At 38.5% G+C, this 130,283-nt stretch overlaps 1 protein-coding gene across 2 annotated transcripts; it reads left to right on the forward strand.

Moving 5' to 3' along the window:
* Positions 1-7,274: 7,274 nt before the first annotated feature.
* LOC131673579 (lachesin) lies at positions 7,275-107,929 on the forward strand. 2 transcript variants are annotated; one of them, XM_058951673.1, is made up of 9 exons: positions 7,275-7,621; positions 61,618-61,791; positions 87,704-87,861; positions 94,567-94,752; positions 95,130-95,322; positions 96,504-96,632; positions 101,747-101,866; positions 102,431-102,601; positions 105,807-107,929. In XM_058951673.1, exons 2-9 carry the CDS (start codon positions 61,722-61,724, stop codon positions 106,049-106,051), a joined length of 1,272 nt encoding a protein of 423 aa, XP_058807656.1. In that variant the 5' UTR covers positions 7,275-7,621; positions 61,618-61,721; the 3' UTR covers positions 106,052-107,929. The 2 variants fall into 2 exon arrangements, with proteins under 2 accessions (XP_058807656.1, XP_058807657.1); XM_058951674.1 differs by having other exon boundaries at positions 87,704-87,810.
* Positions 107,930-130,283: the final 22,354 nt, after the last annotated feature.

Raw genomic sequence — 130,283 nt, forward strand, 5'->3', positions numbered from 1 at the left:
TAATCAAGAAAGAAGAAAAGCTAAATCGAGACGACAGGCAAAAGATAAAACGGAAGATAGTCAAAAAGGCCCTAAGTAAAAGAAAGTAAAGTCTGTCTTTATGAATGGGCCAAGTTGCAAAGTTCTTTCAATTTGATATTCCGAGTCGTTTAAATCACTCTCAAGTGCGGAGGGGCAAGCGAGCGCGTGCAGCGAGTGAGGATCGTATCCAGGCAATTCACGTTTCGACCGAGCGAGAGACACGCCGAGAGATGGAAGACGAGAGCGAATGAAAGAGAGAAAGAGACAGCGAATCATCCTCTAGGGATCTCGTGCTACTCTCCTTATTTTAACGGCTCCAACTTTTTGAAGGATACGCATGCGCTCGGCAAATTGAGCGAGCCGTTAAGTATGTGCACCCGCTCTCGCACGAACGAAATTTATCCAATAAATAAAACTCCTTTGCTCGATTATTCCATCGAGACTTCTCCTTCCTAGCTATGAGCAAATTACCGTTGCATGGCTATTTTCAGGAGCAAAAGAGAATTAGGTGATCCAAGCACATAAACTTATGACTTTTTCTTTTCGATACTCACATTTGACGATCGAGTTCATTGATGATTTAATGCAAGAACTAATTTGTAAAATGTAATGCCAAGTTTGAGTATAAATCACATAAACAGGCAGCGAGGTAGCGCTGTCTTCGTTTTAATACACAATAACATAGCAGCAGCAGCAACAACCACAATAGCTCGTTAACCAGTCACACTCATTTGCTTTCGAGACGAGAATTGAGCGCTTAATGTTCGCGCACTACAGGAAGCATAATCAACCGTGCAACGCAACCAATAGTACTTTCATTTTTTAACTTTCGCTTTTGTTTCTTCGATCGCATCTTGCTTTGCATAAAAAATGAGCATTAGAACGATAGCTTGCGGTAATTATATCCGCAGTTTATAGCAGAATATGTCAAAATCGCCACTTTCGAAGGGCTAGAATTGAAGAACATTCTTTTAATCGCTAAAGCTTCCGAACTTTGTTCCTCCTCTCATTTAAAATCTAAAAAAGATATAACTAGCTTCCTGGACCTAATTTTATGTTAATTAAAAATCGAAGTAAAGTATCGCTTTTTCGAACATATAACCGCTCACACACACACACACATTGACAATCGAGACCCGCAAGCATGTAATGTATTATTGGATAATTATATTACGAAAATAGTTTCCAAGTCAATAAGTCAATGAGCAGATATTATTCCCGAATTCGAGCTTTCTTCGTTTAAAAGTGGTTGTTGGTGTGGGGTGTCTTTGTGTTGACCTTGAAAAAAGTTTTTCGAAAGCATTGTAATCGCTGTAAATTGATAAATGTCAAATATCGCTGAGCTAAGTAGGGCGTTTATAAAGGATCGCAAATAAAGGGTAAAGTGAATGAAGGGACGAAGGAGAAGCGACGGAAGTTTTGGTGGCAGTGATAAGAGGTGAGCGAGAATGAAGTATATATATGTATATATATATGTAAGAGAAGGAACGAGAGTGTGCGCAAGCGCATCTGCAGTCGAGTCACGCCGACACCACGAGCTTTTTGCATAAGCGGCACCAGTTCTCGCTTTCATAATGAAATTATCGCCTCGTTAATACGGCTTGCAGTGGTCCGCCGCGCGCCACTTTTATATATACACGTCTGCTAATTTAATGATTTTCGTTATTGGCTCAGCTTCGCGTATTCCCTCTCTTTCTCTCTCGCTCTCGTCTCTGACCATAAAGCTATCCTTGCACATCTGTTGCCTACATCGATTTTAATATCGTTTACGCTCGCCAACGTGTGCCAGCGTTTTCTCTGTCGGTGCTGCTTTTTCTCTCGCACTCGCTCTATTAGCGACTCTCTCTTTCTCTCTCTCTCTCTCTCTCTCTCTCTCTTTCGCTCTGTGCGTTGGCTAGAGTTTCCGATTCCAGTTGTTGGCGTTTTTCTGTTGCGCCAGACCGCCTGGCTGTATGAAAAGATTCAGTGAAAAACTCCTAGCGTGCTTCCAATCTGGCTAGCGTTACATGCGACCGGTATTAGTCCCCCAACTGATATCTTGCGCTCTGTTAAACAAAATTGCATTATCAAATTTAGTTCATCATATCACCTTTCAACATTTTTTACGAAATCGTCTTATTTATTAAATAATTTAAGCAGTCTGCAATCGAATGCGCATGCTCGTTCATTGAAACTCTTCGCAAAAAAATTGTTTCATCTTACAATTAGAAATAAAAACTATTATTTACGGTAAAAGGACTGTTTCTCAAGATGATAATAATTCATTGAGAGTCGTATAGACACTTTAAAATTAATAATACTGCTCATAAAGCACTTGTTGATTGATTGTGTAGAAATATCGAAGAGCCATACCATGTGTGCGAGTGAAAGTATGAAACAAGCTATTAACTAGCTATATCGTCCAGTGGTCGGAGTGTGGAGTATGTTGGGTCGAACATCTTGGCTGGGTTAGGTTGAATGGTAATGTGTTAATGGAAATTTATCCGTTGGACCAAAACACACGAGGCCTCTTTATCCTCCTTGGAGCTTGAGCGCGCGCGACCCCTAATATTCAGCCGTGGGCCGCCCCGCCACTCGTCGCAATTCGCAGCTCTTCGTTCCCTTCGTCGCTGCGAGCGCCCCGCTATCTCGATCGTACTCTCTCTCTCCCCCACGCGGATATGTACACTTGTCGCATATCAACACCACTCAAGCTCATGTATATATGCATTTCGATTACGGCAAGGAATATTTGAGACGACACACACACACATACATACTTACACACACACAGGGCACCAGAGACCTCCTTGCTCCTGCTACGCTTTGGCCGCGTACAAGATCACTCGCGATTTTCCATTCCGTTCAAGCGCGAAATTTTCGGCTCTCCTCGCTTTTTCAAACTTTGCCAGATTTCTTTTGCAGTTTTTGAATTTACGTCCACAAGATCGCTTCCATTTTCTTTTACTGTCTGCAGAGCTTATCTTTTTGTCTCGCCTTTCGTCTTTTCGTTCTTTACCTCCAATATCAACTTTATTTTTTTTTTACGTCTGGCGAAACCTGATTAACATTCATTCTAAATTATTTGTATTTATTACGTGATATATACACATATTTTTAATTTTTAGTTTTCATCTGCCATCCAAAAATGATGTTTCACTTTTCATGATTTAATCAAATTGTAGAAAAGTAAAAATAAGTTTATGTTCAAAAATTATGATTAAATTATCCGATTTACTTAATGAAACAAAGTGAGTCCTTAAAAGTGAAGATTATAAAAAACACAAAAAGCTCAAAATGAAAGATATTGATAGAAACGAAAAAATTGTTGATTGTGATCAGTAGATCTCCAATTATTGTTTATGCAAATAAAAATCAAACAAATTGCATGCTGGCCAGAAGTGTGTAGAGTAGGTGCGTAATGTGGTAGGTAATTCTTAGGGAACATATAGCAAATCCGACATTGATAGCGATGGTTGGTGATTTGCCGGGATAAGCGGCGGCGCGGGATGCCGCGGAGCCGTTTAATGCGAGTTTTCGCGCATTGTCGAGGGGGAGCGGTCGCGGCAACGCGCGACCGGCAAAAAGAGTGCAGCTAGCCGCGCTGCGCGCCATGACTATGCGCCGCGGAGATAGCTGCAGCGCGTATATATCGCGCCCACGGAAACGATTTATCTCCGGCATAGTCGTTATTTCAGGCCGTCCTTCTCTCTCTCTCTCTCTCTCTCTCTCTCTCTGTTGCTCTCGCTCGCTCTACCGACGGTTGGGGCACGAAATTGCATTAACATAAACACGCAGCGCGCGCGGGCGCATCAAAAACGCGCGGCCCAGTGGCCGTATATGGCAGCTCGTGGTGAGTGCTATCTGGCCTGACCGATCGTCCTTTATTCGTCGCAGCCCTTGCCTACCCGATACCAGCAACAGCAGCACCTCTCTCCCACCCTCTCTGAGCTTTATCGGGCTTGTGGCGCGTATCAAGCTCCCATCCAAAATGGCCAACGATAGCTCTCTCCCCACCCCCCCGTCGCAGCCAAGTAAGCGGCCAAATTTATTATGTGCAACCTGCCTTTTAAAGCGGTCCCGCGTAATGCCAATGTTTTTCTATCTTTTATCGCCGATGCAGGCGTCTGCTCTCAACCGTTATTCTACTTAACGTACATTGCGCGTTAAGCTCTCAGCGTTATGCTCGCAGCTTATAAATTTTGCTACAGTTTTACTAAGCTATCTCCGACCGATCAATTATTCTCGCTCGTCCAAACTGCTCGTCTCCACTTTTTTCTTCTTTTCACATTTTTCTGGCAAATCCGAATCTTTCGTAATTTCCCACAGCTATCAAATTGGAAAGATCGATTTATTTTTGCGACATTATTTGGAAACAACTGAAAATTTGAATTTTTATTTAGATCGAAATTAATGACTCTAAATCTATTCTGCGAACTCGCGCAATCGATTCGTTGGCAAGAAAGATTGATCCTATGATAATCAATTTAAGCACTTAGCAGATATTTTCAAGATCCTGATAAGACCAAGTCAAAAATAGCAAAACAGGCAAACTTCTGAGGCTATGGCTGTTGTCAGTGATAATTTGGTGAAAAATTCAGAGTGCTATTTTTGAGTGTCATCAACGCGGAGGAAAACTGCCGTCTTGAGTGAAGCCGCCGCGTAAGTGAAGCGAAAAAAGAGCGGAGAGAAGAAGAGAGCAGCAAAAGATAAAAAGCTGGATAGACGAGGAGAGAAAGAGAGAGAGAGAGAGAGAGAGAGAGAGAGAGAGAGAGAGATTGCCCTCCTCGAAGAGAGTGTATAAGAAGAAAGTGGTGGAGTGTCCTCGAGCGGTAGCGGTAGCTGTGTTGGTGCGGCGACTTCGTTGGCTTTTCAGGACGCAGAGACATCAGGCTCGAGTGTTTTTATTCCATTACCAGCTGAACACGGGGACCACCTCTTAACCACTTACTTAACCTAACCGTGCAACTCTTCCGGTAGCGTAATGTCACCCACGTGAACTGCGTTGCTCAGCACACTGCGCACTTGAGCGTCTCCCGACATCTCAAATATTATCCGTCGCTAGCGATCAAACTTCTCTACACTCTGCCACTGTGCTACCGCACCTTCTACCCCTCCCGACAATTCTCACCCCTTTCCGTATATACAAGTGTCTTGCATCTTTAGCAGCGACATATGCGCGCTCCTCCTCCTCTCGTCATCATCGTCGTCGTGTCGTCGTCGTTTATCTCACCCTCTCTCAATATCTCTCTCTCTCCCTCTCTCTCTCTCTCTCTCTTAATTGCCGCAACGAAACTTACTCGACACTACTCCGCAGCATCTATACTTAACTTTCTAAATTTAAACTGATCTTCACTTATAGATTCATGAAATTCCCTTTACTCAAGTGTACAATGTAAAACCTCTGCCCAAATTTGTTAGAAACCAACTAAACTTCATCTAGCTATAGCTCAACATATTTTCGTATTAATAAAATACAATCAATTCTATTTCTTAATATTTAGTTTGATTTTACAAAAATTTATCAAGCACTTTGAATCATTGGTTGTTTACAACAGTTAAACGCTCTCATCACTATATTTTGAATATCTATTTAATTTCTTCAGGTAATATGAAATAATTATTTAATAAAGCATACAAATAACAAATAAATTAATTATGTTCACGATAAAAAAAAAGTGCATCTAACATAAATATTGAAAAGTTCTCTTACTTTATTTTGAGATTTTTTTTCTTTTATTACTATATTAGCGAATCAAAAATATTGAAATAGAACATATAGCTGATGAAATTAAGCCTAACTAATATTTTTAATGACATGAATCAGATGCAGGTTGAAAGTTTGGACTAAATAAAATCATCTGTGTAAGATTATCTGTGAATAATACCTATAAATATCTACTGAAGATATTTATTTCCGTGATTTTAAAAATTAGTACATTTTGAAAATTAATAAAATGTGTGCATTTTTTAAATTATACTTAGCAACTGATTTTAATAGTAATGTCGTAAAAAAATTATCGCTTGAGCATTTTCTTTCTTAAATTATTCTATATTGTGTGATAAGTTTGATTCTGCATGATTATTTGTATCATCAATATTGCTTTGATTAATGTTCAATTCTTATTATAGTTTTAGAAAGTAAAATGATTCGTAATTTTTTTGAGTTTTCTTTGTTTAAAATTAAAAATTTTTAATATTTAGAATTGCAACCACTTTTATCTATTTGTTTCTAATCCACTTTTCATAATATTACATTGTGCAAGTTGGATGAAACCTATTTTATTGCAATAGAAGCGCCTCGAAGGTTGCTATCTCGTTAATATATGTTTGGGACTTGTAGGACTTTATAATTGAATGCTAAAAAATTGAGTTTACCACAAATAAAAACTGTTCTTAAATTAAAAAGTTTAATGCAATCTTAACATTGCTAAATCACGTTAGGAAAGATGTTTTCTGTAAATAACCAATAATTTAAAAAGATTGATAAATTGTTGTAAATTTTATTTAAATAGTAAGACCAAGAATTGATGGCTTAAAAAATAGTGAGAAAAGCAGATTCTAGTTATATCGTAAAAGATTTTCAGTTAATGTAATAATTCAAGTTCTGTTAATCTTGAATTTTGGTTGAATGAAAGATTTTTCTTTGGATTATCTAAAAAAGGACTAAAAATAAAATAGATAGTTCAACTTTAGAGAGCATTTAAGAATAAATTAGTAATTTTTGTTAAAATTGTTCTACGCTATTGAATGTTACGAGAGTGAGTTTGATTTGATTCCGCTTGAGATTTAGTGAATGGACCAATGGTTAGAACGATCTTTATGGAGCATAAAATATGCTAGAACGGAACCATGTCTAAGTGAGAAATGTTCGAAAAGGAGTTGTGAGTGTAAAGCTGACTTGAAGTTCATGGTAAGTAGGGATTGGATGGTGATTTTTGTTATCTTGAGGAGGACAGTATAGTAAGTGCTGGAATTTCTCGGCGGCAGAATAGATCTAGGCGGTCGATGGTTCCAGCAGCGGCGCGCGCGTTAGTGGCCCACCTCGCGACGGTAAGTGGCTGGGCGCGCAGCCCCAAGATGCTCTGCGCAGTCTGCGGGCGGAGCGACGTACCGCCACCCCCGCGAGCACCGAGGGAGTGGGGCGCCGCGGCTTAGGCGCGTGAGTCAGTTTCCGACGAGACGTCGCGCGTCGAGCAGCAGCCCGAAAGTTCGCGCTGCGCACCTCGACCACGAGGTGCCCACGTGAGCGCCGCCGAGTTCGCTCTCGAAAGTTGCATTTTTTCTCGATCGCGCATAGCGTAAGACTTCTTAGTGAGCCGATCTGCCGAGAATAATCGAGGCTATCACCGTCTAACCGGAAGAATTACTGACCGTTATTTGTTGTTTCTCGTTCGGTCGTACTTTTCAATATGTTGGTCGAAGACAGTGTGACTGAGCAATTCTCATGGATTTGATAGATGTCAAAGGTGTGTAGAAGCAATAAAAGTCTTCAGAATTTCCTTGAAGTTTGGGATTTCTCAGCCAATTAGTAAGTGTGCCAGGAAGAAATAATTGTATCGTCGGCGACAGTTCACGATTGCAGACGACGGATAATTGAACGTAATTAGAGCTTACCGAGGTATGTGAAATCTCATCTAATATGAAACGAGCCACTAACAATATCGATCGAGACGTTGAAAAAGAAATAATTACACAATTGGAAATCGAATAAGTATCAATGAACGACACATGCATTAGTTGAATGATTGGTGATATTAAAAATTAACGAGGGCTCGAGCGTTATTCTGCACGCTAATGTACTATCCTCCAAATATCAACGGGCGAGCGAACGCGCGCTGAAATCAATACACGCACGTGAGCTTTAAATAATCAAACAAATCGAATCGGCACGCTCGAATAAACCCTCAAAATCGTGCTATCTTTTTAATTGAATTTTGCAGCAAGGCTTTTATAACCAGCGTTAGCTGCGTCTCTGATTTTTCCCGTTTTTATGCCCTTTGCGTGCGCCTCAGGACGGTCATATCAAAGTTTTCGCACGCGCGACTGCGAAAAATATATATATTTAGCAATGACCGCGTAATTGTAATCATAAGCTAGGTTTACCAACAACCAAACTTTTGCCGACGCGTGTTTCCATGACAAATCTTCTCTCAACGAGATAACATCGTTGAAAGCTTCGAGCTCAGCGAACGTTAGAAGGAAGAAGAGAATTAAGCCGAATAGCTAATGAAATGAAAGATGTACATTATGATTTGCTTCTACAATTATGCAACATTTTCTATTTTCACATTTTACCACTTCTCACTTCCATTCTAACTTAATAAATAAAAGTACTTTACGAAAATTAATTTCTAAACTACATAGATACTTTTAAACAAAATATTTTATATTTGATTGAGCAAAGTTTCGAGAATTTATTTGATTCTTATTTTTAAGCTGGTAACACAATTAATAACGTATTTACATGATACAAATATTATATCTACCTATCGCAAAAATATACTTAACATCACTTGTCAAAGTTATATAGTTAGACAACAAAAAGACAAAGTCATTAGAGTTTTTCCCATGCCTTTGTGTGTGTTTCTTATTTAAGCATTTGTACAAATATGTACATGTATCTGAAGGTGTATATTTCAGTTCTGAATCTATACGAATAAGACAAAATAACTATAAAAAAATTTTTTTTAAGACAAAAACAATCAAAAGGAAACTACTAAATAGCTCCACTTCCCAAGTGTCAAATTTAATAAGTTGAATCGTCTGGATGTCTAACTCGCTAAACAATATAGCATATTGTGAATTCCGAGAGTATATTTATAAGTAAGAATTTGGAAGATATAAATTATTTTCTCACGAATCAGAGATCGCATTGAAAGATATTTTAGCAAACTGGTGTTCAAGCGAGATTATAGATATCGCAGGTTTGATATTTTCTTGTATTTACAATTGTTGAGAGTATTATTTATGATATCACAATATTTTTGTAACAATTCTTAAGCTTTATCGTATCTAATTGCCGGTAAATATTGTTCTTCATATTCGAAATGCGCAACACTTTTTATCAGAAAATTCGTATCTATATTTTTTTCCCTGTCTAATGTGTACAGTTTATTTGAATAACTTTATAATTATTGTGTAATAGGACTAGTTTATAGGAAAGATTTTTAATACTGAAGTATAATTATTTGTCTAGTATCGTCATTGAATGTTTGAGATATGTTTGTATTCTTGATGCTATTGTTATTAATGAAAAAAGAGTCTATGAATGATGTTATCGCTCATAAATTTTATCGGGTAACCATTATTCTGCTACAGTGATTTGACTATTTTTTAATTTTGATATTGAAACCGTTCGGATTGATTACTTAATCCACCAAACTATAGCTTAATTATAGCTTACTTATAGCTATTTTTATTTCTTTGGTGGTGTGACTTATAATGTGAGTTTTATTTAATTTTTTTTTTTTTTTTTGATAAAAATATTTTTTCTCAATTTCTTCTCATTCATGTAGGTTCATAACTGAAATATCATAGAAATGAAAGATTCATATTTAAACAGTGAATTCAATTTATGAATAATAACATGAATCAGCAGGAATAGAAATATGCTGTAAATATGTCGTTTTAAAAAAATAAGAGGTTACGTTACGTTTATGGTATTGAAGTTAATATTGTCGTCTTAAAATTTCGTTCGAAAAGAGAAAATGTATAAAATAAAATAGAACGAAACACATTTTTAGTTTTTATACATCGTAAAGTGAGAGGTATGCGGACATCGGAAACTAATTATTATAATATTAAGCCCATTAAACTTGTGCAATGTTCATGGCTGTCTTCAACATAACTACTCAAAAACACACAATAGCTAATGTATTATATTAATATTATTATTATAATATTATAAAACTACGCACGAAATCACTACTATTGAGTATGTAAGGTTTATTATTGTAAGATATAACATCATAGTACATTTTATCAATCATAGATGTAATTAATCATTTGGAGAATTTTTTAGATACATCTTCAAATCATTGAAAGTTCATCGATTTTTATGAAAACATGAGTATAAATTCTATTTTATTCATCAGTGAATATCGATGGATGTAATGTATTTTGAACATCATTTTTTATTCATGCGTAATACGTATACATACTACTATTAGAATCTCAGCTTATCTCTCATACTAGACTTCATTAAAGTTATTAAATCTTTATTGAAGTTTATTCAATCATGCTAAATTTACTTTCAATACTATTGTGATTAAAAATTTCTTACCAAACTACTTTTCGTTATAACATGGAACATCTTTTATAGTAAGTGACTTGAGCATTATTTGTAGACCAATGTTTTTACAGAAAATAGTTTCCGCATAAATTTTCAAATATTATGGCATTTTTCAAGTTTATGCAAATTATTTTTTCTTTAAAAATGTTACTCGAATATTTTTCAAACATGGCAGCTTATCAATACATATATGTAATATAATGTGACGAAAATAAATGACATTTGTATTACTTTTAAAACTCTATTTCCTTAACTTGCTTTATTGGATTGAAAAAGGAATTTTATAGAGCTTAAAAATATGATTCTTGATAATTATTCTGGCATTAAAAAGTAATTTTTTATCGATTCAATTATAATATAATAATGCTATTTGCATTGTATACGTACGTTATGTATTCACAGATTGAGGTTCTTTTGGAAATGCATTTATTAATTTTCACCATTTTAATTTTCATCTTAAAGTAAAATATTTGATTGAATCAGCCAATTTTTTACATGACCGTAACGATTAATTCAAATATATATATATATATATATATATATATATATATATATATATATATACATATGAGAGATTCCACAGAAATTTACCATAACTTGGCACCATCTGAGAATATTAGAAATTAGGCCCATCGCAACGAATGCTCGTGAAATTTTCTCTCCTAAACATTCGAAACGTAATCGAAAAAGAATATAATTTTATATGATATTTTGTTATTTATAAACAAGCTAACAGATACAATGTTAATCTGAATATAAATTGAAATTTCACATCAACAAATATATCAGCACACAAATAAAATTCTATACAGGTCAACATTCCTATTTGAAATGTTGACCAGCGCAATATCTTAAAAATGACCGCAGATTATAAAGCTCTTAAAGAATACCGGGTGGGCACGTCTATTTAACATTTGCGCAGTTTCACACCTTTATCATATAATTCCTAGCAGAAAATAAATAAAAATACGATTGTCACGGACGATTACTAGAAAACCGGAGATAACCAGAACATTTTCATATTACGTACAGCAATGAACTCGTAAAGTTAAGAGCTTGCACACAGTTTGAACATTCGAAAAAATAGAACTAAATTAGTTCATGAAATTCCTGATATAATGCATTTATGAATTTATTACGTGTATAAAACTATGCACAGATAGAAAACTCTCTTGCTGACATTTTAAGCCTTTTGCACCAGACGGTTCGGAACGGACCAGTTAAATTTCGATTTTTAAGACATAATACTACAGAAACCGTGTAAGTGTTAAAAAAAAATACAAAAAATCCAATTGACTTGTCAAAAATGGAATTTGATTTTAGATATAATCTTACGTCAATAAAAACATTGTATTTAAAATTGTGTTTAAAATTTAAAATTTAAAATTTTAAACGTTTTTTTAAAATAAATTTTAAAATAAATTCATTTTTAAAATAAATTTATAATTCAAATACGAGATGCATTGAAGAATTGCAATTTAATTTTTTTTAATACTTGTTACATTTAGCTGTCATAAGGAAAATCTAAAAATTATATAGCTAAATTATTGTTTAAAGCCGTAGTATTGTTTCTTCTGTAACGGTACTTATGTTTTTCTAACTGAACTACGTGAATTAATGTATTAACTTTAAGTCATCATGTAAAATAATCATTGTTGATTTATAAAAGCTGTCTTAACTAGAGCTCGAGAAAAAAGCTCGAGTTTTTAGGTTTCCGAAGTATCTAGTTACTCTATATACTAAATCTCCAAATCTTTTCAGCTGTCCAAGTTTCATAACAGTTTGAATAGTTTTCCCTTACAAATCTATTCTAACTTATGATTACTATTGAGATTTTTCAACTTCCTAATTAAATAACATTTGTAAAATACATTGTTAATTTCTGCAAATTTAGTAGACTAAAGTAAAAATTTTGTACATCTATTTTGATACAGTTTTGGATGAGATCGAAATTTTAAGCTGAATTGAATCTTACGCAAGCCGCTCGAGTATTTGCGAATGTTTCAATGATTGGTAATGAAACGCCATCCCCTACATCTCTACATATGATATTGTTTTTATGATATTGCATCATCATGACTTTGCTGCAAAAGGAATGAATGCAGCGCAACTTGCAATAAAAGAGTAAAGAGTGAAAATGTAATAGGGAGAAATGTTCAAATTAGATTACCGCTAGATAGCTCTTAGCAGTGGAAACGGAATCGAACGTCGAAAAAAAGAATCTCACAAAACAGATCGAGGAATGGCGAATGAGGGTTTGGTGAACAAAGAGAGAGAGAGAGAGAGAGAGAGAAAGAGTCGGAGGGGCGCTAAAATGAAAAAGCGAGCGAGACGAAGAAAAGTTCGGAATGCGACTATTCGGCAGGCGGAGGAGCAGTGCTCGAAGGCTGGAACGAGCGCGGGCGCGAGCGAGCGAACGGCGAATCGTTTCAAACTGGCGCCCACTTGGCATTCCTGATTTCAGTTTGGAGCAAGCTTCTCCTGTTTATTTCATTTTGCCGAGCGCATCTTTGACCCCTCCCTCCTGTGTTTGCTTGTTTTGCCATTGTCTCTGCACTATCTCTCGTTTTCGTGTTTTTGCAAAAGAAAAAACAAAAGAGACCAAGTGTTGCGAGTGAATTATTCGGTCGCTAGAAGCCTGGGCGGCTGCGACTTCTTGCCTTGCTTGGCTCCATTTGTCACTCGGTCTTTTTACAGACTGCCTGCTCTGTATCTCTTGGCATCTTTCGCCTCGCGTACCAATAATACCTTTTGCCCGTGGCAGGGCTCTACCACTGTGATGTCATGATACACTGTACAGCAATTTGTCATTCATTTTGTGCTTCCGTACGGCGCAGCTCTCTGCAAGCGAGGATATCAGTGATGTCTATCAGCGTGGCGAACATTAGAACCGAATATGTATCAGGCACGAAGTAGGCTACGGCATAACCACGTACAAAGTGTCCGAAAAAAACGAACCAGGCTGCATCTGCTGCGAGGATCTTTACCTGTGGTAGATGCGCATCGAGGGCTGTGCGTAATGGCCGCGATTTGGCCTGTTTTGCATGCCTGCACAGCAGCGAGCCCAAGCCAGAGCTAAGCCCAAAGAACCTTAGCTGGTGTATCGCTTAGCACGCGATCTTCTCGTAATTTTCCAGCCGACTCCACGCGATCGCTATGTGCACCTGTCTGCACTACAGTTGTTAGATTCGCCCTCGAGCTTGCTTGCAGTTCGCCGGGCTTTTGCAACATTACCACTTTTCTTTTATCGCCTTGAAAGCAAGCTTTTTCAGTTTTCCTTCGGGCGCATTAATTGATGTGCTGCTGTTTATTGTTATTTATTTTTAGACAAGCACGTCGAGCGAATCTCTTTCTGGCTTATTACTCTTCGACTCTTCATTCATGAAGAAATTAAAGCAATAGTTTTTATACTTATAACTGACGCAGTAAAACTCTACCTAGCCTACAATCTCGTTTGTCTTCTAGTAAAAATATTAAAGGTTCTTTAGTTTTTGTTTCAGTTTCAGCGAGATTCACTCAAACTGCACTTTTAGATAATTATAAAATATACTTAAAATAAATCAAAATTGCATTTGTATGGGAAAATTGACGAAAGCCTTCACTGGGCACATTAATATAATGCTTATACATTTCATACTGTGAAAATTCTTAATTTGCTCTTTCGATTGGTTATAAATAATATACAATAACCATGTGTCGGTATGAGAATTAATCAGAAGTACTATGAAATTGGTAGTGCTATTAACAAAATATATTAGTGAAACTTTATATATATATAATGATGAATAACTAGATATTTAGTATATTTTTAATAATTGAACAATGAACTGTGTAGGACGTTTCCGAAATTTGCAACATTACATAAAAAAATTGCAAAGAGCATATACAGATTTTCATTTTCCATTTATTGATGTACAGCTTTTGTATATCTTATTAAATGCATAGTTATTTGTTTACTTAAACTAAATAAAAAAAACTACAGTTACGCATTTTTTATTTCGTTAGTATACACTAAACAGAGTGGAAAACAAAGAGATCAAAAGAAGTTGTTAACAGAAAATAAGGTATAGTAGCAAAGCGATAGAGCCTCGGTATAAAACAAAAGTTGAAATAACAAGCCGTGGGAATCAACGGTACCAATAGCGAAAAAAGCGTATACAAAAGTTTACAAAAATAGCGAGTTCGTATAGGTAAACAAACAGGTGAATGTAAAGCAAACAATCTAATATAGGCTCAACAACTCCGTTGGAAATCGTCGAACAAGATCCATTATACGAGCAGATACGGTTTCGCCGCAAAACCGAGGGAACCTAGGCAGGAAACGTGGAAGGACAAAATTTGAAAGAGCAATGGAGCGCTGTTAAAACGAAAAAAGTCGAGCATTAAAAAAGGAAGAAACGGATAGGATCGCGAGGGAAAAAATTACGTAAATTAGTGTCGATCGTGCGGCGCGGGTGGTAGTTTAGGGAGGGGGTTGACGGGGGCGTTCGGACTGAGGGATGACATGGGCGGACTGCAAAATCGTGGCTTTTAGGCCAGTGTGTAGTACAAAAGAGAGAGAGGGAGAGAGAGAGAGAGAGCTGTGGGACGACTGCGTGTGATTGATGAGGCAGTGATAGCGACGGGGCTGCACTCGACACCTCACCACCGCCAGGCTAAACAATGCATATTCATCGCTGTACCGGCTGAGAGAGAGAGAAGGATGTGGCGTCGTTGCACGTGGGACCGCGCTGTCTATAAATAATGCCTGTTTAATATATAAATATACATTAGCACAAGAGCGCTAACGAACGGGTGACCAACAGTATCGACCAACAGCCGAACTTTCAAATGCCTTTATTTTTTTATTTATGTTTTTTTTATTTGCTCATCCGGTATACTGCATGTAAAATTTATATAGGTTAAAAAAGACAACTTGTAAATAAAATGGCTTTTCACAGTCAGTAGAACATGAATTCCTTAAGCTCCCGAATCACACGACGAGAAGGAAAGATTATTGAAATAATAAACACAGTATTTCTTTTGGCCACAATACATTATTTTCAATAGTTAAAACTTCTTAAAACTAAATACATTCATACGTGATCACAACTACATTCATACAATATTCACATTAACATATCTGCATTCACACACTATTCACACATATTTACGTATCCGCATTTCAATTGCCAATAAATTTAATTCTTTTTCTTTGGCGTAGAGTGATGATGGTAAATTTATGATAGATTTACTATCATAATTCGTTAGAATAATTAATACAATGTAATTGAGCTCAATTCGATTAATGCTTACGTTTGTCAACAAAGTCCGCTGGTATTCGTAATACCGTTGTTATTTATTGTATCACTAACAAATTCTATGACGTAGTGAATGTTGAGGATTCCTTGAGATCAACGAATTCAAAAGCCTCGACGAAACTAGATACATAACCACCGATGTCAGTCATTGATGATTTGTTCCGTGGCGATGATTTCCAGTCTCGTTAGATCACAGGGGTGGCAATTTCGGCGTTGACCTTGCCTTGCATCCCGCTTCGGAGACGGCAGCAAGCGCGACGATATGCAGTCACGCTGGCGGGACGGCAGTTCGAACAAAAGCGAGCGAGCTATGATGTTCGTTAATTTTATTTAACTCTCGCTCATGCGCAGTGATCCGCAACGAATCTACACACGCACACACACAAATGTGAAAAGGCGCGAGGTTCAAATCGACTCGTTACATTCCTCCCCTGGACTTATGAGGGTTGAGAAGAAGTCCATATAGGCTTGGGTAGACTGACATTCATGATCTGCTTTAGTCAGTATTAAGCGTCGTCTTCCTCAATTCCATGATTCACACATTTCAAATTAAATATAAATTTAGATCATCAATTCTACAATACATACATTTCATTCTCAAATTAAAGTCATTTTCCATATATGATTTTTTAGATATTCTATGTACATCTTTACAAATAATTCATAAGTATTCGTGGTTTTCGGTTTAGCACATCGTCAAAACAATTATCCTATCTTAAATGTACTCATTCATTCTCCTCACTCATTCCATACCTTAAATCTATCTATACATGTTTTGAAGTTTACATTTTGAATAATCACTAAGATTTTATTTACATGTTTGAAAATTATATTTCGTCATCATTTGGATCTAAAAAGGTTACGAATCGGATCTATTTTTATACTTTCTCAAGTTAGCGCGATTGTAAGTACCAATAATCGCACTGGAATCTTCAGACTCAGTTATTTCGAATGCATTTTCACTGATTATTTTAGAAATACGATACGGTCCTTCGAATATATCGAAAAACTTCTGCGTGACCTTGTCTAACGCTTTTGATAAATGTCTTACACGTAACATCACTAAGTCACCTATATTAAGTTTTACTTTAGATATTATTTTTTGTTTTTCACAACGTTTTTTGAAACTTTTTTGAATATTCTCTCTAGCAAGAGTTATAATTATTTTATGATCAATTCTCGGTTGCATTGGAAACTTAACCAATTTTTGTATTTCATCTTGTATCGATTTTCCAAAATGTAATTCGTTTGGCGCGAAACCTGTAGTAAAGTGAGTAGTTACATTTAGAAGGTTTTCAATAGTATTTATATGATTCACCCAAGTAGTATGCTTCGTCTTACACAAGGTCCTAAACATTCTACCCAATTCACGCATAACTCTCTCAGTGGGATTAGATTGTGGATGCCTTACACTACTAAACAGGACTTTGACACCTATGTTTTCTAGCGAATCTCTCCATTTATGTGAGGTGAACTGAGTACCATTGTCGCTTAATATTCTCTCGAACTTTCCGCATTCTGGAATGTATTTATTCAAGATTTTATCGAGTGAACTTATTGTGGTAGCTTTTCTCAATGGGTATAAACGTACCAATTTTGAAAACACGTTTAAGACGACAAATACATACTCCATTCCTCCCCTGGCGCGAGGGAGGGGTCCATAATAATCGACTGTGACCAAATCTGAAGGTGAATTTGATGCAACCTGATTATATGGTCCCTCCATCGCGACTGATAAATACTTAACCCTCTGACACAAATCACATGTTAATACAAACTTTTTTATTTGCTTATGCATGAATTTCCAGTAATAAAATCGCTTGATATAAGTTAAGGTTTTAAAAACACCCGGATGGGCTAATTTGTTATGAACGTAGTTTATTATTTTATTTGTTAATGTAATTGGAATAACAATACGATAATAATGACTTTTATTTTCGCGGTGAAATAAGGTTTGTTGATATATTTCAAAGTTTTCTGTTTGTTTTTTGTTATTGTTGGCAAGAAGTTTATTCGTGATTGATGTACAATAACTGTCCTGTGATTGCAATTGATTTAAGTTCTTTAACATATGCTTTAAAGACGGTTTTTCCTCATTTACTGCCATAATTACCAAAGGAGAAACTTCATTAATTTGAGAAGGAAAAATAAATGTATTGAGTAAACCAATCATTAATTTTTTATCCGTTTCTCTATGAAATCTTCCCATAGGATTACGACTGAAAAAATCAGCAACTACATTGTCCGTACCCTTACAATAAGATATATCATAACAATATTGTTGCAATAACAGGGACCATCTAATTAAGCGCGAATTATGGTAAACGGTGTTTTGTAAAAATGTCAGACCTTTATGATCAGTTATTATTTCGAACTTGACACCTATCAAATAATACCGAAACTTTGTAACACAATATATAATAGCTAGTAATTCTATTTCGGTAGTAGTATATCGAGTTTCTTCAGATGTTAAGCATCTACTCGCTACCGAAATTATACATTGATTTTCTTCTTGGTCAATCTGATATAATGTGCCGCCTATACCAATCAAGCTACCATCACACTGCAACTTAAATGGGCTATTAGGTATGATGTGACTCAAGCAAACTGCACGAGCGAAATTTTGTTTTAAGGCCTCAAAATTTCTCTCATGCTCATTTGTCCAATGCCAAACCGCATCCCCAGCCAACAAATCTCGAAATGGCGAAATGTAATCACTATGTCGCATAACAAACCTGCGGTAGTAATTACATACACCTAAAAATTGCTGTAAATGTGCTTGATTTTTTGGATGTTCAAACTTAATTATTTCATCAATTCTCTTCGGGTCTGGCTCTATGCCTTTATTCGACAAAATATATCCAAGAAATAAGATTTTATTTTTGAAAAATTCTGATTTTGAAATTTTTATTGTGAAATTATTTTGCAATAGTTTTTGAAAAATTATTTGTAACAACTGAATATGACGTTCAAAAGTGTTAGACGCAATAGCAGTATCATCTACATAGGTTATCAAATTTTTCTCTATATTAGAAAGTTGTAGAGGTATTTTCTTTTCTATTTTTTCTTCGTTATTTTCTTCAACTAAAAATTTAAAATTAATTGGAAGAGAGGTTTGAAGTGAGATGGCAAAAGCTCTAATGAGCGCGCTGCCAGCTGTTTTGATGCCAAAAGGCACGCGAATCCATTGATATGGTTTTGAGTCAAATTTAAATGCGGTTAAAGGTCTTGACTCTTTGTGTAATTTTACCTGCCAGTAACTATTTCGTAAATCTATTTTTGAAAAATGTTTGCATTCATAAAACTTTTGCATTATTTCTGCTATAACAGGGGGGGATTCCAAATCATCTTCAATGTTATCATTTATTTGTCTTGCATCCAAACAAACCCTTAATGAATCATCTTCCTTAACCACTATACGTAAAGGACTACAGTAAGGACTAATTGAAGGTTCTATTATACCTGCTTCTAACATTTCATTAATGACCCTACGTACCGGTTCCTGTAAGGCTGATGGTACGGGATACGAGCGATTAATTTTTGGATTATTATTTTTCAATACCAATTTATGCTCATAACCCAGTGCACATCCCGTTTTATTCTCAAACAATTTTTTATATTTAATTAAAAGATCATGAAAAATTTGTTTCTCCCCGTCACTTAGATTTTCAGTTGAAAACGCAATTGAGTAAAGTTGATCATCAAGACTTTTTTCATTTTCTTTTTCTTTATGCATTACTCTTGTATTCATGTTATTCATATATATGCGATTAATATTAACACAATTATTATAAGTATCTAATAACTCAATATCTAGATCCATAAGATCATCGTAAACATCAGACAAATTGTCAATATATTCTATATTATTTTTCCTAATAATATTTTCCGTTGGATTTTGATTAATTTCACAATTGTTCATATTTATACCATTATTTTTATTTCTCTCAACGGTTCTTAAATCCTGATAATCATTCAGTTCATTATTTTGCGTTTCGCATATATTATCAATTTTAATATTTTCATTTTTAATTATATGAATACAAGTTACTTTTTCTTTATTTCTTATTATTAATCTTTCTAAATCTCCTCTCTCAAACAAAACCAAATGAGTAGGGATCACTTCATCTTTCAATCTCAATTGAGTCTTCCAATAATCTATGATCATACCAAATTTCAAGTTGAAATCATTTCCCAGAATTATATCTGTCGACAAAAAGGGCACCACTAAGAAATAAAACGACAATATTTTTGTATTAATTTTTAAATCTAATGCTACTTGTCTTTTAACTGTTGTAGATTTTTTTCCTATAGCTGTTGATACTATTACGTTTGCTACTGGTAATTCTAATATGCGTATTGTATTTTTTATTTTGTTATAAAAGTTTTCTGATATTGCTGTTATTTGACTACCACTATCCACAAGACTCCACACCTTATATTTGTCAACTTCAAGTAAAACTCTGGGGGATGAAGGTATTTTATTTATTTCTGACTGTGTGTGACTCTCACTATTTATTACGTCATGAGATAAATCTCTAATTACGTCATAATATTGACGCACTGATGAGCCATAATTCAATGCGTCATTTTTCAGTTTAAATTATTAAAGTTTGAATTGTTTTGTTGGCTATCATCAATAATTGTACCATTTGAATGAGACCTATTATTTATGTTTGGAGGTGGAATCGTTAAATCAGGCAATTGAAATTTGTTTTGACTAAAATTTTGAGAAGGTTTATTATTTGAATAACGTCTACTGTTATGATATCGTTGGGGATTATAATTATTTCGTACTCTATTAAATCTACCTCGACCTCTATTAGTATAAGTATTTATTTGCCCGATTTGAGCTTGTGTATTGTTATGATTACTATGTGAATTGTATTTATTTTCAAAATTTCTTTTATTTTCTGCGAATAGAAGATCTAAATTTGTTAAAGTTTTAACAATCAAATCACTCTGGTTACAATCTATTGAAGCCAACGCAAGTTTTGCTGATTTAGGTAACTGTTGAATAATTGAATAATTTTTTTCGTAAATTGACATAGTTGGTCTAATAAAATTTGCTTTTCTCAACTGTGAATAATAAAATGATTGTAAGTTCTCATGATTTTGAGGGCTAAATTTCCCTTGCAACCACCGATTCTTAGTTTTAACTTGTACTTCTACTGTGTAAAAATTTTCCATGAAGGCAACTTTAAATTGATCATAATTCTCAAATGGATTTTGTAATTCCATCCATGCTCTAACTTTATTTTTAAGTAACATAGTAACCACGTGTAGCTTTCTCTCACATTGAATTTGTTTTAAACGGAAATATCTCTCCACTTCATCTAAAAATTCCAGAGGATTTGCACTATTTTCATCAGAAAATGACGGGACCGTTATATCAATTTGATTTACTTGTACGTTTCCGATCAATGATAGAAAGTCATTTACGAAATTTCGCTGTACGGCAACCGACTCTACCTGGATATTATTTTGTTGAGGTTGAACACTTTCTTGAACTTGGCGTAGTTGTTCTCTTGATTGTTGTAATTCTTCCTGAAGTTTGTTGCCATTATTCGTTTGCTCATTCAATTGTTGAGTGAGTCGCCATATTTCAGCTTCTTGCCTCTCTAGATCCGCCTGATGACGTCTCGCCTCATTTCTCGGATCGTCAGGAATGACATTCATGTTGTTGTTTCGTGACCTCGTACTCGTACCAAACAAATTAGTAACGATTTTGTGTGATGTTCTTCCTGATCTCGTCACGTAAGTCGAGGACTCATTGGAATTAGCCATGCATTTTTTAATTTAGGAGTTAGGTTACCGCGTGGTCGGGCGCCAATGTAAAATTTATATAGGTTAAAAAAGACAACTTGTAAATAAAATGGCTTTTCACAGTCAGTAGAACATGAATTCCTTAAGCTCCCGAATCACACGACGAGAAGGAAAGATTATTGAAATAATAAACACAGTATTTCTTTTGGCCACAATACATTATTTTCAATAGTTAAAACTTCTTAAAACTAAATACATTCATACGTGATCACAACTACATTCATACAATATTCACATTAACATATCTGCATTCACACACTATTCACACATATTTACGTATCCGCATTTCAATTGCCAATAAATTTAATTCTTTTTCTTTGGCGTAGAGTGATGATGGTAAATTTATGATAGATTTACTATCATAATTCGTTAGAATAATTAATACAATGTAATTGAGCTCAATTCGATTAATGCTTACGTTTGTCAACAAAGTCCGCTGGTATTCGTAATACCGTTGTTATTTATTGTATCACTAACAAATTCTATGACGTAGTGAATGTTGAGGATTCCTTGAGATCAACGAATTCAAAAGCCTCGACGAAACTAGATACATAACCACCGATGTCAGTCATTGATGATTTGTTCCGTGGCGATGATTTCCAGTCTCGTTAGATCACAGGGGTGGCAATTTCGGCGTTGACCTTGCCTTGCATCCCGCTTCGGAGACGGCAGCAAGCGCGACGATATGCAGTCACGCTGGCGGGACGGCAGTTCGAACAAAAGCGAGCGAGCTATGATGTTCGTTAATTTTATTTAACTCTCGCTCATGCGCAGTGATCCGCAACGAATCTACACACGCACACACACAAATGTGAAAAGGCGCGAGGTTCAAATCGACTCGTTACATGCAATAAACGTAAACTGTTCAGTAGGATCAGATTCCATACCAGTGCGGATTGGTTGTACGTTCGTTTGATGGAGATGTTTTCTATTATTAACGGAACGTTCAAGTATTCCAATGTAATTTTCATAGATATTAACGCGAGAATCTCAGATAAGAGAATGAATAATTTATGACTATAACAATATTTATGTAGAATTCCGCAAATATTAAACGAAATACGATGAAAATAATGAATCGTAAAATCTCAAAGGCACGAAATACGAAGGACGGACTTTAATATATAATTATTGTAACAACTAGTAGAGGTTTATTCAAGTACAAATTGTTTTAAGCATCAAAACTGAAACAACTAATAGTTGCATCAGAGCCTTACTCGTAGAAACATTAGCTGCAGCCCCTAAATGGAAACAGCGAATAATGTAGTGGGTCATAATGAAACAGTCTACGTGTACTTCATTCTGTTAGCAGGTTGCACTATGACCCATTGGCCGGAGATGGGAACCATGCATCACTCGAGGCTCAACTATAACTCGCGCAATCAATATCGCGTCGCGAGGCAAAGTTTCGGGCAACGTTATCGCAGGCCGTTGTAGGAAGAAGGACAGAATGAAAAGAAAGAATTTGCCGCAAGCTGAAAATGAGCGCGCACGGAGGGCAAACACCGGAAGAGCGAGCTAAGAAGAATGTCGCGGAAGTAGAATAGAATAGTTGACTGTTGCTCGATTATTTGCCTTGGAAGTGAAGCGAAGGTAAAGAAGGAAGGAAGAAACTGTCGCTCAGTGGCGAGCTTTCGCGAGATTGCGAAAGAGAGAGCAGCGCTCTCTGGCATCTGAAGGTTGGCCCAGGGCCAGCCACAGCAAGTTGGCTTCTCTCTTACCTATTATTTCCCAGGAGGGCCGAGTTTAACGTCCAGAAAGAGGACGCGACGCCGGATCGCTCGAACGTTATAGCTCCGCGGATATGCCCTGAGCGCCATCGACGAACGCGCTCACTCTCTCTCTCTCTCTCTCTCTCTCTCTGTCGCGCCTGTTCTCCTCTCGTCGTTCACGACATAGATCGCGATCAGATGCTCCGAGCGCTGTAAGACGTGTGCTACTTTCTTTTGTCCCTCATGCCGCTTTTTCTTGCTTCTGTACAACCGCGCGCCTGCTATTGAAATCTTCAAGCCCACGGGTCTTCCCGTCATGCTGTCTCTCACATTGCAATTGTCTCTACGGTCAATCGCTTTGGTTTCTTTTCACTGACGCGCACTCGACAATATACAAATTAGATGTCCATTGGCTTTTATGTCATCTCTCTTTACTTTTCAATTACCATCCATTATTTCAGCTTTTATTCTCTACAATACGTTCTTTTTTCAATAAGCGCCTGTGATGCTTTTGTCGAATGGCAATCGGTCAAACAAGTTCCTAACTTTGTTCTCTCACTATATCTGGTTGAATTACAAAAATAATATAAGGTAACGCATAATTCAAAGAACGAAAATAGAAATGACAATCCAATAAGCGGTAGTAGCAATAGCAAGGCTAGCAAATAATCAACACTCGATTTAATTGTATTTAACAAAGAATCAACGAGTTGCAATTGGCTCTGCACTGTTTAATCTGGTGCTGATATAATTGAGTGCTCGGGTAGAACGCACACACTTCCAAATTGGTTTGTTTTTGGAACCCAAGAGGCTTTAATGCAGCTCGTTGAATATCCACACCACATATCACGATTTAATTTTGTAGTTCAAGTCAAATTTGTATTTGTCTTTTGCGAAGTAGTTTTCTATAACGAAAACGTGATTTTTTCCATTTTTCAATTTCAACCTGTAATTTGCAATTGTCCGTTTGCGGATGACAGGAAAATTTTTTTACGCCCGCTGAGCAAGTCATTCATATGTAAATATACATAAATATGTGTATGTATTTAATCTATAACGTATATGAATTTGTCGTCCTGACTCAAAACGCCAGAAAAATACAAAAACAAATACTAAGCTCAGACTAAGATCATGATCTATTGATCTGCTGAATGTATTCAATACTTGCGCTTTCGTTTTCAAAGATACTCAACCGTAGTTAAGTCAATAATATCAGCATGATTGATTAATGGTACTTTTCAATATAAAACTGCGCGCAGTTACACATTAGCCTGGCAATTTCTTAATACTCATCAGTAGGCGCAAACCCTCGAGTGACACTAAACATCATTACTGTAACAAATCGATACCTAGTCACGAAAGAGGACCTACTAACGATACAACGGGTAGTCAAACAAAACTTGACAGGTCATTACAATCCGTGTTGCTTTCGTATAGTCAGCACGCAATCTTCAGCTTGGTGATTCAAAAGGCTTCTTCCGCTTCAAGAAATGCATATTGACCGGAGTCCGTGTTTGAGTTTAGTCATTAAAAAGACGAAGGAGAGAAAAAAAGCGAAAATATGGTAAAATATATACGCACCGTCGACTAGCCAACGAGTAGCGAGCGGCAGCGCGCAAGCACGCTCGTGGTCAAACGACAGTGACTGATGGCCAGCGGTTCAAGCAAAACCATAAACTCCACAACCCTGCCGCGCTGTAGCCGTCGTTGCCTCTGCTCGAGCGCGGCCGCGCGAGAATGAGAGCGAAAGAGACAAAGAGAGCACAAAAAATAAAAGAATGTATGAATAAACGAATAAGACATCTTTTTGTATTTCATACTTTTTTCCACTTTCCACGCGGGCTTATCCATTTTAATGTTTCGCTCTTTGTCTTTATCTCATCGTTTTGCTTTTTGGTATTAGGCATTTTTATTGCCCTTTAACAGTCGCCTTGGATGACCACGTGTTTTAGCTGCTGTTGAACATTTAGTCATTTTTCATCCGCGTCGTTTAAGGCATAACAACTACGTGGGTAAACCATCAACTAATACCATTTTGCTGTAACTAACGCGAGCGTCGATCCACCTGTACTTTTACAAATATATAAATTGTCTATAATTAATTAATGCAAATACTGCCCTACTCTCATCCTTTATATTCAAAAGCTTTCCATCCTTTTTGCATGACAACGAAATTGAATTTTGGTGGATATACAGAACTTTCAAATCGTAAAATGTTTCCGTTGAGCGAGGCATCGGCAGGGCAAGCGCGCGATTAGGTAAACACTTGCGGCCGTAGAATTTAGACTTCTTGCGTTGCTGCACAAAAGAGCAGCTGCTGCAAATGATCAGGCAAGGACTGCGGCAAGCGCGGTTAGCCAACAAATGGTGGAGCAAGCAATACACGGCAAAGGTTATAGTTGATGAGAGCAGCGACCAGGCGCGAGTGTCGATGAGATCTCCGTATTCGCGTCTCCACAGTAGCGTGTAGTATACGGCTTGTAGGCCCGTCGGAAACGAACGAGCGGCAGGCGGCGTTGCCGTTGCGGTTGCGAATCCATCGGTCAAACTGACATAGTCCTCGCACGCTCTGACCGCTGCGTCTCCATGTGCTGCACTTTTCAAAAGAAACATTGACTCGACATTCTTTGTGGCCTGTGCTGCGATCGTTTCCACTTTTGTGAATTCGGTTACATGTCGTTTTCACTATTCGTTATTCATTCTTTCCTTTCAATCCCAGCATACCCATATATGTAACTGTATTTAAACACTTGCAGGGGCAACGATCTTCCGATGAATTTACCATGATATTTGCTCTACTTTTTTCACAATTTAGAATTAGCGAGATGCAAAATAAATGCGCATTCAATGCCGGAAATTGCAGAGTTCCTTCTGCATTGCGAACTTTTCAATAAGATAATCTGGCTTCAACTTTCAAACTTAAATTATATTTTATTCAGCAATGCGAGCGTGTATAAAATATATTTCGTACGAAAAGTAAAGCTGGAAAATTGTAGGTAATCGATATTCTAATTAGGTGTCGATTATAGTAGAAAGAAGATTAGATGTTGCAAATTAAAGCGAGACTCACTGAAAGTCCTCGTCTTGATAGGACATAGCAATTGTTGTGCGAAGAGAGCACAGAACTACGAGTTTATTTAAAGTGATATAGTCAAAGAGTGGCTGCCGAAAAGTCGAGTGGAGTAGAGCAAAGGAGAGCGAGCAAGAGAGACCGCGCTAGATATAAGCCAGAGAGCACTTGTGCATGCTGGTGGTCGGCTGTAGTACGAAGTCTGGGTTATTGCTAGAAATGAACAGCGAAAGTTCCGCAACGCACGAAGAGAAAGAGAAAGGGAGAGAGAGAAAGAGAGAGAGAGAGATATGGTGCTTATATAAGTGCTTCAAAGTGCCATATTCAATTATCTGCTGAAAACGACAAGTTTTCCACTTGCATGGATACTTATAACGCTTGATTCTCTTTTGCTTCGCACTTTTACAAGTTACCTCATTTGCAGCCACCCCGCGCATTCGCTTATCTCTAATGTTTTCCCTTCAGCTTTTTTCATCTGGCTAACCGAGGCAGCTGCGCTGTTTCGCCTCAACAGCTCAACCAAAATATTTTCTCTCAGCCGATCGACACGTTTTTCCAGCAGCCAGAGACTATCCTCTCGAAACATTTACTTTCGTGTAACCTAACATTTCCGGTAAATATTGGCTTGCTCAGCTCACGCCTACCGGAATATTTCTCGCAACTCACGTTTTTTTTCGTACTTGGAATATTGTACACCTAGCAGGTCGGATAAACTTAATTTACCAGTGCTAATGCACACTGTCACGAAAAGTGTTTGGCCACGTACCTTCGTAGTTTTTAAATTAGTACAATTTTCTTCTGCACAAGACCACGATATTCACTGGTGGTCTGTTTGCTCAAGGCGCGATTGTTCTAATTGTTTGCGTTTGCCGAGATGAATTTCTCTATCGATTTCTCTTATGCTGCGACTAATATAACTACGGAACAGTTCGCGACGTATAATAAAGCCGGCAAACAGGAAGGATGGTAGGAAGGAAGGATGACACCGAATTACCGGTCGTTGTCGACACCCGTTCAGGAATTATACTTTGAACGGCTTATTTGATTTTACTATAGGAATAGTAAGCTATCACAAGGATCACCAGATCCGCGAGTTTTCACAAACAACTCATAGACTCTTTTTAAGATTAATGCGTTGTCTAACTTTTCCTTCTAAATTAAAAATATTTTAGGCTAAGACTAACAGTTGTCCACGTATCAAAACTTTTAAAAATTTTTTTATTTTAACTATCTAAAATAAATATAAGAAACATTATTATCATTACTATCTTCAATCACATTTATGTGTAAAAGAAAAATTTAGCGATAAGGGAGGTCAACCCTTAAATAAATCGACTACTCTCTATTCCATCCAACGTTGTTAGTCACTTCAGAAAACTAAATTTATTTAACAATAAAATTATTTAATAATAATATTTACAGTTACCAATACATTACATATGGAAATAATCACATAGTAAAAATTAGAATTGGCTTACTACAAATCAAAAGTCGTATAAGCGCATCAGTGATAAAATTACTTTGTCAAATTAATACTATATCCAACATTATGGCGAAACTTATGCACAAAATTAGCGCGGAGCTTCATTAGGGATAGTCATCGCCAAACTCTTACCGCTAACATATACACAATCTTATATAATTCATATACATTATAGAGAGAAACGGGAGCATTCAGTAGAAAGAAATAAAGATGCCCGTTAAGAAATAGTTGAACTAGCTGTACTATTATTTTTTTATTTTATATTATAAATTAATCTATTATACTCTGAACTCAAAAATTAATGTATCTTTATTTTTGTTAATAATAGTAATATTGTTCATTTTTATGTAACACTTCTAAAGTTCTTCTCTTTTATTTAAAATTTGATCTTTCCTGTTGCTAAATTTTCCTTTTTTTTAAATAAATATAAGCAACTTCTATACTATTTAAATGTGTAACTTGGGCCTAACTACAACAAAGCGCTCCAGCTAACACTTAGCAAAGCAAATTAATTTTGAAAAATTATTTCTTCCATGAACTATTATTCGGCGCTTTTAAATTATTTAAAATACGTGGTAACCAAATTAATTTCATAATTATTTTTTTAAATGCAACCAGAAATATTGGACTGACCGTTATCCGTCCATTTTTTCTAGTACCTGGAAACGTGTAGCTTATCATTTGTACGCTTTAATTTTCAACACATTTTGTATAGAAGTCTTGGATGAATTTTAACCAAATTTGATGACTTGTAAATCATGGATAGCGTCATTGATTTGAAGATTGTAGTATCGTAGTTGAGTAGAGGGTAGTGGCGTACTACCCAGATAACATCGACCGTAGCAGCTACGTACCGGCATGAGCGACAATATCCCCTTAAGTAGCAAAATATCGTTGTCGGAACGTTGCGTAACAAATTCCTAGAAGGTTGCTAGTATGTTGCTAGATTCAGACTTCGAAAATGTGTTGGGTACATAACTAGAACAATTCGAGTACGCATCAAAATGTAATTAATAAATAAAATATTTTTCTTAATAAACCCATGTATATGAACAAATATTTATAGTTTCTAGAGTAACTGTTAATATTTACCTTGTTTTTCTTCTTGTAATACACGATTTGAAAACCGTATGTATATCTAACCATAATAATTTTCTACTACTTGCCTGAAATACTATGCTATCTTTTGGATCAATTGATCGGGAACCATATAGTTTCCCATTCTGTATGATTCGTCGATACGTCAGACTTTATAGAACATTGATTATTTTTAGTGGAAATTATTTTATTAATTCATTTTTCAAAGTTTACTATCCATGTACCCATCACATTATCAAAATTCGAATCCGGCAACGTATCAGCAACTTTTTAGGAAATTGTTACGGAACATTCCGGTAACGACATTTTTACTACTTTAGCGGATATTGTTGCCAATGTTGGTACATACGTAGAACGATTCCCGACTGTACCCACTTTGGTACGAAAGTACCAGAAAATAAGTTGCGAGTATATAACTGCTACGGCCGATGTTATCTGGGCAGTACACCTACTCTATCGAGTATCTTAAAGCTTATTCTAATGATTTATCAACTCTAGTACTGTATATTCAAAGACGTATTAATAAAACCAATGGAGCAGTAAAATTTACATCGAAAGGTGACGCTAAGCTGAGTCGAAAATGTCAAAATATTAATTCCAATAAATAGCAATAATTTGTTTTCTTATGTTTAGATCGATCATGACAATTAATGCTATTATAAAAATAGAACTACCATTCGAGGATACCCTTCAATAGAATACCCATCGATGATAATTTATAAGGAGATTCTTTTTAGTTAGAAATAATTGTTACTATTTGCATTAATAGCTTTTTGTTATTAATCCTATCTTTAGAAAAGATAAGTTACCGATATCCACCGTGGATTGGTTGATGCAAAAAAGAGTGCGAAATTTTGAAATATCATATACTTTGAAATATTTATATTATATATCTATAATTACAAGATTTATATTTCACAAGTAAATTCAATTTTTGAATGGTTAATATGGATAATAATCTGCAAAAATAGAGATATGTCATTGATAAATCGATTTAAGAACATAAGAAGTTATATTTGAAATAATCAGTACAAATCAAGAATTTCATAACCATCTGTGATACTAAAATTAATATTATTTTAAAACATGGTTTGAAGAGGGATAGAGAGAGAGAGAGAGAGAGAGAGAGAGAGAGAGAGAGAGAGAGAAAGAGAAAGAGAAAGAGAAAGAGATATTGATATTGATATTGATATTAACTTTATTAAACCGTAGGGTATGACCCTGTATGGTTGTGTGATATACATGCGATTCAAGTATTACAATGGCTATATGATAATAGCAGTATATTAACGATGACATGGGAAAAATTCTTGCTTATGTAGTATAATAGAAACAGGGAGAAATGAAAAACGCATGATTATAAGAATATTTAAGAGCCGCTCGTGTGTGTACAAAATAAGTCGCATTATTATTAAGTAGTCTTATGAGCTAATGGATTAAACTAGAATGACAAACGCGTACAATTCTGATCGCTGTACAGTACACGCAGGTGCACAAAGTAAGGTGATTAAAACTAAAAGCTAAATATTTTTGGCAAAATCATATCGAAGATAACGACCCGGTACCAATAGGTAGGCCGATGTATTCATGAACGCGGCAACATGAAAGAGATAATGAGCCTCAGGTAGCAACGAAAGGGCAGGGATGTTTACCATGTGCTCGTTTATAACCCTGGCTTTGAACTTTTGGAGCTCAAGAAGCTGCATAAGCTTGAAGAGCCAGTGCCTCAGTTCTTGTTGCCTGTCAGAAGATATGGACGTGACCGATAGCTGATTAAGGAGGTCCATTCCACGGATAGCAAATGAGCGTTTCCAGGTTTCTGTACGTGGAGCGCGGAAGTGGAAAGCTGCTGGCCAGTTTCTTGTGGATCGACTATTGATGATTTGCTCATCAAGGAGAGACAAGTTAGTCACGAGATAAGCGGGCGCACTGTCACAAACGACCTTGTACAGGAGTCTGGCAAGAGCGATGTTACGCATGGAGGCAAGTGAGAGCCAGTTGAATTTCAACCGGTGAAATGAAACATGTGTTGAGAGGTCATTTGTTGGGATATATGGAATGTACCCAGCAACAAACCGGACGCAGGCGTTTTGTGCGACCTGAAGATCAGATGAGCGCTCTTTGTCAAGGTCCATAAAAACAACCGAGGCGTAGTTGAAAATTGGAAATACAAGAGTTCCGACCAGGTTTTTCTTCATGCTCAAAGACATAGATTTCCGGTGGAATTTTAGAGTTGACAGAGAGCCATGAACCTTTCAAATGATATCGGAAGTGTGATACTTCCATTGGAGAGTGGAGGACAAAGTAACCCCAAGACTTTTGGCTGTGTTTGAGAATGGAATCGGTATGCCGTTTATCACAAATTGTGGCAGAATAGCAAAGTTAATCTCTGCAATATATGCCTCACTGCCAATAATCATAGCTTTGGTTTTGGTTAGGTTGATGTCAAAGCAGTTTGCTGCTGCCCAGTCGGCGACCGCCTGTGCATCAGTCTGGGCTTGATGTAGGCCCATCTTGAGGTCATGGGGTGAGCAGTGGACATAAATTTGCGTGTCATCAGCATAGATGATATGCTTAGCAAACTGAAGTACTTTCGGCAGGTCGTTTATATAGATTGCGAAGAGAGAGAGAGAGAGAGAAAGGGAGCGAGATAATAATAATAATAATAATAATAATAATAATAATAATAATAATAATAATAATAATAATGAGAGAAAGTGAATAGAATTAAATAATACAAAATATATTTTTATCTTCAATACATTGTAAATTAAATGCTGGCAATGGTTAACGGAACCGAATCATCAGAAATTAAACCCATTAAATTTGAAAAATGTTCAGTAGTGTTTTCAACGAAGTGATAAAAAACACAATATTAAATATATTACTTATACTAATAATATAAGATTGGGGCCGTAACCATTACTATTAAGTATGAAAGGTTTATTTTTGTATAATAGTATAACAGCTAAGCACATTTTATCAATTATAGGTTTAGTTCATCTGCAAGATCATTTTTCCGATACATTTTGAAATAAGTAAAAGTTTATCGATTTTTGTGAATAAATAGATACAAATTTTATTTTTATTCATCAATTAATATCGATGAATGTAGTGTAATTGAAACAGCATGACTTTCATACATATATAGCATTAGAATCTCAAAGTCGGTGTGTAACTGGTTCCAATAATGCCATAAATAACAATATATATAAAAGAAAAATATTTATAAAAAGCAAAGCACACAAAATAACACTAGTCTTTAGTATAAAGGAAACTGATGAGCAGTGAAGCCTCTATTGATTATGATTGGTCAGTTGGAGATAGAAGTTATAGCATGCATTGGCTTGCTAATATGACGTAATGATTTGGGTCGTGAATTTGGAATTATTTATACACTTTGTACAATTTGACAAGTGTTCAGTGCACGCATAATCACTACTAGTATATTAAGAGGCTCTATTACCAACAAGCCCAATGCATTCTACAGGACAGTACTGGCAGCGGGACAGGCGGGAGCTTCATTTCCAGCCCCGCATATTTCACCGCAATAAATATTCTCCCAAATGAAGCTATTAGCTCCATTTATAATTCAACCTGTAAATGCTGGCAGTTATTCAATTGGATAGCTTTACTCTCATTGTAATAACAAAAGCAGTAATTACATGTAATTGATAAGGTCAATTCTTCAGTTAATTGTCTTTACTTTCAATACATCATCAACAATTTAAATGAAATGAATTTCAGACTATATGATTATATAATATCTTATGATTTTACTATAAACAGTATTTGCATAACTCTGTGTAATTAAACTCTAAAATAATGATGTCTTACAATAAATTTTAAGTGTAATTTTAAGTTTTTAATGTAAATGAAGAATTGATGCTTTTTGAAAAAGAAAAACATAATTTTTTGTCACTATTGTTATTATTATCCACCGTGAAGAACAATCGAATGTCAAACGAAAAGAATTATTCAGACTGTATTCTTAAATACCCCCTGACGATTTTGTTTTGAATCAATAATTTTTGCATTGCATTTTTAATAAACGTTACAAACTTGCCACGATACATATGTAATTGTTTGTTAAAAATCTCTCTCTTTCTGTATTTTAATTATTTCTGTCAAAAATATATTAATTTTAGTAATTTGATTTTTCTACTGTTCTCGTGTTACATTTTAAGAACTATTCTTAAGAATAACATTTAGTGAAATTGTTATTTTAAGAAAATTAATTTTTGTCGAATATTGCAAATTACTAACAATTACTTTTTAAGAGGATGTCGTAGCAAATCATAACCTATAAATATTATCGCTTCCATTACATTAAAAAAATTTCTGTTTTTATGGAATATCATAAGTTTCACATTATTCTTTAAATTATAGTGCATGTAGAATGATACCAATAACTTAATAAAAGTGAATATTAAACGTGCGTCAATGATTAAAAAATTAGAGAGTGCAAAGGCCACCCAACGAAGGTGTATCCTATATAATATTGTTACACTCAATATTTAGTTTTTGACAAAAATGAATAACGTCCTAAGTAAGTAAGTAATTCAATATTTAAAGAACGCGAGATGATTGCGATATTTTAAGTAAACTGCAAATTATTGATATAAAATGGATTCTTTTTAAGCATGAATCTGCTACGTTACCCTCTTAACATTTTTAAACGATCTACCTTACATTAGAAACAACATTAAAAAACTAATATTTTCAACTAGCAAATTATAAAGAAAAATATTTATTTGATACTTGTTAAAAATTTAATTGCGTGGGTGAGTATTACGATAAAAGATAGACAAATTGTTCTAGAAAAGCAAATTTCAGAATGAAATTCCAATGATAATTAAAATGAAGTCGCTCGGGACTCCACAAATTCTTTAGTTTATTCTTGAAAATCAAAAGTAGATAGTACCGGTGCGAATTTAGTTTTCGCTATGCTTGGAATAGTGGAATGTTGGCGGTATAACGACCTTTGGTGCCGTCTCCCCAACTAGTCGCAATCGTCGCCACCGTGACTTGGGCTCCGTATTACTCGGGCTATGTAAATGAATTTCGTTTAATTATCCGGGACTTCCTACTATCTCTATGTATATATCTTCCTTTAGCTTTTTTCTTTTAATTCGAAACCTTATCTTTCTTTCTCATTCATTTCGAATTATTTAATAGTACAGATCGACAATTGTTTCACAGAATTGGAAATTTTCAATAAAGTTTGATAAACTATAGCGTGTATAATTTACAATTATATAAAACATTTAAACAGATAATCAATTTAGGAGCAACGAGATAAATGAACAGACACTTATGAGAGTACTTGATTCCATAATTAAATATCAAACTCGCGAATCAAGTAGAGTTAAATAATTGGAAAATGTTGCGGACTCTTGAAATTGCAAATAATCTAACTGTTCTTCATCTGTAAATTACTTTAAAGACTCTAAATTCCAACGTTGATTAGATTTATAATAAATTGTAAACATATATAATGAAGTAGGTATCAATTACGAGTCAATGAATTAATCGTTAGTAAATATTTACAAAACTTTGTTCTCTAATATTCTTCACAATGTTATCTTTAAAAAATGTACTGCTTTACTCATAAGAAAACAATAAACACAAGCAATATTAACCCTTAGCTGCAATTATTTCTGGCGCCAACCTTAGCTGTTACAATGAAACGCTTTTGACCTCAGCTACATATTAATCTATTTTAAATAATCTAATTTACTTTTTGCAATGAAAAATATTGTGTTTGGTCTTCAACTATTATTTTATATTATAATAATGTGGCTTGGAGAATTTTTTTAATTTAATATGTGAAGAAAAATATAATTTGCAAAAAACTTGGGAAAATTATTTGTTTACTATTTGAGGCCTTGCTGCGAAAGATCCGAATGTATAGGAGCTAAGAGTTAATTAATAATTAAGAAAAGGCGTAAAACAAAACAGGAGTAAAGAATAGTAGTAAATTTTGTAGAATCGTAGAAGCACCGCGACACTTCGATTCACGAGTTACAAAGAAAAAAGATGTAGCGTGAGCTATGACAAAATATTATAATTACATTGAAGCATAAAGCGAGGTCGGGGTATCGAAAAATGAAAGAGAGCGAGTGGTCTTTGTCAGATTTGTCTCCGCTTCAGTTGCAATTTGGCAAGAATTCGAGGTCCAGAGAGAGTGAGAGAGGGTGGGTGGGGGGGGGGGGGGGGGTGAGAGGGAGCGCGCGCGTGAGAAAGTGAGGCATGCGCGTTCTCTGTCTCTCGTGTCTAACACATTGCCCTTTACGCACGTTATAAAATGCTCGTTATAGTCAGCGAGCGAGCTGGCGGCGCGGCCGCCCGAGGAATTTAATTTAGAACTTGATTTATATTTTAGCAGGCCATAAAATGGAGAAATAATTTGTCTCCCGACACGCGTATGAGGCGAACCAGTCGGCAAGTGTGAGGAAGGGGAACGGCCAGCCGCTCACGCGATAAAGTTGGTGGGAGAGGGTCGGGGCCAGAGGAGGGAAGACGGTCATGCGCCCAGTCAAGCCAGTATTTTCTACTGAACAATTCGCGGCGTATCCTGCGTGATGCTTTCTTTTTTTTTTCTGCGCCGGGCCCGTTCCGGAATAAAGTTTCGCCGCGGTGGGAGTTGGCGCACCGCTGCGATATTCGCTTATTTACATGGCAAAGTTGCAAAGCGCGCAAAAGTACGGAAGCGCGCAGGCTTTTTTATGCAGTGCACCGGCAGCAGCAGCCGTACCCCTGCAAGATTGGAGTTAATCTGACTTTAATTTTCGTTATTGCTTCCAAACCATTTCCCGCGATTACATTTTGAATTTACGGTTACGATTTCCTCTTTCTCGCTCACTCTCTTGCGCGCGCTGCAAGCTTTTCCAATAGCTGTGTGCCATTGTTTATTTGATTACAGCTAGCCTGCCTCAGCTGGCTAATTGTATACGAATATTAGTTTCTAATTTCAGCGGGCGAGTGAATCGATGGAAATGTACTCTTTAGTCCCAGCCACGCGCGGCCGCCCCCGAGGAGAAACTTGGCTTTGATTACGAACGGCGTTGGCTGGAGGTGGAGGTAGCTCAGAGGGGCCGACTCTCCGACTTTTTGTTTGACTTGGAGTTTGATAATTGAAATGTAATGGAAAAAAGTTATGCATGGCTTAAACCTAAAGCAGGCAAACTTCCGGAAAGTTTGGTGAAAACTCAAAGCTTGTAAAAGCTCATTTCTCAAAAACTATTCGAGTGTGTATAGGCGCGCGTGTGTGTTATCCATGGCACGTGAGCGCACGCAAGAGCTAAGCTCGCCTGCACTCGGTACTCGATTAGAACAACTGTCAGGTAAAGAGTAACAAGGTTAATTTGCCGCGCGCAGTCATTCTGTATTTGGCAATATTCGCGCCAGCAGCAGCAGCGAGCCATATAACCGAGTACACAGCGAGAGCAACCGCAATTCAAGGGGCTTATCAAAGTCCCGCTGGAGCACGTCATTATCGGCACGATCGAGCGACATTAAATCGGCCTGGCGTGCGCGCAGTCGGCGCGGCGGCGCGCTGCGGATGAACTTGCTAATAGCGCAGTCAAAGTCGCGTCAGTTCGCGTCTACTGCAGCCGAAGATTACTCCGTAGAATCTTGGCTAAAGCTAACAGTGTGGACTCTATATAGAGCTCGGCAATTTAGTCGCGAGCTCGCTGCAGCAGCGGCTCATCTAAAGGGTCCCTACTAGCCGTGCAGCTGGAATCCGGCGAGCTCAGTATATTTTAACACCTCTATTTGAGCTTAATGAATCTGCGCTCCGCAGCGTGAGCAAAGAGTCGCCACCCTCGGTCTCTCTCTCTCTCTCTCTCTCTCTCTCTCTCTCTCTCTCTCTCTCTATCTTCCGTGTTTTCGGGCAATCTGTCAGCGAGCTTTTCCGAGTGAGACAGGGAATTCGGATAATTCGAGCTGAATGAACTGGTGGAACTCATTCCAACTGCTCCCCTGAAATACACACGTATTATAGCGAGAAACGCGGATGCCAGGGATGGCGCGCGATTTACTCGGCATTCCCAAGGCGCAATTGTGATGTTACGCGTCCCCTACTCCCGCGAATCTACGCTCGACGCGCTCGCTCACCGCCTCGCGCCCGCGCCGGCTGATGAGCCAAAGCTGTTTTCCGCCAACGCGCTATTTGACAAAGTCTCTATACTCTCTCTTTCCCTATCTCTCTCTCTCTCGCTTCTTAAGTCGCGCGACAACGCCGAGCTTTCTGTTGGTTTGAAAGCCCCGAGAATTCGCGGTATGCACCACTACTGAATTATATACACTTCTTATTCTGTTCGTCGCGTAGCCATAAGAATATACTCCTTCTGCAGTCCACTCGTTGCTCGAGCTCTATTTCGCTTAATATTCTTCATATCCAAGTCAAAGTAAATGCCATTTTCATGAAACTTTGGCCACTTCTAGATGACGTGCAAATAAATACACACCAATGCAAAGTTTCAGATCGATTGTGTGTTTCGTTTTCAAGATATCTTTCATCAAATTCAATTCTTATACATGGAAGTCTAGGCCGCGGCATAGTTCTTTTGCTATAACTTTTTTCCGAAAAATAACATCTTAAAAAAAACTAAACAATACTAGATTAGAATATTTCATATGTTTAAATGCAACATTTCTAGCGGCTCATTTTATCATTTAATCTTTGAAAGAGTTATTGGGTAGTCGAAATAATTTTTCCCCTTGAATCCTTTTAAGGCAATGTTTATTTAAAAAACTTTGCCAACGTTTCGGTGACGTTGTCTTTTCCATTTTCAAGGTCATTGTAAACGTTATAGTCGAATGTAACATTTTCGAAAACATTTGACTAATATTACATTTGAATAACGTTTACGTTTTGAAAATTGTGATAGATAACGTCACCAAAACATCAGCACAGTTTGTTAAATAAACATTGACTTAAAAGGATCTAAAGCGAGAAGATTATAGATTACCCAACAATCCTTTCCAAGTTTAGACTATTTCACATTGTATATTTTCTCGAAAATATGTATCTATATTTTCAAAACAATAGTCATTGTAATATTATAATTTGACGGTATTACTACAGTATATATTAGCAGCCACATTGAATGCTTCTGTGATTATAGCTTATCTTTCACATTTATTATTATATAGACCTACATAGACAACATATAATAATATTTTTAATGAGTTTTCTTTTAAGTATTATCAAACTGTATGTCGAGTCGTTTGCGTGTGTATCCATTTGACAACACAAATATTCAAGTTTCACGCTTTCGTAAGGCTATTTGCAAACCGGTCGATATAACGCTCTTTCAATTATTCATTCAGTTCATACTTCAACACTATGAATCTTTTATTCTACAGTCTGCTATCAGTCAATTAGTAAGAGAACTGAATTTTATCAGTCATAGTAAGTGTACCAATTTTAAATAAAAACTATTAGAACAACTAAATGAATAAGGCGATGAAGCACTACAGCAATAATAAAAGCAGCATTGGACCGTGAACTAGTCACTAATTCCGGTGTACAGTTATAACCAATGGGTATAGATAGAAATCTATTTTAGTATAAATAGCAAATGCTTCGTGTGCAAACTAAATAACCTTCCATTCGTAAACTACAAGTCACTATGGTAATACTGATCGAATTATGATGATTTACGATGCATTGAAAAATGGCAATTTATCAAAAGTACTAATCATTATTCAACATTAAAATTTGCCTAAAGTATCACGGCCTAGCAATTAATTTTTGTTACTCTGTTGTTTTAACGCCACGTATATTTCCGTAATACAGAAGTCAACGATTGATCTATAACTCAATGGTTAGGCAAATAATAAAATTAAAATGAACGAAAAAGAACTGGCAAGTGAGAGAGTTTGCATTGGCAAGGAAGGAAGAAAGGTAGCAAGCGAGGAGCGCAACGATTGAGTCGGTCAAATTTGTCAGGAGTAGTGATTTGAGGGCGGACAGCCGGAACAGTCGGTACAGCGGAGTCGGTGGCTTGCACGTCGCACGCGCAGCGGTTTTAAAATGATTTAATGCTAACTGCGGGGCCAGCGAAGAAGGACGAGAGGGGGAAACGAGAGCGAGACTCTCGGCTTGGCCACCAGAGAATAAGGGAGGGAACGAAAGCTGACGCAAGGGTGGCAACTTGTTGCACGCGTCGCCTAGTCAGCTGCACTGCACAGAGCATTCGTCGGAATCGCACTATGAGGCCGCCGACGCGAGCCATTATTTTTCCGCCATCGACGTGGCGGCACTGCCAGGCGGCACATCGTGCTCTCTGTGCGACCCGGCCGCAAGGGCTTTGCGGAGCTGGCCTCCATTTTTCATACGATCGTCCGACCGCTTGATGTATGCGCTGCCCACTGAATTAAGTTCACGCGCGTTGACTGTATCGGCCCGATAGCGCGCGCAAGACTATAAGCTCTGCACTGGCGTTGCACACCGCCAGCCGTTAACCACGATCGACGCATGCACTCCATGATTCACAATGCCGAGCTGGCGTCCACTTTATCGGAGCTATTTGCAAGCGCGAACTTTTTCACTAGCGCCAATTATTCGATTGAATCGCACCGCGATTACTCGTCATCTTTGTCTTCTTTGCGCCACTGCAAATTCTGGGGTTCTTTATGCAGATCTGTATAATCGTCCAAACAAAATTTGGGCATGAGAATGAAATGCAAATGCACGTAGGGCGCGAGCAAAGCGCAGTTGACCACGCGCGGCGGTGAAACAGACAGAAAGCCGATGGTTCGATTCGCAAGAGCGAAGGCTGCGCGAGTAAACAGAGCTCGAAGAAGAGGGGAGGGGAGAAGGCAAGAGACATAAAATCTATCGGAGCTTTGGAAATCAGCGCGAGTTCGCAATCAAGCGGGTACACACACGTAGACGAAGAGCCTGAACGTGGCGTGCGGGATGTCCTGCGTCTTGGCCGGCAATCTTGACGGGCTCGAGAGAACGTCTCCTGCTCTGTGCTTTTCCTCGCTGCTCTACCCACATATAGCGATTCGGACCGCTAGAGCTTAATATCCTGTTGGCTTTCTTGGCCGCACGCGCAAACGTTACGCCGCGCTGCGCGTACATCGCACACACGCGCATACGAGCAGATTTGAGTAAGCGCAATATGAGCCTGGCCGTGCCGTGTTTGCCTTTCGTCGATTTTGTGTCAATCATTCGACCAACCACGCTGATTGCAAAAACGCCAGCAGGAATTATTCAGTCTCGACGATGCACCTTTCTTTCTCAAATTCGCTCAGAGCAGACAGTGTTAGCAAAGTATACAACAGGAACCAATCAACGGATCGATTTGAGCGTTGAAAGGACCAATTGCCAGTTATACGAGATTCCTCCTTTTCTCTCTCTCTCTCTCTCACTTACACATACACATATACACACAAATATACACTCTGTAGCCAAATCGCTCGATAGCTAATTTGCACGTGCATGGATTCTCATTTCAAGAGGTTTCGTATTACTTGGGTATACACACTAACCACATTGCTGATTGCATGCACTAAACGCTTGAAGAGTATTTGCATCCCCATTGATTTAAATATATATTCGATATCGGATTGCACTTTTCAAACTGTCGCTAATTCAATTGCAGCACATAGGTAAGAGACATTTTTACGATAATAGTATTGTCACATAATTCTTTTAACTTTCTCGTTTGCTCAAAGAATCTGCGAACTCATTTTCAAAGGTGAAAGGTTCATTAGGCAAAATGCTTCTTGAGGTGCAAAGTGGGTCACTCTATGACCATGCGCTGCACATGACAATACGGGAGAAGGCGAACACAATAATCATCCGAAATTTCACAGAAACTCATTAATTCATTAGCACTAATACAATGTTCGCTCTGATTGTTTGGCAATGGACTGCCAAAACGAAATACACAAGTCAAATTACGCATTATTTCGCGTTCGCGCGCAGCCGGTATCCGAAAACATCGGCGGACGAGCGCCGAGCTCCTCCGTACGCGACGTGATTTATCGGCGACACCAGTGCGATGTAAAGGAGAGCGACCAGATATAAGCAAGGGCCTTCATCGATGCTGAGCTAAAGACGGTGCAGAGGAACGCCGACTCGTCCTTCGCAACGTGGCCCTAGATCGCTGGCACCCGTTATCATCTCTTCGTGTTGAAATTTTCGCATGATTCTTATCTCCGCCAGGCCTCGATTCTTCCGTACGGGCTCTCCCTGCATTCACCGACGGCCGACTCTCCGCTTTTTGGCTCGCACTTCCCCCACTACTCACTAGCGACACGCCTAAGTGCTCACCAGCAACACCCATCTAATCGGTCATCACGCGCTCTCTCTCTCTCTCTCTCTCTCACTTTCACACTCCAGTAGCACTCCGCACCACCGTCACGACTCTCCGTCCTTCTCTGCGCTCCTGGGCCAAACTTGGTAACAAACCAAAGTCAAGCATGAGCACATGTATCATAGCTCACGCTCGACAGTGGTTGCTAGCAAAGACCGCGAACAAAGGGGTAGGAATGACTGCAACGAGGCCGGCCGATAGAAAGCCAGGCTCTAGTTACAGTGTATTCTATGTTTTATGTTCTACAGCAGTGTGCCCCAGGCTCTGTCGCGATAAAAGAAAAACATTAATAAGTAATCAAAGGCAGAAAAGTTTCGGTGCTGAAAAAATTCAAACCGCAACGGAGAGCAGAGTAATATTTTCGTGCTAAAACAAGCAATATAACCTAATACCGGGTAAAGCGTGCAAAGTCCGAGCTTGATATAGGCAGTGTAGGTATAGTAGTAGTAGTAGTAGTAAGGTATATTAAAACGGAGGAAAACGAAGTTGGTCTCTCTCTTTTTCTCTATCTATCTATCTCGCTGGCCTGGTATTCATTACCGTGCGGGACAGCACACGAATAACGGTGGCAATAATTGTCCCAGCCAGACACTTTGATGTTGATACACCAACTGCCGATGCACGTGCGCATATTTGCACTTTTCGGCTTTCGTGCGTCCGCACTGTACTTTCTTTTGGTTGCATAAGCGATGCAGCAGTGCGTTGACTCACGGCCTGCTGTTGTTACAGATACATATATATATGCAACGGGTGTCGCCTCGGCTGCAACTACCTGCCACATGTTCAATCGACAGCAAACATTTTCTACGTTCGTATCCTCAATATGTACGTCTACCGTGCGTGTGAAGTACGAGCTTTGAAATAATTAACCATCTGGAAAGTTGCGGGATTGTCTACTGTATAGCATCATTTCAAATTTTTATTGTATTTGACGTTATTCCATGAATTTTGTTTGTACATTCAATCAATGGAAGCTTACATATGGAAAGTCAATTAAATATAAAATATTGTTGGCTAAATCCTAAATCACATTTTAATATTTTATATCTTGCTAGAAAGCTTGCAAAGAACTATCATTCCGGGTAGTCCGGGAATTTTTATGATTTTTATCAAAATCACTACCAGGATATACTCGTATACTTACGGTCAGATATTAGGATTGCAAATAATAAGAAATTCTGAACTCTACGATACACGTTAATAAAGGTTTCTTTTGAGTAATTTGTGTCGACTGTAGTATTGAACAATTATTACGTATGAATATGAGTACACAGCATTAACTGTCAATACTAACTCACTTCAATATTGATGTGAATTATTAACGTTTCAAAATTTCAGCAACTCTTCCATTAAGGCTGATTTTAAATATGAGTATGTTCCATAAAATAATTAGATGCGATACATTTCACATTGTTTTACTGCTAAGGTCCTTAAAATATTCATATGTTGAAATATTGCACGGAATCAAATTCATTATAATAAATAGCTATAGAAAATTTGTATAAGACAGATGAAACAAATATGGCAACAGATTCAATCTATAACCAATATCGTGTATTCAAGAATTTCCACTAAATTTAGTGTTCAAGAAAAAGATGCAGCAGACATTGCTTTCTGTAAATTAAAATGATAATTTTTAATTTTGTAAAATTAAAAAATTAGATCGAGCCAAGTGCTTAACAATTTATTTCTAATTTTAACCTCGCATTAACATTACTGTTTTCAGTCATTGAGAAACTTTGAGCTGAAATTACAAAAAATTTAACCTAACAGAATTTCGTGAAATAAAAGCTCAACAAACAAATCATTTTTCCTATAAGACTTAATTTCGAAGCATTAAATATGCGCATAAAAAGGTTTGTTGTTGGATTATTGTTAGTGATAGAAAGAACCTTTAAATTCATCTTATTTTATTATTTTTATCTTATTTTTATCATTCTTCAAATGTCTCTTATTTTCAATTTGAGAAATAATACGAACAAATATTGTATTCTGCAAATGTTGATTGATGGTTTCGTATAGGATTATTGAGGTAGTTTTTCCTTACACAGCCAAGCAGAGATGGCTTTTACTTATCAAACAATAATACATATGAAAACCTTTTATTTTTATTCTTGTTTTGTTTTAAGAGCTGCTTTTTTTCGATCATTGAGTGAATTGTTAAAAAATGGTTCGAAAAAATAAAGAAGCAAAACATATATAATACTAAAAGATTTGGTCACGGTGTAATTTTTCCTATTAATAAAAATAAAATTATTATATTTTCAATAATGTTTGCTCTTTTCAAAAACCGCATTGCTACGGCACTCTTTTCCACCAACACTGAACATAACATTTTGGTGTGATAATTTCTCAAAACCTAACTCACAACAGAATAGAACTCAGACGTTGAACTTATGCATGCTACGCTGCAGCAGCTAATAGATTTAAATGTTCCAAAAGTTTGAATCATCCCCAAAGGTGAAATACGTTTTGCAGCGGGCATTTTGTGTTCAGACGACTGAATTTCCCAGCTCTAAGAATTTCCCATTGGAAAATATGTATCATATAATCTAGTTTATATGACACACATATATGTAAAAATAAATGTTATAATAATATATTTTTATGTAGGAATTTTGAATATTCGAACCGAAGAAATGTGAAAGAAAAGTTGTCAGTTAGCCAAAATAAATGTAGTTTAACATATATAACAGAAAATATGTAGAGCGGGTAAGCAGAAGTACAGCAGGTTTCTTGGATAAAGGAAAAGATATAAGAATCGCGTTGGAGAGAGAATGCACGTGAAATGAAGCTTACTCGAGGCTGGTTGCGTGCTCGGCGGGCCATTGGCGCGCATGTGCATAATTCCATGTCTGCACAGCTCTTTGTATTGAGATTGGGATCAGTGGGCTCGACTAGACTCGGTACTGCAACGGTTGGCCGAGCAGATCGTTCAGTCGCGCAGTCAAAGGGACGATCACGGCAAAGAATAGGCTCTCGCGCGCACGCATATATGTACGGCCAAGCCGAAGAAAGAGAAAGAGATGAGAAATTGATTGTGCTTTCCGTTCGCGAGGGCGCCGGCACGAGTGGTACTTGCCGAGAGCGGGGCGATGCATCAAAGACGCTACTGATATTGGAAACACGAGCCAACTATTCCTTCCGCTGGGCCTTTTCATATACTCTCCTCGAGTACTCTTCTGCCCTGCCCCCCCTGCGCGTGACGAACGCCGTACGAGCGGAGGACTCTCGGCCGAGTGCATATAAAGCTCGATCGGAACGCACGCGCCTTCGCTGCGACACATGACAATTTCTGCTCTTGGCCTATCATTCCCCGATTCTCATGCTTTCCCACTTTCAACTGCTATTTGAATGCACGTTGATGCGATGACTTGGCGCTGCTCACACTCCTCGATCCATCATTCTCCAACTACATACCATGCAAGCTTATGGCTCGCTTCGAATTCGATGGCTGACCATATGCGTTCTATTTTTACTGGAAACCCTATGTAGCCGGAACACGTACTAGTATGTAGTCAAATCTATATATATATAATCAAGTTTACTTCAAAGAGCTTTGTCCAATGCAGAGCCAGCGTTAGCAATCACTCGTGTCGATTGATGATTATTCGTTCGTTTCCATTAAACACCGATGCACCAACATTCTCTGTTGCTTCTACGACGTATCATTATGGAAATGCAACGAGCTTAATGGCTACCACACAAATGGAACTGTTTACGCGGCTATTTCTAGCTAATTTATTGAAAAATATAAACTGCTCATCGATTCCAAATTATTTATTAAGATCAAGATTCAATTATAAATAGGCGCTAATGTTTTTTCGTCGTAAAATAATATAGACGATAATTATATCATCTTTATTAAACGGATATTTAATCAATTTGTCAAAACTTTATCAGCGAGATTCTTTTTCCGTAAAACACATTATTGAAATGAATCCCAGCGTATAAAGCCATAATACAGTCGCTAAATTGCATGCATATTGGATCGTTGGCGACCCATTAGCAATTTTGGTCAATCCTAGTGATGTTGAAGCTTTATGTGTCATATATTGACTACCGGACAGTATAAATATTACGGATAATTTTCAAAGGTAAACACGAAGTACAAAGAATCCGGCTAATATGAATGGAACATTTCCTGTATCAAGAAGTTTGTGCAATTAAACAAACGAATAGCTTTTTACCGAAGTCTTTTTCACGAGATATTCAAATTTGTCTAGAAGTAAAAAGTGGCCGTTCGTGGAATTGCTTTTATTGTTGAAAGTTGCAGCAACGAAGGTGGTTGCGAGTGCATCGATAAAAAAGAGCATCCGAGGATCTTTGGTCAGGAGAATTCATCAGATAAACTTGGCGGACGTGATCCGCATGGGTCAAGTAAAGCACGCGAAACACGCGCAGAGGAATTGGCAGCAGCGCAGTGGCGCGGTGCGCGCACTCAAGTCGATCGTGCTACAGAAACGATCGGGAGTAGCGCTGTAAGCGATCGCTCGGCTCACTGAAACTCGCAAATGGGATCTGAAGAGAACACCAGATTCACAGCGACGGAGAACACAAGCTCACGTACATGCAATAGCTGTAGCCGAGAGTGAAAAGAGGAGAGTGAGCAGCTCGGATTGATATGCGAGGCGAGCTGAGAGAGCGACTGTGTGTGTGTATGCGAGCGCGCGCGCGCGCGTGTGTGTGGGATTTGTAGCCAACAGTCGGCGAAAAGGTGTCGATCGGGAAAAGGATGGTGGTCTGAAGGCGACCACGTAGCCCGCGGGAGATGGGCTGCGATTCGAGAGAGAAAGAAGGGGCGCGGGAGTGAGGTACAGAAAGACGAGCAGAGTGCCGGTCAGCAAAATCAGAATGCTTAGAGTCCGGTATAACGGCCACTCAACTGGCACGGCCGCCGCCACCGACTGTCCGGACTGCAGCCCGCCAGAAAGAGAGAGAGAGAGAGAAGAGAGAGAGAGAGAGAGAGAGAGAGAGAGAGAGAGAGAGAGAGCGTATTAGTTGGAACTGTCCCTCGGAATTTCCACGGAATTCGTAGCCAACACCAGAGGCGACCGACGGCTGCAGAGAGTAGAGGGAAAGAGCACAAAAGCTACAGGCACTTGCTCTACGAGAACGGGGCGAGCTTGTCGGCTCGCACTCACCACGTTAACTCCTTCATTCGTAGCCAGCGTTTTATCTTTTGCCTCTCTTGTCTATTTCGCGCAATTTTCGCGCGAAAATAAAGTAACAGTTGAATGTCCACTAGTCAGTCGCGATAATGCTTTATTGAAATATAGTACGAAACGGCAATAATGCTTAAAGTGCGCGCGACGCACTCGACTTGTCTACAGCGGGGGCGTAAAGCCGAGGCTCGAGCTAACGCGTGATAAAAAGACAAGGAACGAGAAATAAAAGGAATCGAAGCCGAGCGGGCGAGCGCCCAAGTGAATTAGGCCGATGGGATGTCGTATTAAGCGCGTAAGCTAAGTTTTATCGGTCCGGCTCCCCTCGTAAAGCACCGTCGTCGTCGTCGCTGCGGAGCGAGACGAGCGCTAAATGGAAACTTGCCGCGGGACAACTTTGCACCCTCTTGTCTCCCGGCTGTTTTGCTCCCGGCGCATCTGTCGCTATCGCAATTTCAACCTCTTCCCACCTCCCCACTAACCGACTCTCCTCTCTCACTCTCTCGCTGCGGGTTTTCCTTTCTCTCTTGCTCCTCTCGTCCTTTGATCTACACCTGTTACTTAGCCACCAAACTTGTCAGCTGCTTTCGATCTCGTCTCCAGCCGTTCGCTCCTCTCCCGGAGACACCTCTCGCTCGCTCTTTATTCTCTCAAGGCCTCCAATATCGTCAAGTTATCTAACGAATAACTTTGCACCTCGCTCCCGCAGCGCCTTCCCGAATATTTCAACAAATACTTGGAATCTCATTACTCGCTCGTTCCTGTGCACGCCTTCCCATACTCCTGTTGGCTGATTTATTATTAAGCGATATCTCCAGCTATTTTCATTATGTTTAGATTTTATACGCGAGGCATCAATTTCTTCGTTGGTTCTTCGATTTTCGGCACGAAGCAAAGCTTTCAAACGTAGCCCGGGCGAATCTCTTATATTCTACAGAAAGCTAACGCGTGCTAAATGAGATGGACGCAGAATACGCCAGCACTTCGCGTCGCGTGCCAGCTACAAGTGTGTGATGAGCGCTTAGTGAAAACGCTGAGAGAGAATATAACAGCTTTCGAGTGTTGTACATACCTCTGCATAGTTTATACCCGGCGATTGTTCTAGTGACAATTGATTGAAGAAGCAGCTGGCCGGTGCACAATGGGAATGCATTCGCAGAGAGACGAAGCAAGTAAAGCGCTGGGAGAAACAAAGCCGAGCTCGAGTTGCTTGTAAATCCAGTCGAAATTGGATTAGCCAAAAATCCAGATGGCCGGGACGGGCGGAAACGGAGAGGGCAGGCAGGCGGGCTTTCAATCTTCATGCAAAGTGCGCCATTCGTATGCATAAATTTTTGCACCGCTGTGGCAGCAGGGCAACTTAGGTATGTGCGTCGCGTAGCCATCGGCTGCCTCATTCTCGCGTGTCCCCGGAGGATGGGGCGGGCGAGCAAGCATCTAAGCTCCTCTCGCTCCGCGCAGCGAGCGTCGCATGCTATTCGCAAGGTATTATGCAGTGTACGCACGTAAGACGTTGAGACGTAAGGCCGCCGCGCCGCGCCGTCCCCCTATATCGTGCCGACGGCAGCCAGCTCTCTGCACCGCAAGCGCGCGTCTTGGAGTGAGCGCCGACGTACAACGTATGAACGTGCGCGCGCGCGCGCGCAAGCGAGCGACTTCGCAGGCAAGCCGTGTTTTCGCCATTCTTGTCATGGCAAATAGTTAGGCGCGAGAAATTAGTCTCCCATGCGAGTCGACAAGCTGACGCTCGCTTTATCGCTCCCTTGACGTTCCAGCGAGTCGCATTCTTTATTTCTTCAGCGGCTTGCGCTCCAATACTCCCAGCTATATCTTAGCCCGCGCAGGCAGCTCGCCTGCTTTTATTTCGTTACACGCACACGTGCCCAATTCCCAAGTGCGCAAAGTCGATTCTACCACCGTGGCGAGATATTCTGTCGGAAGCTTCGTGCCAACTTTTCTCTTCCAACGACTGCAAACTACAAATTGACAATGCCTTTCGCCTACCTTTTTCACGGCTTATCTATTGTAACGCAATAATCATCAAGATTATCGCGGAGCTCTTTTATCTTGATTTAATTAATTTTTAATTGGATGCTCTACAAACTTAAAAGTTAGCTAGATTACAGTCAGAATGTATGGTTTTATTTGAAGTATTGTCGGACGAGTGAGTTGTTGAAAAACTTGAATGCTCGGAAGGAAGAAAAAACTAGCCGTCAGGCGAGAATTGCGTATTTTATAAATGTTAACCGTGCGAGTATGGCAATATATAAAGACAAGAATATAGACAGTGACATATAGGGTGCGCGCAGCAACATCGATCTATTCCCCCCGACACGTTTCAAATTTCTATATTGAAAGTTGTGCGCTGTGTAATAAGACTGCCAGCCCGACACCACCACCAACAAAGCGTTTGCGCTACAGCTTTTCAACGTTTTCAAAGATATGCTACATAAACAAGGCGCCAAATATATTTATACAGCCAAGTCTTTTCAGTATTGCACCAATTAAGTATTATTATTTATTATTATGTGCCAAGTGTGCAAGTAGTCAAGTGGAATATGTATAAAATCAGAAAATTTCCATATGCCGAAGCATTAGAAAAAAAAAATTAATCCGCCTAGCCTCATTAAAACTGGATACAACATACAATAATTAAATTAATAAGCTGATGAAAAATTTTCAAAAAGTAGATATGGAAAAAGCTGCAGGAAAGAAAAATAGGAGTGGAGAGAGACGGGATATGGATAGCGTAAATAGCCGCGGAGAAGGTGAGAAAACAAGACAAGTTCTCGGTACAAGATAATTCAGCGAGAGGTAGACGAGGTAGGGGGTCATCGAATCGCGCGTTGAATGCCGAATAGAAGCGGGCGCAATTCACGCCGCCGCTGGAATATCAAAACGCGCGGGTGCAAGCTAATACGTTAACGCATTCAATTCGCGCAGGTGTCCGCGTACCTTGGTCCACCGAACGCTCAACTTGTTTACTCCTATTCCCCTTCGCTGTGAATCGCATTGATCGCAATTTCCTTGTTAATTATCTGACATAGAATTCTCACCGCGTATACAAGGCGTTGTGTCATTTTTATATAATTTATAATATACAAAGTTATTCGATAATCCTTCCGTTCGATATTTCAATTAGAAAGAGCAATGTCAAATTGTCGCGAGATTCGTGAAGGTATTTCAAATTTGAAAAGCTACAAAATCAAGGAAATAATTTAAAAATCTATTTGAGAATCTGTCTATCTTACACGGCAGTTTGCGAACAGAGCGAACAACCGTAGAACTACGATCTTAGTAAATTTACAAATAAGCCGTCAAATGAGTCGGAACAGCGAACTCTGAGACGTAAATCTTGAGAGACAGCAGCTCCGTTAATTTGTCATTAAGCGTATGAGACTTTACTGCGCGCAGGTCGCTTCAGCGTAATTTTCTGTCTGGCTCCTGCGAGCTTGCACCTCGCGAATAAGAAAGAGCGAGAGCCTCGGTAGCTATAAAACGCTTTATTAGCCATAGTCTCGAAATTGGCCCTTCGTAGCTCGGCCATAGTCGACTCGTCGATCTTCTTCCCTCTCTACGCTAAAAAGAAACAGAACTTGTTTTAACAGCCTACCTACCTTAAATTTACATTCCATATGCTAGATTCGATTCGCGTCACTCAAATTGTAATATGTTTTACGCAACACATTGCACTCAATTGTTAAAATTACCCTTACTACGTGATATTACAAGATAATATATAAGCTACTCTACGTTTGAAGCCTCAGCAGAAATCGACGCTGCTAGATAGATCATCTTTCTCAGATCAACTTTCATATCTCCCATACAATCAGTTTGTCAGCCAAAGTCCTATGCAAATAATAATTTATTGGAGATTGTAGTATGTACAAATACAACGGTAGATTATTCGCACAATCGAAACAGTATTTTTTTCCAAACTCTTGTGATAACATATTCAGCATCGAGTGCAAAAAAAATAAATTAATCAACTTTCATTCGCTTTTTTGCATGCCATAGTTTTTTATTTGTGCATACTAATGAAATGCATTCTCTGAAAAACTCTTTTGTATTGGCCAAATTTATACCAAATTTAAAGAATAATTTAGTAGACAAAGTTCGAATATTAAAAATCGTGATATTGATATTGCGATAATGAGTAAAAACCGTCGTAGAAAATACTGCAAATAAGGAAAAACAAATGCGGCACAGTCGCTCGTTTGATCGAACGAGGAAGTGAAAGGTCAGAATACAAGTTGTCGAAGGCTGAAGTCCCCTTAAACAGAAGCTCGGATACGACAGTGCGATCACGGATACAAGAGTCGCGCAATCAATTGAGCGAGGTACAAAGCTGATACGATGAGCAGAGCAGTTCATTAAAGTCAAGGCATCTTTGACGCCAATTCTCTCTGTCTCCAGCGACGTTGATTGGGCGTGCGCTAAACATCACTAATTAGAGAGAGGCAGTAGTTGGCAGTGCACGATTTTAATATTAATAAATTCGCACGAGCTAGCTCGAGGTAATGCGCGGCCCGAGCGCTCCATTACGAGCCCTCGGAGATATACGTACCTAGTACGCGAGCACGCTCGTCCCGCAAGGAACTGGCTTCGCTACTGGATTACCACGATGACCTACAGAGTGGACACCTCGTAATTCCATTTACGCCGCTCGCCAATTCGCGGATTATCCGCGTGCATGAAAGTAGCCTAGTTCACGCGCGTTAACCGCATTTTTTTCGCTCTTTCGCTCATTCGTCCTAAAGCTCTTGAATGGCTTTTGTTACGCATTTCATCCTTGTCCCTATGTTTCGCTCGATAGCTGATCTTATTTATAGATTATCGTGTGCGCAAAGTGTACGTTGCAAATTGCTCCCATGATCTTTTTTCTTTTTGCTTCATCGGTTTACCCAAGCTTATTTTGTTCTTTACTAACATTCTTTACTCCAAAATAAACAAAATAACAAAATAAAATAACAAAATAAACAAAATAACAAAATAACAATTGTATCGAGAATGTTTTGAATGACTGATTATGACTGTATCAATTTCTGCTAACCAAAGAGAGTAACATAATATTTATCTGATGGAACCCAGTGACTAGACGGAATATGAGGGTGACAAAGTCATATCAAGGACCTAACTCATACTCATTTAAATCGCATATTACACATTTATTAAATCCAACATTAAAATTCGATATGGTTATTTTAGCATGCTTGTGATCAATTATTTCTCCAATCACACATTCATCGATTCCTTAAATTTATCTATCACACATACTCATTCCACACTCTCGCTGGTTAAGCTGCAACGATCCCGAGTTTATTTTACGTTAACAATTCGCAAATTTTAAGAATCCATTCTATTATTTCACCAAGTTCGTGATGGAGAGAGTCGCGCTTGTGAAATTATAACACGCTTACGCACTTTTGGTGATGCGACGATACACGCTGGCTCAATTAAATGGCCCGCTCGGAAGCTGGACAGCGGCGAAAAGTTCAAAGCTGCAGGGATACGGTGGGCCAATTATTTGTCAGTGCAACAACTTTGTTGGTTCCCGTTCGGCAACAAAGATTGTGATGGCCAAAGCAAGCGAACGAGACGGCGTCGCCTTCGCAGGTGGGGCGCGAAGCTAAGCAGTTCTGATCGACGAGGCGGTCGCCGAGTAAAAGCGAGCGAGTCAGAGCATGATTCGGACTTTTGGATGGCGCGCGCAACGAGAAGTTACTGCAAACGCACGCCTAATCGATCTATTTTAAGTGTAGTGTCGCTATCGATGCACGTGCGGCGCGATATTCAAATCAGCTTGTTACAACTGATAAAATCACAAACTATTTGCAATTCAAATGGAATATGAGACTAACTTTTAGGAGAGTGCAATTGATATTGTAAGAAATAGGTTTATTTTGAACTTTTCTGATGGTCAAGTGCAATGTACCACACAGTCACAAGTTCGTGTGGGCGCGCATTAATATCAATTTCTAGCGCTACAACCAATAGTTGAATACGATCGAATAACTTGAACGTCGGAACATTGAAATTGAAAAAAAATATCATCAGTCGAGGCACTTCGAAATCAATTTTAGTTAAAAGTAAATAAATATCTTTTATTCTATGGATTTTGCTTCAGTCATTGAATATCATTGTTACAGATTGACGTTATATATAGCTAATAGATTTTTTGAAACGAAATTCGTTGTCGTTAATCGTTACATCCTGAGTTGAGATTCTGTTTTTTCTAAAAAAACATTTTCTCACTGACTTAGTTAGTGTCGAGTAATGAGCAACCACTACCATATTACGGAAATCACATGTAATGTAAGCCGATACTTTGTGGCGAAGCGGTGCGCATCAAAATTTATCATTGAAATCTGTTCTGTCTCATTTTGCTATCTTTTCATCATATCGATACTGGAACGACCATGAACAGTAAATATTAATGGAATTGTTACGTGAATTAACAAGATTCACAAGACGCATTCAAGTTAGTTTCATTTTTATTTTAATCTTATTTTCATCGTATTTTCGAGAGCTTTAAGTAATTGTCGAGAAAAGTAATAAGAAGAATTGACTGAATTTGACGAATTCGAAGATATTTATTGCAGACTTTGATGTGCTTATGAGGTTTGCAGAGGCACGAGAGCGCATTTCGTTCTCTCTCTTTTCTCCTTATTCTAATCTCTCTTTCTAACTCTCATTCATGCTCTCCTAGACAAGCTACCTCCTCTCCTCTTCCACTTCGTCGTTGCACTTTCTCTCCCACTTAGCATTCACTCTCCTCTTTGGGACTAACTCTCGCTCACTTGCTCTGATTTTGTTTCTCTCTCCCGCTCTCGCTAATTGTCGTGCGGCAGCGAGGATTTGCTCTCTAGCTGATGCGCTCATGGTAGTTAAGGAGCAACGCAATTAAACTATTTGCCGGTGACAAAAATCATCGCATCAATGAATAACTTGCACCAAGTTTCGACTACGTGGCTCATAAGAGCAAGGCTGCGCAGGCTCAATTAAGCACTTCATGCGAATCTCGCTCTCTTGCAGTTAACTCAACGTATTTCACGAAGAGTCAAACTTTTACTAGAGCGTGCCCGTCGAGATAAATCTCACGCGCGTATACATTAGAGGCCCGAGTTGCTCAACCAACAACGCGGTACCATGAACTTTTCATTTTTTTTTAAATCAATTAGAATTAAACGAACTTTTCACGTCATTCCGTACACCGAACTCTTCGCTCATCTATCTTGGCCTGTTGTGAGCGGCGCTTCTGTGCGCAACTGTGTAGCAGCCGTTCCAGCGTAGATACTTGGTCCGCCCGTCAACCAACTAGATTATCAACTAACCCGTTGAGACAACAGAGGGTTGGTACCAAGTTTGCCGCCAACTTTATATTCGCGACAAAAGTAACGAGAATTAATTCTATCGTTGTCCGAGGTTAATCTCATATATTTTGATTTTCACTACATTTGTTAACACACACACACACACACACACACACACACACACACACACACACATATATATATATAAATTCTATAATTCACTTATTATGCATATGTTTATATTATACGTTACAAAATGAAACAATCAACGCATTGTATGTTTTACGTATTAGGCACATTTTTGGATCAATTATAAATAATTATAGATCTGTAAAGTTCCTTTGATCTGGCATCGTGGCTAGGAAAACCTACTCGTAATAGTCTAGCTATTCCTTCTACGGTTTTTTCTTCGGCGGTTATTAGAAATCTACAAATCTTAAACATAATTCGTCAAGGTAGTAGCATTTCTCATTCGTTTTCGACTTTTCAAGCTTTTTCCATCGGCGTTGAAAGGAGTACGAAGGGTGCGGAAAGTTTTACAGCCTGAGAGAAAACTTACCACTCGAGATTGCGGGCCAACGCGTCGAACATTCTCTGTGGGCGGCTCCTTGACTCGACGATCATTGTCGCCGACCGCAATCTCACTAACAAGAGCTCACCTCTTTAGCCCCACCACCTACCTTCTTCACTTTCCTTGAAACTTTTATTTTAATTCCTTTTCTTTCCTTCTCTCTCTCTCTCTCTCTCTCTCTTTCTATTTCCAAATTTTATTTCTCCAAGTCAAGTTAGTGCAAATACCTCATTCGTACTATATAATTTTATATACTTTTTACTTTACACATTCGAAACAACTAATTTGCTTCATTATACATTGAATGTTCACATGAAACTTCACACCAAAATCAGCTTTCCTATAAATTTGTACGTTTATAACTTCATACAATCAATTGGTTTAAAGATAGGTCGCAGGTTCTGTAAAAATATGGAAAACTTAAATTAGTTCAAGTCTTCGAGCTCCTAGTATTGCTTGACCTTTGGGACTTTCCACGGACTCTTCGTGCAGGAGCTTTTCGATGAAAATATGAAGCCAATGTAAGTGTATTTAATAACCAATTTTTCTGAAACTTCAATAAAATATCTCTAATACCAAAGAATACATAAACAATTGTCAGATACATCTTGTATGGCTTTTATTTGTAAACATGAACAAATATGAGAAGTCACTAATATCAAGGTTGACTTTATAAAGAACATCAATGCTTAGTTTCTTTTGAGTGACTTTTTAAATTGTCAAAATCGCATCAACAATCATTTTCGGCTGAGATCTCGAATTGAAGCTCTTCATTTTTAATAATCACATTAGTTTCCAAAATTATTATAAACAGTTTGCAGCTCAAGCTATAAGCAAAAGAAATCTGCCTTAATTTTAATGATTTATCAATTTAATGATCATGTCTACGGGTATATTTTCTTTATACGCACTGAATTGCCAGACTTTATCTTCTAAGTTTCAGAAAAATGTATAATCCATGAAACTTACACTCGCCTTGTGGGTTTAACGCTTTCATCAAAAAACTCCAGCTCGACAAACCTGGAAAACCAGAGGCTTAACTCAAGGGCTTCAGCCAACTCGAAAATTTCAAGCTTTTGCAGCAGTTTAGAAACTATGATTAAATTAATTAAGGGCATAAAAGAATGGTTATAAAAAAAATTTTTTTTAAATCTGTCCGATACCTTGGAATTCTTTATTAAAGTTGAATTTATATACTCGTACGGCAAAAGTTCCTTACATACGAAACATGATACAAGGATCATTAATGAATAGTTACGCTTATAGGTATATGCGAGAATGTTTTAAAGAAGTAAAATACAAAGCATGTTAAGCTTTGTCAGAATACATCATCGTCGAAGCCATAGCTACGCAGGCGGCTGGCACTTTAATGAGCGTTTGGGGGCTGAGCCGAAGATCGAAGATTCGAAAGTACCGGAAGCGCGTGGGGCCGCTGGCAGATATTTTAATGGAAGTTCAAACTTGAGATATTTCGCGCGAGAGCAAGACGAAAAATGAAGGAGAGGATGGAGGAAGGGGTCGATGCAGCAGAAGCAACAGCAGCAGCAACGCCAGTAGCGAGAATAGGAGGGTTTGGGAAGCGCAGGAGGAGGAGACGAGCCGCTCAAGTGTTCATAATGAGATGTTAATGGAGTACCCGTAAAAAACGCAGGCGTCACGTCACGGTATCGACAGGTCTCCACTCTCTCGCTCTCTTTTCTTCCTCTTCGTTCACGTTCTTCCTCCGGCGCCTCCCTTTTCCCGCGCCCGTCAACCTTATCCAGCTCGCACGCTTGGAAGTCAGCCCTCTTGGCCAGGAGAGAGTCGAGAGTGTCGCTGCAAGAGCGTGATAATAGAAGACAAAGATAAAAGGCATCAGACACTGCCAGAGAGAAAAAGCGAGAAAGAGTCAACGTGTTTCCTTGTAATCTATTTTTCTTCTGCAGACACGACCTGCTCTGACGAAAGAACGAGCGGTTGTTCGAAGGCCAGTAATTGAGGAAAAAGATGGCGCCGTTATGTACCTCGAATACCTGCTGCTCGGCCTATATTTAATAACGACATCGCCTGTACTTCAGCTCACGAGACAGGAGTGCTGCGTTTCTCCAATGATACTCGAAAATTCGAATAATTGATTGAGCTCCCGCAGAAGGTAGTTTATCCAGCTCTTAAGGATCCATAACTCGTTGTCGACAATGATATTCGCATCTACAGCGAGTACCGTGCGCCAAATATCACGCGAATAATATTCTCTCATGTTATTATGCGCATGGCAATTCACTTCTCCACTCTGATTGTTTATTGTTGACCCGTGACGTTTTATTTATTCTACATCTATTTCTCTTCAAGCTGCTCATGAATATAATTCAAAACGCTATATTACTATAAAGTGGCAGTGAATCATTTTATTTGAGCTTTTTGTACGTTGCTGCTGCAAATACAACTACAAACAATACATCTTTTCACTTTTGACACATTTTTTAAATTCTATTTTATAATGCTCTATGTACAATGGTTAACTGGTAACACTAACCTATATGAAAACTTGAATACTATCAACTCAATCTAAATAAAAAGATACTTATTAGTAAAATATTTCTGTGCTTGATGCATTTATCAATGAATTGTCGTGCAAAGGAGCATGGTTTTTGATGTGTTACGGGATCAGCAGGAACAAAGAGTGTGGAGCTCTGGAGCTCACGAAGCATCAGCCATACGAGTCACATATATATAGTAGGCTGACGGGGGTGGGGAAGCGAGAGAGCAGACGAAGAACAAAAAGCACCCGATGGGTTCTGAAGTAATTTGCATTCGGTTGCTTCCACGCTATGGCAGCTCGATTGTCGGCGAAACGCAAAACAGATAAGCGCGAGTCAGCAGCGAATGAGCTTGAGACGTGCATCGCCAAATTTTGCGATTCGCCTCCGAGGTTTTCGCGTTCTTGCATCTCCGATGTGTTTCAACGGGCTATCTCTCTCTCTCTCCCTCTCTCTCCCTCTCTCTCTCTCTCTCTCTCTCTCTCTCTCTCTCTCTCTCTCTCTCGCGCGCGCACGCTATTGTTCGGTAGACGAACCGACGAGCCTGCGAGGAAGAGCAGAAGGGCGAGGTGGAGGGAAGACAAACGGTACGGGGGCTTTATGCGCGAGTTTGCGGCCAGCAACGCGAGTGTTGCTCATTTGTCGTCAGCTGGCACGGGACAGCGGTTAAGCCGAATTATTGTGTTTACGCGGTTTTTCTCAAATAATTTCGGTTGAAGAAAAATCATGTACATTTATCTTTTCGCAAGCAGATACAAAACAGAACTGATCTCTTCCATGTTTTTACCTTCTGAAAATATATCTACCAACTATAAATAAATCAAAATTCTGATTATATATTTAATTAATCATTCTGTTTATAGCATAAGTCATTTATAGAGATTATTTTGATCAAACGCCTATGAGATTTTATTATGTTATTAAAGAGCGTGTGCACTTTATATTTTATAAAAGGAAATATTGTCCTTAGATTATTGAAATACAGCTGCTAAGTTATTCTGGGCCTGTAATTAATAACTTTTTTTTTTTAATTTAAACATGGCAATCGTCTCGCTAAAATTAGATTTCGCTTTTACTGTTACGCTATTGATATATCTGTAGAGTTAGCATTCTAAAGATATAAGCAGGAATATAGCATACACGTTCTATATTGAGTTGTTGTGGGAAGTTACAGTTATCGATCGACACAGTAAAATCTACGATACAAAGGCATTTATTAACGATTTACATGGCGGAATATATTGAATTGACCAGCAAAAGCGCTAGACAAGATAACGGAGGTCAAAAACACTGCTAAACATTGCGTCAATGAAGGCTACGAAGCTGGCGCAGCTAGAAAAGTAGAACTCGCGTAGAAAGCGGCAATGAGCTTCTTCAGCGAAAATTCGCGTGCGCGCCGGTCGACACAATCGTGCGAGGCGGGTATAAACGTGACTTTAAGCCCGCGAGGCACCGACAGCTTTCATAAGCGCAATAACAAAGCTCTGCGCGCACCAATTGAAGGCTTGCGATCACGCCGGCGGTGAAAGTGATTGTAGAAGCTCGAAAGCACAGTTGAAAACTAGCTACTAAAGCGCGAAGCCCAGCTGCTTTTAGAAGCTATGTACGAAACTCGTTAGTTGGTGACTTCGAGGCTGGATATTTGGCCCTCTTACGACACGAATGAACTTTAGCCTGACTGACTTGGTGCGCGTTTTTTTTCTCGTTTTTTTCCTTTTTTTCACTGTAAGGGAAGCGCAAAATGAGGCTGGCTCGAGTCATAAATTCTCAAGCGTAGAAAGCCCAATGAGAAGGGAGTTAAGTGCTCGGTTCTCTCTTCTACATCGTCCGAGTCTTATCTACCTTTGTTCCGTGATTCGAACTTCTCGCGGGCACGCGCGCCCCTTAAATTATCCCGCTCGAATAAGCCACGCTCGCGAGGCTGCACGCCTTGCAAATTGACGCTCGCGCTATTTAGGAGGTACTTTAACCTGTCGGACACTGCACCTCGTGCACTCAGTACAGCCCTCCCCAACCCGGAGACTTTACGACCATTGTAACGCTTTTACCCTCTACTTGATAGCTTGGATTACTCAACTCAACCTTCGGCAGTACCTTTTTACAGCAAGATCGCTCCTCGACGTCCAAACTCTCAAGGTGTGCATCTACGAGATTTCAAATTTGCCGACAATATCAACGCAAGGTCTGTAATCATTCCACTACAAGCTGCAATAAACGTTTGCCATTCCACGTCGCTTCCGCCCAGCTCTTATCATGTTGCGCTCTATTAGCCGCCGCGTATACTCGTTTAGACCACGCGGGATCAAGTACTCCCTTATGTCAGATTACACGAACGATGTCCACGTTGACAGGACGCAAAGCCTAATTCATTTCCGAGTTACTTAAAAGCCCCCCGCGGTCCACACGCGACGCGACTGTTGCGTTCGCGTGAACTTCGCATTTCGACGATACTCACTTTGCCTCCCTTCTCTCTCTCTCTCGATTACGATCCTCGTCAGGAAATACCGTGTAATTATAGCCTGGCGCGTGCCAACACTACTGCTATTAAGGAAAAACCTTTAGAAGGCCAAGCGTACTGTTGCTACTGTTACTGTTTCTGCTGTAGGCCAAAGGCTCCGCAGTAAAAACGATTTGACGAGTATAAGTAACCGTCACGAGTTTTGACTTTTTTAGAGCATTATTATTCTATGTCTGACTAAAACCTTAGTACTTCCACTAAGGTATTCATGTCTATTACATAGTCAATCAAGGCTTATGCATTTTTCAGTCAAAGTAATCTCTTTTTAACCGTAAGTTTCTCATTATCTTACACTATAGTTTTTAAACTTATCAATAAGAATCGCCTTTTTTATCCATCATTGATAAATTCGAGTGAGAATATCTCCAAAATCGATATTATCAATAACTTTTCAATGTCCTGATGTAAAAAAGCATCAGGACATTGTATAAAAGAACTATTGATCTTGTCGTGCCCTATGTTTTAGTAAAAAATATCAGTACTCAACATTCATGTATTTTATTGTAGTTTGTTCTTCGGTTTATTGAAAATTCAAACAGAAATATTTTAACTTTATATTTGCACAAGAGATATAAATTGTACTTCATAAAATTTAGAAAACATCGAACTTGATTACACTACTTGAAAGTTCATTTGAATCTAATAAAAAAAATACTTAAAGTAAATGATCGATGAAAACAAATAATCCAATTCAACAAAAAAATTATGCTTCACGGTATAATTATAAGTCTAGTTTGTGATAAATCGTTTCGTGTTATCTATTTTTGAAGTTTAAATAAAATATACGTGGGCATAAAAACGGTAGACTATTTCTGAAAAATAATTAAATTTAATTTAATTAAAAGTATCCCGAGTATTGTAAAGTATCATATTCTAAACTTGATTTTACCTTTGATTTGATAACTTAAAATCACTAAAATAAATTGATATAGTTATATGCAGAAAAGCCATAGAAACGTATTAATTTTATTGTCAGAATATTTTAGAGTCTATGTATAGAATATAGATTCATGAATAGTAGAATGACAGTAGAGGTAATCTAAAAACAAAGATGAATATGCGAAGTGAGAATGTTAAAGTTTTTGAGAGCATCGACTACGCCGTACGATCGATAAGTGTATAAGCGCGTAAAAATGTGTTCAGATGGGTAACGTAAGCTTCTACACTGTACGGTCGATGAAGCGTTAAACATGTTAGCCTGTGTTCATAGAAGTAAAAATACGAACACGACCGAAGAGTCTTTATCGTTAGTTTTTGAACCCTTTTTAATCTAATTAATTCTGAGCTAATCAATTCGATTAAATAAATTAAATTATAAATTTTATATATATTTGTCTTCACGACATTACTAAAAGCACACAAGTAGGTTTATATCAATAATTGTAATAAAATGTCACCTAATAAAGTTTTCATATCAAAAAAATAATGAATAATTAATAATAATTAAGTAGCTGAAAAGATATTTTGAAAATTATTAGCATTATGTTTGAATAAGATATTGTTCACAGAGCAATAAATCCATCTCAAGAATCGAGGAACAATCATTTTAATGTCATTCTTTGAAAAAGCTACTGTATTATTTATTTATCCATGATTGTGAATTTTTATATGAATATGTTATTTTACATTTCTGTAAGACTATTTGACATTATTTGCAGCGGCTTATAATTTTTTTCATAAAATTCGTGTCCCAACCAAAATATTTTTATAATTACCAAGTGCTACTATACAAGTTAAGATATAAAATTGATTAGCTGCAGGATGTCAGAAACGATGGTAAACAAAAAAAAATTAATGTTAAACATTAAGTTGTATGTGAACTTGGCGTGATTTGTTATTAATAAATTACAAGAAGGAGTTATGAAACATTCCTTAATATAAAATTCATGTTTCAATGATTGATTTAGTTATAAATTAATGTTTGTTTTTAATTGTTAAGTTTGCCAAATATAGCAAACATTTATGTTATACCTGATGATTTATATCTTAAGAAGTTATCTAATTTATTTAGACGAGGAAGTATGTAAATTATCACTAGATGCATCACATTGAACATGTTAACTGACAATAACTATACTGCAAAACGTTTCTTTATAAAAAATATATATTTTTAAAACTGATATCGCCATCAAATATACCTTAGGAAAATATGACGACTCCATTTGCGGGAGCTAAAGTTCACGATAGAAGGTAAATCACTTGGAAAGTGTAATGCCCAGAGAGCCGTCAAACGGCGCAATTAGAGCATCGCTGACGAAAGTCGCTGGGTGGAAGCTGGCGATAAGCCGCCAAGTCGGCGGCGACAGCTGCAGAGGCGAGCGTCGCTTCGGTTCTGCTTTTTTTCTATCCTTTCTATTACTTTTTGTCGAGCTGAAGCAGGGTCACAATAACACGGCGGTTCTGCTTGCAGGCATGTCGGCGCGAGGCCCAGACGGAAATAGAGAAGCGCACCCCTGCCTCGAGAGATGGGGCTAAGCAGATAGGAGCCGGAGAGGAGCGTGGACGTGGGCCGTGATGCTGGCGAGGAGTGCGATGCTCGCCCAGCGCGTCCTTGCTATTCTTTTCATCGTCAACGTGCCTATCGGTATGTTCACAATTTAGCTTACACTTTTCACGCATCTTTAACTTGAACTTTCACTTGTCGATTCTTTGTCAAAGTCAAGTGAAATTATGCGTGACGATCTTTTTCATTCAGAAGAATGGCAAGTTATTTACAGTTATAATTGTGCAAACACACACACACACATAAAATTGACGTTACACAATTGTGATAACGTTATGTTAGTTGAATCAAGGAACACAACGCTTTCACACGCTATTTTCGTGATTTTAATACTAGGAAATGATATTCAGCATTTTTAATTTCTTTACTTTTTAATTAAATATACGCATTTATAAAAACAACCTTCAATCAACGAAAGAATTTCTTTCAACGTCATAAGCACGATGCATTAAAATAATTTTGAAGTTAACAGGCTACTTAATTATGCCTATAAAGTAAGCATTTTCTCTACTCGACCCAGAAAATGTAATTTAATTCAGCGAGTTCTTTCTCTTTCTGAACGTTGGAAGAACTAAGGTAGCGAGGCTCATTATCTTTTGCCTACATTATATTCCAAAGATAAAAGTTGAAAGGTACAAATCTAAAGAATATTTTGTTGCATTATTTTCTGCCGACGGTAGCGACTTTCTAGCAAATATAAGACTGTTCTGAAGATAACTAACGTGTAGTTTGTCTTATCTCGAAACAAGGAACTTTCCGCTCAAATTGGCAGTTCGACGAAACAGCTTTGGAGGAAAGTGATTAATCGATCCTGACACTCACAGTAACGGGAGCGCAAGCTTATACACTGTAACAAGATGTGGTTAAACAAATAAATGACAATTTTCACAATTTTTAAACACTGAATTCACTTTAATATTATTGCAATCGCGTTTTAGATTTTTATGTATTTAAATTGGTCCAGTACTAATTGCTGAGTGAGGTAATGAAGGGAAAGAACACGAACTCAACTGATATACTAAAATAAATATGCAGTATCACGGTCGCCAATAGTCTAAAAATATAGGCAGCTTCAAAAAGCAAAGCCCTAAAGCTAAGGTGAATTCGTATGATGAAACGAATTGGATGAAAAGAAGATAAAAGCGATACAAGCAAAGAAAATCAAGGAGGAAGAAGCTTTGAAGTTTGAGAATTTATGATTTGCGAAATGGACTTTCTCCCGCTCTCTTTCTCTTGATGGCAGTTTCGTTCCTTATTTTCACACGGCCTCGGCTATAGCCGTCAGGCTCGGCATCAAACTCTCTGATTCTCGCATCCGTTGTGCGGCGCGGAGCGGCGGTAGTGACGGCCGACAAGTGGTAGAGCTCGGAATATAGTCTGCCGCGCCTGGCTGTTTGCTCTGGCTGGTGGTTTGCAGTCTCGAGTTCTAGCCACCATTGATCCTCTTTGCAGCTCGACTGCGCAGGAGAAATGCCCGAGATTGTTTATAAGACTTCCGTGACTGTCGCCGCCCGCCCGACTTTTCAAGAAAGACGAGCCGCCCCGGCCAAGCAGATTGTGTGTACAAGGTTTTGCTGTCTGCTCGGCAGCTTTCCACTCTTCCTGCCAGCCTGCCAGCTTTCCTTCCTTCCGCTTGCCTACCTCGGGGACGATCCCTTTGTGCGTAACCCCCTCACAAAGTACATAAAGTCAACCGAAATTCTCAATGTCATATTCATTATCAGTACTTTTTGCGACATAATGCTTGCTTCGTCGTTGTTTCAGTCGCTCAAGATGCCTGATCTTTGTTTCTCTTAACTACTATAATTCTGCTGTTTTTACAACTTTACGTTCAACTCCAATACGAACTGCCTTGATGGAATATTACACTCAACCCAGAACAAATTCTCGTTACATCGTTTTATTCCATATTTTCATTTGTCATAAATCACAATTCTTGTTAGGTAAAATATCAGATTTTCATAACAAACTCTTGTCCTCTCGAAGAAGTAAAGTGGAGACTGTTGCAACGAAAGTCATCGTGACTGAAATGAGAGAATCGAAGGACACGTTCAGTAAGCATTAGAGACGAGTGGTAGGTTAAAACGTATATCTCGAACGAGGACGATGCCGACAGCGTTTAGTCAACGGAGACGCACGTGCGCCGATACAATTAGTATCGCCGTGTGGTCCAAATGCTCGGCGAAGAGTCGTTAAAGTAAACAAGGGCTCATTCGAAGCAAACAAAAGTACCGTGAAGCCATTAATTATTCAGCTTGTTGTAATTAGAAAGCGTTCGTGGTCGCTCTCCCTCTCTTTCTCTCTCTCTCCTTCTCTATCGTGAAATGATCGAAGAAGTAGGGAGGACAATAAGGCAGGGACGACGGCCTCAGCTCGGTAACAGCGTCCCGAACGTAAAGTTTTCGTAGACCGAACCTAACGTATTTTCCTAACAAACGAGCTTTTTTGTTTAATCCGCGCTTGCTTTGGATCGCGGAGCGAATGAAAGTCGAACGCTCGCATCTCGTGATTCGCTTGCTCTCTGCTTGTCTGTTTTCGCATCTGTTTCTTTGGCTTTTCGCGGCTGCTCTCCTGCTAGTGCTGCTGGCCTTTTTTTCTCCTCTTGCGCGCTTCGATTCTCATCCTTGCCACCCGCGGCTCAATTGAGTTCTGGACCGTGGTGATCCGATTATCGCAAACCTCTCTGTCTCTGTCTGTCTGTCTCTCTCTCTCTTTCTCTCTCTCTCTCTCTCTCTCTCTCTATCTTTCTCCTCTCTATTCTTGCTCTATTCTAGGCTTGTGTACACACACTCGCCTCGGCAATTCTTCACTAAAGAGAGGGAGAGAGACAGTTGCGTTACTGTGGAGATTAGATCCTTGGTGAGAGCTTCACTCAGCGTAGTTTATCGCCTTCGCCAATTTTAGCCAACTCGTGTAATGTTGCCGCATGTCAAAATTTTAGATATTCCAATAGTTCCTTGACGTAACTCTCGACAAAAATACATATTGTCTCGTTGTCAGACGTATCATTTATCTTTACCACTATCCTATTTACCTTACTTTTCTTGGAAAAGCTTGACTATTTGTGTCGCGCAATATCACATTTCATAATATTCTTTTACGCAAGCCGTTGCTTAAACGAAACTGTAATTTTTCTTTTTTGCGAACTATCAAAATTTTCGTTAAAAATAAATGATACGTTTTATTTTGTATCTCACCTATTAACAAGGTTTAAAGATCATCAGAGAACTTCTGGAAATTAGCAGACAAAACATATTTTATCTTACATGATAATACAAAGTATGTTACATATTTGAAAAAGAGACAGAAAAAGGAAAGTGAAAAAGATGAATGTACATTAAAAGTAAAGATTAAAAAGTGGAACGAAAAGCAGGATGACTAGATGAATCTACTCGTATAGTGGAAGAAAGCACGAGAGTCACGTTGGCCAAAAGAGGATGGAAGTAAGAAGAGAAAGAGAAAGGAAGATTTGGGTGGTGATAACGCGATATGGATAAGTAAGCGAAAGTCGAGTTGGGAGATCTCGGTACGACATTACGCTGGCGCACTTTGCGAATTGCCATTGAAACGATGCTAGTCTGCAGACGCGCCAAGCAGGCTAGGTGTGAGAGGGAGAGAGAAAGCTGCAGCGCCAGTTCTCATTCTCGCGCGCAAGGCTGCTTTTCGATTCAGCGCACGTTGCCACGCAAACACACAGACCCACAGCTCAACCTCAAACGAACTGACTCACTCACACTCCTTTACCACTGTCTAGCTCTCTACTTCCGGCCCTTCTGCCTCTTCTTCAGTACTATCCACGCAGAAAGCTAAAGTGTCACTGCATCGTCGTTCATTCGATGGCATCCGCAGACAGTTTCCTCGGAAAGGAAAAAAATCGCGGGTTTACGTGCACATCGCTGTAGCACTAATCATATAATTCGTACTGGACGCCACCGTAACCATGTAATTCATTGCAGACAGGAATAATCATCTCTTTTATTCGATAGATCATTTGTTCTGTTCGCGAGGCCGTCTACTATTTATATTCAATTCAATTTTCAATACAGACCGAAGAGTCCAAGTACGAGAATTTAAATAAAGATTCTTCTTTAAGTGAGCATTATACCTATAAATTCAATGAGCGCATATAAATACCATTATTGAATAACCTGAGAGTGAATTTTGAATTATCTTTAATAGGCCAGACTGAAGCGAGAAATGATGCTACAATTAGCAACATGCTTCGAATTTCGAATATAATAAATTAGATTAGATACATCTTAAAATAAATAATTGCAATTAAAAATATATAAAGTCTGCAAGTCCATCAAGTTGGAGAGTTTAATTGAAAAAAGAAAAAAATTTATAGTCCACGGGAGAAAGATCATAAGATAGGAGAGAAGAGGGATGCTGTACAGGCGCGGCGAGTAAAAAGCGCGAGGTGAATGGGGTCGAAAAAAGGTAATATTGAAAACAGGCGTTGATTTATTAGCAGGCCGCGCCTGTGGAAAGTGCGTGCTGTCCGAGTGGATCGGAAAAGTAGTCGCTTGGGAGTTTTGGCGCGGCGGCGCGGCGCGAAAGAGAGATAGGGAGAGAGCGAGGGCCTCGATAAATTTTCGCTCTGTTTTCGAGCAATCCCCCCGAGGGCCAACTCAATTAGAGGCAATTAGGAGAGCGGCGCACGCTGCTGTTGATATAACAGCCGTTAGCCGTGGCGCGCCGGCCGCGCCGAGAGCAGAAAGAGAAATAGCCCGCACACCGATCGAATGGTTATATCGATATAGACCAACTTTGAGAACTCGTTAAGAAAAACGCCCTCGGAATACGGGGCGCTGCCGCCACCAGTCGCGCCACCGGCTTACTAGGGGTGGAGGGAGGCGCAGGGCGCCGAGCGAGCAGCCACGCGCTCTGCTCGCCTGCCGCCCTCAAATCTGCAACTGACACTGCTGAAAACGTAAACTCATTAAAAATGAAACAAACGCCGAGCCGCTGCTCTTGGATCTGCCGAACGAGCACTGGAGATTCGTTCCTGCAAATTGCTTCTTGTCCGCCCCGCTCGGTTGCCTCTTGCTTCGTTAAGATTCAAAGTTCCGCGGTTCCTGTTACACCAACACTTTTGCGTTACGACCACTGCATCCATTCTTTCCGCAAAACACATTTACTTCATTGCTCAAGTTACCTTCGAACACGCGTTAGATTATAATGGATGCTAATCATTGAATGACAAATTTTCAAACGATCAAAATGCATACCATGTTGATTGGATTTTCGCAACCAATCGTACTGACATTAAGTCAATCTTAACTTGGCATATTCCAATCTGACGTAAAGTTCCGCTCGAGTCTCTGAGCAACTTTCGAATCATTTCACTTAAAATATCTCGCTCGAAATTAAAGTTCCTCCGTGAGTGGTCCAGTGAAAGCTGATCTCATCGAACAAGACTTTAAGGATCTGAAATATTTGAGACATAACTTGTTACATTCAAAATTACGTTCGCAGTTAGTTTTACGCCAACAAAGTTTTCCATCTTGCTATCGTCCACTCGGTAATATCGATAAGTCACGAGATCACGTGACAGCGCAAACTTGTTCTTAAGCGATTTAAAGCAGAACTGAATAATAACAGGCTAGCATTATAATTTAATAACTGTCCAGATATTTTGGTTCAGGTGAAGAGATAGCCGTGAGTATTTTATAAATGAACTGGTATACTGGTTCGAGAGAGAATGAAAAACAGTAAAGGAGATAGAAAAGGGGAGAGAAGAGATTGCCAAAATGAGGGGAAAAGGGAGAAAGAGGAAAGAAAGGAAATAAAAGAGAGCAGAGGATCTGGCGCGCGGTTAAGAACGGCACGAATGCCATGTCGACTCGGAGGAGCGACGGGCGAAAAACGCCCCGGAGAGCCGAGACTCTGTTTTCCGTTGGAATTTCTGCTGTCGAGTCTGATTCCTCGGTGGACCCGGTCCATTCCTCTCTCTTCTCTCCTACTCCGCGCGTACTTGCCCGGTGCTCGGCCAGCTATAGCCATAGTCTATCCTATGTTGCTGCTGCGTTTTCGGTCTGCCAGTGCTCAATGCTCGTTCGTTCGGCGCTCGCGCCGAACGTTAAGATAATTTCAATGACCGTATCCCCGCGGAGCGTACCCTCGATGAATGTTACATGGCCGTGCACTCTCGTCCGGATCTAGTTGGTTCTGTGATTTTTTTATTGGCTATTCTTTCAGAGCCGTTTCTTTACAGAGCCTCGCGTCGTTTCACGGATCGTCTCCATCGAAGACTTTTAATCACGCAAGCGAGCGGAAAACAATCAATGCTTGCGCTGCAAAGGCAACCGCGCAAAGGGTAAATTTGCGAAAAGAGCAAATAGTATTATCAGATGAATTGCCACGCTAGCCTGTTCCTGACGTATATTTCTGCAAGCTCATCAATTTCAGAATTAAAAGTACGAGTTAGAAAAAGCGCAGACCTCAAGTGGAGAAAAATTGCGAGAAGCGCTTTTTACACAGCGCGTAAAAAGCTCTTTATTCAGGCAGCGTGAGGAGAGTAAAAAATAGCACTGGCTAACCTATTAATGCTCAAGGCGAGACGAAATCCGGCAAAAACAATTTTCTCGTTAGCAAAGTTCCTTGGGTTTTGTTTCAGCCGGCGCTCGGCATTCGGTTTATTTCCCGGTTAAAATCATCCTCTGTCTCTCTTTCTCTCTCTCTCTCTCTCTCTCTCTCCCTCTCTCTCCCTCTCTCGCGTTCGCTTCCGTCTTTCTTCTCTCCCCTTCGGTTGCTGCGCCGCCGCTTCTACGCGCCCTCTCATTTTCGCTATTTCTCTTTCCCCACGCTCTTCTCTCTCGTTTATCTCTCGCTCTTTTGACTCTACTCCACTTTTTCTTTGTTATTCCAACTCGTGAGCAGCAACTTTTCTAACTAAATAATTAATAAGTATTGTTTCAATGTTCTTTGTTTTCGATCAAATGTAATAAAGCTACTAGACTCATCAAAAATAACTAGCCAAAGAAACTTTGTGAGATTTCTATCGGATTAACTTAGCAATGTCCCTTTGAATTTATTTTTTTCTCATGTTATTATATCGACAGCATTTCCACGTTACAAAAGTTTTCTTGTTCATAACATTAATGAATTTCAGACAATTTTCTTTCCTAGCTACAAAAATTCTTTTGGCTTCTTTAATGTTGTTGAATAAAAAACTGTGAATTAGAAAAAAAGTATTATAACCATGAGCGCGCAGACTGTCTGTCTGATAGCCTCAAGGCTTATCTTCTTTCAATTAAAGTTATGATGTGGTTCAATGAAACTAAGGACCTCTTTGCAAAGAACAACAGCATCGAATTGATTCAAAAATATACACAATAGACACGAGATCACCTAATTGAATAATAATTATTCTCTTACGACATGATGACGATAGACAAATCACCGATGATTTAAAACAGTAGAACAAAGTGTAATGGTGCTTTGACTGGCGTAATAGCAGCGTGTACTTGTTACTGTGGCGTCCTTTGGGATGATTATGTGCAAGAGAGATCAGGATAAAAAACATAAGGCGAGCATTACTCGAGTGCGCGTGTGAAAGAGAGAGCGAGAGAGAAAGAAAGAGAGAGAGAGAGAGAGCGAGAGAGAAAGAGAGATAGAGAAAGAGAGAGAGAAAGAGAGAGAGACAGACTAGAGAGACAGAGACGAAGTCAGAGAGAGGGCTTGCAATATGCGGCCCTCGGCTGGTCTAAACCGCGCCATTTGTCCGCGCGTAGCTGCGGCTCGTTGATAACGACTCGGCACCGTTCATATTTTACGCGCGGCTCATCAATAATTCATGCCGTGAATAATGCAGCGCTGTTTCGCACCCGCGAGCGCACGTTACTTTATACATATACCCAGCTATACGTGCGCTTCACCATCCCCTTCGACTCCTCTCCCTTTTATGCTACTACCACCTCCTCCTCCTCCTCCTCCTCCTCCACCTCCTCTTTCTCTCGCGACGCCCTCCAAGCGTTTAAGCGTGCGTACCTCGCAACTTGGCGGATTTTCTCTTTCGCCTCTCTTCACCGCGAGTCCCGCTGCTTCTGCTTTTTATTCTAAACCGATTGTCAGCAAGACCCAGCATCCTGCTATTCTACCATCAACAACTACCAACCAGCGGCTCGCAGCGCCATTTCACGGACTTGCTCTATTCAACTTTTTTTCTCTTTACGCTTTCTACGGTACCATATTCTTCTGAAAGTTTCTCGCTTTTTATTTCAATGAATAAACTATCACTTCAGAAAATATTTACTTTATTTATCCAATAACAGTGAAATCGGATAAACGTGAAAAGGTTATGTGGTACATGAATCTAAAAGGATATAACAATGAATCTTTGAGTACAAAATCATAGCCTAAAGAGTAGCAGCTAATGATAGTACTCAAATACCATAAATACAATATCAAAGACGATCGGAAAATAGTGAGGGATGTGGGGATAAAACGCTTACTACACGCCACTGGCATTTACTCGAGGCTACGTAATAATTTCGTAGTTGGCAAAGAATATGTCAAAACAAGTGAGCTCGCGAGCCTCGTAGATCATCGAACCCTCGGCACACCCACTTGGCCGAGCACGCATATAATTGTCCAAAGTAGCATATCGCCTCGAGAGAAGGCGACCACGAACTGTTCGTTGCTGAGGAATAAAAAGAAGGAAAAAAAAAGAAAAGAAAATAGGAAGGAAGGTGAAAGTGGGCCGGATCCCAGTCTATAAAGCATCACCGAGAATATAAAGCCAAGTGGTACGAGTCAAGCTTGGGGCAGCCGTTGTCCCCTCGGGACGAGCCAAGGGTAAGCACTGCTCCCGTCCGTCTTTCGGCAAACCTCCCACGAGTGCTACTCTTCCACGCAGCAACCCTAGAGGCTAAAACAAACTATCTTGGGCGCCTTTTCGATTCTTGTATCGTTCAATCGACTCCATGGACAATCGATCTCTTGCACTTCAGTTGGAGACTTGACAGTCATATAGCAACGTTCGAAGTAAAATGTAACTGGCTGTTAGAAATATAAAATAATGCTCGAGGTGCAAATATTTAAATAATAGAAGATTTAAGGTTTAAAAAAGGGAGAAATAAGAAGAACCTAAAGAAGAATTAGATACGTTTTCTTTGCGTCGTTTACAAAGTTATCATTCGTCTATTTTTGAAATTTATTTCTTTGTTTAGTCTATAAAGATAAAATGTGAAAATTTGAGTGAATTTTTATATTGCTAAATAATTTAACGATAAAAATGTGTGTAAAAGCGTTAAATACTGTTAGTAGTTATAGGAGCTTGTAAACAGCCAGTTAAGAGTGCGCAACGTGCCAGATCACGAAATTTAGGAAAACAAAACCGTAGCAACAGTTAAGAGTCGCTCGTAGCTTATCGCTGTCCATGGTCTATGATGTCATATTTCCTTCAAAAGGACAAGTCTGTGAAGACTAGAGACCTGTTCAAGAAGTTTTACTTCAATGCATCGCAGATCATCCCTAACAGAAACGGCGAGGCCGTCAGATCAAACAGTCGACCGTCGGGAGGCGAACTAGAGAGAAAATGTTAGGAAAAGAGAGAGAATAAGGCACTCGCGACACGGCGGAAAATCGTCACTTGGACTTGCGCAAGAAAACAGACAAATTATTACAAAAGGTTACGCATGCGACATTCGTTTCTTCTTATATCTATTTTTTCTTTATATCTACATTTAAATTAATAAATACATTAGTCGTTGTTTAAAATTATTTCTGTTCGCCTCACCATTAACACTAATCGTACCAATGATAAAGATAAAGTGTGATAATTATTTCATCATTTGCTTCCAGTCTAGTGATCGACTTATATTATTCAAAGCTTCAAAGGTTCTAAAGACATTGGAAAACTGCCACGCGAAGAATAAGCTACTATTTTTGAAATTTGAAAATGCCACCTGAGTAGAACAATGACTTGCTCAGTTGAACAGTACCGTTTAAAGTGAAAATGATGAGTAACGGATTAAAAAATACGTTGGCACAGTATAATTTTTAATCATGGTTTCATTTCAATTAGTCGCAGCGGTATGTCGGAAATGCTCTAGTACGACATTTTTCAATCATTAGGCGCGACTACCGGTCAGTTTCAATTAAATAAATAACGCGGGCGAGTGGTTCAGTGTGAAACAATCGGGGGTTGGGGTGGCGGAGTCGGCAGCAGAGCGCGAGAGAAACAATTCATACGGCTCGGGAATCGTCGAGGCAGGGCACGCATTTTACATTTTAATCAAGCGACAAAACGATAAAGTATCCAGCGAACAGGGCGCGAGACAGCCAATCAATGGGCCGTAGCTCTAGAGCGCGCCGCCGGTAGTATGTAGCAATCGCTACACAATTACAAAACAATGAAAAATAGAACAACGACGGCGATGAAAAAAAGTAAAATCGATGTATTCGAGGGAAAATCGTAGTTAACTTAGGTATGGAGCGGGAGAGCAAGAGAGAAAAAATTAGAACCGCAGAGTTGTAGGTAGAACGAGGTGTCCGTCGCTCGGATGCCTGGCTTAATCGGGGAAACATGCGCACTCGTTGTATTGAAAAAACTGAAGAGCCGTCACTGCGAATGACACTAGGATATTACCAACCGCTCTGGCCTTCGCTCTCTCTCTCTCTCTCTCTCTCTCTCTCTCCTTCTACCCTCCCCCCATCTCTTTTGGTCCCGTTCGCTCGATCGCTCTCGACTGCCGCTTTTCAACTCTGTCCAACGTTTCCCACTGTGAAACATCGCATGATAAGCTGCGCACAGCAGTAGCTTCTATTTTTGTGTCCTCCACGACTTCTCTTGTCATTTAATTTTCAAGCAATGAGATCGTCAATATTTTACCAGCCTCAGCTTTTTCGCTATCACTCGCGTTTCTGCTAATTTCAACCTGTCACTCTTGTCTTTTGAGTTTTGCTATTTTGGACATGATTTCTCTGAATAATTAGCTAACTCAAATTAACTTACACACGAAATCAGATGTCTTCTGTGGAGATAGATGTGGTAACCATTCTTAGCATTTCTATCGATTTAGGCTATATTTATAAGATTAGCGAACAACAGCATTTGCTTATAATTGAATACTTTTAAGCGTATTTCCTCATACTATGCGTAAAGTAGTGACTACGCTTTCACAACATAGAACATAGAATTACTTGGACTACCTAGAGAGTAAAGTACCTTGCGCATGTGCAATGCGCCTTTTCCATTTTCGAGCCTGACGGTTCAAACTGTAAAACAGCGCATTGCGTTTACACGAGGCTCTTTATTTTCAGGTAGTCAATGTGGTTCCGTGTCGTCTGCTGAAGGCGCAAACTCACTTCTTTACGAGGTTGTGTGCGAAAAAGTCATGTACGCAATACGAAACTACAAGTAGGTAAATACGCACTGTGTGAACATTGCACGGTGCATACTTTGCCTACTATTATACTCCCTAGTAACATAATGTACTTTTCTAATGTTCAAGTAAACCTCCCTAAGCTGTTTCAAATGACTAGCTGGATAATGAAATGTTTTTTAGAACAAATTAGATGGAACAATCACGCGAAACGCTTTGAGATTAAATCGTGCAAAATTTTTTGCAAAAAAGACAAAAAGGCCCACGTGCGATTCGCTTTTCCAAATAAAGCACTGGAATGGCGGTACAGCTGCTGTAACAGTTGGAAATAGCGATTGCGTTTATAACTGGAAGCGAGGCAAAACAAAAGAGCAAATTGTATGCGCATAATCGCATAATCGGTACTAGTGGTGTCCGCGACTTTTGATTGGCTATCGCCTAAAGGGTGAAGTAAGGAGACGAGTGAACAACTGTGCCCAGCGCTTAGTAATAGCGATTAGTCGCTGGCTTATATCACTCATTTTTACAGTAAATTTGTCCTTGCAATTAATCTGACTATTATATGGAAAAACTTGTGGAACGTAGCAGCAGCCGCGGCAAAGCGCGGAGGGGCAATGTATCCGCTTATCGAGGCCACATATCTAGTCGTCAGAGTGAGAGAGAGAGAGAAAGAGAGACGTGCCAGCAGTGCAACGGGGTGGCGGCTGGGTCTTGAGCCGACAATAATGCGCTCGAGCGGCTGCATTCCTCTGTAAATCCTCCAGGCGCTGCTATTACATTCCCCGTGGCTCGATTCCTTTCTTCCTCGGCGACACGTCGAATTTCAATTCGCTCGCATTTTTCTTCCTCGAGCTCGGCTGCTCGCTCGGCAAGACGAGCGCTTGCGAGCCTCTAATGGAAGCGCAACTGCATCGCTGAATTTTACGAGGGTATTTACATGAGCGCAATATTTTATGGGACGGGCCGGGCCCACTTAATGCTGGGTCACGTTCCGTCGCAGCAGCTGCCAGCACTGTTGGCGGCTGCCACCGTTGGCGCTGGCTCTAGTGCCGCAGCTTGTTCCTGCCCACCTATGAATCAAAGCCCGCTTTAAAGATTTCTTTCTCATCCGCTGGATAAGAAACTCTCCCGGCGGGAAACGACGCTGAAGCGTTCCGGCACGAACTCGCCCGTTTCCCGGAATAACTCGCTTGTCCGCTTCTTTTGCCGCCTCTGCGTCACCCTCTTGCTCCCGGCTTCGTGCCCCTGGTCTTTCCTCGCTTGCCGTCCAACAGAAGCTCCCACTTAATGCTCCCCGCTGCCTCTCTTTACTCGCTTCGCCTGTTCGTCTGATCCGTCGCATCGCGCGCGGCCGCGCGATAATTGGAAATTAGCCGTCGCCCTATCGCCGCAGTCTCTCTAGTCTCTCCGGCATATCGTGCTCGTTCATCTCTCAACCGGATATTCTCGTGCTCTCCAGCGAGTTTTCATTTTTGTAAGCCTGTAGTCGAGTTCAGAGCTCGAGTTATGCCTCGATTTTCAAAGAGAGCGCAAAGTAGATATCGCGCCGCCGCAACTTGGCATGCCAGATGTATCACACAGATTTACCGTGTGTCTGATTTTTCCGCTTTAGCATTCATCCTCTTTACCGGACGGCTTATGAAAAGATACAGATCTGACGCGGCCGACATGAACTAAAGCCCGCCTTGTGTGAGCCACGCAACTACCTACTCTCAAATGCTGATTCCTCTTGGCTAACGGCCGGAAGTTCATTCAAAATTATCACTCTCGATCTGAGATCTACGCGTGATCATTTCAAAGACAAATGAGCACAATTACATCAGGATATTTTGGGCAACCGAGAAGAGTTGACGCACTCTAATAAGGACAACTATGTTTTCGCTGAGAACAGCTTCTCCGTTTAATTTAGTTCTATAGATTGCGTGTCTATTCAGCGTCGTGTTATCAAAATTGATTGCGACGCTAATTGCGTTTTCCTTTCTCCTGTCTTCTGCTAGAAATTCATATATACGCTACACTGGCAGGCAGACAGACGGACGAACGGATGTACGAGGTCTGTGCATGCGCATAAACGGACTTACGCGCTCGTGCGTCCGAGTCTTTGTCTCGACCTTTGACTGCGGCTCTCGGCGCTCGCGATTACAGCAGCAAACATCCCCCGCCGCGGTAGGACAAAGCGCAACACTTCCGAACTTGCGCGCACCCGCGCTCTGACTCGTGCTAATCTCAATAATTCTCGTGTGGACGAATCTACAATTTCATTATCTACTTTACTGTTTACTTTATGCAGTTGTTTTTCTTATTCAGCGAGGTCTACGTCTCTCGGTTATTCATTGAACTAACATATTTTTTGTCAGATCGATTTCTAGTTACTTTTCTAATGTCAGTTTCAACATTTTTCGTAATTTTTAAATATTTTACGAATCATTAGTAAAAAACTGATACCCGATATAAAAAAAAGGAAAATTTCATTTCGAGTGATGGACAGAATAACGCAATGCTTTCACATAAATGCCTCTGTACGATTGCAATACCTCGTCAACGATGTTTTAGCATTTCGCGTACATGGCGGGCTTTGTTCTACTGAAATCCTTTGAGTAACATTTCAATAAAAAGAGAACAAACGTTTTCGTCGCTTCATGTATGCCATTTAACTGCAAAACAGAAATGAAAAAAAAACCATACGTGATTTGTCGGGGGAATATTTCCATACAGATTGATAACTTTCCGTCATTTCTCCAACTAATTTACGACCAACGCTGGGATATCGATAATTTGCAAAGTTTTTATTTCGTAGATTTACCTCGTAACATCACTTGTTCAAATTTCTAATTGACGTCTGTTACAATGGTATACGATAATTATGTGGGTACTATCAAAAGAAAGTTAATAGATTATATTTTATTCTCAGATTTAGTACAGCGGTCTGGTATATAAATCAACACATAAAAATATGTGCAGTACAGAAAATCTTAGAAAATTCCTTAATATGTATTAAACAATTGCGCTATAACTACGTTTAGAAAAAAATTGTAGTTGCACCATTTATAGCATTGCTAATTTTATTGCGTATAAACGATTTTTTTTATGGTAGAGGCACTACTTGTATAAAAAAAAAATTAAATCTAATACCTGCATATTATTAAATTTAAAAAACAAGGATCAGCGATAAAAAATAAATTGTCTATAAGTTGTGAGAACGATGTTCGCGGCTTACTCAGAAAAACAAGTTTTCATCCCGAAAAACAGATACTGCTGTCGAAAAGCGTGTAGCGCCGTACCAGTCTAAAATTTGTACATCGTCCTACACGGATATTCGTACTACTTATATAACAATTACAATTAAAAACTAATGCAAACAAATGTATATAATTAGTTAAATTGCAAGTGTGAGTTGATGAAAAAAAAGATGACTTGCCTAGTCAAACTCAAGTCAGACTGTCCACATTTCTCGTTTTTTATGTTCAGGCTTATCGTTATCTCCCCTCCCTCACAGGCCCACGCATTTCGCCGAGTCGTGATTTGTTCAGCCCGTTCATGAATCCTGCTTCCCTCTCCTTTTTCCTCTTTCTCACTTTCTCTCTCTCTCTCTCTCTCTCTCTCTCTCTCTCTCTCTCTCTCTCCAGGGACATAAAGTTTCACACCTCTTCTATGCAGATAACTTGTAGATTTATTTCGCTACCAACAAAGACATAAATGACATATATGCTGAAGACTTGCCTGGCGTTGAGATGCAGGAGGGTGTATTTGTTCCCTTCAGTAAAGAGGTGACTAGTCTTGGGATTGTACTCGATAGTATGCTGTGGTGGAAATCGCACGTCGACCGGGTTGCGGCGAAAGTCAGGAGGGCTCTGTACGGCCTACGCTTTATTAGACCGTGTACTACAGAGCTACTCCGGTGTAAATTAGTAGAGTCGATAGTCCTCGCCTGGACTACTGCACTGTGGTGTGTCTGGAGGCCTTGGCGGAGCAGAGGGAGTGGTTGCAGAGACTGAGCAATGCATGCGTGAGATACATCTTGGTATCCTATGTGATGTCTCGGTTTCTCCATTTAGACTGAAGTTGGGCTGGCATCGCGTGGACGTGCGCAGGGAATATTTTGTGTCCCTGCTCATGGGCTTGCGTATGCGTGAACCTGGCTACCTGGCCGAACTCTTCACGGAGCATAAGTCAAGGTATCCGGGCACGGCGGTGCAGACCGAACTATGAGTTACTAAAGCAAGAACGGAGACGGCCTGCAGGTCTTTCCGAGCGACGGGTGTCCGTCTTTGGGAACACCTTTACCTCGGACCTGAGGCATGCGCCTTCGCTCGGCAGCTTTTAAAGAAGGGCACGCGAGCACTTTGCGTCTTTCAGCGCAAAGTGCTTTTATGACACCGGGGTGCCACTAGAGCATTTATTTCGTTATTTGTGTTATATAGCTTATATGTTTGTATGGTATTATATTTGTTTATTATACAATTTAGTGTTCAATGATGTAAACTAGTCGTAAATGAACTTTTGGCTGCATTACTAGTTTTAAGAAATACGCAAGCTAGTCTGTAGTGACAAATATTAATGTTTTCCTCTGAAATTTTAATTAGATAACGCTAGTCAAAATCTAGTTTGTTTATTTATAAGTCTTTCTGTTTGTTACTTGTTTGCATACTTTAGAATTATTAACTAAGGAAATTTCCATATACTTGTGATATTTTGTGATACCTTGTGATACGGTATGATTGTAAAAAATGGAGTAATTATTGTATGTATTAACAAATACTGTATATATCTTGTATTTTATGTTTTGCCATTGTGGCAAATAAAGTGGTATCATTCATTTATTCATTCTCTCTCTCTCTCTCTCTCTCTATCTCTCTTTGCTTTGCTTTACTTTGCTTTGCTTTGCTTGTAGATCGCTGAACGGCCTCGAAATAACCCACCCATTATATCCGAGCCATTTGACTAAATTTTCCTCTGCATACAAATGTCATAACAGTCTTAAGAACAAAGATTGCCGTGAGCTAACAGCGTGTATGGCATTGGCTGTTGCAAGCCAAACTATCGAATACCTGGGCTCGAGTAATACTATACTAAAATATTCATCTTCTTTTTGAGTAATGCGAATTTTAGTGATTACTCTGTTTATTTGTTTTATTGTAAACCAATCATCCTGTATAATATTTTATTCCGATAGTATTTTATTTAGTTTTTGATTATTACTTTTTGGCAGACTTTGAGAGTGTTGAAAGTAGACTGATTAATTTCTACGACAAAATAAATTCTTATGGCTTACATGATTTCAAGATGGTATGACTATTCCTATTTTCTATACAATAGGAAAATAACATAACATAATCGGAATATATCCTGAACTCTTTTTTATTTCAAGATTAGTAATTACGTCGGTTATTTCTGTAATTTTGATATTTTCAAATGTGTTATAATTCTTTTTGTTAGTTTGCGTATTATTTAATAACATGAGTTTTTCTTCTGTTATTATATTACATTGTAGGGAAAGGGGATAAATACGCTTTTAAGATACGTAATAATAGTAGCTTTATTAATACCTGTTTTTGCCCATGTCCTGTAGATTTTTGAAATCGAACGGGAAAACTTTTGGGATTATTTTATTTCTTTTGATTGATTTTCAGAATGAGTAGTCGAATTCCTCTATAATAGTTATATTTTGTACATAGTTGTTTATATCCATATTTTTTTCCTTAAAAATAATTTTTGTTGTTCTTCAATTAACCGATTATATATTGTTTTGTCTGATTGCAGTCTACTTTGTTATTAGGTTTTTGTTAATTTTCACTATTCATTTAATTTATCCGAGACTGTTGTGTCGTATAGCTCATATGTTTTTTAAATATTGATTATTGCATCATAATTTATAATAATTGGAGAATGATCTGAGGTTAAGTTATTTGGCAATTAAATTAATTGGAATATGTGCCTTTTATAATCGTAAAGTTCATTAAATAGAATATTTTATTAGTATTGCAGGGCCAATAAATGGATTCACTCGTAAATATTGGTTTTAGGTTTTCTGCTTGTATAACCGAGTAAACATTTGCTCTTTTTGCATTGGGAGTTATTGATCTTAATCCCGACCATGAATATTTCGCAATGTAGTTATCTCCCAATAAGAAGCTATTTCCTAGACTGTCAACGAATCTTTGCTATTAGTGTGTCTACAAGGACAGTATATCGCTGAGAATATGATTAAGCCATTCTTATTTTCGATTTTTATATTTGTTACTTGTAGCTAATCGTATTTGTGTACTTCGATTTCGTGGTATTTAATGATGATTTCGATTATTATTGCAGTTCCTCTACGTGCTTTGCTGTCAGGATGATTTGTATTGTAGATAAATTATTGTGGAATGTTTAAGTAATTTTTATGCCTGAAATAGGTTTCAGAAATGACTATTAAATCGATATTATTTCCTATAAGAAATGTCTTTAATTCGATGCTTCTTTGTGGTAAACCGTTTACATTCCAAATTTGTCGGCCACGAAAAGAATCCCTTTACCACACCACCTCTCCCTCTATTTCTCCTCTCTTTCACCTTTACCATAATCTATTCTTGGACTCATAAAGTACCATAAGGAGATTCAACTTAGGTTATAAAATATGGCACGATTTTTCCACCGAAAACTCAAACGAGAGGCGGAGTGATACGACTGGTTACAGAACTCGATGCGGCGGGTATCGGTTGCGCTACTTAGAAAGAGACAAACTTATGCGGGCAGAGCAGCACCAATAATTCGCCTTCTAAGTCGGCGCCTTCTAATTTCTCTCTCGGATTGTCGGCAATTCTTAAAAAATCTTCGGCATGGGGTAAAAAATGCCGAGAGGTCTAATCTAGACGGATGCCTAATCACTAATAGGGGCTTCTTCCCTTCTGAAAATTGTATATCTATCAGTCTTTAGGGAGAATTTCTCTGTTCTCGCGGTCAAAGCCGCTTCCATCGCAAGATCAAGTTTACCTCCTCTCCCCCTAAACCTGTAAAAAATTGCTATTTTTAAATTAATATATTTATTTTATTTTTTTTATAAGCGTGACGAGCATTTTGATTGAGGATTGTATCCATTCTGTTTATAAACTGAACCATCATGTTCTTTAGTTGTAAGTAACTGTTGTTCACTGTAGCCGGTTTGGTATTACTTTTTTTGGATTCTTATTTAATTTCGTAGCAACTTCATGCATATGTAATAACTGGTCTATTAGTATTTTCAGTCCTTGGTGTTTATTTTGGTCTAATAGTCAGTGCCAGAAATAACTTGCTGAAGAAATTTTCTTGTGTTACAACCTTTATGACTGGCTACGTGATTTTCGCCGTAGTTGGTACATTTGACATCTTTTATATTTGTTTGAATAGGGTAGTTTAAGGTGAGGTGATGATTCACGTGTTTAACACGGACTGGAGTTCTGTGGCAATAATTTTTTATATGACTATATTCCTGGCATCGTGTGCATTGGAGAATATCTCCTTTTTGCGCAGCTCTTCGGAAATGATTTTTTAGTTCATAAGTTTTTTGATTTCGTATATTTATTTGTTATTTTCATTAGTTCTTATTTCCATGAAAAAAATTAGTAATGGTTGTTTCATTGTTATATGTTTTGTTCGCGTGAGAAAGACTGAGAATAGAGATTTTATAATTTGAGATAAATGAACGTCGGATTTATTGAACTCACAAATAAAACAACTTAAATTAACAAACAAATCGGAACACTCGGAACCAAAGTAAAACCAAAGTAAAAGTTTACAATCGAAATTAAAGCTACAATTTACATTTAGGAACATTCGAATCCTCAATCGCAAACTAAATTAGTTTACAAAATAAAGAAAAGATTAAATTTATGTCGGCACGAGAATCACATCACCAATTTTCTACAGAAGTACAATTGGAAGTTGAATCTTAAGTTAATGAACGATATGCGACTTGCCTGTTCAAGTGCCGAATCTAGATAGATTGAAACGCGTCGCTGCGCCAGTCGAATTCGATAAAAAAAATCTCTCCTATCGTAATTTCCCTTTCTTAGCACCAAGGTGACCTCTTGTTTCTTGACCAAGGTTCTTGACCTCCTGCCAATGAGGCTTTATTATTCTTGTTTCAACTGCTTCTTGCTCTCGTTGATTGGCGAGTCGAAGTCTGTGATGACTCCAACCGCGCGCTAGAGATCGTGCCATGTTTTGGTGGCTCGTGTTGCGTTGTTTGATGGCGCCGACTTTCGGCTCAAACAACGGAGTGACGGACGCTCAATGTCCATCTCCGACAACCAACTTCGAAAGGTAACCTTTCAACCAGTCTGATTGTCACAATGCATTTACCATCATGTTTAGCGATGTATGCATTTTTGCGAGTTTGGAGGCAGTTATCGCGGCAATTTTATACAGTCGAATTTAATTTTAATTCTAGATCGTTACTCAGTTTGATGCAGCGCACGCTTCTCTCACACGCTCATTTTAAAGTAAACAATCATATTTGTAGTGTTGCTTTGGTTTAAGTTTCGAGTTTCGAAGAGGCTGTGATTGAAATTTGACAACAAAGGGAGCAACTGACAAATATCGGCAGATAAAAGGTTCTTTGGAAATGAGAGTGTCGATGCCGCGACGCATGGTCACTCGATCTTGACCTCGAGTTCGATATTGCACGCGCGCATCGATTAGCACAACAGTCCGCGGTGTAATGTAATGATCAAAAGCGCAATGTCTTTGTCCGAAAACTCTTTCGTGAGCATATTTCAAAAGACATCCGTAACATGTTTAATATTATAAGTTCTTATTACTTTGTGATTCTACGATTCGATTCCTTGTTTTAATCATTTACGTCAATGGAGGGCTTCACGTTTTTGAAAACTATTTCAGATGATCTGTTCTTTTGTAAGTTGTAAAAATCGTGTATTTCTTTTCTAACTCAGCTATTGTGTCGTTGAATAATTCTAAATTATCAATTTGGATTATAATTTTGTTATTGTTTAAGACTTTCATTGTATACTTATTTTTTCTAATTATATCGAGAGCGTTTTATCAGGAATCGAGGAAACAGATAATGGACTCATACTTATTTAAAACGCCAGTTATGAATATCGGATATTATTTTGACGGTTTAAGGGCTGTCAGTGTTGCTCAAATTTTTATCACTGTACCGTGATTTTAATGTTAGACTGTAGTACCTAAGAATATAAACTTTGGTTTTACCTTGATTTTTTTTATGAAGTTTGTGCTCACCTTTGTTTGCGGTTTTTTGAAAAGGGGTTCTAGGTAAATAAAAGGTAGTTACAGGAGAAGAGATCTTTGAATATTGCTCGTTTGGCTTGTTTATCTACTATTTCATTACCGCTTATACCAATATAAGCAGGTGGTATTCGGCGTAGTATTATCTTGTTATTGTTGGGATTGTCATGGTAAAATTCGCCATTTTTTTCTTACTTTAAGAATTTTATAGTTTAGATTATCTTTACTAAAGTTATTTAGATACATAATCGCACGTTTGTTTAGAAGTGCAATGTCCATTGCATCTGATAGAGCCCAGCATTCAGCGGTGCAAATAGATGTTTTCATAATTATATTTTTAGTAATGATAGTAATGGTATTAATGACATGTTTTAAGACAAAAACATGCATTTCATACAAAGTGGTTTCAGATTTACTTCCGTCAGTATAAAATTGTATCGAGTCGACGAGTGTCAGTATACATTTGTATCGAGTCACTTTATATTTCATTAAAAACTTCGTTGGGGTTAGGGCTCTCCACAATTTAGTGTACATTAAAGTTTTAATTAAACCGTAATTGTAGTTGTAAATACTTGGTAAATCGAATAATGTACAAGATGTTCGATACTAGTTACATTTATTATTATTTTTTCATTAAAGAAATTTTTTTTCTTCTGTTATTTATTATGTTTGACATATATTTCTTAAACTTATGAAAAATAATGGGTTTCAATAAAAAATTCATACATTATTATGTTAGTTCTATTTTGTAAAGTAACCAATTTAGTTTCACCGAATAGTATGTTAGTAGAAGTGTTCATTCGCAAACCCAGAGACATTCCAATTGTAGAATATTGTATTCGCTCGAGTTTATTTATTTAGTTTCTGCATCGGAAAATAGATAAAGCTACTGTAATCAATGATGGATCTTACATAATTTTTCTCAGAAAGTTAGCAATGTTTATGGGTAGAAACCCCAGTAGTGCCTCTGATAAACTGAGCAATATTTAATGCGCAATTAGTTTGTTCTTTAACATATCGCCATAGTGTATCAAATGTCAGTTGGTAGTCGAAATATATACCAAGAAATTTAATAGATTCCTTGGTCTCGACTGTTGCCGCAAATAGTAATATTCGATGCAATCAGATTAATCCCGTCTTTGTTAAATGGACGTATTTATTTTTTATGGGGAAACTTCTAAGCTCATATCCGATAATTTAACGTAAATTAGTTCAATAGTATCTTCCATAATTTTTTTAGTGGTAAGTAAATTCCTAGTAATTATATATATCACTATATCGTCAGCGAATAGTAGTATCTTTATCTCTTCATGAAGGTCTATGACTAGTTCTGCCATATATATATTAAGTACAAAATCGGACTGAGTATATTGCCTTCAGACAGGTTCTTATAACAAGAAAATTGATTATTAATGTTATTATTATTATATACGAACCTTCCGTGAGTTAGAAATTTTATAAATGCAAATAATTTTTTAGAATAACTAATCCCTGTAAGTTAGATGAATAGAATATCACTGAGGACGTTATTGAATACGTTACTGACGTATTATATATGAGCCACGTTAATTTCAGTGCATTTGAAAGCTTGATCGAAAAATTGATCATTGTTAGATTAAAGTATATTATTAGGAATATTATAGAATATCACAAATTCAAACATACTGCTTGACCTATGTACGTCTATATCATGCATATCGACGATTACAGATTATCCGCAAGTGGAGCTGTTTTCTTTTTATTCCACTCATTCTGTCCTAACATTCTACATGCAACGGATATGTTCCAAATGTCACTCATTAATCTTTTATATTTCTCTCAAATAAACTTCATTTTTTTTTATTTACACTTACAAACTTATCTATTGAACACGTTTTACAAGTCGCCAGGTATCCAATCCGGACAAAAGTTACGTAGCAGACTTGGTCAGTTTTATTTTTAACTTGGTCGTGATCAGTAACCAACTGAGGGTTGACTTTAATTCATTTATATGTCAATATTTTTGATTTGTACGACTTAAGTTAATATTAAGATTGAGATTTTCTATGGAGGATTGAAAACGTGCGTTTTTCTTATATTTGAACCATTTTTTGCAATCTTTATTGCATGTATATTCCCATTTTTTGTAAGATGCTTGCCGTTTTCTCTTCACCCGTTCACAGTCCAAATCCTACCAGGGACCAAAATTTTTGTTTTTTTTTTATTTATATATTTTTTAAAGGTTTTGGCGCGAATTATTTCTGAAATAGTTTTAACAAAAAATCATATTTTACGGTGGAATGAAGATTATCATAATCGCTAGAAAAAAGTTTGATGTATGTATTATTTAACACGTTTTAACTTTAATCCAAGCGGTTCATATTAATTGTATTTTAAAAGTTTTCTTGACGTAATACGACTTTTCAACATCGTGATCTATGCTTATCGGAAATAGTCTGAGACTAAGTTATATCTTCACTTACTTTTAAGTAAAACTTTCAAGTACAGGGCTACATCCATTGTAGAAAAGCCGAGATTCATATCACTTTTGTTACAAGTACTTGTATCTACACGCGTGAAAGTGTAGGTGTTATGCAAATGTAAATTATACAGATTAGCTGAGTCGTATAGTTTTCAGCTATTTTTGTCATTTTCACAACAGTTCAATGCCTCGTTGTGTGAGTTTGAAGCACCTGTAAGTAGACATTTCTTGTATAATTGAGTGTTAGTAAATAATAAGTTTCATTTGTCGTTTGTAACTTCAAAATCGGAAGGTCTGTAGTAAGCTATTATAAAGAATGGTTTGCTAGATTAGAAATTTGAACTTCCAACAACTCGGTTTGTAAATCAATATTTTGAATGTTATCTCAGGCAACGAAATTAAGTGATTTACGTTTATATAAGCATAACAATCCCTAACTTTCGAGCATATAGCCTATATAGTTTGGAAGTATTGAAGCTAGCAAATTTAAAATTATGAATTTCTTTCAACTATGACTCAACGCAAACAAGGATACGTAATTCATGAATAATGATTTTAATCTTATTTTTTTTATAACGCTTCTAACGTCTCAAAAGAATATGGGCAACTTAGTGAAATTATTTAGGTGTTCTAGGGTACATGATTTATTATTTCTCATTATTTAATAGAACAAGAGAAATTTGAGAGCAATAAGTACGTATCAATATGAAATTTAGACTTATACATTACAAATCTCATAGTTTATAGACCAGAATATTCATCTGAAGAATCTTATGTATCGGATGTATCGAACGCAGCGATGTCCATTACTAGTAGTTGTTTTTTCAACGGTGTGAATCTATTCTTGATTTTCGAAAGAGTCAGATATTTATAGATTTCTATCATGAAGATGAGGGATGAAGAATATCTCGTATAGTTACAGGCTAATTTTGCTTCAAAGTATTTACAATTGTATGTATCATATATAAACTACAGTAATTATTTATATTAGTAATTATTCATATAAGATAGAGAAGGATGCAGTAATGATTTCATGGATGTGATCTCTGACCAACTAGGTCTGGGCTCTAATTTCGATAGACGGTTCTTTAGTATATGAGGCCTTTTACTTTTTGTACACATGTTTTTTTAGTTTTTTTTACTTCAACTCGTAATATGTTAGATTTCTCTGTCTGTTTTAGAATTGTACTGATAGAAATTTACCTTTTTCTGAGTTTAGCGAGTAAGCTTTGTCCATTGAAATACAGGTTTTCGTTGTTTTCGTTGTTTTCGTCGAGGGGCTTTTAGCCATTATTAATTTTCTGGTTAAATGTAGGTGTGATTGATATGCTAGACGTAGGTTCTTAATATCTTGTAGTTGTGAAGTATGAATGTTGAAATGATGAGTGCTTGTACTATCATCGCCTGTATTGTTGCAGTACTTTGCTTTATGCCCTTTTTGATTACAAATGAAGCAGGTAATTTTGTCAATCAAGACATAGACGCTGTAGAATATATCGTCATAATTAATTATTAATTCTGAAGGTAATGTCATCAAAATCTATATATGCCTACGAAAACTGAAAATGTGTGTGAATCCAAATGATCTAGTAAATTTCATATTGCTCATGTTGGACTTTGGTACAACTCAATATTTTTTTATTTTATTTAGTATAATTTATCGTATGGAATGCAGGGATAAATATTGGAAAAAATCACTCTTTTGATTTTGGCAATGTAAAAAGACATGTTCAGCTTGTGGCCTTGAACTGCTATAGTGTTATTATCTTCTTTTGTATGTTCATCCATTTTTAGTTATCCTGGATGAAGCCAGTATATTGGACTGTGAAGTTTTCTTGGCTACACCTTGGAGGTAGAACAATATATCGATCTTTCGATCATATCAATGAAAATAGCTTGATTTTTCAGATATAAACAATATAAACTGTCATTCACTACTCTATAAAAGAAGTTTTTATTTTTACTTTTACCTATTTGAGAAGGATCTTACACTTACCTGTGTTAAGTGGAGAGGTAAGTGTGCCTTATATAATTTTATTTAGCGAGTTGAATGTTATACTGTGACATAGTTACACTTTTTCGCTTAAACAGGTCGTTTATTGAGTATTCGAAATAGCGACACAACCGTGTTTATAAGCGTGAATGATTTACCAAAACGTCTGACTCACACAACTGCTTTGGTATTTTTTATAGGTATTTTAAAAATGAACATACAACAACTGTATGTAATTTTGTGTCTCTTTTCATCAATAAAAGGCTTTAAAGGTTGGCAGATCATAACAGACGAAACATCTCAAAGAATATTTATGTTTCCTCTATCTAAAAAATCTTGCCTTCATCAGATTAATAATTTGATTGCTATTTGTTAAGTAATTATAAGCTATATTTTTATTGTTACTTCAACAATAACGTTCGTTTTAAGGTTTGCTGCAGAGATACACTAAATACCTATACGTATCAGTCTTAGTTCCTTATAAGCCATGTGAAATATATAACCAACCTGCTCACTACTTTTTGGAAGGATGTAAGAGAAATTTTACATACATCACGACTATACCTATAGCTTAAAATTAAATCGCACAAAGTCGTTAGCTCTTATCCACTGAGACAACTTAACTCTACTATTTTTATTTAAAAGGTTTAACAATGGTCATAAAAAGTTTTTAATGTATTTTTTAAATATCGACCTATACACAGATGATGCGTATTTTATAATACGTTATGTATAGTCCTATAGGTGACAGGTCGAGTGACACTTATTACATAAAAATCATACATTATATTATAGCACTACCCTAATATTTGTACTTACGACCCTTCTATCCGTGGCTTAGTATTCCAAGTTGGCAACATTAAGTCATGGACTGTGAGGGAGTGAAATGGGATGCAGAAGTGCAAATTTAAGCCTTAAATTGCTATGATTACTGTTATTTTGATTACAAAATAAGATGCCGATTGTTATTTGGTTATGTTGCAGTGAGGTGCCTAGTGCCGGATTTCCAGCATCCGATGCAGAACGTAACGGTGCCGAAGGGTCGTGACGCGACGTTCACGTGCGTGGTGAACAACATGGGTGGATACCGGGTGAGTCCTTCCTCCTCCGCGAGCGGTGATCACGCTGGTGCCAATCCTCGGGTAACTATCCACATAACATGATCTAACGTGATCGCCTGCTGTAATGGATCTTGTCAACACAAATCAAGAATGATAATAATCGCCGCACTCTCTCTCTTTCATTGCACCTTATCTCGCACTACATCTCTTGCTCTCTATCTCTCTCTCTCTCTCTCTCATGCTATCACTATCACTATGACTATCTCTTCCTCGCGTGAGTCTTAAAAGAGCAGCCGATGGTATGCCTGCACCACGAGCTCTCTTCTATCAATTTGATTCTCTTACTACCTTTCTTTTTCTCTTTCACAAACATTGTAAATCATGATGCTCTTCTTTCACACACTATGCAAAGTATATTATATCATCCCACTATATATGACTTGCACTAGCTGCATTGGTTAACCGATTTGCCACTCTGACCTAAATCTATTTTTATGAGAGCAGTGCAAAGCCCTCTTACCTTAAACTCGCCACTAGATGCTATAATGCGATCCTCGTGGATATGCTTGATGCATTCTGGTTGGCTTTAATCTTCATTTGATTCCCTTCATTTTTCACCCAAGTACAGCAATGCGTACATCAAATGTCTGCCTTGAATTTACTTTCATTCTATTCTGTGAATGACTACGAGCAGAGTCATCAACCGTATAATCGATTGATATACCAAAACAATGCGAATGTAGATTAATGGCAAGTGAATTCAAAGTATTATGCCCTACTGCTGAATAAGTTTGGACAATGTTACCTCGATTCCTCGTTTCTTTCATTTCGTCGCTTTTAGAATATCTACTAAATAAGAAATTCCTTAAGAATTTTGTATCAGCAGCTATCTCGCAGCACATTTCAATAATCTGTACAGTACATGCTTGAATTCTAGTCGATCCAGCTGGATCAACGCCTATACATTACCAGCTTTCTAACCACTTCTCATCCTCATTAACGATCAAATCAGTTGAAAGCTAACAAATCGCACCTTGAATTGAATGAACAAATGCACCATGAAGTTTTGTAGCGTGAACTGGTGATCGTATATTTTTCTGCATGTCTGATACCCCACAACAGCATCGTATATTGCCTATGTCAACGTTTAACAGTGATATATACAAGGTGAAGACGTAGCCCGCCCGCATTGTAATTTCATTTGGCTATCGCAAAAATTGATGCTATTGTGATCGTATGGCTATTGCCGTACCAAGCTTCAATTCCTCTTCGGCTTTGAGTCCGCTTTCAGTAATATCAGTCTCACCAAAACAGATGCATAATATTTTCAGTTGCGGCAGCAGATTACTTGATATTTTTTCCCTTTCGCATTTCTGTTTATGCAGTAACGATCAGAAAAAGTCAAGCGATTTCAAATACATGTGGATAAATAACACTTCGTATCAATTATTTTTACTTTCGTATCACTTGTATAAATGTATATAATCATGAAACGACATGAATTTAGGTTATTGGCAAGGCGTATTTCGATGTAAAAATGAAAAATTACTTATTGTCTAAAAAAATCAGAAATAACGCCATTATTTTTCGCGCATAAAGCAGTTACTGAAGCACATACACCCGACGTTAAACGGGCGAGTGATCGAACAGAGATATTCAAGTGCACTCTAAATACGACGCTTAGTTTGAACGCACTATACAAGTATTATGCACAAAATATGCACTGCGGAGAAATCAAGAACTGATCGATGCTCGCTGATACTCGAGTCCATCGTCAGTATGATTTTTCTATAAAGCTTAACCGAGGCATGAAACGCGATGCATGCGCATTAAAAAATGAAACAAATGAGCCACTGCATGAGCATGAAATGAAAAAGTTTATTAAGAGTGTATGTATCCTTAGCGGGATACTCAAGAAAGTACATCTCAGAGGTATTGCGGATTTGAACCATGTAAATATTAGTTCTCACCAGCAATTATTCACTGCAACACCTTTGAATGTTCAATACAAAGCTGCTTACATCAAAACAAATGTTCGCGAATACACGTGCGGTTAAGATTCGGTTGTATGCGACGCGAAAGTAGGCTGATCGTTGACAATCATTCCCGATAAGAAATAATTCGATCTTGATCTGTATAAACAAGGCCAAACTCCAGAGATGTCCTGATAGGGAAGATGGAATTTTTAATTAGCGAGCTTATCTGCGTATAACGTGGTCTTAAAAGTACGACCCCGCATGTACACGTGTATATGTAGTTTCAGGGCGAGCAGAAAAAAGTAGGAAAGAAACGCGACTAGACGCCGCAGAGCAAAACGTGGTAAAAAGAAAAGAGCGCGCGCTACTGCGAGTCACGGACAATAAAATTGCAACAACGAGTAAAAAAAAAGAAACAAGTTGCAGCTCGTTGTGTTTGAAAAAAAGCGCCAACAGGCGGACGACAGAGAACGAGAGAAGAGGAAGGAGGTCTGAGGTCCGACAATACCGCAGCTCCGTCCGAAATGCTTTGCATATGAAAGAACCAGTGTGCGAACTACGGCCATATCCGTGTGTACATATGCGCGCGCGTGTGTGCGTGCTTGTATGTGTGCAAGCTCCTCCAAGACCTCTGTACGCTCTTTAGCAGCAGCAGAAATCGACCTGACGCCAGTACTCGTTTTATTTCTGTTTCCAGAGCTGCGCGGGTTCGTTTCTTCTCTTCCCGCCTTTTATCCTCTTTATTCTTCTTTCGACCAACCGTCTTCACCTTTCGTTATGCGTCAGCTAAAGATTTTATCCGTAACACTCTGAATTTCCCAGAAAGCTCCCAAGTCGATTGTATTTCCTTCCCACTAAATGATTCATCCTTAAAGCTGTATAAGCCTTAATTAAGGCTTGGGTAGTCTATAAATAAAGAAAAAAAAATGATTCACCCGATTTTAAATTAACAGATTTTATCGTACTATCTCGGGATTACTCGTAACATCATTAATTTTATATTTGTTTAAAAGCCTTAGTCATTCATTTAAAAATGAATCTTAATACGTATTTGAAAGGATTGTGGAGTTGCGTAGAATAACAGCGTAAATAATTTATATAGTTTTATTTTAGTTTATGAATATCTAGTATTTTCCGATACCATATATATATGTGCATTGACAGTATATCGTGAAATTTATATTTATGTAGTGAAATTGTGATGACTTATGGAAAAACGGTATAACTTGAATAAAAAAAAACAGAAAACAGAAAACATCGAAGAGATCTCGAAAAGATTTTAAAAAATGAAGAAACATAGCAAGATGTACATATATATTTATAAATAAATAATAGAATATCATTATTGTATAAGCAAGTAATAAATTTGTCAAATAACGTTACTAACTATTATTAAATAGAGTCGATCAATGAAAAAACGATATAATTTGAAATAGCCATTGGTTAACATACAGTAGATTTTGTAATTTGTTAACATTAAATTGATTATTATTACGTCCTGTCTTGCCTTTCGTCTATGACGGGGGACTCTCTTCCGACTTCTTAATCTTGTCGATCGAATGTAAATTGCGCTTGAAGCACCACTCACAGCCACGCACACCACACAATCGAGGGGTATTGATTTTTTGATGAGTTTTTCAATTAATTTCTCTAGAAACTATTTCGAAAAAGAAAGTTAATTTACTTCGATTCTTTTATTATAATCGCGAAGTGATAAAACTATTTGCCCACAACTTTGCAACGTGTACGCTTTCTGTTTGTCTTTCCTTGTTATTTCCAAGGAAAAGGGGAAACTCCCCTCCGAAAAACTTCTAGGCTCCCTAACAGCCCAATAGTAAAGAAAGTAAGTCGCTCATTAGTGCAATAATAAACGTCACCGGCCAATTAGTCAATCACTCCACTCTCCACACTATAAAATCAACCGTGAGAAAAAATTATTTCTCCTTTCATGCGACGACTTTCACGAAGTCGAGAAAGAGAGAGTAAGTCCATAAATTAAAGAGAGTGATTAGGTGGGAATCGAGAGACGGAGAGAAAGGGAACCACTTATCTTCTCTTTCGTCTTCGCGATTCTATACTCATAAAGTGTACATCGAGCGCTATTATACATATTTATCAATTCTGCAAAAGACGTCCTCGACTCGCAGACACACGTGTATCTTTCCGTGGCTGCGAAAAACAACAAATCTGCGCAGTTAGGCATTCTTGTGTGAGAAGCCTTAGAATGAGCTTTCTCAGACAACTTTCTCAGTGATCGCTTGGTGACACCTCAGCGTCTGGTGTCTGCTCTAGCTTGGGACGTAACCATTACATATATAATTGATTTTCTAATAGTTTTCTTGAAACATTTTTCCGGAATACCATTTTATCTCTGTTTTCCGTTGTTTTCGAGTTATACAGTTATTCCGCACATCCCTCCAATGATAAGCACACCAGCGAAAACAATAGAATTAATTTTGTGAATATGACATTCAAACAGCTATCTACCTAACGTAGTTTTTTTATGCTCTTCATTGGGATCGTGCAAAAATTTTATCTTTGAATTTTTAATGCTGAAAAGCACAGAGCAAAGAATAATTGATCCAAGTTGCGATCGAGTGAGAAGATGAGAAAAGAGAAGCGTCACGAACATGGCGGCAATGTGAGGCACTTAATCGAGCCCGCGTGAACTCATTCCCTCGTGCGCGAGTCAATGACTAAATCATCCCCGCTGACGAGAAAATACACTCGACGGCATTCATTGTCATTATTATGGGAACGGAAGGGCGCCAGAGTGGAGAAGAAAAAAGACGAAAAAAGACGAAAAAAGACGAAAGAGAGGTACCCTTTTCTGCTGGCAGGTGCTTACTATCAGCCTAGCACGCTTATTGATAGCTGCGCCGAAGGGGAACCAGAGAGCAGCCGCCAAATGTATTCGTGCGAAGCTGATGAGGTTTGCCCTTTCAGCAGTAGCAGCATCCTGAGAGTAGTGCTTCGCGAGCAACAGAACCGGCCGGAATCCGCTATATACTTTGGGATATCTATCTCCCTACCTCGCTCCATCTCGGCTGATCCCTTTGGATCTTATTGAAATTTCGAATAGAGCGGGTGCTACCTTTCACTTTGCACGCCTGCGTATGCCGTATTTTCCCGAGTTTTAACGCGAGAACTTCCCTTGGCCTCGTTTATTTTTACTTAAGCTTTTACAACTCTCTTTCTCTCGCTCTCTCTACGAAACTCTTCTTAGCTCCAAAAAAAATTTAACGATGATTGACGTGGGCATACATCGATTCGTTTTTATCGAAAATTCATGTACCACCATCGCGCTTCATAATTCACGAAATTTTATCACAATAATCGTTCAATAGAATATTGAAAATACATATCGCTTTCTCACTGGGTCGCAGCTCGCTCTCGTAGCTATAATTGCCAACTGAAATTTGAATAATTCAAAAAACTATTTGAAATCGAATATCACAGGTCGGAAGAGGTCAGGGTATCCATGAATTTTGCTTAAAATTTAACATTCCCTCGGAGAATGTAAATTCTGCGCATAAATTCGACTCTCGCCTGGAAAATGTCAAAAATGAGACATTCCGTTCCTACCGCCTCCCCTATCTCTCTTTCTCTCTGCCTCTATTTAATATTCTTCGGCGATAGTCTATCTGTACGTGCGGCTTAGACAACGCCAGGCAAATACGAGTGACGAATTACATTGACGTAAATTTGCAGGCGGATCGCTCTCACCCTGTCTCCCTCTGAGGCTATGTCGTGCCGCGTCGGCGCCTTGCGATGCGCAAGCGGCCGAGAGAGGGAGCCAGAAGAAAGAGCCGTGAAATAAACAGCGAGCCAGATAACGAGATCGATGCTAAATACTTGCAGTATCTTCCCCCCTTTTTTCTGACTCGTCCATCGCTCTTTGGTTGTTTATTTCGTCATCGATAGCACGCTGCTTGCGAGCGAGATCGGCGGACACGTGACGCGCTCGATAACGGTGATTTGCACGCCGCGAAAGCGAGCGCGGCGGAAGCGAGAGCGATCACTCTGCTGGATGTGGCAGGTCGCGAGGGAGGAGATCGCTGCTTCATTCTTGCACTCATGTTTTTCCGAGAGCCGTTTTAGTTTCGCCGGCTCCCATCGGCCGGCCCCACGCCACTCCTCCAACAGTTATCATTCCTCTTGCGTTCGCTTCGTACTTCTGTTCGGTTCTCTGCGTTTCTCGAGCTTCTTCCGTATAGACACAGTGTGCCCCGCCGATTCAGACGAACATATATATTCAAATGACATTCTGCAGAGACTGTTATCCGCGCGGCTATGCGTGCTCTTTCAACGGGACGTTATACCTTCGTCGCCATAGCCTGCGCGTCAATATGATTCCAACGCAAAAATGTAAATGTGCCTTTTGCCAATGCACGATAATATTCTCAACGTGACACTTTCTTGAAATGTTGCAATGCTCAGACAGACAAAAATTACCAAAGCGTTGGAAAGGACATTGAGTTGTGCTGTTGAAATTTCACAATTAGTTATTCATTATCACGCGTCGAACAAGTATCCGCATACGCCACAGCGTAAAATGTTCGGGGCTCTCGTGTTAGCTGGTCGCCCGTATAGGCCGATAAACACGCATATATTGAATAACGCGGTAAGCAATAAATAATATCGAGGCAATGCGTAACGTTCATAAAATTGAATGATGCCCAATAGGAAAAAAAAAAATAAAGCGATAAAATGTCAAACGCACGCACATCCGCAGGAGAATAACGAAGCTCAAAACTAAAATGCTTGTTGTACGTTGTTGTTGGGCTGTTCGGCGTGACAACGGGTTTAGGTGGCCTGGATCAAGGTGGACACAAAAGCAATCCTCGCCATCCACGAGCACGTCATCACCAACAACGCCCGGCTCTCGGTCACGCACAACGACTTCAACACGTGGACGCTCAACATCAAGGACGCGAGACCCGAGGATCGGGGAACCTACATGTGCCAGGTCAACACTGATCCCATGAAAAGCCAGGTAAGCCCGCCTTGTCCCGGCTTTTCGCCTTTATCTATTTTTTTTTCTGTGACGCGTACTAGTGGCACTTACAAATATTCGGGTCAATTATTCGCTGCAAATGATGCACTCGTTCGGTTAATAATTTAAAGTTAATGGCGGTTTGCAAATATTTCGAAACCACATTAATATACCTGTGAATACACGTTTTCGAGAATAAATGATGAATTTTTTAACTGATAATAATCAAATATGGCTCATCATTTATTCACAAATTTTCTAATGTCTATAGTAAATGTGGTAAAAAATCGGCCCGAAAGATGGATGGTAGAAAGTAAGTCAGTGAAGTTGTTTGAGTCCAATTAAGTCTAATGCTATGTGTATATGACGGTGCGTAGAGTGCAGTTTTGGAAGTTGTCATACCACCGGACATTATCTACGAGGAGACCTCGAGTGATTTAATGGTCCCGGAGGGAGGTTCCGTCAAACTCCTGTGTAAAGCGCGAGGCTACCCTAAGCCTGAAATCAATTGGAAACGCGAAGACGGACAGGACATCGTCTCCAGGGCGCCAAGCGGCAGTAGAACAAAGGGTAAGTATCACACAATGTTCATTGGTGTAGCAAAGTGTAGGTTCTGATATTGCTCTTTCATCTGATGAGCGTTATTGCTATATAGAACAACGAGAAAAAAAAAAGGGCCCGTTCAAAGCTGAAATATCGTAAACGCTAGGTGGTAAATGAAGGTTTCGGAGTTAGAAATATAGTAAAGGTATTGCCAGCGATCGGAAACGACAAAGCGATGCATTGGATTTGAGCAGTCGAATTCGCGGCGGCCGTGGCAGCTAACCGGCAATCCTCGGCATACCAAAGAAGTGAGAAAACAGAGAGCGCGCAGCGCACAATTCCACGCGGGCTCGCGCTCCGAAAAACAGAGGGCAAAGTTTGTCTGCCGCCGCACGTTGGCTCGGCTGGCACTTGGCTGCGAGGCAAATAAAAGCGCCCCGTCAATAAATGACGACACTGATAAACGCCTCGCTTACTCTCTATCTCGGATGTGCTGACTCTCTCTCTCTCCCTCTCGATTTTGTAAACTCGTTTAGCGGCAGAGCCATTGTTTCCGGCGGACGCACAGACTGCCAAAGATATACCAATAGCTCTGCATTTACATCTCGTTTTTCCATTTTTTTTTATTCGCTCTTTCCCTCTCCTGTGCAATTCAACTCGTATAACAACACACCAGTCGTCTCCTATTCACCCATTCATTTTCGATTACGACAATTCAATAATTTATCCGTTTGTGATCTTCACTCACATAGGCGCGAGCCGTTCTGTTATTACCTTGTCGAATGGCTGTGTATTTTTATGCTAATCGAATAGACTCATTAAGAACTTGCGAACGAGCAGTTTTTAATTCCTTTTGTGGAGAGGACCTTCAAGTTCTGTAAAGAATGTCCGCCTGCTATATGCATTGCTGCTTTGTTTTTAATCGTTTCTCGAATTTATTGCGGCATATGAAACTAGCACGCGAAATCTACAGATAAGTAATGCGCTCTTCTTTTGTTGCGAGGCAAAATTTACGTTCGACTATTAAAAATACGCCAATAAATTAGGAAATGAGGTCGGTCATTTGAATGCAAGCAAAGTATCGTAAAAAGCGATCACTATGAAAACCATCAATAAATTTATTAACTAATCGACAATGTAAATAAAATATTTTACTAAATAAAAATATGTAATGTGGAAAATTAATTTATATGCGTAACATATTTCAGTACCACAGGCACAAGGGGAGGTGTTGAGCTTCCCCAACGTCGGCAGGAGCGAAATGGGAGCTTACATGTGTATAGCAAGCAATGGTGTGCCACCTTCGGTGAGCAAGAGGATGATGCTGCAAGTTCATTGTGAGTATAATCTATGCATTCTGTCGCAGCGGTTGATCAATTTTTTCCTTTTCCTGTTTATTTACGGTGGAGCGAAGCATTTAGCGCGTTCTCGATTTTTCCCTCGAGCATGTCTGAGCACTTAACCACCACCTCGTCTTATGAATACCTAGAGAAAAGTCGCACTTTTCATACTGACAGCGTATTTTTTCAATACCTATATTCAGTTATATCTGATGAAGTTTCTATCGGCATTTCATTTGATCTCACTTATCATCATCAAATCAGACTTCATTGCGGCAAGAAAATTCCATGAATATTCTATCACATTTAATAACTGTCTAAATCTTAACGTACGATACCATTTCCACGAGAATATGAGTCCATAGATATTTTATAACAATTCATAATTTCTCGAACTTTTTATATGATACGATTTCACATTTGGGTTTAAAAGTCGTATCGCGTTACAAAAATAGCTGTGAGGAGCGGTAACTTCAGTTTTTAACATTGTTACACATGAAAAATGCATAAAAAATGACGCCAGCACACGTACATATACAAAGTGACGTTAAAAAAAACTTGTGTTCGTGTGTGTAACCCCTCACAGAAGTAACGAAATACATAGCGGTAATATTAGTTAAGCTTTTCCAACACTGGCGTAGATAGTACTTATTAAAAAGATGGTCAAACGTTGTATAAGCTGAAATTTAGTAGTATAACTGCAGCTGCGTCATCTCATTTGAGCAAGCGAGGGGCGCATCGAAGGGTCGCAGTGTAAACAAAGGATGTTCACGGGTGAATTAACGAAGCGAATAGTGTCGGCTGAGGAAGCGCGAATAAACGAGCCGGAGGAGACAGAAGAGGGAGCAGAACAGGGTGAAGAAGGGTGAGGTGAGCGAGGTGGGAGGAGCGAATGAAACAATAACCATTACGAAAGGAGGTTAAGAAAATTAAGGAGCAAAAAGAAGGTACAGCCAACGACTGCCACCGTGAGAAAGAAAGAGACAGAGAGACAGAGAGAGAGAGAGACAGAGAGAGAGAGAGACAGAGAGAGAGAGAGAGAGAGCGAGAGAGAGAGAGAGATAGAGCGAAGACGAGAAGGTGGCGTCGAAAAGGTAAACCGCAAGAGCAAAATGATAAGGCTGCCGAGACAATGGGTCAGATAGACTCTACGGAGATAGCGTCGTGGCGTTATAGCGTCGAGTGGGAGAGATAATAAAATTACAGTGCTACTGCTGCTGCTGCTGCGCAATACACTATGGGTGCAGCTTGAGAGAGAAAGAGAGAGAGAGAGAGAGAGAGAGAGAGAGAGAGAGAGAGCCTTGGAATGAATTAAGCCGCGGTTACGAGCGACTGGCCGCGCCGCGGCTCTATCTGTTCGCGTCCATCTCCAAGCTCGATTCACGCTGCAGCCTCTTCTGCCTTGCTTCTGCGCTAGAGGTAATTCCTTCCCGGAAATTGGATGTTCGCTAACACGCGCCAGATGCGGACCAATGCCAGCGCCTTTAAGACGGACAGCACCGAATAATTCAACGGATCGACACCTTTCCTCTGCTCCCCATGCCTCGCCGGCATCTTCCCACTCCCCTAATTGCTCGTTCTTGCTGATTTGGGCACCGCCACCACAAAGCCTAAACCAGCTATCATGTTTTCTTGACAATGTCTCTCTCTCTCTCACTCTTTTATTATTGCCATTCGTCCATTAAAATCTTGTATATTTAAATCTCAAAAGATTTAACAAGCATCGATGTTAGTGACCGTTCTCCCACTCTAGTTTCGAATAAATAGAAAAAAATATATAAAAATATCGGTTATATTAAAATATCAGTGGTAGTGAAAAGAAAGGATTAGACCTATAATGACAAATGTTCGATTTGTTTGATATTCTTGTTCTTTATTAGATGAATCTTGCAGCTTTGACAAGCTGAGTATGGACATTTGGTAAATTCGAACCGGGGTTGTCAGTTGAAGGCGATTCCTTTTCAATTACTTGCCACAGTTGCTGCTCATGATGGCTCTCTTTCTAATTCCACGGGCGTCAAGGTGGTTGGCTTTTCCGCGACAGAGGACGAGAGGTAAGAAGTGGGAAGTGCGAAGAGAGAGAGAGAGAGAGAGAGAGAGAGAGAGAGAGAAGGGGTGCGATGCAGCTGGAACGATAAGATAACGCGGCCGATCCTTCTCTACATTACCACCTAGTCTGGCGCAGATGGGACGCGGTTACGGTGAGAGGAAAGGAGAAACGGAGGTAAAGAGAGGATCGAGCCCGTAAACTTTTCGTTAGGTTTTATACTCGGCGCGCGTACTCTCACGTCGCCGTCTACACGCGCGATCGTGGGGCACGGGTGCGCGCTACTGACGCGACGTCGGGGCCACGATAAAAAAGGGATTAAGAAAGCTAAAGTGGCGCGCGGCCCGAGCTTAAAATCTCGCGTGTAAAGAGCCTTTTTTACTCAGTGTCGCCGCTGTTCGCCCACCCTCCTATGACCAGCCTCTCATCCAGCAGCAGTAGTAGCAGCAGCACTAAAGACACTTCTCTCCTCTCTCTCTCTCTCTCTCTCTCTCTCTCTCTCTCTCTCTCTCTCTCTCTCTCTCTCTCTCTCTCTCTCTCTCTCTCTCTCTTCTGACGTTAATTGCGCGCGGTACTCGCTGTCGTATAACGCCCGACGCTACAGTGCATCGGCGCCGCGCCAAAATGTCGATTGCCGCCACCTAGCATGTATAGCATCAACGAAGAAAGCCGCCCTGAGTTCATCAGCACGCCTCCTATAACCTTTTTCCTTTCTTTTTCTCCTCGATTTTTCCTCGCTACCGATGGAGATGACGTTGTCTTTACGAGCTGCAAAGAGCCAGCCGCAGTCGACTAGTGCGCGGCTCGACACGGCCTACCTTAAAACCCAGCACAACGTTATTACCGGCTTTTACTCGCCAGCCTCGTAGCCAGCACCTCCGAGCTCTTTAATTGATCGTAATTATATAAGACGCCAACCAAGGACCGACAGAAGAATAACAATTTCAATAAATGAATGTACCGGTTCCTCCTGGCTCTTGCTCTTTCTTCTCTACCATTATATTATATATAATATATAAAACTGAATTATATCTCGCTATCTACCAAAATAGTACTGTGACCTGAGATATCTACGGTATCTGATACTAATTACATTACTGACAATCAAATTCAATATTAAAGTTAGTGATTCGATGATTTATTCAAAAATTATTCAAATGGCATTAATATGCTCTGACTTCACCTGAGAACGCGTAAATCTTCATGGTCGATAACATATAATACCTTGTTAGAATTCGCTATTTAAATTGATTTTTTGGCGTAGACATTTATATAAAGACAAGCACTTATCCAATGACGTTGACGAAGAGAAAAGTAAGAAAATATATTTTGTGGTGTTCGTCTACGATTATTAAAGTTCTATATAAGGAATATATATATCTGAGATAGAAAGTATGAAACTGATAATGACTGACGGCTAAAAAGATGTGCGCGTAGGTGTTGAGAGTATAGAGCGACGATGATGGGATGGAAGAGGATGTCGAAAGGCAAGAGGTCGATCGCTTATCCGCTAATTGCAGTGTAAAGGACAGGGGCGCATTATGCGCGAGCAGGTAGCCGCCTCCTTTGCCTCCCTCAGACTCGCGCCACGACGTACTCGTCGTCTCCTGCGACTGACGATGGGTCAGATGTATATTCTCTGCTTTATAAATCGACCCTATCGCGCAAAGTACGAGAACATTAAATGCCGTAGCACTTACTATGTTTAATAATATGCCTCTCTCTCTCTCTCTCTCTCTCTCTCTTCTCTGTTTTACGACAAAAATAACTTTTACAACTCGTTGATGGAACGTTATGTAATTTTATCGACGCGATCGAATGACAAAGTCAGAAGAAACTCCATTAGTTGCTGAAATACGGAAAATACACGATTATCTTGATCATGTAGATCCGGATACTGGTGGATGTTAAACAGATATGTTTTAATCGTTAAATTAAAAAATGAACGTGGAATTGAAATTTAATACTCCCGCTAAGAGCATCAATCATTGAAAACTGGAATCGACAGTTGTCTGGTAAAAGCATGAAAACTCAATCCATTAGTTTCGGTCATATTAAAATTCGATGAGTATGGAAAACATTGAAATATGAATTGTCAGCTAACTTACGGATAAAATCTGAAAAAAATAACAACGCAAATCCTTTGTGCTTTGACTTGTTAAATATATAATAACCAAATACTAATTAGAAACTCTTGAAATGTCGGTCTCTGATCGGGTCATTAGATAATTTGCAGGCTTTTTCGACCTCGAACGTTGATCAGCACCAGCTGACAATCACGACAGCGTGTCCGATAAAATGTCGGCCGCGAACGTGTAAATATGCGCGGATTGTAGGGCTACGGTGTAAAGAGAGGGATGGAGGGGGAGGGAGAGAGAGAGAGAGAGCGATGAAAAGAGGAAAAAGAGAAAGGGAGAAGCGCTGCACTTCGATTGATTTATGACTGCGGCCCGAGCCGAAAGTTTTAATAGCCTTCTCGCGATATATAAGCGCAGCTGAAAAAGCGTGCATTTTCATTTTTTTTTACCGAGAGAGCTGCCTATTGACGCGTTCGCGACTCACAGGAATGCAAGAGACGAATGTGTACGGAGAAATCCGTTGAAAAGCGACAGATAGCTCTCGTTTGCGATTGATGGCACTTCCTCGTCTATCCCTCTCTTCTTTTCCCAACAGCGTAAGCGCGAATCACATGCGTTTTCGCGCTCACGCTGTTGGGTTTTCGCGTTCGATCTCGCGCTAGCGCGGATGATCGAGGCGCAATCGAGCTGAATTTCACGCGGATGCTGCTACATGCTCTCATCACTTTGACAAATCGGAAACAATGATGTTTCAACATTTTTTTCGACCCCACCGCTTTCCTCACTCGCATCCTCCATGAAGCGTATTTACATTTTTCGGTATAAACCGAGATCACCTTTTCGCATCAATCTGTTTCCACGTACGTACTCGCTCGCCGCCACCGTCGAAGCTAACACTTCCTATTTCTCATCTATCCAATATCAAACACACTATGATTAATGTGCAATAAAGCAAAACGTAATATGATTGGTATACGTTGCTGCAGTTCGACCATTGATTGAGGTGCCGAATCAACTGGTAGGCGCGCCTATGGGAACGGATGTGACGCTTTCGTGCAAAGTTGAAGCCTCGCCGAAGCCTATTAATTACTGGACGCGCGAAAATGGTGAGTATGCACGCAGCACAGCGCGCCGAGTGCTTTGGCGCTTGCCAATTTCAAGTTTTATACGGCCCCGATGGATAGCCAACCTTGCAATTTCCTTATTCCATCAACGTGTTTGCACACTTGACCGCCGCTCGCCGCCAGTGCCGCTTATCTCGTCGTTATCAAAATTGCCAAACTACATTTCAACTTTGTAGAGACGAAACTCGTGGAATATCGTATCGAAAGTACTCCGCGTGTTTCCTCACTAGTGTTTCCACTTCCCACCATTTTCGTTCAATAGTTTTTATAAAAGCCCCAGTTGCTTGTTAAAACAACAAATAGAATTTGCTCTTATTTCAATGTAGTTTTAATGTACACCGAAAAAAGCAAGATCAACGTCGACAAAGATTAATTTGAGTAATTTTATCAAGTTATTGAAAGCTCAACTATGAGCTCAATTTTTACTAAATAGAGACGAGGAGGCAGTTCAATTAGTCGGATGACAAAAGCAAATAAAGTTTCAAATGTTAAATCGACTTTTCTGAAGAACTAAATTAACGAGTTCTATAAATGTCTACTCAACAGGGGAAATGATAATAACCAACGACAAATACTACATGTCTGAGGAAGCGACAAACATGTACAGCTCCTGGATGCAACTGATCATTCGCAAACTTGAAGCACGTGATTTCGGCGGCTACAAGTGCATTTCGAAAAACTCGTTAGGTGACGCCGAAAGTGGCATCAGATTGTACGGTGAGTAAAAAGTCTACCTTTTCACTTGATTTTTATTTCAGTTCCCTTTTCAGTCGGAATATCGATTAGGTTTTTGCTATCGAAGAAGACTTCGTGGAACTCGCAACTGCAAAGCGAAAGAAAGAATATTATGTTGTTAGCTGCATAAACAGTAGGAGATGAAAAAGTCTCGTATGGATAAAGCTCGTAGGTGATCGTTAACAATAGCTAAGCGGTTTGAAACCCAAAGGATCGAATGAAAAAGTTGCGCGCTCAAAGAGACGACGTGCAGAAAAGTACAGTAGATTAAAAAACATAAAAGTAATAGTTAAGAGTTAACGAGAGGATATCGCAGATGAACGATGCTAAGCCGATAAAGAGCTTTTGAGAAACTCAGAGAACAGAATTTTGATAATGTTGGCGGTGCGCGAACAAGTCGACGGGCGAGGCGTCGGCGAGAAATAAGCGCGAGTAGACTGTGAACTGTTGTTCTTTAATGAAATACTTATCTATCCGGGCATCCGGGTTGCTGGGCTCTTTAGCTCCTTTGCCCCGTCGAGGCGAGGGAGAGCTACGAACCGCCGCAAGAGCTTATCTGATCGCGTGACTACGTTGCAAAACCAAGCAAGAGATGCGCGAGACAAGGGGCGTCCGTTTACATCGGAAAATACTCGTCTCAAGGGCCGCACTCTTTCTCTCTCTCTCTCTCTCTCTCTCTCTCTCTCTCTCTCTCTCTCTCTCTTTCTCTCTCTTCACTGCTGCCGCGTGTTTTTTCCTCATCCGCGCTCTCGGAATTATAACTTTCGCGCTGTTAAAAATGAAACTGGCCTTGGCCCCGGGGATGGAAATGTTGTTTCGTGCACCCTTCCTTTTATTACCCCTCGCCACATTCTTTCTCTCTTTCTCTCTCATTATATTTAAGGCTCACCCGAGATTTTCAAATGAATCTGAATTATTGCTTCCAAGAGTATAGCTTACTATGAAAAACACGCCTGTCTACTTTTCTCATTGATTATAATTCTGACCGAGAATTTTTAATGCGGCGCTCAGCACGACTTTAATTGAAATTTCGCGGAACCCTCTTCGTTTAGAGTTTTATAGACTTGACCACTCTTGGCATCGTTTAAATTCCTTTCTACGATATATAATTAAATTATTCATGTTAGCTGAAGTGAGAAACTAGCAATGAAAGTTTTATCGGTGGTTTATTAAAAAGTAAAAAAACTTAACTTCGAAACTACCGCTGTTCTTAAATAATAATCCAATTAGCTGCACATGCAATATTATACTATGTTATCTTTTCATCATATTAATATATTAGATTTACACGTAGTTTTAGTGGTTTCATTCATTTTTTTCCCCGCATAGCGAAGACGCTCAATAAACATGATAGTTTGAACTAACTCAAAAAAAAAGTTCGAAAATCGAAGCTACCTCTTCGTTCAGTACTTAGTTAATTGCACCTAAATCTCGTTAAACGGATAAGTTCTAAATGCGATGTTTACTCGAGATAGGCTATATTGCAATGATGAGCTATGATTAGTGACGATAGCAAACAAATCATCAAGGACATAATTCACGTTGAAAATTGGGTTATTGAATAAGAGCTATTGAATATGTAGGTAGAGCATATATAGGTATAGCCAATTCGGCGATTAATTCGGAGTGGGTTTTGCCAAATTTTCAAACTAAGTTCACGCTTATTATTTGTTAGTGGTATTAATAGAAACTGCAAATACTATTATATAAATATAGTTTACTTTTTAATTTAAAAATAAACGAAAAGTCGTGTGGATAGTCTTATTTCAAATTATACAGGCAACATGTATCAAAAACTATATGTTGCTTTATTCCTTGCTCAAAGTTTCGACTCTTGCCGAGCTACCAAAAATGTAGCACTGCATAAAAACTCATCGTTATAATGAAACTACAGAATTGAGAGGTTTACGCAGAATTTATGTTTTGAAAATGCTTCAAGTGTTAAGTAAACCTAGATATGATTTTCAACGTATATTAATTCTTGAAAGTCAAAGGTTTTGATTTTATTGATGTTTATCACTGCTATGAGCAAAAAGGCTAGGTTATTAGTACATGAGACGACGAACTAAATTACTCTTGAATATAGAATATTGTCCTTATCATTAGCATATTGGACAGAATGGAGCCGCATTAATGTATTTTTTCTGTGTAATTGGTCGTATAATCCATTAAAAGGAAATCCACGAACAATCGGAGAAGATTAAATTAGCCGATTACAAGTATTATTAGAGATGGGGAAAGTTTAATAAGCGTACTAACGAGGTGGCGAGTCTAATCTAAGATGAAGTTGGCATGGAAGCACGTTGACAGATGAGGGTCGGAGCGTATCCGGTAATTATGGCTAGCGCGTAAAGCAAAGCGCGCTAGAAGTGCGCCAGCGCGGCTTCGTTTTTCTTTTCCTTTTTTCTCCTTCTAGTACAGTACCGCGCCAAACCGCACTCACGGAAGGGGGTAAAAAAGGCGTTGCGGGGAAGGGAGAGCAGCGACTGACCGGCCAAAGTAGCAGTTTAACACTGATAACACTTGGCAGACTTTTATCGATCATGTCTGGCAACAGATGGCTCACCCAATTCTCACTCGGGCGCACGCGGTGACGGCGCGGCGGCGAGCAGCCCAGCCTGATAAACGATAACTAATGCGTGCCGGATATTGTTTCACCGACTTTAGCACCCTGCAGCCGTTCGACTCTTCGTCTTGTTCTTCTCTCACTTCTCTCTCGCTACCACGCGCCCTTTCTTCGGCTTGTCGTAGTCGCTGCTCTCCGTACGTGTGTTTCTTTCCTCGGATAACTTTCTTCCGGTTTCCACGCGCGGAGCCCCCCACTCCCCTCTCGCTACGGCTGCTGTCACATGTGCCAGCAGCGTTCTGCTGGTTTCGTGTCTCATTCTTTGACGTTTCCAACGATTTCGTTTCAGCCAACCCCTGCGGCCAGATCTGGACGTGCCACGCTGTTTTTTTTTTGTTTTCGCCCAACAGATGTACACGAGAAATGATCATAACGGAAGCGCTACCTGCGATAACGAATTAATGCTGAAAGAGCTAATCTCGGATGAAGATAGCGCGCATTTTTTCAACCTCGTTCTCTGCTTCGGGGAACGCAAAGAACACCGCGAACAATCGATACAAACCATTTTAAAATACTATTGGAAACTTCTGATCCGCGGTACTTTACGATTCTCTGTTGCAGAAATAGCACTGCAGGATAGAAAAGGCGACAACGACTTTGAGAGCGACGAGCGCGAGCAAAGCAACCGGCTGAACCACGTGTACCAAGGCTCGCTGCGCGAGAGCGGCGCGACCCTCCAACCGAGGGGTAATGCGGCCACGGCTGCGGCGACAGCGTCTTCTTCTTTCGACAGCAACATGCAAGTGGCGAGGCTCCGGATGACTCTGCTACTGCTGTTGCTGCCAGTGTTGATCGCCAGGGCGTAAGTGGCCCGTGCTCTCTCACTCACTCGGTCACGCTCACCTGTAAAAAGTTGCATAGTACCTATAAGCTATACACCAGCGCCACCAACATGCCCCGGGTTCTGGCTCGTTCGCGACTCGGAGCTCGGCTATCCTATCTCACCTATTGGCTTTTCCGCGTGTCCCCAGGACATGCTCGTTAATTTGATTCGTTCGTTCTTGTCGCTAGGTCGATAGTCTCGCGCCGATAACACGAACGCAGCCGAGTCCGGAACAATAACTGTTATTATTGTGCGGATACAAAAGCATTGTACATAGACCTTATCAAAAATGGATAAGCGCACCTGGAGAAAGCTTATTTATTGAAAATGTTACTTTAGTCCTGGCTTTGATGTTTTAGCGATTTCGATGCGTATGCAATTCGAATGAGTGACATCCTCATAGATTATGTGCGCATTTGAAAAGTTAAAAGCAACCGCTGTCGTGCCAAAGTTACTTGAGTTGTTCGTGAGTACGGAAATAATTATGGAAGAATGCACCGTTGAAAATTATCGTTGACTTTATTATAACTACTCGAGGCTCACGACTACTGAAATGTCCAAAAATGAAATTTCGTTGCATGTCGTTCCTGTTTCTACAATCTAATGATGTAGGGGATAAAGCAAGTTGAAAGATAAGATTAAGGAATCTAAAAAAGTTCACTAGGGAATGCTGAAACATTCAGTGCCCGATTCCCGAACGACAAGCCTAAATGATTTAGCATACACGCTAGACAATGTAGGATGAAGGAGGCTAAGTGACATGACGTAAAGATTGATCTGTAGATTGAAATTCTAGCGACCTATATTGCTCTGCTTGTACCGAGGACACGGTGTTCATGCGCGTGAAAGATGGAATTGAGAACTGCGGGCGGAACGCGACAGGTTTTCCGCACAGCGTTTTCCGTGATTGCGCACATTTCATTATCCGATATAATTCCGGTTGCCTCTTGGCCCCTCTCCCTTTTCACTTTTCTCCGCTTTCTTCTTGCGCCATGCTCGCACTTCATATCGCAGATTAGCGAGCACCTGTTGCTGCTGCTACCGCTGCAGCCAACAGTGCCGCCAGCTACGCTGCTCCTCTGGAAATCTAATTGCTTCCTCGGCGCAAGAATCGACTCCGGCTTGCGGATATATTATATATCCGTACTTCGCCAAAGAAAACTCTTTAATAATCTCGATGCACTACTCTCTGATCTGCTCCGGCAAGTTGCTGCTGCGGATGAAAGTTTTTCGCGAACTCCTTAATTAAGAACACGATTTGCCTCTCACGCTCCATCGTACACTCGGTATTCGATTTTCGAAATTTTTACACCAATTCGATCACTATTTCTTGTAAATGGTCCAAAAAACATATCATTTCTACTGACTAGGCAAGTGGCGTTAGATCCATAAAGTTCTATAGTGTTTGTACATTTAGTAAATTGTAACTCTTGTCAATTAAAGTTTTTTAGTGCGTGTTTCAGTTATATTAATACTGTCTTATAACAAAACAAAAAAATGACTTAATTACAGTTGAATAGACCTTCTCTACAGCATTTGTCATGGAATTAGTATACTTTATTTTTTTATACGTGTGTAAATATCTTTTCAGTACGTTTTTTCATAATTTTCCACTTGAAAAGGTTTATGTGCATCAGAAAATGTTTAATTACTCATAAAATGTCAACTTAGCACATTTATTTTTCTGTCAGAAGAATGCGTAATATCAAATAGGTTTATCATATTAAAAAATAATACGACAGTTTCCGTATGCTAACTCGCAATCATCTTATAAAATTTTACTGACTGATTCTATACTGATTTTTTCATACTCTGAAAGGATATACACTTTTTACTCACTGCAATAATGAAAGTACATAACTTAATCGTATGACCATGCTTTGAAAAGTTTCAAAAATATACATTTGCTTTTTCTGAACTATATCACGACGTTAGTGCTATAACATTGTAATAAAATTATAGATTAAAAGTATATAAAAGATTAGTAGGATTAAATTTTATTAAACTGCTGATAAAAATATATTTACATAAGTACATATCAGAGTTATTTAAACTTTCAAATCAAATTTGATTTTATTAACGAAAAAAAATTAGAAATATTGATGTCAATCAATATCTAATCTTGAATTTAATATTTTGATATAAATCTGATTAATCCGTATGCTATGAAGATTAACTAGAGCTTTTAAAATATGCTTTAAGATGTTCCAAATATATGCTTTTGGAACCTCAAATAATAAACAAATGGACTTTATAATTGTGTACAGTAATTTTTTTAAATTCTTTAATAATATGTTACACTGTTTAACATGCAAATGCAAGATCTGTGTGATGTAATGTTAATGAAATCGATATTATAATATAAATATTTATACAATTTAAAATGCATACAATGACTTTCAATTTTAATGATTAAATTAACGTATATATATTGAACGATTATATTATTACGAATTATTCCATTAAAATAACTAATTTTTACATTGAGATATTTTAAATTCAGGCAAATTTTCTCAAATATTTAAGCAATAAATAGCAATTCTTTGGAAGTTGATTTTCACACATAATGTTATTTTGAGTGTAAATATTGTGGTTAACTGACGTTTTACGATTTGTGAATATAGTTTAATTATGAACTTCAAAAGATTTCTATGCATTATTTTTGAAAATTCAGTAGAATTATATCATGAAAATTATTCAAATGTAGAATAATGCCTAATTTAAGAAATTTAATTATGTTTCTTCATGCTATTCATTCCTGAATCGATTCATAAGAAACAATTTTCAAAACAGTTCATATACTACGGAAATTTAACCACAATTGATACGAACATTATATAGCACTTAAACTTTATCAAAATTAGTAATTATAAAGGACAACAAAATTCGAATTGACAAGGTTCTTTTAATAAAGTTTTAATGTATGATACGTATTAAAGTAAGTGATTATTTTTGCATTTTCAGAAAATTGCAAAGTTACACAGTCGAATTGATTATAATTGTTGAAATGTTGTTGAGGATAAAATGTTAACGGAATGAGAAATTCGTGGTTAGCTATTATAAACTACTCACAAAAATTTAGGGGTATAAAACAATTCCAAATAGTTGAAGTCATTTTCGATAATGGATAACTCGAAGAAAAATGGTCATACATAAACAAAAAATTATAACTTCAAGTTTCTAGTTTTCAGATCTGAGTTGTAAAATATTTTAGCTTAGGCGGTTTACGAATAGTAATAGAAAAAACCGTAAAAAAAATTTTTTTCTAAATTTTTCATCGTCTTTAAGATGATCTGCGGAACTTTAAAAATGTACTTCTATCATGCGACTTTGAAACTCTTTTAGGCAATTTAATCAACTTTGATTTGCTTTGTTAAAGAACTCCGTACGGTGATTTGGTCAGAGTAATCGTTGATCAAGGCAAAGAAGGCCCGGAATCCAATGATCGTACAGAAAATGGAAGTAAGGTTCTTAAAACTGCAAAACATTCTCTATGACATGAAATTAGTGGCTGTTGATGAAAAAAATTTTTCGAAATGATGTTAATTGAAAAAAAGTTGAAAATTTACAAATTTAAGGATATTCATAAAATTGGGTATAACTTTGGATATAATGGATGAATGAAGGATGTCGACTGCAATTTTTCAACCTCAAAGTGTACCCAAAAACTCTCAAAGTTGCGGAGTACTTCGATTTTATTTTCTTAATGCTCCGAAGATTCAAAATTAACATTTCTGTGATAAATGAATTTTCCTGTATGACAAGGACAGACGATCTCTCATTTATCGTCACCGTGATGTAGGAAATCGTGACCATTTCGTAAGATCAGTAATGGTATGAGTAGGCATTTGTTGCAATATCAAAACTCCATTAGTGATCGTTAATAGAATACTAACTGTCGAAAGATACATCAATGAAATCCTCAAATCCCACGGGCTTCCTGTCCGCAAATGGATAGGAAGTCGGTTCATTCTTATGCAGGATAATGCTCGCTCTCTCACTGTCGTACGTACCAGAAATTTTCTCGCCAAGAACAATGTGGTAACGCTGCATCACTCGCCAATAAGTCCCGATCTGAATCCAATCGAGCATGTTTGGGACATGCTTAAGTGTCGATTGAAGAGAGACTACCCGCAATTGTACAATTTGCGTCAGCTGTCTCAAGCTGTGATCCAATGTTGGCGGGGACTAAGCCATAGAGACATTCAGAGGTGCATCAATATGCGGGAACATCAATTTGCAAACGATGATCCAAAACAGTAGCGACAACACTAAATATTTAAGTAGGATTATGCGCACGCACGCACGCACGCACGCACGCACGCAAACACACATACACACGTTTTTGAAGGATTAGTTTGAGCCGTTAAATACGGTGAAATTGACGAACCACCGAATCTCATTCATCCTAAAAGAGCCACACACACACACGAGCGTGCGCGTGTAAAAAGCGAAAGTCCGACCGCGCAACCTTGCAAATTATGAAAAGCGTACCTCCATATGATACGCTTTAGGTACCACTAATGCTGGCGAAAAATGGAAAAAGTCAAAAGTTATGGTAATGAAATGTTACGTTCATACTGAGAAAAAAAATTAGTGATAAAAATATCATTTTTTTAACATTTTTTGTGCATAACTTTCTTCGTAAATTTCTTTTAATGCAGAATTGACTTATTATTGCTAAAAAAACCTTTATAAGTTGAAAAATAAATAAAAATATAAAAAATTGCTTGTTTGGTGATTTTTTATAGAAACGTTGATTTTGAACTTTCGGGGTACTAAGAAAAAAAATTACAGTGCTCCGCAACTTTGAACGTTCTTGGGGACAATTTGAGGTTGACAAATTACAATTGACATTCTTCTTTCATCTTTTATATTTAAAGTTATATCCAATTTAATAAATATATTCAAATTCGTAAATTTGCAACTTTTTTCAGTCAACATTATCACTTTGAAAAAATTTTTTTATCAACAGCCACTAATTTCATGTTATAGAAAATGTTTTGCAGTTTTTAAAATCTTACTTCCATTTTCTGTACGATCATTGGATTCCGGGAAATTGATTATCAAAATCAAACGATTACTTTGAACCAAATACCGTACAGAGCTTTTTAACAAAGCAAATCAAAGCTGATGAAATTGTATAAAAGTGTTTTAAAATCGTGTGATAGAAAGAAATTTTTTAAAGTTCAGAGACTATTTTAAAGACGAAAAAAAATTTAGAAAAATATTTTTTGATGGGTTTTCAATAACTACTCGTAAACCGCCTATGCTAAAATATTTTATAGCTCAGATCTGAAAACTGGAAACTTGAAGCTGTAATTCCTTTTTCTTTCTGTACGACCATTTCTCTCCGAGTTATGCCTTGTTGAAAATGATCCCATAATTAAAAAATTTTTTTTTATATTCTTTAATTTTTGTGTGTAGCGTATATCATGTAAATAAAAATTATGAAAAGCGAATTCTTGTACGAACCGTAAGAACCTCTGATATCAATTGTAAAACTCCAACGAATCTTTGACGAGACGAATGATATATAAGTTATAGGCGCCTCGCACTCTGTACAATAATCGTGCATTCAATACTTGTCACGAGTAAACGTAAACGTGAAAAATACGATGTACCGCGTGAAGAAAGAAGGAGCCATATCTTTAGCTATTTAAGTAATGAAAAAATTACGATGTACATTATAATATAAATCACGATGAAGTGGAATACTTATTGGTATGCGTACATATTATATACATATGAACGAGATGTAACACATATAGGTACAGATGCGACGAGACATAGATGCATACACAAAAGAGAGAAACATGTTTAATGAACGAAGAGTGGTCGTCTACTATTAGCCTATCGTTAAAAAATGATGTACTTGTATGACGTTGTGAAACATGAAAAACGTGAGAACATATAACCTGGACGGCAAGCATCGTATTTGTTGTATAGACTAAAATTGCGCCGAGATCAATATGCTGATGTTTGGACGAAATATACACGAAATTATATATATATATATATATATAGCGAAATAAAAAAATATTAATGTAATACATTTTTTCTCTTATCTTACTTCACTACTTATGATATATAAATTTATTTTTAATTTTTACTATTCATTATTTTATTGCTTTTAAACATTTTTGGCGCTTTATGACTCGAATTGTATGGCAGTAATTTTTGTTATCATATAACATCTAACTAAATGTGATTTGGCATTGTTAGCTCGAACTTTTAAACAATAGATTCAAAAATGTTATTGGAGCTAGCCTCAAACGGTAAGTATTCCCGACAATAGCTAGAGTCATCAGTCAACAACACTTTCACTAGACTGTTGATTATTTGCCAGAGTAGGTATAAAGAATATTGAACATATGTAACGTAAGACACTACCACTAAGACATTTAGAAAATTAAATAATCGACGACAAGGAAACAGCCTTCAAGTGTTAGGTCATTATTGGATGGCCATTGAAATTAATGAGCTGCGTTGGAATTGTTTGAGCGCAGCGAAACGTGACGTTTGCACCGCAAACGCCGCATCGAAATGCCGACACCCCAGGCAATCTCGGCTTACCCCTTCCCTCCCTTTATCCTTCCTCTCACCCCCTTTGCTCTCGCCAACTGCACTTGCCGCGGCCTCTGAGTAGTCCTTGTTGATGTTGCGATTATTACGATTGAACCTCGAATTTCCATGCATGTACTGACAGCACGCAGATTGATAATCGTAATGGATGCGTGGCCAAGTCAGGCCCTGCTTGAAACCCCGAAGCCCCGATGCCTCGTCTGCTCAATTGATTTTTGATCAAATGCCATATTCAGCAGACAGCCAAATTCAATATGTTCATATATACAACGTTGAACCAACCTACAATACCGCGTCACTCAAATCAAATACAGTGCGCTAACAGTTAGACAATCAATTATCAATATTACTGGATTGGATTTACAGGCAAGTTCACGAATCAATTTCTAATGGTGTTCTGTTGAGCATGACAAAGATCAAATATTCACTTTTCGATGGGAATTTATATTATGTTTAGATAGCTTGAGAGACTTCAATTCTACCGGAATCATCTGCACAGTGCGTAAGTATTTAGCACCTTAGGAGTATGGAAAATGAACGAGAATGAGACGTAAATATAATTACGTATTGAAGAGTGCGTCTGGAAGAAACGTAAAAGCTTATGTATCTCAAGTTACATAGAATCGGCAAATTGAATTGTAAAGAAATATCGGGCGATAAATAAAACCAAAATTGGCAAACTAGCTCTTACTGGTGCGGCGCTACCGGAGGGGGCGAAATATATGCAGATAAAAGGCAGACGCTCGCTCCCGCTCCAAATCTACGCTCAACATTGCAGCAGAAGCTACGTATATATGTTCAAGTACATGTATATGTGTATATGTATATGTATATATATATATATAGAGAGAGAGAGAGAGAGTGCATCCTCGCATTTTTCATTATCAACGAATATCGCGAAACCTCTCAAATACGCAATCGGGCAAGCACGTACGAGAGAGCGCATACAGACAACATTGGCAAAGCGATCGCTCGCTCGCACTACACGCCGAGGAAAACAAAAAGAGAGGTGAGGCTCTCTTTGAGTTGTGCGCTTACGGCGTAAAAAAGCGAAAGAAAAAAGCGCCCATAATATCATAAATGGTTCGGCGAAACCTTTATGAAACGACGAGCTTGGAATTTTTGATGTAGTAGGTAGCAAGCGAAAGAGCGATATGAATATCGGAAAGTTTTCCCAAAGGAATTCCGCAGCTTCGGCGATGCAGCGGTGGCAGCGACGGGGGAAAGGGATGCTGCGCTCTTCTTTTTCCGCGCAGCTTTCACGGAGGCCCAACCGCCCTCGGAGAAAGTGAGAAGGCTAAAGGCAAGCAACTTGCCGAAATCGCTGAGGAACCGATAAACTTGACGTCAAACAAACAACAAGCAAACCCGTAGCCACGGCTCTCTTCCTTTCTGATCCGATAGTCGATACTGATAAACTTTGCCGCCTCTCAGCCTGCCTCGACTTTGCCTCTCCACCTTACTCTATCACTCTCTCTCTCTCACTCACCCCCGTAACGAGATGATTGAAAATCTTTTTTACACTGCTTATACTATTTTCTTCTACGCTTTTTATCTCTTGTTTTCTGCATCATTTGCAGGTATTCGTTTGTCGAAAACGCTTCTGAAAATCTTCTCTGCAACAGTATTTGGAAATTGTTTTTCTCCTTTGACGTGCCAATATATTTTTTAGTTCACTGCACATGCCCGTTGTGATGTGTACATACATGTGTGCGATTGACTGCTTAACTTTATAATACTCCTGTTGGATTTGAATTGTACGATTTGAATAGAACAAATGACTACCGACCGTTGTAAAATGTGAATAATTTACAAGTACAAAAACACTTATTTACATACATTTTTGGAATACATTTTATAATAAATACTAGATCATTAAGAATAAGCGTATAAATACTTTCTTTTATATGCAAATTAAATCAATTTTCAATATCTTCATTGTAAAAAGATAACGCCATTAGTATTTAATATTATTTATATTTTATAAACTCCATTGTAATTTAAATAAATTTATAATCCATATCTTATTATCTTAAATATGATTATCTCGACTGTTTGATAATGTTTAATATATTTTAACAAAATTTATCCATCGCCTCTCGGCTGAAATGCAACGTCAAATTTTATTATGGAATTAATATCCAGCGTAAATAAAATTACGATTTTTAGTCACTACGAAAAATGTTAAATAAGACGCGCATAAATGTGTGAAAAAATTTGAATGTTATTTTCAAATTTGCGACTTTTCGAAGTAAAATATACTTCTATTATTAATAATGTATTTACATAATCGAAAAAGCTACGCGAAGCGAAATAATTCGGAGATATATTTGTTTGTAAATATTTAAAAATATTATTTAAAATTATTTACGCAAAATAACTAATTACTTACAAAATTGTTCACGCGTTTCATCGAATTATTTTACTAACTCGAATAGTCACAAAAATATTAGTAAATCGATAGTTTGAAGCATTTTTATCTTGAAATAGATCTGAATAATATGAGAAAAATTACTAAAACAGACGGCTCCGTTTATAGTTGAAGAAATCTACAAAAAGTAGTATTTTTCATCGACGTACAGATCTAACAAAATTCGAACTGAATAAAAAGAAAATTAAAAATGGCCGTTACTGTTATTTTCAAATTAAAGCAATCTTTATTGTATGGTCGAGATTTTATGCTGAAAATGCATGCTTATGAAAAGCTGGCATAAAATGAAAAAGGACGATGGGTATGAAGAGGTGAAGGATAGCGCGGATCGTCGAGCACGATCGAGAAACGTTGACGCACGTACGTGAAACACAGACACGCACAGCTGGGAAAATGTCATCGCGTCGTCGCAAGGTACAAGTATGCGCATCCTACGTTTATCGCTCGTCACATTCCGAGGGGGAAGGAGGAATATACGCGAGGTCACTTGCATAACTCAAAGCAGAAGCAGAACGCTCGATCGGCGCTTTGCTTTTCGTCGCGCAAGAAATCCGCTTTGCTGCTGCTTTCGCTTTCTGATGCCTGCGCGGATTGTAGCACGTGGTCTTACTTTTTACAAAGCTCTTTGTGATCTTCAGCTATTTTTCTCGCGAACGCGTGCTTTGCCTCCACGCCCTGTTTTCTTTAGCCTTCTTTCAACCCCGTCGCTACACGGATCTTTGTTTATGAGAGTGCGTCCGCTGAAAAATCGTCAAAGTGCAACCTGGCATTGGCAATCGAATCAGCATATGGATTGCTTTTAAGGGCACGTTAAATACTTTCACTTTAAACAAGCCTCTAACCTAAGATTTTGCCGAAGATCTTGCTAATAAAATACCGAACAATTTTCGACTCTTTAATACACTTTCCTTCAAATAAAAACCCTACTTTAGCAATAATGAAAGTATAATAAAAGTATGTTTTATTGTATTGCGTCCTCGCTTGAATAGATTACTCGTACTTACTGTAGTATCCCCTCTGTCTCGCTTGGCTGAACACCATTTCAAAGATCTAAGTTTGAAAAAGCCACCGTCGAGACACCTTCCCGCTTAACACCACTTTTTTTTTTTTTTTTTTGTCACGTGTGTCACTTGGCTGACCGTGTGCATTTATAGCCCGTGGAAGAAAATGCTCCGTTTATGTGAGCAAGATGATTAAAAAATCTAAAAAGCGAAAACATGATTAAAAGGATTTAATTTAAAAATTGCTCAAAGAGATTTCTACGTTCTAACCTGGAAACTGAAAATACGCCAACGCCAGTAGACATAAAGATCAAATTGGCCGATTCAATACACCAAACAGATTCAGATAGTGAACAATAGGAAAATCAGGATCTGATAGTCAGAAACGTTGAGATAGAAAAAAGAATGGTTAGTGATTGTAAGTAACGAAACGTCTTTTTTTGTTTCTCTAATTATAAAAATAGAACAATTAAGTACTAACTGAAGCTTTTACAAGTCAGTACTTATATACGTGACAAGGCAAAGACTTAAAATCACTAGTTGCTCTTACGGGAGTTGTAAGACAAATGATGTGTACAGAGCTATCGGTACTTGATTGCATGGCAAGACAGAATAGTCTCAGAGCCTATTCATAGTGCTTGTTATAAAGCAACACTATTTATCATACTAATAATTTTGCATTCTAAATTTATAACTATGGATCCTGCGGCAACAGTAGCTGTGAAAACAAAGGTTAAGGAAGGAATTGTCAAGAGATAGAAGTTTTATAGCAAACATGGCATGGAAAAAAAGTTTCTCTTAAAGAGATATTTATACGTCCCACACATTGCGCCTCCAAAGCTGAAGCCACATCATCCCATCATGCCTCAAGTATTGTTCTCGGGTCACTACGAAGATGTTTATATTTCAAACACAATAATGTGATAAACTCTTTATTAAATTTCAGCATTACAATGTAATACATATAAGAGAACGACATTATAGTAGTAAGTAAACTTAATCCTAAGTAATTATGTAAATTATCAATCATTTATTAAGGATAACTGCATGAGCAAAAGTATCTTTGTTTGTAAAAACGGTTGAAAATATTGAATTTCTTTGATCAGCCAACTAAGTTTTTAATTACAATAATACTTGCGCCTTTCTTCAAGGCGGCTGAGGTAAATGCATGTCTAGGGCTGTGCGGTGCAATTTTTTATTAACACCACATCGAGTTAAAGAAGCTCCTACCCATCGACTAATCGTGTCGGCTATGATTTTGTTTGGTCAATAAGTTTTTACAAAAAGAAGGAAGAAAAAGTTTTGCGTATGTAATTTTTTTTTATTTTTCAACATAATCTCCTTAAAAGTCGATACATTTTATTAAACGGCCTTCCAGGTTTTTTAAGCCATCAGAAAAATATGATTTCTGAAAACCTTCAAAATAGGCATTTGTTTCGGCGATGACTTCTTCATTCGACGTGAATCGTTGTCCGGTAAGCCATTTTTTAAGGTTAGGAAATAAGAAAAAGTCACTTGGAGCCAAATCAGGCGAATATGGTGGATGGTCAATTAATTCGAGCTTTAAATCGTTAATTTTTGCTATCGAAACTGCACACGTGTGAACTCGAGCATTGTCTTGAAGAAAGAGGCATATTTTTTTGTTCAAGCGAGGATGTTTTCTCTGATTTTTTGTTTCAGCTGACCTAATAATGACGTATAATATTGTCCAGTGATCGTTTGGCCCTTTTCCAAGTAGTCGATGTAGATGATTCCATACGCATCCCAGAAAACCGTGGCCATAATCTTGCCAGCTGACTTTACTGTCTTTGCCTTCTTTGGGGCTGGTTCTCCTGCGGTAATCCATTGTTTGGACTGTTCTTTCATTTCAGGTGTGTAGTGGTGTACCCATGTTTCGTCTACAGTTACGAGTCGACGTCAAAAGTCTTCCGGACTACGACGTATACGTGCCAAAAGAGCCTCAGAGGTGACCACGCGGGTTCGTTTGTTTTCAACAGTGAGCAAACGTGGCACCCATCTAGCTGATATTTTTTTCATCCCCAATTTTTCATGCAAAATTGAAATGATTGTACCCTTTGGTACCCCTGTGGCCTCAACTAATTCTCGCAATTTTAATCTTCTATCACTGAACACCATATCGTGGATTTTGTTGACCATTTCGGGCGTACTCACTTCTACGGTACGTCCTGAACGAGGAACTTTTGTTGTTGTACGGCCGCGTTTAAATTAATTTACCTAGTTATAAACAGTCTTAAATACAGGGGCAGACTTGCCATGAAAGGCGTTCAACTGAACTGTGATTTCTTTTGGTGTAAGGCTTTTAAAATGAAAATGTTTTATCACCGCTCGAAACTCTGTTTTTTCCATTTTTTAATATAATAATAATAATACCAATAACTTTTTGTTCAACCAACGCTCACAAAAAACGACTTAATGAATCGAGCAATGAAACTTTGTACGATATCTAGTTAGTAGTATTGCTTGCCAAATCATCATAACTTAAGCGTGACGAGCGCCATCTCTTGGATTTTGTAAAGACTTATTGACCCCCCTCGTATTTTAGCAGGGTTTATCCGTAAATTCAGATAAGATGAATAAAGGTTTATGCCTACCAGACTTAGAGTTCTTGACCTTCTGAGGAATCTCAATTTCGAAACCTTGTCGCGTACGGTATGTTTTCAATTAATAAAGGTAAAGTTTGACTTCGATGGGCAGTAGGCAGTGCAAGTAGAACGCCTAGTTTGGTTGTAAAATCCGATAATGTTAAGGTATCTAATGGGTATAATTTTTCTAGTTCCGATAATACTGGTTCTAAATCGTCTATCTTGTCAGACTTGCCGTTTAGAGGACACTCCATAGGAAGTATCGCTTCCCTGCTAGCCCTGTGTCTGCGTCGCTAGCCATCTCGAGCAGTTAAAGCGAAAGCACGTTTGCACGTTCATACATTGTTCTCTCACACCGGTGACACATCGAGATTCTCTGAGAGCTGATGCACACTCGACTAGTAGCGCAAGACGGAAACACAGGAATAAGGACGAAGTGCTCGATTTGACTGTTCTTGAGGAACTGTCGGTCTACTCATTCGCATCAGTCTCACCCAGGTAGAAGACCCATCCGAAGGGTTTAGAGCATGAGCGCGACGTCTCATGTGTCGCCTTCACTGACACGCGGGTTTCCTTGACGTTCGGGCTTACGTTGGGCAAACACTTTCTCTTTGCGTAAGCGTAGGTGTGTAGAGAAACCTTTTCTCTACTAAAACTTTAACTTACGAATAGCACATATGACGCAAGTATTACGTTTTTATAAAAAAAACACACGGAGCGCATAAGGCGCGAACATCACTGAAGCCTTGATTCTTATAAGCTGGCCTGATAATGCACCTGGCATTAATCGTATCTTGGTCGCTAGTGAATGAATAATTTATCTACATGGAGATAATAATAGGTTATTATTATGTTCAAAACTTATTGATACTTCAGTCAACATGGTGGTCCATAAGGAATACCAACTCTGGGTAGGCCAGTAAGGGACAACTAAGATGCCTCGTGCTTGATCACTTTTTATTTTTTGCAAGATTCTCAAAATTCAAGCTACCGGTGCAACGGCAAAAAAATCTAAGTTTACTCCAAGCAAAGAGATCAATGTTGACTTTTCCAAAGCTACGAATAATTTGCTTGAAGGTCCAAATAGCTAATTCATATTCCGTATCTATCTAGAGAGACGATGTCGACTTCTATGTTTTCTTTCGATGCGATGTAAGACACAAAAATCCATATGCTTTGCTGTTTACAGAACTGCCAAATTTTTCATTGTTAGGTTTATTCTAGGGAATTGAATTTTGCCCATTCTATTTATATATAATACTGCAGTTGTATTGGCTATTCTAAATAATAATTTACAATTTGATTTATCTTGGGCGAAATACATCGAACTGTTATACGTCGCGACGAGCTCGAGATAGTTGATGTGATATTCTCGTTCCTTAGAGCTCGAAGTGTCAAAAATAACTTATCCGTCGCATGCCGCGCCCTAGTCCGATCTGAATGTATCGGAGGAAATCCCTAACTCAAATTTGAACTTTTTAATTTTGCTTATGTTAACTAGAATTTTTTTTTTCACCAATTTAGATCTTCCACTAATAATTAAAGAACTGACACGTATGCCAAGTAATTCAAATTATTTCTCAATAAATTTAAATATTTTACTCTTTTTAGATTTTTCGCATACAACCAGCCGTAATCAATCACTAGGCAAGCGGTAATTAGACAGCCTATCAATCTTGCGCATTCTCTAATAGTGCATCTATTGACTTCTCTCAGTTTTGTTATAAGGACGATAATCTGATGTCTTTTTTCGTCAGGTAGTTTGACCGTCATAGAAGTCTATGAGAAGTCTATTTATTTTGGATTCAGTCCTCTGAATCCAGAATAAAATCTAGGAATTAACATTTGTGTTTGGGAATCAGTGTACCTCATTGACAATGTTCGCGGCATGTACGCTCCATGAGTGACACCTGTGTTTGTGATGCGTTATCAAGGCTAGTAGACCCTAAACATTCGAGGAAAAACCCAGCATATGTCACGACGGTCAAATGGAGAAAGGGAGAGAGAGAGAAAGAGAGTGGTACTTCATTCACCAAAGCGGGATAAAGAGTTAATCAGTTTTTGAGTTTAGTTTTAGTTAGCGAAGCGCAAGAGTACGAGTTTCTCTAACTCTCATCTCTGTCTCGTTTTTTCTGCTTTTTGACCTATTTAGGGATGTGCGCGTTGTTGAAACTAGCGTGTAAGGAGATTACCACTAGTATACGTTGCTGCTGTATCATAATGAACATCGTTATATACGCGTGCCTTGTGTCTCGCGAGTCGTCTTGGTGACCCTGCGGCGTAAGGACAAGGGGTACGGCATTCCTTTGGCCTAGCTTAGGGATGCGCAGTACCCTCTGAGCCCTCGACTCTGAGCATCCCTGGTTGATCAGCAACAGATTGACCCATCGTGACTTAGGGTGCTCTTACATGAAAAAGGAAAGCGGACAGAGCGGCAGCCGACAAAAAGAGAGTTTTGTCCGCTAGCGGACAGACGCTCTCCGCTGCGTCCCTAGCCGGCGTCTTACGTGGTGCATCTCTCTTCCCCCTTTCCTCTTATTTATAGCGTCCCTTTCTATTATTCTAAATATGCTATAATTATAATTTTCTCGACAATATTAATTTATATGTCGTGTATATATATATATATATATATATATTATATATGTGTTATATATATTTTATATATATATGTGTATAGATATGTATGTATGTATGTGTGTGTGTGTATAATACATAAATTAATATTATCGAAAAAATTCTAATTACAGCATGTTTAAAATAATAGAAAAAGGAGCTATCATTTAAAATGTCTGTCATATTACATATAAATACAAATATATACATATCTATACACACATATATATATAATATATATACACATGTATATATATAATATATATATATATATGACATATAAATTAAGATTGTCGAGAAAATTATAATTATAGCATGTTTAGAATAATAGAAAGGGACGCTATAAATAAGAGGAGAGGGGAAGAGGGATGCACACGCAAGACGCCGGCTAGGGACGCTAGCGGAGAGCGTCTGTCCGCTAACGGACAGACGCTCTCCGCTGCAACATGCTATAATTATAATTTTCTCGACAATATTAATTTATATGTCGTATATATAAGAAAATTATAATTATAGCATGTTTAGAATAATAGAAAGGGACGCTATAAATAAGAGGAGAGGGGGAAGAGGGATGCACCACGCAAGACGCCGGCTAGGGACGCAGCATAGAGCGTCTGTCCGCTAGCGTCCCTAGCCGGCGTCTTGCGTGGTGCATCCCTCTTCCCCCTCTCCTCTTATTTTAGCGTCCCTTTCTATTATTTTATACATGCTGTAATTAGAATTTTTTCGATGATATTAATTTATATGTTATATATATTTATTTACATATATACATACATACATACATACATATATATATATATATATATATATATATAAAATATATATACACATGTATATCCCTTTCTAGCCGCTCTGATTGGCTCCCCTCCCTCGGGGCCCAATTAGCTGAAGGTGTTTGCTTTGTCTTTTCCTTGAAGCAAATTTCTGAACGAGTTAGTCTTTAGCTGCTACTCGAGTTTTGAGCTGTTGTGTTCGCGTTGCGACATCCGAGTTTTTTCTGGACTCTGTAAATTTCGACGCGCTCGTGTAAATTCTGTAACGCGGCTTCACCGCGATAAGCGATATCATTGCGTGTAAAAGATTAAGTGCTTGCTTGTGACTGTGAGTGTTTGGCGATGTGATCACCGCTTAATCGAATCCTGTTTCAACGACGCGAGGGCTCCTCGACGATACGGACCTAGCTGAGAATAGGTGCGATATCTTCTGAGGTATCTGCTTCTTGAGCAACGCTGTCACCTTGGACAGAGCGGCTCACCTCGTCTATAAGGGCAAAGTAGTAGGGGCTCTGTCCTCGTTCAAAACGTTGGTGCTACGTGGCCCTAGGAGTCATCTTCCTCTTTTCGCACAGTGGGTACAAGTGCCATCGTCGTGGCGAGCGAGCCACGTAGAATTAACATTCGTGTAGGGTAAGTAATTTGTTTTGTACGCGCATCTGAATGGCTTTTTCCCCTATTTGTGACTGGATTTTTTTTATGCCGGCCAGGTGTTACGCTTTCTGTGATTAAAACAAAATTAAACTCTATAGGTATTCTTTTAATTGTGATCCACACATTCACCTCTTTAGTTAAATTAGATTTTTCTATTCTTCTTTCTTTTCTAGTTTATAAATTACGAACAAAATAAAACAAAAAACAATAATCTAATTTTATTGTATGTTCTTACTAAAAAGATCAGTTAACGGGCATACGTTTAAGTAAGAACATACAATAAAATTAGATTGTTGTTTTTGACGTATACATTTTAAGGATTAATTTTACCTCTGCACCGTTCCATGTGGATGTAGTTCTCAAAGTAACAATAACAATAACATTAATAATTTTAAAAAAGTAAGAAGGGTTCAATTAAAATGAGCAAGGGTTTGAGTTAGATTCAATTTTGTTGTCTTGTTTCTGTGCAATAATATTACGTATTGCTAAAAATATCGCAGTTGCAAAAAACTAAAAAATATAGTTTTTAATTTTTTTTGGGACAACTAAAAGGGCTCAATTAAAATAATGATTATTTTTGTAGGGTTGGGTTCAATTAGAGATATTTTGAATGATATTTTTTTTCACTGTCCACTACACTTTATGGGCTGGGGTAAGGGGGTTAATCTAATTAGCTGAAGGATAGTCACGTAATAAGTTGTTATGTGAGATAGTATATGTTGTGTACGCTTATAAAAGATTACTGCCGATTTTCGTGGACGATTTAATGTTTGAAAAATGTATCAGTATAGCTGTCATGAATTTAATATGAATTGATTGATTTAGTCATTTTAACCTCAAAATAATAATCGACCTTCATAGGGATAGCAATCGAACTTTGCTCTATGCGAAAATTTCACTTTAAAAAAACAAAGTAGACAAGTAAAAGTATAAATCAATAGATTATTCCAATAATATATTGTATAGTGATTATAATAGTATATTTATTAAATTACGTAAAATATTTTAAAAAATTTGTGAAAAGGCACTAATTTCAACCGTGAACGTTCCATATCAAAGTATGTTTATTTACATCGTAAAGGATATGATTATAGAAAACTATAATATTTTCAGAACTTATAATACATTTTTTATGGTGTTTTCAAACTTTGGAATGATGATTTTTCAACACAGAACTTGGAATAATAAAATTTCAAATTTTATTAATATCATTTTAAAATCATGAGTGTCAGCGTGACTGAATATTTATTTACTAATAAATATCATCGGCTATATTTCATATTAAATCAAGGAAATGTTTAATGCATATTGAATTTTGAATTTTCAATTTCACCAATGAAAATTTTGATTTTTATTCGTAAATTAAATTGAATGCAAAAAAAGCGAAAAAAATTAGTGTACGCAGCGCGTTAACCATAATTAATGCTTTAAAAAACTGGAACGAATTCTATGTTAAATGTACGATTAATATTTTAAATATTATGGTTAGATCTTGTTGAATACATCGAAAATGCGCGTGTTACACGAGTTCAGTAGGACGAAGTATTCAAAACACAAGCTAATATAAAAAAGGCCGGGGCTACCTCGCTAGATATCAGATCATAGAATTCGACACTTTAGCTGAGTAACAAAGTAACACGGAACACATGGGGTCGGAATGTATGTTTAGTTATCAGCGCTATTAACAGGACTGTAAATATTTGTGTCGATTAAGCCTGTGTTATACTTTGAGGACTATGCTGTGCTGAAATATTTAAACCACTATTGCGATTTAATTTTAATAATTAAAAAGTAAAATCTTCATTGTTGCGCGATACTATGTCATACTATAACGATATTTGTTAAGTTTAGCGAAATATAAATAAAATAATGTACGAGCGTTGCATGATGTACGAGCATTATGTGATGTAAGAGTGTTGTGCAATGTAGTCTGTAAGAACTTATGCTCGCGTAATCCTCTTGCTACCTATGCTAGCCTCGTGGACTTGCACGAGCACATCATCTCCGTACGTATAGTGGCTGTAGCGCCAGTAGTAAGCTTCGCGAGATACATGATATCCGAAGGTTATTACACCCCACGGGAAACACGACTTTTGTTCCATTAACTTGTGAAAGGGGCTTCGACTGTGTTTAGCTGGCCCTGTTTGGCTCTCTCTCTCTCTCTTTCTCCCCCTCGAATTTCGACTCCATCGCGTCCCGTTGAGCGCAATAGTACCGAACTGTTGCCGATGATCGACTTGCTATTTTTTAGGACCTTTACCTGTGACCATCGTCGACGAGAAGGCTAATTATCGGACGAAGAGATCGACGGTGGGTAGGTAGACGTGGGACACGCGCGCGACGCGAATTATAAGGGAAAAGAGCATTGGAAAGAGATAAAATTAGAAAGATAACCAGGGAGAGGGAGCAATGGGCTCGCACTTGTGCGTAGCGGCCGGCGTCACTTGAGGGAGCACGCATAGGCATCAAGAAGCGCGAGCCTGCAGAGAGAATCGTGTGTGCGCCCGACGAGGCAGGCAGCAACCCGAAGCGACTAAAAAGATAAGAGGAAGTCACGATCAGCGACTAGCGAGCGAGGTAGAAAGGCATCTCAGAGCGAAGAAATATTTCCAACGACATTCCGACCAGTCTTCGGATCATTCGGACCAGTGACTCTTGGCGACGACCTGGCACTAGCACGCTGGCAGATCACCAGTCCAGTCCCGCCTAGGTCAGGCTCTCTCTCTCTCTCTCTCTCTCTCTCTCTCTCTTTCTCTCTCTCTTGCGTGAATACGCAGACACGCGGCGACGAGGCGCGTGTCTGCGTATTCATTTGCAGACACTTCGACGAAAACCGGCGTCGTTCCCTGTCATCTCTCTCATTTGTAATTTATAGTTGCTTCTATGTGCGTACTGTGATGCGTGAAGTCTCATCCACTGAAGGAGAACTAATTAGGAATAAAGAGCGATCGATTGTAAAAATTACATGTTCTTGTTCCTTATGACTGTCCCTTCTCTCAACAGCCAACGCAGCCCGCTAATTCAAGCGATGAGAGAATAGTGATTTATATATCGTCAGTTATTGAGTTGAAAGGATTGTATTCTTTTTTAAAGATAATGTTTCGAGAAACAGAAACTTTTTCGTATTAGAAAAATAAAGCCGATGAAATTCGCTGCATCTGCATTATTAAGAATAGAAGAGCAAAATAATGTGGACTAGTTAATTAAATCAACTTGTTAGAATTAATTAATAAAATAATAGGCTAAACACTATTTCGTACAAGTTCGAGTCATTTAACCTGTCTTTTAGGACTTACGTTGAGGGGTTATGGCAGCCTTGAAAACGGTCTTCAGGGTAGTGATTAGGTCTCGAAGAGTATCCTGAAGCTGCAGCGTTCACCCCCGTAGGCTAATCTCCGCACGTACAAACACTTGACGCAAAATAGGAAGTCTTAATTCTGTCATTAATTCTTCAAATTTATAACGCTGAAAAGGCTTAGTGCTTGACCCGACGCGTTTTATGACGGAAACCTATCGATGCCTATTTTGCGTATATTTCTAAATGAAAAAGAAAGAAAAAACCAGCGTCTTCGAGACGCTACCATCTATGCCGTGGTTGTAAACTACATGTGGGCGAGCACGTCGTTCACTTTCGCTTGGTAACCCCCCTTACCCTAGCCTGCAAAGTGTAATGGACAGTGACAAAAAAATACCATTCGAAATATCTCTAATTGAACCCAACCCTCCAAAAATGCTCATTATTTTAATTAAACCCCTTCAGTTGTCCCAAAACAAATTAAAAACTATAATAATTTTTTCGTTTTTTGCAACTGCGATATCTTTAGTAATACTTAATATTTTTGCAAAGAAACAAGGCAAAAAAATTGAACCCTTGCTCGTTTTAATTGCACCCCTCTTATTTTTTCAAATTTATTAATATATATGTTAAAAACAACAATCTAATTTTATTGTATGTTCTTTTTAAATAAATTATTGGGTTATTTGAGTCGTTCTTAAAGATTACGAAAAACCGCGCGTCTCCTAATGATAATGATCGATATAGCATACATATGTCCACACACGTCACTGTGAATAAATTCACCTAATTGCGAAATTTTTCTTCAATGTATTTCTCGTCACGATTTTTGTAATATATTTGGAAAAGGAGAATTGATGCATTAACACTTTAATAATAATAAATTTAATAGCACTCAAGGTAATAAAACCTGTGCAGCGTAGCTCATTAGCTCGCTAGCTCAGAAACATTCTGGCGAGAATAAAATGTTTCGTCATCACAGTTTGTATTTGCGAGAAAGCCCTAAGTAAGTGTGTAGTGAGTACGCATGAGCGCGATGAGAAGTGGCGCTACTTGCCAAACGGAATTCCCACTTTTTCGCCGGCTTGCCGACAGTTACAGTCGAGTACTCTCGGCATGCGAATCTCCTTTTTTCTTAACTCAATAAATACTACGACCATTGATTCAACATTCAACAATTCAACAAACAAGACGCAGAAACACGTACTGCCAGGAAACTAATAATTTACCTAATATCGCTTCGAAATCAGCTCAAAATCGCCTGCAATCCTAACAGGCATATCAATCAAATCGATATGAAATCGCCTGCAATTTTAACAGGCATATCTATCAAATCAACTTGAAATCGCCTGCAATCCTAACAGGCATATCAATCAAATCAAATTAAAACCCCCTGCAAGCCTAACGGGCATGTCAATCAAATCAACCATTAATTACTTAATAAATAAGTAACCTAATGGAAATTTCGATTAAGTGTGGAATTTGTATGTGGAAGAGTGAAGAGCGTACGTGTTACTTATACGGCGTCTTTAATTCCGTTATTCTTGGTTCTGTCTTGGTAATAGTATGTTTCAATAAATTGGGGTTTTTATGCTTTTTAAACTTTTTCCCATAACAAAAAGGGGAGTGAATAATTTATTTTAATTCCCATCTCTAACTAAGTATAATATCAATAAACAAAAATGTAAAAACTATTTTGTAACGCAGTAAAAAAAATAATACATTGCTGAAATACCACCTAAGACATTTTAGAAAGGGTCCGCACAAAACACCAAAGTTCTCGCTTGACGCCACTCTGCAGACGTACGGTCACACCATCTACAACACATCTAAATACAACATTTTCAAAACTATTTTCTTTTGGGGCTACGTATCTATGCTCATAACCTAATAAATCAAGTTAAGAAAATGAAGACGAATAAACTTGACTAGTTTTATTGAAGTTAAAGGTGTAAAAGATTCTGTTGGATAATGCTTATTTTAACGTTGCTTTAGTTTTTTAACATTTGAGAATGATCTGATAGATTTGATAAGATAATCTGAAGTTGCAGTCATAAAAAAAACAAAGCGTTCGTGCAAATAAAAGAAGCAAACAAATAAACAAGCAAAGATTAATGTTTGAAGAAACTACCTTAACAAATGATTGCCACTTAATTCACTATGACACGTTAGTATATGACCTTATATGTCAACAAGGATGTATTATCATTGTTGAACGTACATAATGAATTCAAGGCTGGTTTTGTTTCACTGTTTGCAGTAAAATGGTGTCAGTGTTCATTATTTAATCAAGTAGCTATAGATCAGAAATACACAGATAATAAATTTTTTTTTCTTAATAATCTTTTGTGTTTCTAATTTCGTGAAATATTCCCTTCTTTAAGTCAAAACTAAAGAAATAATAAAAAACCTTTTTTCATTTGATTGAGTGCCGCAGTCTACAAACCTTTCCTGAATTTTAAAATGAAAATCGAAAAAATGAAACTAAAAAGACAGGTTAGACCCTATATAAAAAACTCTACCAAAGAGATAGCCTATTCTTTTCACGATTTCTCTTTCAGTCTCATGGCCGACCAAGCGTACATCAAGCAATTCTTGACCGAGAGATAAAGAGGAGAGAATCGTAAAAATGCAACCTTCATCCTGTTTCAAGATATTTTCTCTCATTATCACTTTTCTATGTCCCTTAAAATTTAACATAGGAAAATATTTTATCAAAAATTTTACAATTAGGAAATTCGAATTGTGCCAATTATTTAATCAAAAAATTTGCAATCTAAAACCTCCTATACATTTTATGCTTGAATAAATAATTTAGCGAGACATCGGGGAAAATCCTCATGAAAACGTAAGTTTTCTAACTTGCAAACCAATATTTTATACGCAAATAATACAGACCCACAAAAAAATGAAGTTTAATGTCCATCGACAAAACCATAGTATTACTAGGTAAATTTTTCAGCTGAATTTGGCGCCCGTTTAACCCCCGTACGTCAGATTCAAGGGCATTTGAAGGTCAAATCCAGGAAAAATGGCCTGCTTCATTCAAATCATCATTCTTTTACGTTTTTGGGATCGTTAAATTCAAATCTGATGTCCGTTTTTTTGAAAAAGGTCAAAATCATGTTACGGTCAAATATATTCATTTTGCTCAAAATTTGCCATAAATTAATTTTTCTATCATAACGCCGAAGGTTACTTCAAGGTTACTATGTTATTATAGAAACTGTTCATATAAAAATTGCAAAAAATAAGAATATATAGATTATACTGTTACATAAATATATTTTGGGGATCGCTGAGTCTGAATCGCAGTCCATTTTCACTCCACGAGACCCTAATCAAGAACACATGAAGGTCAAATCAGAACTGAAAGATCTAAACAGTCAGAAATATTGCCCTAATATGTTTTAGTAGTTGCTGAATCTGATTCTGGTGTCTATTTGACTTAGTAAGATCAAGATCCTTTCAAGGTCAAATCGCGGAAATGAAGGTCCAATTGAATCAGAGACCGAAAGTCTATTATTGTAATATTATACCTTACAGAGGCCAAGTTACTCAATGTAGGGCTGCGGTAACTTAATGACGGACTTGCTTGCTCACCCTGATCAACCGCCGATACTGGGCATCTGTATCCCTGCATCGTACCTTCTCATGTGTCAGCCATGATGGCACAATACTTTCAACCCAGGACTTTGCCAGGAAAACAAAAAGCAAAAAAAAAACCGTTTCCTACCATCACCATGTGGAGGTGCTCTGGGTTCCAACACACGAAAATTCTGGTGCGATAATAGATCTGAAATTTTCTGTGATGTTTATGAAGAATTTGTAATTCAAAATACAGATGTAACCTTGAAATGATCTTGATATTTACCGCAATAGGTCAAATGAATCTAGGAATTAGATTTAGTGACTACAAAAACTTGAAAGTACACTTTCTTATCCTACTTAAGCATTTCTTTTACGTTTTAACCTTGGAATGATCTTAACCTTGTGGCGTTAATCGGATCTCGGTTTTAGCGACCATCAAAATTGTTCGGGGTATGAGGAATTAAGAGACAGTGATTTATTTGATGAAAATTGAGAATCAAGTTTATTTTCACACAAAAAAGAGACACTTGCCTTATTATCGCTAGAGCTCGTCTGGTCGAACACAACGTTACGCGAGCAGAGCTGCCGAAAATCCCTCCTTCTATTTTCGTTCCCACTCCAGGCCCAAGGGTCGTAGGTGTTCCGCTTTTTTATCTTCCGCCA

Source organism: Phymastichus coffea, unplaced genomic scaffold, assembly GCF_024137745.1.
Source record: "Phymastichus coffea isolate CEN01 unplaced genomic scaffold, Cenicafe_Pcof_1.1 PCOF00185, whole genome shotgun sequence".
Classification (NCBI taxonomy): Eukaryota; Metazoa; Arthropoda; class Insecta; order Hymenoptera; family Eulophidae; genus Phymastichus; species Phymastichus coffea.

Bases quoted from the DNA above. Each gene is read 5' to 3' on its own strand.
- LOC131673579 (XM_058951673.1), top strand. From the start codon at position 61,722: ATGCTGGCGAGGAGTGCGATGCTCGCCCAGCGCGTCCTTGCTATTCTT. The intron at 96,633-101,746 runs GTGAGTATAATC...ACGTTGCTGCAG, and splicing joins GATGATGCTGCAAGTTCATT to TTCGACCATTGATTGAGGTG. The intron at 102,602-105,806 runs GTGAGTAAAAAG...TCTCTGTTGCAG, and splicing joins AAGTGGCATCAGATTGTACG to AAATAGCACTGCAGGATAGA.